The sequence below is a fragment of the Atractosteus spatula genome, chromosome 3 (genome assembly GCF_055471065.1).
Source record: "Atractosteus spatula isolate fAtrSpa1 chromosome 3, fAtrSpa1.hap1, whole genome shotgun sequence".
Taxonomy (NCBI): Eukaryota; Metazoa; Chordata; class Actinopteri; order Semionotiformes; family Lepisosteidae; genus Atractosteus; species Atractosteus spatula.
In genome coordinates, this window is record NC_142708.1 from 21222769 (window position 1) to 21366947 (window position 144179).

Here is a 144179-nt window from a genome sequence, read left to right on the forward strand (position 1 = left end):
GTAACATTACAGTAATTTCAGTAAACAAACAAAACAAAGGTTACTCTTGTTTTTCTTTTTAGTCACTTTAAAGTGCCTGTTGCATATAGATGTCTAGTAGTCCTCTGGTCTAGAATTAAACAGGAAAGGAATAACTCTCCACTTCTTTTCCTAATTATTCGGGGGAGGGAGACAGAAATTGAAATACTCTCCTCAGTGACAACTCATTGATTTTCAATTCCTGGGAAATATAGGGGTGTGTGTATTATGTGTTGATGTGCTGCAGAAAGGTAAGAGTGGGCTGTCATTCACAGTGACAATTCTGGGCCTGCCCCTTCTTCAAGATTCTGCCTGCCTCTCAGATGTGTTTTTATAAATAGGTTTTTTGTAAGCAGGCTAGTTGCTTGTTTCCCCGTGGAGCTCCACAAGTTGAAAGAGGCTCTTTTGTCGTCCCTAGGGGTCTCTGACAGCTGCTGAGAACTTCTTGTCAGTCCTTGCGATTCTACCTGAACTGCTGACGCCGATGTCTGAGACAACACTCTTCCTCTCATCATCTGTCTCATCTGGAAAGCCACAGGGTGTGAACTGTTTGCATTGCTACTTTCTGTCCTATGAGGATCACTCAAAACAGGCAGACATCATTAGCCACTCCATGCTGGATATGACTGAAATCAGGAGCATTAAAGTTGAGAGGACGTCGTTCTGAAGATTGTGCAGCTGATGCCAAAGTGGAGGTTACTCTTTTCTGTTAAGTGAAGTCGTGCTTAGAAGGCGGTACTCAGGTATGCTGCAGCTTTGATTAATATGTGTTTTTTTAAATAAATATTTTAGTGGTATGTGCTTATTGTTCATCTCGGCTTCCTTGTGTTGATGCGTTCTGATGTGTCAGATTTACAAAGGTTAAACTTGAGTAGTTGTGTGGCCAAGAGAAATGTTGAAGAAGAAAAAATGCTCTTTAATATTTGTGTTGCTGGGATTAATTCATAAACTACATGTTTATATAACACAGCTGAGAAAGAAGCTCAGTTACTTTAAATTGTAATGTTCACTCTTTGTAATTATGGTATAACTATTAATTGTCAAGACTGCTTTTAAATATGATAAAATATGACAGAAAGTTAAAAGTAAATAGAAAACCTAAGTTTTATGTATATAACAGAGAGATTATACGTAAAGTGTGTAGTTTGTGTTTAGATTTGCCAATATGGAAAAGATACACTCATCTCATTTAATTAATCTCGGAAGCTCCTAATAAGCTCTGCTTTCAGTAAGAATCTTGAAACTCATTAGTCATCCTCTCGCTCTGAAGATTCAGTTTGTCATTTGGGCTCCACTTCTAGTTCTTAGAGCTTCAATGAGATCCTGTCACAAAATCTGTAATTATTTTTCTGAAGATTATAATACAGTGTTACTGACCTTTGATCACAATCTATATCTGTTCAAAGAGATGTATGAAAGACTCACAGTGACACAACTCAGGGGTAGTAAGGTTTTATAAACTGGCACTTCATCCTAAAATAAATGGCAGCACATTTTAGGATGACTATTGTTAGTTATTTATTTATTATTTACTATTTATTTACATTAATTACTTCTGTATCTCTAACAAAAATTTAGTTCCATACATCACTCCTATTAAATCATAGTTTTATATTAATCAACTGCCTTTAAGCTTTTATTGTATTACCCCTTGTTTTAATCTATTTTTATTTTAAATTTAAATTTAATTTTTAAACATATTACACAGATTGGTTAATTAATTTATCGATTGAACACCTTCCCAGCTTAGGATGGTAAGGTGGTATTTTTCCTTATGGAAAGAACAAAGTTACTGAAAGCAAACATAAAAAAAACAATTTATTTCTTGTATGATTTTCCCCATTTTCTGAATGGAGTATGAAAGGTGTTTTAGAAATGGTTTTTGCTTCTCCAAGTGTAATGATCCAGACATCCAACAGTGAACTTCTGTATTAAAGGTAGAATGCTGTTGAGAATAGAACATTTCTGAGAGTATTATACGTACCGTATATGAGGTGCAATTCTGAAAAATGTTAGGAATACATCACATAGGATGACTATTGTTTTCTTCTGCTTTTCTAAAGAGACATATTCAGAATCATGTTGTGTGGGAAGGGAAATACTGTATATGCAACAATTTTAGCAAGCAATTGACTTTGAATAGTACACAAATAAATATAAAAAAGGTTTTTGTCTCGACGTTGAGCTTGACTGGATTGGAAAAAAAGTTGTACACATGTAAGGTTAGAGATACCATAATACAAATTTAACATAAAATAGTGTAAAAATCCTTTAGGTTTAACCACCCAAATTCTGTTGACTGTTTCAGTGTATATTATTAGTGGATACAAAAGCTCTTATACAGTAGTTCTGAGTTTACTGTACTTCTGATGTAAAACATAACTGAAGAAGTTTAGTATTATGTTAATTCTGTCATTTGAGGTTCAAGCATTTTCCTGTCTAATGTCTCAAAGTTGAAGGAAAAAAACTAAAAGTTTTTAAGAGATTTAAAAGATTTTAAAATTTAAAACGTAACATGCCTTGAACTAAATGCTTTGTACTTTAAATCATGTATTGCAACTGTCATGTGTGTCGATAATACAGAATGTAGTTTTAATTAGGGTTAATTAGGTATGAACAAATTACTTAAGCTTTGTTGAAGTATGTAAGATCACGACAATAAAAGTAAGCTTTAGGTCATTTTTTAGAAAGTACCAATTGTTCCAATAATGAAGTAAGCAACATCTGATTTGACCATCACAGATTTGCCATTCATTACAGCAATGTTTTCCCCCTCTGAAATCAGTTAATAAAGAGGTTCTTGACGCATGTCTTACATTAAAAAAAAGTGAATCCCCCTTCCTGCTGTTGCTATGCTAAAGCCACTGTTCTGAACATATTTTCAGAAAAATGTCTTTAGCCTGTCCACAGTTGTTGTTTGTTTTAATCTAACCAGCATCATTTGCCATGATGAGGTCATAAGCAGAATCACACACTCATTTAGAGTGTGACTTGATACGCATTCTGTTCTCATCAAACTTTCATATTAAGCAGATATAGGCTGCTATTGATGAACAAGAATGGTGTTGTGTATACAGTGTAGGACAGGAGTACCCACTAGTCTCTTCATTCTGTAAGACTCAAAGAAGCAGGGCTTTTCAGCACAGTTGTGAAGGACTAAATGTTCCAAATGCAGGAGAAGCCTGTGTTTAAGACTAACAGAAACATTTTATTGTTTTCTGTTAATTGAGGATTGTGTTCACCATGATTGAAAGGGTGACTCCATTATTTATCTGGGATTGTACAAAACCAAACCTAACAGTGTAAACTGCAAAAAAAAACCTGAAAACACAAGGACATGATGCTTGAGAAACAGGATTCTTCTCAACTGGATTTAAAATGACTTCAGAATATTTCTATGTTTAGATCCCCTTTTCAATAATCTATGGTGTATGCAAACAAAGCTCTTTTTTCCCCCAAAAGTTTTTAAATATGAATTTTTAGTTCTTAACCATATACTGTTGTCTTACAGCTGAATAATTAGATAAAATTGTGATTTCTATCAGTGGGCAAGTCGTTATAACATGCAAGGTGATGGAAATCTATTGCTGCGGGTGTCTGTGTGCATCAACATTTCAAAAAGCATTTCCTTGATGTGCTATCTCATCCTTCTAATCTCTTGTCAATGCTTTTAGACTTTCATTAGTTGCTTTACATTTCAAAGGGTAGTGTTAATTTTACAGCTGTTTTGCTTTATATTGCTTCTCAAACCAAGTTAAAAGGTGGTTATTTTTAAGGCTTCAAACAAGGCAATCCAGTGTCATACATATATCATAGCCTTTTCCAAATTAAAAGCCTAAATGCATACAAAGAGACGTGGACAGTGAGAATAAATTACTCATGTTTCCAGTTTCCTTGTAAAATAACCTTTAGGCCAATATTTGTTCTACATACGTATTATTTATTCATATATTTATAGATATAATGGAATAAAATATAAAAAGGGATACATATGACTGTCATTTCACTCCCATTACACAATTACCCCTTATATTTAAGTACACATTCTACTGTTTGTGTTTGACTGTTTGTCAAACACAAACAAGAGTTCAAGCCTTATGGGCTGTGGCTTTACAAACACAGAAAGCCAAAGAGAGCTTTCAGAATTGAGACAAAATGGACATTAAATTCTGGGACCAAGCTGAATGGAATGGGTTTTTGAATGTGAAAGAGTAGCGTGATCATTGATTTTAACCTAATAGTAATGTGTGCCAACATTTCCACAACAAACACAATACATAAAAATGTTATATGCAGAGCTGGCAAAAAAAAAGGTCTTTGCTTTCCACTGTGAGGCCCTGATGAGCTCCAGTGCATCTGCACCAAATTCCATTCCACATTCCACACGTGGAAGGAGCTCATCAGGGCCATTTTAAAACGTGATCAGGCAAGGCATATCAACCTCATTAAGGGGACATCACAGACTATTTAAGCCCTGAGGGATCACTCTTATGGGCTCAGACATTGAGTCTTGGTAGTGTTGTTGCTGGTGTCTTCCCCAGGACACTCCCAGAACTCTGTCCATGTGGATTTTCCCCATTACCTCATTCATTATTCAATAAATCATAAAACTCTGCCGCTGAATCAACTCCAGGATTTATTAACTTGCTGTCCCCTATTTTCCATTCACGGGCACGGCATAACATCCACGTTATTGTCTCAGTGATGTCCTAGATGGCAATGCATGTAGCAACTTGGCAGAGCACATAAATGGTATATCTACAGAAGTCAGAAGCTACATCCTATATGGCTGTTCCAAAGGCCCAGGTTTGCAGTCACTGGAATTTGGGACCAATACAGATGAGCGCACATACTGTATGAACAGGCCAACAAACTCTTTTACACATACCCTCCGCATTCCAAAAAGTTGTAATATTTCTCCCTGCTGGTCTAGGTTTTTGTTATTTGTGATGATTCGTTATTCCTCCAGACACAAAAAACATTTTTAAGAACTGGAAAATGTATATGATATTTTAATTGCCAAATTTCTAGGCTAGCAGATTCTGTTTTTTGTTCTGCAATATAAACAACAATTTTAATGCTGTACAGCAGCATTTTTGTAGGATTTGTTTTGCCATTATGCCAGTTCAACAAATCATAAACATTACTGTAAATCCTTGTGGAGGCAGGTGTGGTCAAGAAAACAACAAAGAACTTAATGACAGTGTGTAACAAGCTTCAAAGGAAAGGTTTTAGTAGGTAGCTGCGCCAGCCTGCGTAGGCTGCAAAGGAACAAGTTAAAGGTTTATTCCATGCTGAAAAGTGAAGAAAGGAAACAACATTTTGGCTGTGAAGCCTTCTTCGGGTGTGTATGTAACTTTGGGTAGTACAGTACATTTCAAATGAAATGTATTAATTATTCAGTTCATGGGAAAGGAGTGTCTGCTCGGAGATATACAGTATACTGTGCGGCTGTGCAAAAGTCTTAGCATCTTAGACACAACCAGGAGTTGACACTTATATAATTAATTAATTTCCATTATGTTAGGGTGGCATGGTGGCTCATCGGTTAGCATTGCTGCCTTGTAGTGATGGGGCCCTGTATTCAATTCCAGACATGGGGTTCTATCTGCCTGGAGTTTGTATGCTCTCCTCATGTTCGTATGTGTTTCCTCTGGGTGCTCTTGTTTCCTCTGACATTCCTAAAACATACTAGTACTGTAGGTTAATTGGTTTCTGGGAAAAACTGGCCCTATGTATGAGTGTGTGTCTGTCCTGTCCAGGGTGTACCTTGCCTTGTGCCCACTGCTTGATGGGATAGGCTCCAGCTATCCTGCAACCCAGAACTGGGTGAAGCAGTTAGAAAGTGGATGGATGGATTCATTATGAGCATCAACAATTTACTTTAGTGTTGTCTAATACTTTAATACCTTTGTTAATAATTCAGCTTCTTTTGTGTGAAAGAAAGAACTTGAATTTTATTATTTAGCAAACTTTAATTTACATTGATCCAAATCTTGAAAACACTGCTGTACTAACAAAAAGTGTTGAAGTAACTACGGTAATTTATCAGATTTACTAATCATACCTAAACGACTAATTGTCAGGTGTTCTTCTTCATTAACATAGATTGTTCCTCAAAACACATTCATGCTAAAAGGCTACTTTTAGTGCTGCAATATACAGTACCGATCCACCAGAATTAACCCTTACTTTAAAACAAAATGGCTGCAATTTCAGTTGAAGATAACTACAGAAATGTGGTTTGGCATTAAGGAAAAATATTGAGAGCAAAGGGTAGAACAATATACATCATATGGTTGTTAGGACTGTGGGGCCATAGTCATTTATTACGAAAAAAAAATAAAATTTTGAGACAATCACCCAAGTAAGTCCTCCTGCTTTATATTTGAGCATTTGTTGTTCAGTTCAAAATAAGAAGGAAAATACCATTATTTTAATACCAAGAGGTTTGACTGAACACTGTTACTCTTTACCATCATTGTTAACATTGTTAAAGTCAGTGTTAATCTTCATAGGTGCAAGTATTTTTTAGTGAATCGCTGAAACTTTTATTATTCAGTAGCTATGTTTACTCGCATGTGTAAATTATGAAGTTAGCTTCACATGCAAATCTGAATGTTTGGCCTTTTGTGTGAAGACCCTATGTAAATCTGGAATGTAAACTACCGTATTTAACTAACTTTGCATTAAGAACAATGTATACAGTGTTACACTTTATCATTGGCCTTAGTTTTTGTTTCTAGAGCTGGCATTGACCTCTAATCAACTTTACGATTAACTGCCTCTTTGACCAGTGGCATTCCACTGGTAACAGCATGCAGTTGTTTACTCTGCTGGACAGAGCTGAGAGAGCAGGTAGAGGAGGGGCAGGAGAGGGGCATTCACACATGTTCTGAAGCTGATTGCTAGGGGTAGCTCTTGAAACTCCTGCCATGCCATGCAATGGATCTGTTTATATTAATAAATAGTAATGATGATATATTTCAAAGCTTAATGGTGAAGTGAGCTGGCATTCGTATGCTTTAGTGTTCTGTGTTGTATCATGCAATTAAAAAAAAGGTTTCCTTACTTCAATTCATTTTTGATTTGAGATGTTTGATTCCCTTACTAAACTTCAGTCGGTGTTCATTTTGGGTCTATTTAAACCCAGAATATGAAGAGGAAGTGCAGTCCCAATTTCTCAGACCGGTTATTAAATTTCGGTAACACAATAAATTAATTAATGGTATCAGAAATTCCCAAATTAAGCACAAAATAGTGAACTTAGTGAAACAACTGGATGGTCACCATATTGTTGCAAACCCCTGATCTTGATACAGGTGAGAGCGACAGTTTGGACTAATTGTTAAGTGAAGCGGCCCTTCCTGCTCTCTTGTCACTGTAAAGAGTAATGAAATGCAATATGTGAGAGAATTAGTACAGGTGGTGAAACAGACATTTAATTGCAGAAATATTCCAACGTGATCTGTATGCAAAATTAACAAGTAAGTAATATTTGTTGGCAAAACCATGTTGATGTCGAGAGCAATATTTCTGTTGGGTTAAAAGAGATGTATTGACAAGCCTTACAATGTAACAAGGTTACTTCACCTGACAGGACGGTTTGCTGCCTCATTCGGAATCACAGAATATGGTGCTGCGCAGACAGTACCTCTGCATTTCAACTATTTAATTTGAATGTGGCTTGAAATGCACTTATTAATGCCAATTCTTTCTAACCCTGAAAAATAAAAATAACATTCCAGTTCCCCTTTAAAATGAACTAAAAAAAGACTGCTTACAAAAAGCTGTTAGTTTTTGCTTTACAATTTCCTCCTTGATGTATTAGAGCAAGATTTGGGAAACTGATGGAAATCCAGAATTTACTTCTATTATAGAGCCATTTTATTTCTGAACAACAAACCAGAACATATTGTAGGAGTATTTTAATACTATTTCCATTTCCTTTGCACAGTGAAACTGGTGTATTGTATCTCCTCATGACCTAAAAATTAAACTGAAATTTCTGTTGGCTGCACACAAAACAAAGAAAGAAAAACAAGCACACAGGCAAAATAAAACACTTGAGAAAGACTGGCAAAAACTTTCACCTTTACAGAACTGACTTAAGTCATACAGTTTTTTACTATTACAGTAAACAAGCTGTTGGCTGATAACACGGAAGTGCAAGCAAAAGTGGATAATTTTTTAAATGAAACCAAAGATAAGTAAATTGGAAACCGATGTTAATAACTACACTAAGATAACTACACATTTGTATTATTATAATTAACACAAACAAAATTAAAAATACAAATGAACAAATACAAAGAAAAAGGGTGGTTCTTTGAAAATTTTTTGTTGTAACATGTACAGTATAAACATATTCATTGTATTAATCTAATAAAAACTGAAACATCAGAAATACAGCCTATATTTTTTGGCATGCTTGATGAAACTGGGGATCAACATTTTATAAAACATAACTTATGGGAAATAATCTTTGCTCATTTTCAAAGACAATACATTTAAATTCCATTGATATGTTTGAGTGCTGCAGTCTGGTATTTGTGTGTCAGTTAATGAAGAGCTCTTACTGTAGATCTTGAAACAATAAGCTTTAAGATCTATGATAAACAAAAACAAAAACAGCAATGTTATAAAGAGCTCTTTCTGAAAGCCCTGCATGTAGATCTCCCATACTTTATTATGCTTTTTATTATTACAACCCCTAATAAAAAAAACATGCTTTACTATGCATCTAGGAGTGCCTACAGTATACAGTATAATGGTCTGTATAATGGATAGATAATTGATGTTATCAGATAGTGGTCTTGAAAGCTTTGCTAAGTCCCACAGCGGTCTAGTCCTTTCAAGTTGTTCAGGTAGTTATCTCTGATAATGTCAATTTCATATTGTCTTTTCCATTTAGACACTGTCATTAATAAAAACGATGTGAATTTCACAAAGAGATTCCAGCAACAGAAAAAAATGTAATATTGAATAGTACTAAAGGTCAGAATTATACTGCATTCCGATGAGACTGAAAAACTATTAGTAATTACAAATGCAATTATATTTCTCACAAATATTAATGAAACAGTGATTTGAGACGAACAAATTAAATGTCTGTTAATATTTATTCAATACATTTTAGGATGCTAAAAACAGTTCTGCTACATGTACTGTAACACCACATTATTCCACATGTAGTATTACTTACTAATAATTGTGTTTAGTTGTTATTTTTAGATTTGTGAAGAGAATAAATTAGAAGACAAATATACTGGGGTTCACATGTCCCTAAATGTCAATTTAACAGTCCTAGTACAATAGGGACTGCACCTGATTTTCTGGCTTCGCAATTGACTGATGGTGAAAAATATAAAAGAAGCAGCTTTTTGCCACAAATCTCAATTATTATATACTGTATTAAATTACTACTAATACTTATACATTTTGGTGATGTTGTATTCTCAAAGACTCTTTCATTTCTTATTTGACTTGCTGAGAATTTATCTACTGTATTGTGCACTTAACATGATTTTTAGCTTTTTCAAAATAACAGAAAACATCTCTAACATGATTTTATTATACAGTATACTGTGTAAACATATTTAACATATGTTAGTGAAACTGAACAAAAACAATACTTAGAAATTATGCAGCCTGTGTGGGTTCCAATGCCCCAGTATAGTGACGGGGACACTATACTGTTAAAAGGTGCCGTACTTCAGATGAGACTTAAAACTGAGGTCCCAGCTCTCTGCGGTCATTAAAAATCCCAGGGTTTTTCTCAAAAAGAGTAGGGGTACTACCCCAGTGTCCTGGCCAAATTTCCCATTGGCCTTTAACAATCATAGCCTCCTAATAATCTCCACTTACAGTATATCAGTCTGCTCTCCTCTTTACGATAGCTGGTGTGTGGTGAGCGTTCTAGCGCACTATGGCTGCTGTCGCATTGTCTAGGTGAGGCTGCATATTGGTGGTGGAGGTGAGTCCCAGTTACCTGTAAAGCACTTTGAGTGGAGTGCCAAGAAAACTGCTATATAAGTGTAAGCAATTATTATGAAGAAAGAAACTTGTAAACTCTCTTCTGTAGGGGTTTGTATGAATTTACTGGCACAATGTTTAGTTGTAACAGTAAATTGCGTGAGTTTACCTTGGCTCTTAGGAATCGACTTACAAAACACAGCGCTGTACAATTCTTGCTCTATATTGGCTCAATACCAGTCCTTAGGCAGCTCGAGGTATCAGAGAAAGAGAAGGATCTTGCTGCAGCCTCGCACTAACAGTCAGGTCTCTCAATTGAGTTGTTGAGTTTGCTTTGAACTTAACTAGGACAAAGTCTGTGAACAGGATGGTGACTGCTTAGTCAGTACGAGTCACAGAAAAAGGGGAGAAACCTGGTTTGCTCCCACCGAAGCAGCTACTGCCGAATAATGATATATTCTGGGGTGTTGATCTATGTCCAGCTGTACTGTTTTGATGATCAGGTTAGACCTCGTGCAGAATTATTTTTTACGTATGAGCTCACTCTCTAACTCTAAAAAAGTTTAAGTTTAGACAACAAGTGTGGCAGGCATGTGATTCTGTTGTCAGTGATCCAAGTTGGTTCAGCGGGGAGTGGCAGCATTAGAGGTGATGCACACTGCTTTTTAACTGGGGAAAATACGGATGGTAATTGGTCAAGAAGCCACCAGGTGGCGCAGGTCCCCACATCCTGCAGTTCCCTGATTGGTTGGTCATCTTTTTGGATGATTAATAATAATAATAATAATAATTGCTTATACTTAGCGCTTTTCTGGACACTCCACTCAAAGCGCTTTACAGGTAAATTGGACTCCCCTCCACCACCACCAATGTGCAGCATCCACCTGGATGATTGACCATGCCCTGTGACTACTAGGAGTATGTGCAGATGTCATCCAGGTGACAGCAGTGGACATCTATCTTAGATAGATCGAGTCTGTCCGGGGAAAGATCCTTAACGCATAAGAGGAACTCATCTCCCTTACTTTCCCACAGGCAAAGACCACTAGGTCATTCTGTGGCTCAGATCACAGAGATGTCCCTCACTGGAGTTTCACAGCAACCCCTCTTTCTGAGGCTCATCAATAAGCTTTAATGCTGCATGTCCTATTCCTTTCTTAATTCCTATTTTAGAAAGTGTATGATAAGAATAAAGATGGAAGTTTCTCAATTATTCTCACTGTTATTGAGATTTTTATGGATGAAAATACAACATTGTGAAGATTGTGTCAAGGATGTCGGAAAGGACGAACCGTGGAATGACAGGAGAGCGAAAAGACCCTATGCGTAGCAGCAAGACGGGGGTTAGCCTGGGCTCAGCTGTTCAGGAAATGTAGTATTGAAACCTATGCCCTCAGGTAGCGGACGTGGGGCGACCTGGTGCTAGGCGGGTTTCAGGACATCCGAACGTCAATGCTGAGTGAGTAGCAGAGCAGAAGCAGGAAATAAATAGGCTACACAACAAGATACACCAGAAAGACAAGAATAATCACAGGGAACTAGGAACAGGAGGAAAGTAGAGCGCCCTCTAGGTGTACTGGCGGTGACAGATTGGTTATCCTCCAACTGTGGAGGCTCCACATAACGAGAAACCAGACTGTACTCAGTGTCAGTGTTGCAGGAATTTAAAATTAAAAATACTGTACAATTTCCCTTTAGGATGTCTGCTATGTAAAACATTCTGCTCTGATATCTAAGGCTGAAAGCTACCCCAGTGACAGCACACAAATCTCATGCTCTGCAGTGCACAGTACAGACCCTGGAGGCTTCAGAACTTTTTTTTCTAGCACTTCAGAATTGTACTAGAAAACATACACAATAAAAAAGCTATTTTTACTGCTTCTTAAGGCTGCAGACTTACTGGTTTCTATTGGCCTTGACTTCATTGTCTATTCAGACAGCAGTTCTCTAGTTAATGATCATCACTGCCCAAATGTTGCAAAGTCAGAGATTGTTGATTCTACCAATATAAACGTCTACGTTAATGCAATATATTTTATGATCAGAAGAGCACATTCTAAGCTCTCAAATATATGTTCTTTTCACCTTATATTTATTATTCTGAAGTGAACTGAATCTGTATTAGAAGTATGGAAATGATATCAGGATAATTATCATAAAACTACAACCTTTTTCTTCCCTTCACAGAAAAAAAACATTTTGGGACTGCCAAGTTGTTCCTGAGTTAAAATGACAGTACAGCTTGCAGGTTGAAATTCGAAGGTGGATTGTATGCACCAGTTGCTACTACATTAACTAGAGAACTAGACTAGATGTTATTGGAAACTGAGATTGGCAGGTTTCATTTGGTGTTTTCATTATACTGATTGGCTTTGTGTCTGCAGCATCAGGTCCATGGGTGTATGCAGAGTCCATGCTTGTTTGGGCAGTTTAAATCTTAGGTCAGCTTTTGTTTTCCGATTTAAAGAGTGATACATTGCTCTTATTGTGATCGAGTGGTTGCTTGCATGTGTTACCTTGAGTAAATGTGATAGCATAATAATTTATAAACAGGTGATGTTTTCAGAATGTTAGTACGAAAGAATAATTACCTTTTTGAAATGGAAAGAGGAGAAAGTAGTTTATTGCCATATGTACATGTACATTGGAAATCTTAAGCTACAGTACATGCGCCATTGAACGGCGCCATCTTGTATATACTGTAGAATAAAAGCTAGCAAGCTTCTAAAGTCAAGGAAAATTCAACTTTTCCTTTTAGTCTTTTTCCAAATCAAGCCTACACTGGGGGCGGGGGGGGGGGGGGGGTGGTGATTGAGGATGCTGATGCAGGAGCACTAGAGCTCGTCAGGGCAGCTCAACATTGAAATGAAAACAATTATTTAATATACTCTTAGTTGTAAGAGTTGTAAGAGGTTATTTTGAATTTCTAATATGAACAAAGTGAAAAACATTGTTTTTCCTAAAACATTTTGAGGTTTTGAAGTTTTTTTCAAAACTGAAAAATTAAGTGAAAGCCTTGTAAGATTGTCTCAAAAGGCACTCGCTCTAATGCAAGGCCATCATGCCAGTTTTTTAAAAAAAACATTGCTGGTACTTTGTATCCTCTTTCTTTTCATGGCAATAAAGGAATACTTTTTAACAAGTTATTTCATGGGATATTCCTTAACCAGGTGCAGAACTGGATTTTATTAAATTTTTAAAACGCAAATATGAAAAACTCACAGTACAAGAATACAGATCTGAGAATCGCCATCAGTTTTCAGTATGAAAATGTCTGGTTCAGGTTGCTATCAATGGTATTCATGTGTTAAAGGAGGTTCTTCTCCAACAAGCCCTATTTACATTCTCCTAAATTATGTAATATTCTGCATAATCCTCCAGTATGACAAGTGTTGTCTTCTGTCCGTTCTGTCAAGGGAAAAGAAGCATTTGTTGGTAAGTTAAACACTCTCTCTGCCACCACCCCATATGTTCACTGGCCCACAGGAGATCTGGTGATTTCATCACTCAGCAGTCACTCACCCATGAATGACCTCCAAGAATACTCTTGTGTAAGAATACATAGTGCATAATTGTCATGCAGATGGCAGGCTATGATCATTGTGGTGCTGTACAGGTTGTTTCCAGAATGTCTTCTGCTGTAGCTTCTGGAGTCTGAAAAGGATTGAGCAGATGGATTAGATGGATATGATGGTTCTGGGATGGTGTGGTGTGCCTCTTCCTTCCATGATGTGGCCTGTCTCTTGCAGAGGCAGTTTCTTGGTTTCTGTGGACTAAATCGGCTCATTTTTAAATCAGCTGAAGAATTTTAAGTAGGTAGCTGCATCAACATGCATAGGTTGTAAAGGAACAAATAAAGGTTCATTCCATATTGAAAGGAAAAAAAGAGACACAATGTTTTGGCTGTGGAGTCTTCTTCAGGTGTGTTAGACCGGAAGAACACCTTCAAACACTTGTAGAAGGCTCCACAGCCGAAACAATGAAAAACTTTTCTTTTCCTTTCAGTATGGAATAAACCTTTACCTGATTTTTAAATCAGACAATTTCATTCCCAGGGCACCAACTGGGAAACCACAATATTCATGCTATTACTGTTTGAACTTTGTGAAGAGCCAGATTGGTTGTAACTTTCAATGTTCTTGAATCCATTAAAATCATGATGGCTCAACATTGAATTTAATCAAATAAACATTGAGCACCTGTCAAGTAATATGAAATCACATAATCTGAACTTAATATTTTATAACAAGTAACAAGACTATTCCAACAAATGACAGATCTATCTCCTCACTATTTAGAATGTAAATGAAATAATTGTCATACTGAATTAGCTATTTTAACAATAGAGTAACTTCTGTCTTCGCAGAGCCTCAGTTTTAAAGAGATTAGTTTCCATAGATGGCAATGGTAAGAATAGACACACTAGGTGCGTGTTCCTATTTCACATGTCAAATCATGCACAATTTTCAATGTAGCAAAACAGTCAAACATTTTTATTAATCTCTATTTGTTTTACAAATGTTTTCCTTGAAAAAACCTTGTCAAATTGAAAGATACTGGGTGAACTATTGTACTGTGCTATTTTTTGTTTCACAGTATGTTTTTTGCTTTGCAGTTAATGTGTACTGTAGATTGATTCACTTGGTTGATTGGCATTTCATTATCTGACATTGTACTCTATGGAAAGTGAAATTTTCTTGATGATAATTATCTTGATGATGTGTGTTCCATGTGTCAGTAGAAATCCCTGTATGATTTGTAAGTATAAATCAGTATGTGAATATAAATTCAATTTAATGCATTTAGGCCACAAGGTTCCATTTCAGTTTCTTCAGACCACAAAATGTTTTGTCTCATGTTTTTTTGTGAAATACATTGTTGATGTTTTGCCACCTTGCCACACAGGCCAAATTTGTTGTTTGCTTGGGGTATTCTTGTCACATGCACACTTTGACCAGTCTTGGCCATAAAAGCCTGTAGCTTTTTCAAGGTTGCTGTTGGCCTCTTGCCTCTCTGATTAGTCTCCTTCTTGCTTGGTCGTCCACTTTGGATGGCCTAATCCAGGCATGATCTTGGTGGTGCCATATCCCTTAAACTTTTTAATAATCATCTTGATCATACTCCATTGGATATCCGAGGCCTTTGAATATTTTTATCCCCATCTCCTGATCTGTGCCACTTTGTCCCAGAGTTCTTTTGAAAGCTCCTTGACTCTCATGTTTGAGTCTTTGCTTTGAAATGATCTACTCAGGAGAGGGCCCCTATGGGACCTGTAGAATTTATCCTGAGATCATGTTAATCACTGGTATATAACACACATAGAGGCTGATTTATTTGCTGTGTGACGATGAATGGTTACACCTAAATTAATTCAGGATTGTTATTACAAAATGGCATACTGGATAAGTATGGATACTTATCCAACGATGCTGTTGCAGTTCTTTTTTTTTTAGCTTGGGCATTGTGGGGTAGGATGTGCAAATGAAAAACAACACATTTTAATTCCAGGCCTTCTATAGGTACTCCTTGTACAGTATTTCTCAAAGAATATGAGTCTTTAAGGAAATCACGATCCTATTAGTATCATGAGGAACTCATAAAAACCTGTGATTTAGTGAATAACATTTATTTCACTTGAATCCCACTGGCCTTATAAGTCAACTAAATGTAAAAAGACCAAAGGTATGATACCCAGGGAAACAGTCAAGCACACAGCGGCAGCCTTGTCATCATTCTTCAGTTTGTCATATTAATTTCTAAAGCCATCAACGACTGACTGAATTTTAACTATACAGTACAGCTCCCCTGACAGAAGACAATCAGCTAGCGTCTACTGAGTTTAAATTCCTACAAAAAGTACATGTGTCATCAGAGGCTTACTGCTGCTGTATAAATAAGAGGTATTTCCCATCCATTCTTCTAAATGACAATGTAATTTAGATTTTGCATTGATTTCTTTTTACATGTTGCCTTTTTTATAGCATCAATTGAATAAAGTTCTAAAACAAAAAGAATACATTGGGTATCAAAACAAGGTTATTATCATGCTCCTTAAAAACAGCTAATGTACAGACATTTCCAGCAGATGAAGACAAGCACTGTAATTTTGAATGTATTTCAGCCAATACATTCAACATTTTTGTGACTTTTGTGACAGTGTTGGACGTTTTTCTCCATTGCTATATTTAAAGTGCAATTTAGTAATTGGGTACACATTATCCATTGATGGAAAAAAGATGGTGTGCAAGCAGGTTCAGAGTTTCATGAGCTCAAAGGGCAAACTGAAAAGAGGACAAACTATCTCTTCTGCACTCAGGAAAGAAGTTAATGTGAAATCTATCACCCTCCTTGGCATTTGTAGCATGATACTAAAGGATGAGCTTTCCGCAGTTGCATCCTGAAGACAGACTAGTGCATTATTGATGGTACATAATACTGGTGATATAAAAATAATTGAGTCTGAACCTTAGCATTTGCTTCCTTGCTTAATTGATGAATATACGTCTACACTTAAAATGTACTCTGATGAAGATTCCATAACAGTGAAAAGATTTTTGATAGGGATACAGTATGTTCATCCTAATTAATAATCCCTTTGAATGCTGGATTAAATCTAAAGCAAACCATAACTGTTATGGAAGGAAGGTGAAAAATATCAGATAGATGGCATCAGATAGATGTTACAATATGCATTATTTGTACTGGATATACCTTAGTCACAAAGAAAGAAAATTAGTAGTAGGTCTTGGAGATTTTATTTCTAGCCTACAATTCACTAGTCTCATAGCACAGTACCTTACACTAAAACAAAAATAATCAGCCACCCTATTCTAAACCTTTTGGTGATGATCTGAAGCATAACAATAAAAATGGCATTTTTCTATGCTGTAATTTTTAATTATTGAGCAGTGCTTCATTGGTAAAAGAGGATATGTGGAACTTCATCCAGGAACACACTGTAAACTAGCTGTCTTCTCATCATTACACTTCTGTTTCTAAATTCCACCAAAGCTAGCTGAGTTCCCCTGGTATTTTACTGTGGAGAATCCTTGGCTTGCTACCCTTTAACATCAGCTCTGATGAGACTCACTCTATGGACTCAGACTTGCAGTGGTAGGAGTTGCAACTGGTCTTGTGCCACACGGGCTGCGTGACATCCTAAAGGACAAACTACAATGTCTATTAGCAATCAAATGAGCAAGAGAAACCAAACGGCCTGCCCTCATCTGTAACATTTCTAAGTTCCTAATCTTGGGAGACTATTTACAGTATGTGTTTTGTGTTCTTGTAGCTGAGTAATTAAGTGCAGTGATGGAACACAATAAATCATTAAATCATGATAGTGTACTTCAAAAATAAATACAAAGGGGAAGCTATTTAGGAAATAAGCCATATGAGAGATACTGTAACATTGATTCCCTTTAATAGTTCTTTTTCGAATATCAAGTAAAATATACTGAGAGGCAATGCAAATGCAACAATGGAGAACCAACAGCATTAGTTTATTTATGTTTTATTATTTATATTTGTTATGCTTTTAACACTTCGCAGTATATAATGGGGAAGAGGTTTTAGAAAAGGATTTTTGCAATCAAAGACACTCTGAGAATTTTAAGAAAACTATGATCAGTTGCTGTTAGTAGTGTCACGGGAGCCGTAGTTCAGGACCCTATGCAGATGGTATAATCCGGAAGTGACTGGAATAAGACTTCAAAGGAAACACAGCAGGAGCAGGATGGGATGACAGAGAGGGGGGCATGACGGCTGTGATCTGCTGCTCAGGGGGCGTGGCGCAGGTGAACAAGTCCAAAGGGGAAACCGGGGCGCAGTCTAGGGTCCAAGAGCCGGGAGATCCAATCCGAGACAGACAAAATTGAAACCGGAACGGGATCCAGAACAGGAACAGGGACAGGAAACCAGGAGGATAAAAACAATAATGAGGCCAGGCGCTCCAAGCCCTGGACCCAGTGGGTCAGCAGGTCAGAACATCGTGATGACGCCTATGCCCTCAAGCCACGGACGTAGAGCAACTTGATGGTAGGCGGGCCTCCGGGCGTCCGTCTTCCAGTGCAGAGCCGGGAATAGCGAGAGTGCCAGGCTTAAATGAGGAGACAAAACAGGGGGCAGGTGCATGTACTCAACTAAAATACGAAAGGGCTGGAGTGCCCTTAAGAGGAGGGATTACGATTGTGACAAGTTGCTATATAATGTGTCCTGGATGGCCTGGTAGCACAGCTTGTTTAGCATGGCAGCTTCGCAGCTCTAGGGCCCTGCATTCAATTTCTGGGTGCTATATATCTGTGTGGAATTTGTATGTTCTCCCCGTGTTCACGTGGGTTTCCTCCCACAGTCCAGAGATGTACTGGTATGTTAATTGGCTTCCAGTAAGACTGGCCCTCGTATGAATGTGTTCGTGTGGATGGATAATTATTCATATATATAAAAGACCTTTGAATTCAGTTATAAAATACTTCAGAACCCTAAGGGATTGCCAATGTATTATTTTCTAAAATAAAATGTATTCATCTTTTTCATTTGATCCCTTTTTAGTAACTGCTTTATTTTCAGAAGGCTGTGGTGAGCCAGAGCCTATCCTAGCAGGCACAGAATGTAAGGCAGGACTATACTCTGATCAGGACACCAGTCACATTGCAGGGCCTGTATTCAGAGGGCAATTTAGAGACACGGATTCATGTGGACTTCATATTTATAGAAAGAGGAGGGAATCTGATTCAACCTAGAGAAAACCAACGATGACATGATGAGACACACGCAAACTTCACACTGAATCTTAACGAATCTTAACTCCTCCATGCCACCTCTTTTCATTGTATGATAAAGGAATAGCAAACTAACATGGGCTTGAGTTAGGACAAAAGAAGTTAGACCAAAGTTAGAAAAAACATTTTGAAAAGGAAATGTTTAGAATTTCAGCTGAGTATTCATGGGCAAGGAGCTCTCCATGGTGCTAAATTACACACGGAAACTAGCTAATAATAAATTAATTTTGTTTTCATTTTTCTATAAGAATAGTTTTCTTATTTAAACTATTTAGGAAATTAATTTTTAAAAATCCCAAAATATTCTTTATTGTATTTTTTCAGTTTTCTACAAGCCATCTGTCATATGCGTTTCCACCCAAGCAGCAAAGCAGCAAACTTCACTATCAGGGTAAACTCCTTTAATGGACTCTCCAGGGAGTCTTTCAGTTAATACGATTTCACAGAAGAAACCATGTTCTACCCTGAGACATGTGTTAAACTGGGCCACTCAAGGTCTTTTTTTAACTCAACATTTGACTCAGTAAATCATATACAGTTAGTAACCAACTCAAACCCTAGTCTGAAGTATTAAGAAAAACATTCACAGACATTCAAGAGAAGAGTACACTTCACATACTGTGTCTATTACATATTCTTATACACTACTATGCAAAAGCCTTACACACATTCAGGAATTACAGTACAATATATGTTAAGAGCATCGACTTGTGCTTTTTACTATTGTTAGAACTTTGATGGTGATTATTATAACCAATCTTGCCATTTAGAAATTTGTAATTCACATTGATCAGAATCTTTATAAATGTGATCACAACAACTGAAGACAAGCTACAGATGAGTAGCCAGTATGAAGTGCTGTATTAACCAATCCGTCACATTTACCAATGAAATCTAATTGACCCCTTTGATAGGTGTTCCTAGTCATTAACATCATTTGTTCCTCTCTATACATTGACTTTTTGTTCTACAAAATATAGATCTGCCAGAATTAACTGTAAGCTTAAAGCACAAGGCCTTCAATTTTAGAAGATGACTGTTAGAGAATTGTGTTTCTGGAAAGAAGAAAAAAAAAACAGCAAGCGAAAAGAGTAAAACAATGCAAAATGTTTTAGTCTTCTGCACAGTAGTGTATGTGTATTTGTATGAGAGAAAAAGTAACCCATATCCAGCTGGAGAATCCAGCTAAATTTTCCAACAATTGAAAATCTTTCATATCATACCTGACAGTTTATTATTAATAGTTCAAAAGAAATTATATATAGCAAATGGCACTTATAACCAAAGATAAGGAAGAAGGTTAGGAAATCCTAATCTCACTTATGTCTGTTCTCCTATTTGTATATATATTTTGCCTCATGGACTTTCTTTTAAGTATTTCAAACGTAAGGGGAAATTCAGTCAGACTCATTCAGTCTTTCATTCTTTCTGCTAGGTGCGTTTTGCCCAAAGGTTACATTAATTAACATTTCCCATAACACCAAGATAAATGAGGTTTCATTGAAAGAAAAATCAAGAGTGTAAACATAAATGACAAAATGTAGTTTCAAGAAAAATACATTTAACCAGATGCATAAGAAACAAGTTAGCCCTTAATAATCTCATCCAAAATAGCTTAAGATGCTAATTTTTAAAACCATAGTGAAAGCTGTCAATGTAATGTAGTACAACAGCCTTTTGAAAGGAGAAAATTGTTATGTATATTTTTAGTCATATATAGTAAAATTAAGTTGAGAGATGTATTCTACAAAATTGAGTGGTTATGTTGATGTCTGCAGCACAAACCTACATTTCCAGCTGTAGCAAACATTATCAGAGGCAGCAATGAACAAGCCATATGACACTTTTAATTCTAATTTTAGAAGTCAGATAAAAGCCTTCTATCATCTCCTGTAATAGATGATTATTATTCACATAGTATCTGTTAGCTCACTTATGTGGAATCATAGGCAAATTCAGTTTTTTGTGGTGCAGCAGATAAAAACAATGTAACCTTATATGCCAAACCTCTAGGATTTAATTCTTATCCGCTTTTAAATAAAACTTATAACCATGAACAGCAATAAAATCATATTTCAGCACAAAATCTAAGTATACATTTTTGTTACTTAATTAAATAAAAGAATTAGAAAAATTATGACTATCAGTAATTTGATACTGTAGAAACAAATGGGCATGAATGCTACAGGAAATTAATTCAGTAAATTCTTAGACTCAAAAGAGGACCAGTAAAATACTAATTGCTTGAGTGTTCAGAATTTAGCATATTGTGTTTTCACAGAAATGTGCATTACAAATTTGTTTTGCATAATTCAGTACTGGTAGTCGCACTATTATTCATGTTTTCATGTGCAACCGATATTGTATGCACACTTGTTTTTCTTCTCCTATAAACAGCAGTTATATTGAATCAAGGATATAAATAAATTTGGAGCCAACTGTACATAGATAATCTAATCTTTTTTCTTTGATTTGTAATACCCATGGAAACAGACTTGTTGTACTGTATGCCTGGTACCTGTCCCATTACTCCTTAAAAACAACTTCCCACAAGATCCACTTTCCACGATGTTTACGATGTCAGAGAACTGTATACGAATATCTAAATATTTATATTTAGACTTACAGGTAGAGTAATTTAGAAAGTAATGTACTGTATAAACAAGTTCAAAATGTGTTCATCAAATAACATTATCAGCAGCATTTTTCAGTTGCACGTAATGCATCTGATCAGCGTGGTTCATTTCTTATTCATTAAAGATGCAATAGATTTTTTTCTCAAATAAAATATGACCCTTAATAAAAACAACACACATGGAAGTTTATTTTGGACTTTAGGTGCACCTTTCAGGCCAGTATGATGGCCAGACAATCTCACAGCTCTTTTAGTCCTTGGTTTGGTGCAAGCCTGGAGAGCCTTCTATGTGGTGCTTGTACGTTCTTCCTACAGGTGCATGAGCTTTCTCAGGTTCCTCTGTTTCTACTATCTAGGGTGTTTGCATCTTACACCTGTTGGTCGTTGGACTAGGCTCTTACTCAATTAAATTCACCCTGTATCGAAATAAGAGCTTATTGAAAGTGGATGGAAGTAGCTTTTATTCATAATACATCTCCATTTTATACACAAGCAAAATAAACACAAAACATAATGTTACTACCTCCTATGATGTACTATTGGTACCACACTGGAGTTCTAGATACATGACTTCAAAGAAGGAGATAAAATATGATGATCAATATGTATCCAAAGATCTGATTAATATGTATCCAAAATTACTATTTTCAAGGGCATGTATTCTGTGTGTTCTAATAATTAACCCTGTAATAATTTTGTAAAGAGCACAATCTGTAGATAAATAACAAAACACAAAGTAACCATGGAAGAAAAAAGTACAATATATATGTAACAAGGAATCTATAATTGTTGTTATAGTTGCTGTTATTAAAAGAACAACATAATACTATTTGCGACAGTGGGAAATATTATAGGGCTTGTTTTTCCATAATGATAAAAATCATAAACTCACTGACATGATAAACCTAAATGATGTGGTTTGGGGGGAAAAGCAATGGGTGTTCAAAAAAAGAAATGCAATTCCTACATGTCTTCTGACCTTAGGTCCAATGAACACTAACAACGTGAGCTTCAAAGACCAGTGAAAAAATGACTTCACCAAGCAAAAATGTGCGATGGTAGATAATGACACCTAAACAGACAACTGAAGACCCTCTGCTAAAAATATGACAGAAAAGACCAGGGTACGTGATGGGTAATAAAAGGAAAAATGTTGCTGTGAGTCATTTGCAACAAAATTATATCAAAACATATCATCTGTTCTATTTTTTAAAAATAGACTTTTGCTATCAAAACAGTAGGAGCTGGTTTATCAGAACAAAATTGTGTAAAAAAACCAATAGATAGAACTCAACTATTAAAATTGCTGAAACAGCATTACCTGCTACACACGCCTGAATCGAACTGTCTGTATTTGCAGTATTTCTATCGTGAGCTGTCCAAGGTTCTTAAGTTTAACCTACACTTCTATTGAGGGATGTCATTATGGAGAGGAACCTATTATTAAATACCACTTACTAAGACTAGATTTGTGTTTTCTGGTATAGTACTGCTTATACCTATGTGTTTATAAGTATATAGTACTTAGACTATTTTTAGTACTTATATAATTAGACTTTGCAATAACACCAGGCTCTTTGTGTATACAGTAAGTTACTGTTTCTGTTGACATATTATTAACATAATACATATATTTATGCATTATTGCATTTATTTTTATAAACTGAGGCAGGACTCGTTTCTGTTGAATTTTACACAATTGTAAAGTGTTATCACATTTTGAATTGTTCAGAAAAAAATATTTATCTAATCTAAACACAAGATAGAATCAATAATTCAAAATATTTTTCATAAGCGATCAAAATATTCGAAAATACATATAACATGACATAGAGCTAAACCATTTTAATGTCAGATTTGTACTATGTTGTGGCAGTGCGTTCTTACTCTTAACATCTCAGCGTTTCGTAAGAAATCACCTAGGAGCTATAATTTTCTAATGACCATTCTTCTTCAGCTTTTACAAACATTACACTTCCCTACACTAACCCCTCAAATTACAAACCACATTCCTCTTAAAAGACAGAAATCGACTTGATAGAGTACAACACAATTTTATTGTACTGTACAGAAAACAAATTTTGAACAATATTGAATATTTGGGCACAATCTTGTTTTTTCTTTTAGGATCTAAACTAATTCTTTGAACTTTTTTTAGAATCTCAGCAAGATATCTAAAACACATCTCCATAGAAACGACAAATTTTCTAAATGTTTGAAACAAATCGCCTTTTATTAATCACAATTAGTCTCAGTCACCATTATGGTACAATAGTGGATTATTACGACCTCTAGTGTTTAGAAACGTGTTAAAACGACATTTAGTCCGTACAAATATTGTTCTCAAATGACAATTTTCCTCCCTTTTACATGCAATTTAACAGGCACATAAAATCGATAAATGTGCGACTAAAATATGAAGGCACTCGTGTACGCAGTAATGTATTTGCCGTAACCAAACAGAAATAGTTTAATATTATAAAGAAACCTCGGGCACCGGAATAAAATAAAATATACTGGAAACAATAAACTTGTCTCTGCACTTAAGTTTACGGTTTGAAGCTGAAATGCGCGGATTATAACTTGATTACCAATGTACACAAACAGGTCCTTTAATTATTTATTGACAGACTTGGCAAAACTTATTTTATTGCAAAGAAGCAGCTGGCAAGGAATTAAAGATGATATAGAATAGCAATTCAGGAAATCGAATCCAGGTAAGAAATTCAATTACTTAATGAAAGCTCTCCGGTTTCAGCTTGATAGCATCCTTTGCTCCTTTGAAAGCAACTCCAATGCTATAAATCAGTCTTTCTGTACAGCTTTGCTGCTGGTTGATAGGAACTGTAAATCTCATATGGCCAGCTGAGATCAATAGATTGATTTACTTTAGTTAAGGGACCCTGCAGTGCTCTATTTGTATATTATTTTGATAAAGATTAAATTTACAGCATTAATATTTGCAGTACAACTGACTTCCCCACATAACATATTGTTTTTTTTTACCAGTAAATTATCTAAATTTGTATAACATATCTTGCGTTTTGCCCGATTAAAACTGCCTAACTGAAGGTCGTTTTCTTGTTTTTTAAACAGTGCTTGTGTTTATTTCTGCAATGGATTTATTTTAAGAAGGCATAAATATCTGATGTACTTTTTTCCCCCGAAAGCGCTACAGTACCAGTCAGCTTTCATGTTTGGTATCTCATTTAAAACTGTACTGTATATAGGCTACAGCATTCTGTGAACGACGTCTGTAGTAATGCAACATTTCGACTCTAATGTCTTTCTTTTTTTGAACTCTTACGAACTTTCCCCTGAGTAGCGAAACAAAACGATTCGTTTCATGCGGAGACAGACAAGTTGTGCATTGAAAGGGAGACAAGTTTTCCAAGAAATGCTGACGACGCACATTCGTGCTCAGGAGTGTTAATCCTTTTGGCTTCGTTTTATGGCTCACTCGCTGCCTGAGACACCGCTGTGTTTTGTGTCCTTCTTGATAGATATCTATTGTGAAAACTGTAGGAAAAAATGTAGACAAATAGTTGAAGCAGAAATCATAATACAGGTGGATACTGATAAGCATAAACCCAAATATGGCACACACTCAAAGACCATTCCGAAACTGCGAGATCAGTCCGATTTGATGAATTAGCACAGCACTCATAAGATCCCTCAAAGAAATATAAGCTAAATACCCACTGTTTATTTGAAGAAGCACATATTCCAAAAAGCAAAATAAATGTTCTGTGTAGCGTACTTCAATAATTACAACCGGAATAAAAACTAAAAAGATCACATAGATTTGTCACGACGAAAAAAAAACAGTTCATAGTTCGGCGAGAATCTAGAAGGAAAAACAAAGTTTTTTTAACAAAGAATGATCTTACGCAGTCCCAACAGCTGTTTGAGTCAAATATTGATGAATGTTTCTCTTGTGAAAAAGACGTGTTCTTCTAAATATGAGGATATTACAAACTTAAAATCAGTTTACTGTTACATCTTAACCAAAATGTGTACATGTTGCGTACGATCGGCAACTTTGCTGCACGTTCCTAAACCTAGCAGGAAGGAAATGGCAGAAATGGTTAAATCTCTGTGAGATGTTACAGCACTTCCACACTTAAAATAACAGACGGTATTCCCTACCTTTGGCAGTTCCCTACCTCCCTACAGCAGTTACAGTAGGTGGAATCCCAATGGGGTGAGCTTCCCCACCGCAATTCCAAATTTTACCTCTGTGTTGCAGGTGACGTCATGCCAGTTGTTTTGGTCCGCCCGACCAATCGGACGCGCTGCTTGGATTCTACAGGAGCCGAAATGGGTCCATCCTCGCCCCAACAGGACTTCCCCATCCCTACCATAACGCATTGCGCTGGGTGCACTGGCCGTTCCTCCTGGTGCTTTAACAACTCTGACATGGAAACCCCACTGCAGTTTCAGCACGATTTTTTTCAGGAGCAGCAGCATCAGCACTACCAGCATCAGCACCGCAGCCTCAGTCAAGAAGATCAGTTTCTCCAGCAGCAGGACGATCAGTGCTTCACATGCAACAACTGTCCCTATGGTGCAGGGGAGAGCCTCGTTCTTCTGCGGACTTCGCCCCCCTTAAGTGGAGCCTTCAGGACCAATTCGTCGCCCGTATCGTCTTCTCGACCAGGCAGTCAACTAAACGTTAGCGAGTTCACGCCTTCTAGCCATGCCAGTTCATCCCGGCAACACCATCACCACCACCACCACCACCACCATCACCAGTACCAGCAGTGCCACAGTAGGCAACAGGGCAGCCCTGGCAGCAGCCGCAGGGAGAGTAACCCGTTCACCGAAATAGCCATGAGCAGCTGCAGGTATAACGGTGGTGTGATGCGGCCGCTCAGCAACCTGAGCTCTTCCCGCAGGAACCTACACGAGTTGGACTCGGAGTCACAGCCTTTACAACCCATCTCCACTACCGCGGGCGCACCCGAGATAGTAGTTTCCAAGCCGGAGCAGAACAACTCAACTACCCTGATGCCTTACGGATCAGGAGGAGGAGGAGGAGGTAGCAGCGCTGCAAATAATAAATCGAGCAAAAAGAAAAACCAGAACATCGGCTATAAGCTTGGACATAGGAGAGCCCTCTTTGAAAAACGAAAGCGACTGAGCGACTATGCTTTGATCTTTGGGATGTTTGGGATTGTTGTTATGGTTATAGAAACTGAACTCTCTTGGGGGGCTTATCAGAAGGTAAGGAAACGTCACCTTCACTATAAAGTGATAGTTTAGTTTTTCTAGGATCGCCTGAAGAAAATTAAAGGCTGACATAGAACGGGGTGCTTTAAAATACCTGCGTTAACCATATGTTATTTGCTTTGCTCTTTGTGCTTCTTAAGTAAATGTTGCGCTGCCTCTTGACATTTTCATGTCTCAGGGGCTGCTTTCCCTACAGTAACACTGGGAACCCGACAAAGACAAAATCCGCTTCTAGAAATTATTGTTCACCTTTAATTATCACTTTTTGCGGAGATTAAGCTGTTGCAGCCAAGCTAATTTTTTGTATTTCTTAATTAAAAAAAACTGTAATGCTATTTATGTTAAACATAGTATTAACTTTTTGAGGGTCTTTAATGAAAACTTCGTTTCTTTTATATTGCAGGAGTCGCTGTATTCATTAGCTCTAAAATGCCTTATTAGCCTTTCTACGGTAATTCTTCTTGGTCTGATTATTGTATACCACGCAAGGGAAATTCAGGTAATGTTCAATTTTATTTAAAGATACCTTAGGTTTAAAGCTAACTTTTTTTTTAACAAAGCACAATGTTTTAAACCGATAGCTGTCTCTATTTGCACATACTTATTTTATTTCCAAGTGTCACTGCTTCATATTGTACTGTATACGGGTCTGGGGTTGAATATGCATAGAGAAAAAGAGAAAGATGATTAAAAAAAACACGTTTTCCCCTTTCATAGGTTATGCGTCTTAGAGCAGAAGCTTGCAGATGTTTCCTTCATGTTTTGCAACATTTTACTTTGTGAAAGTAATTGGTAATAGAAATTCTAAGCGCATTTTAAAGGTCCTTAGAGTTAAGTAAAAAGGAACTTCAGAAGTTAAACTAATAATACACAAAATTATCCAGAAAAGTTTCGACTTCCTGCTTGCAAATCTATAGTTAAAATCAGACACTTAAAAATATTAAAATAAAACTAGTTACAACGTTAATGTTAATGTATTATCAGATAACGCGTCTGCATTGTGTGGAAACGTTTCTACCGTTAAGCGCGCAGGAGCAGTTTTGAAGGGGCTGTGTGCTGTCGACCGCAAGGATTGTGTATGTACAGTACGTACTGTATTTTGCTAGATATTGTAATTTTAGTCCTTTATTTTGAGGGAATGATGCTTTTAAGAGCTGGACGTGTTCCGTAGGTTCTCAATAAACGTATTCCGTTTAGCCTTTTCTCGTGGGTGTAACTACAGTATGTTAATTCTTCGTCCTAAGCACTGGATCTCATACTGCATACATTTAATATAAATCAGTCAGGAAAGCTTCTGGTTTACTTGAGCACAGTAGGCACTCGGTATACGTACGGAATTTAACTGAAGAGAAAGCGTTCGTAGCTTTTTTACCTGAATATGCGGTGTCCTTCACCCCATTTTGTAAATAGATTATTCACATATGTAATTAAATGTTAACTTTATGCGCTTCTGATGTGTTTTGTACACATTACTACTGTTCAATTAAATGATTAATCCATACACGTGTTTACACAGCTGATATTGACCCGACATTTTCCAGGTACTGTAGCTCTTTCTGGTGAAGGACAGGGATAGCCTTTTCTCAAAAGTGGTATGACTGTGTATCTCTCAACACCAAAAAATCTGAAGCAGTGAACTCTGAATCCACCTGAGTAGTCTTTAACAGAGAGCCGTTACGTGCAGTTTTTCTTATTGTAGAATCCCTTGAATTTATAATTAACATTGCGCAGATGGGGGTTGATATTGGTTTATCTGCATGTGTATATAACATAGCTGTGTATGTTTTTGTATGCATAAGTATATTATAAAAGACAGGTTATGGTAAATATTAGTCTCCTTTAAACCTGTGTATACTGTATACTGTGTAACGCTGTCGAAAATGTACTGTATAGTATGTACCTTTACCTATAAGCAGTTGATATTGGAAAGAATCAATCTAGCTGCTTCACTGAATGTGCGTGTAAAACACAATAAACCACAGCAACCATAATAAAGAATTTGTCAAAAGAAACTAAAAACAAATCAAATTAAAGACTGAAAAGATAAGGCTCATCATTTTTCTGTTAAAAACAACTAGTTTTTAAAAGAACATAACTGAATTGGTAGTATTGTGGTAGTAAATTCTGAAAACAGACTTCTGTGCTTTCAGGGCCAAATTTACTTCTTTTGCTTTTATCCAACTCTTTTTTGTGTATTGGGTATAAGTACAGTAGATGTGCTCATCCAAGTATTTATTGGTGTTCTTCTCTATGGGCAATACGCGTAAGAGTTCAGAAGCCTTGTTATGTCAGCGTTTCTTATACTGGATGCTAAATACAGCAAGAGAAGTATAACCTTTGCTTTGATTGCCATTTTAACATGACAATATCCATAACATGTCATGTTTATGAATAAAAAAACATGTTAATATATTTAGCCATTTTATTTATATTAATTTAATTCATAACATTGTAGAAAATTCATTTTTTACAGTTAATATGTATTTTTATGATAGAAAGCAAATAGTCATCTTTCCATCATTTGTTTCATATTCTGAAGTTAGTTGTATGAATCTGAAGCAATGCAGGATTTCATTAAATTATGTTGTTTGTCTTTTCCGAATGGGAGAAGGAACGTCTTGCACGCACAAGAAGTGCTGGAAAGGACAGTAAAGTCCGTGATCCTAAACATACAGCTCATACAGTCTGAGGCCCAGCATAGTAATTGTTAGCATTTATAAGTCATGTAAAATAATGCAATCAAAGCTCAAACAGTTTGAAATCTCCTTTATTCCACATCAGACCTCTAAATGTTAATTGTACCTAATGAAATCTATTGTTAATATTTCTGAAAGACAATGTAAGTTTACTCTGTAATAATTACAATAGTAACGAAATGTGTTCAAATTCATGCATTTAACATTTTTCAGAGGTGTAATCCATTCTAAATTAAGCTAGATGCAATATCCTGGAACCAGTGTGCATATTACAATTCACCATTTAAAATTGATGAAAATGGATGCCTTTAGATCTTCTTTTAAATTCATCAACATCTGTAGTCCACAAAACACAATACACCATATGTTATCTCCACTTTTCTGAATATTTAGTAAAGTAGAAAATCTGTTTTTTTACAAAAAATCCCCATTCATCACTTTAGTAAAGGCTTTATCATGTAAACTAAAATCCCAATGATATTGTGAAGTAAAATGAAAGTACTAAGTTCCATGCAGCATCTCTTTCTTACATAAAAATGGCCACGCAGATAAAGATGCAAATTGGCAAAATGCTGATACAATCCAAATACAAGGTCATACAATTCAATTAGTGCAGATATATTTTTTCACTTCTTATATTTAACATTAGATTATGAAAATCTAAGACATTTATTCAAAATCCAGATTTTATAAAGTCTTTTACTGATTGGATATATTGAATAAATTACATTTTATGGAAGTGTTGTTCAGGCTCTTGTCAGATATTCATATCATACTGCATCATACTGCTGTTATACCCCTGGCAAGGTACAGTACCTGACTTAGATAACTTCATTAAAATACCCCACGTTTTAAAAGGGTACTTTGTATAAAAGTGTCAGACAAAAAATAACTCAATTCCAAAGCTTGGAAAACTGGGGGAAAATTGGGGAAAATTAAGAAATGGCAGTAAACTATAAGTTGTGCATTCAGCGAAACTATAAGTTATAGAACCTTCTAATTTCAACAATGTCACAATATGAGTTACTTTTTTGACTCGATTCTCAACAACACCAAAAAAAGCAGTGCTTTTTTTGAACAAAACAATCACTGTTTAATATTATGTTTTCAAAAATGAATGTAGGTATTTTCAAAGATGTTGTCTTTTGCTTTAATTTTACTTTTCCCAAGACTAGCTAAACCCAAATGGAAAAAAATGTATATTGTTGCCATGCTACATTTGTAGCACACAATTTTTTACAGTTTACAATTTTTTAGAGGAGATCAAGAGTTAATAGTGCCCTGTAGCCACACAATGTTCAAATCCCTGTTTTTCGGTGTGTTTTATAATTTGCTACTTGCTTCTAGTATACCATGTGATATGATATAACATATATTTTCCCCCTTTTTACATTAATTTAGGAATTAAGAAAATGTATTTTTTTGCTGTGACCTTGAACATAAAAAATCTGGTAGTTTAAAATTCTGTGTCAGTAAATAACGTTGAACTCAAGCACACTATAGTACAGTACAACCAGACAACCAGTGCTGTTGCATCAATTGATTGAACTGCAGTGTGTGGGAGGGTGCTTTCACTAGAGAGTGAAGGGAGTAGGATTGTTTTAGATTACTTCTGTGTGTTTATACAGTACTTACCTTTTAAAATCAATTGATCTTAGAAATGATCACTTTTAAAAATCAAGAGCAGATTAAAAACAACCAAAGAACATTACCAGCATTATTAATATCCTATATGTTTCAGATGGAGAACAAAATTATGTACAGTGTAGTAGCTAGTTAGTATAGAAGTAAATTAGGTATAGCATTGTCTCTGCATTTCTGATGTCAGGAGCTATGCATTACATTTACAATAATACAAAGCTTTTATGTGATGCATGTTTTTTCCTACTGAACCAGTGTATGATGGATTCTAGCACTGTGCCATTCCCAGACATAATTAGTAGAAAAAAGTAGTTTTATTCATCAACATTCTTATTCAAACCATCATTATTTGTCTTTAGGAGGTTTAAGGGGGCTTTTGCTTTTATTTTCATTAAATGACACAAATTAAACGCTAAACAAAAAGCACCTTTGCAAAAACCGTGGTTTTCCAATAACTAGAGATAATTATATATACACAGTTAAAAATAGCAACTTTTTCATTGTTAACTATGATATGCTAACTTGTTTGGTTATGATATTACAAGAGTTGTTATGTGTGTGTTGAAAATGTTAGTTAATGTCTTCATTCTCCTTTTTACTGCTGAGTATGAAATGGCAAAATGCACAGCAGGAAATGCATACTGAGTCTAAAGTGATAAAAGTGGTGTGTTCACTCATAAAAGGCAAAAAAGTGAGCCAATTTTAATGACAATGCCACAGCTCAGGGAAGGAGAGGAAATTATTGTGAGTATATTGCTGGAAGGACATCATAATGTGAAGTCACTAGGGCATTCAAGATCTTTGCCCATCCACCATTACTAGAGAACAACAGATCTCAGATGTGAGAGAAAAAAAAACTGCAATTGACTCAGATCCGGTTAATCTGTATAATAGCCGGGGAGAGACCAGATGAGGGAACACTTCCTCACAGTATCAGCAATAGCTGCTAACACAATTTGGCATCATGGAAGACCCACAAAACTGATTACAGCTATCAGATGTCGAAGAGCTGGCAGTATGCAATCAGGTGACCCAACATTTGGAAATGTTATGACTCAGCAAATTAGGGCTACAAGATTGCGGTTTACACATTAACATGGACATCAGTGTCCTGTATAATAACAAATGAGAGAGTGGTAGTTTCTGATGAGTTCTGGCTGTGCTGGCTTTATTTGGAATCCCACACAGCAGATATATCTAGTTCAGAATTAAAAGATACAATTACTGTACATCACAGAACAATGCTGCTTAGAGTGGCTGAAGCATTGTGTGAAAGCGATTTAAAATTGATATTGTCACTAAGCAATTAAATAGCTTATTTTCTGACAATTTTGAGTGTTAGCCAGATGCTCCTGGTATCACTGAAGTGAATGGAGAGTGTGAAAATGTAGCAAATGCTGCCAAGTTCAGAGTTTGAGGGTATGGTTTTCACTTTCTAGGCAGAGCGTTTTTTTAAATAACTAGAAGCAGTTCTGCAATAGAGTAAATGGAATATTAAGATGATATTTTGTTCAGTAACTGTGTTAAACAAGGGGAACCGGCCCTGGTCCTTTTCTTTTATGTTCCACTTTAAATAATCAATAGTAAAAATGTGCAAAACATGTTTTCAGCCATATAGTAAATTATTTGTTTCAGATAAATAAGGGATGGCTATCTGTGGTCCACAGTTTTTGGTTTTGTCCTAGCAAATGATCCCAAACCTTCCATATTAAACATATCACCTTGTAAAGTGGCCAAAATGTACAGTAACTGTTCGATGTGTTCAGAAACTGAAGAGTTAAAGGTAGTCTATAAAACTTGCTGGACTATGGCTCTGCGGGACCAAAGCTGACCAACCCTGCTTTAGAATATATTATTAAATGCTAAGAGGATTGAAATAAAACAACTTGCATCATCATGGATTGTGATGTTTTTCACTCTCTTTGAACTGTTTCATAAACTGTATTTCTTTTTCTGTACTTCAATCAAGTTACTGTATACCAAACATCTTAATCCGTGCCACCAGAGGTCTGAACGAGCCACTTAATAACTGGATATATGGAGGCAAAAAATGTAAAGAACCGTGTTTAAAAAAATACAGACATTTGTATTCGATATTTTGAACATTCACCATAACAGTATATTCATTCTTCTCCTGTTTGTTTTTAATTTGGTCCTTTTTTCTTATTTTGGTGTCCTATATCCATTACTGCCAATGCCATTTCATCAATGACATCAGTTTTCCCATTTCCCTGGTGGTACACTAAAATAGCCTGGAATGTGTTGACCGGGCTCAAGTGCAATCACACACTGTCAAGAGAATTGCGTGCACACATTTGTTTTAGCGCACGTGTTAATAGGCACCCTCAAAATACAGTGTGGTGCTTTACTTTACTTTTTTCAGTCTTCGAAATTGTAGGTAACTTAGTACTTTCACAAATCCAATTTGAGGTTCTTTGAAGGAAAGATAAGCACTTGATGTTGACAAACCTTACATATACAGCTCGCCGCTCATCGCAATCTGCACTCGGCAATGTTTTTTTTATTCACTTTCTTTACATGTCTTCAATTTTCACTACATTCGAAACGTACAAAACTTACATAAGGAGACTGATGTCTGACCCATGCTATCCAGCCTAGCTTTTAATGAAATAATTCATGAAGTAAAAAGGCTATGCATTTTTTAGAACCCATTTCAGATTTTATAACTATTTTCATGATAAAAACTACATGTAAACCAAAAGGTTGCAGGCAACTTTTATAGATTCTAAGTCTTTACATCTCAATAAGATATGGCTTCAGATTTAACAGGCCAGAAGTTCCATCCAGAATCATCTTTCCAGCTAGGGAGGTATCCTGCACCCCTAACTCAAAATGTAGTCATTTTGATTGGGATATACCGGACACAACACACAGAACAGGTCACACTACTGTATATTGTACCTGTGTTAAGATTCTCTGTCCCAAAAATACTTAACTCTAGATATGTTTTGCTCACTAAGGCAGGTTATCAAGTTTATGTGTAATTGTTGCAGCTTTGTTCCAGCCATATACTTAGCATTTTCTGTTGTTCAGATCTGTATTCTTCTGCATTCTACTTTTTGTTTTTAATAAAAGTTGGCATCCACTCTTTTGCCCATGGTTCCTTGAAATAAAGACATTTCTACACTACCTAATCAAAAATATACAGTATATAAATTTTGTGTGAGATTATGTTACGTGTAAATTTATTAGTATTTTTATTTTATACTGTTCTGTTAAAATTTGTATCACATGTATAAAGTTTTACTTCTGTGCAGAAACATGCTGCATGCAGGAGAACATCTGAACAATTTTAAATAGCGGTCATACAATGTGATATACTATATCAGTACCATTCTTACTGAAGAGTATGTCCTCATCTGCTACCATATGCATATATCCTCATAAACAGAATTACCACCATATTGTGAAACCAAAACACCATCATATTTCACCTTCTGTGAAATTCCAAGCAGGCTTTTTAGTACAGGATTTTGATTGATCCATATTAGTCACCTTGTATTGGTATAAAGTAACACAATTACATAACGTGAAAACTCTACAGTATAATCTTATGAAACAAGTTTTGCATGTATTACTACTAATAATTACATGAGGAGGAAAAGTCCTGGCAGTAATTCTTTTAGTTTTATTGTATTTATTGTGGTTTTCACCCCAAGGCACAGTGTTTTAAAGTAACAGGTATCTCACGTAAAGTTCTGATTTAAAAGCTACATGTCTCTCCCCATTGTGCTCTCAATAAATAAAAATAATTAAGAGAGTTTTTATCTTCCTTCTGCAGTAGCCATTGATTTGCCAAAACCAGTTCAAGATCTATGTTTAGTACTAGTTTAAGTATTAGTCAGCTATAAATTGTTAACTTGTAAAGGTTAATTTATGTGGATTTAGCAATAATTTTTAGAAACTTATAACAGGCCCTTTGTCTCAGGCAGTTTGAGATATCTTTAGATATCTCAAAATTCTGCTGTTTTCAAAAGTTACCAATTTTTCTGTTTTTTGGAAGTTTTTGTATCATTGACTTTTTTAACTTTGAGTTAACCATGCAAAAAAGTGTCCACTGTCTAATAATTCAATTGTAGACTTTACTTGACTTGTTTCTTTTCTTGTTGTTTTACAATTGTTGAAAACATCTCCATTCCATTATAGTTGGTTGTGTGTTTATCATTGGAATTACATTTGATTATTTAGGCTGCTGTATTCACCGAATATAGTAAAATTCAAATGATTAATGAGCTGTAAAAAAGCATTAGAAAACGTTGTATAGTGAAAAGTGGTCTGGAAAAAGCATAACGTGATACAACATTACTTCTAAGTAAAACAAATAAATAAATATACTGTAGATGGATTTGTCCTTTTAAGCCTTATCTACACTGTTATGTTTTATCTAAAGAAAATAAGATGCTGTAAGTACTGTAAGTTGTTTTTAGGATGTGTTGCTTTAATTTCAGAAAGCTGCATCTTCGTAATTTCTCTGCATCTTCAAAACAGGTGTCTTGTGCACAGTGCTACACACATACAACTGCAGTCCGCTAAGTGGTATGATTCATTGAATAATAGAACACAGTTCTGAGTCTTGATAGCTGGTATTATTCAGATGAATTACTTAAAAGATAACATGGAATTGTGATTCGTTAGCTGGAATGCTACATTTTGCTCATTATGATGTTTTAGATAAAAATTACAGTAGATTAACACTTGCATCTTAATTTTTTACACATTCAGGGGTATGCTACAAAGATTCAAGTCCAACAGTTACATTTTGCTATTTGTTTTGAAAGTCAAGAATACTTTTCAAACACTTCCATTCCAAACACTTCCGTTTTAATTTTTTACACATTATGACTCAGCAGTATGCTTTCAAGATAATCCAACAGTTAAATTATGCTGTTTGTTTTGGAAGTCAAAGTCAAGAATATTTTTCAAAGACTTCCATTTTCATTTTCTGATACCTATTGAGATGTGAAAATGTCTAATGATTTTTGATTGTAGTGAGCAAATTACTAATGCTGTAGATGTCGTTTTATTTAATTAAGTATGGAGTAATACATACTCCTTACTTTTAAGGATGAAATGCACAAATAAAGATGAGTCTTTGGACTATATATATCCCTATTGCCCCAAATATAAAATGAACGGCTGTGCAATTTAAGTGTTACCAACAGATTATAAAGGTTAATTATCAAGGTTGATAAGACAATGATAAAGAATCAGCAACGAAATCATTAATGCATATTAACACAGATGGCTTCTTCACAGAGAATGCAGTTGTGTTCCATTTTATATGATTGCTGTTGTGTGTTCACTAGCCTCTAGCTCTGTCTAGTTTTTGACCAGATGATATCATTAGCTTTTGAAATAGTTTTATTTTTAGTGTTTATACTTAAAAATGCAGCTTCTGTCTGATATCTTATTAAAACTGTGTGAAAACATTAAAGATAAATTTTCACTTCCCAAAGGACATGCGATCCATCATTTGGTGAAAGATTGAAATAAAGGTTTAAATTGTTTTTCTCACATATTTGTATATACCTAAAAGCTTATTTGGGAACTCTTTTAAAGGGGAGTCTCTTTTCTTGAATTTTTCAAATAAAATAGAGGAACTGATTTACTTTGAGGACATTACCCATTGTTCTGAAAGAGGTGTTCAACTCATGTCATGCTGTCTCCATGCCATCATTTTTCATTTGATCCAGTGTGTAGTCCCAGCAAATTTCTTATGAAAGAACATAGCATTTTCTGTTTTTGTCATGAGAATAATAAAGATAGAACTTTTTAATATTTATTCTTTCACATGTAAGGGATATCAACATAAAATTTATGGTAGCTTTTCATCTGTATAGAGCTGTCTTTATATACTGTATTTACCTATGAAACTAACCAGGACACATCAGAGATTATTTAATATTTTATGAAAACATGATGGTCAATCCCCAAGGATCGTGACTACTAATATTACTCAATATAACTAATAATGTAACTCAATACTGTATATTAGCTAATATATTACTCAATATCTTTGTAGGGCTTAATTTAAATATCAACAATATTGTAACACTCCAGAATTATCGCCTTTAAAAAATATTCTATAGATCAGTTAAAGCACCCAGAACTACAGTTCTTTTAATTTTATGTGCTTTATTTTTATAAATTAATCTCTTATATGACTATTAGATCCTGCTCCACTGCGACCCTGAATTGGATGAGGGGGTTAGAAAATGAATGGATGGAGGAATGGATGGGCAAACGATTTTTAATTTAGCTTTGTTGCTGATAGGTTAAGCTTTCGAAACTCAGCCCCAAAGTCATGTGAATGATTTTTCGCCCTGTTTCATTGGTTAAACGCAATGATCACAAGCATCACCACTGTAACTGGGATGTGTAGTTTTTAATTCAGTTTGAATTATAACTGTACATACTGTCTTTGTATTTGGCCAGGGCTTTAAAGAGAGGGCGCGCCAAAAAATTTCGGTGCCGTCGTCTCCGCTTTAAAGGTACCCCCGTGCTGGAAGAATTTGACCTCGGAACATTTGCCCAGCGTACTTACAGTATATAGCACTTTTCTAGACACTCCACTCAAAGCGCTTTACAGGTAATGGGGACTCTGCTCCACCACCACCAATGTGCAGGATCCACCTGGATGAATCGACGGCAGCCATAGTGCTCCAGAACGCTCACCACACATCAGCTATTAGTGGGGAGGAGAACAGAGTAATGAAGCCAAATCACAGATGGGGATTATTATGAGGCCATGAATGGTAAGGGCCAAATGTGATATGTTGATTTCACATTTCAGTTTGTTCATATTTGACATTTGATTATTTTGTTTTTTTTTCACTTCTGGTGCCATAAATATCAAGAATTCCTTTACCATCTAGAATCGTGTTGTTGTTTTTGAACACTGAGTAATATTCGGATAGATTGGCAGAAGAGCCCACATTGTGATGAAAGCCTTCCTTTCTCTGGCTTGGTACCAGCGAGTGTCTGAAAGCTAGTGTTGAGCACTGCAATTGAATGCCAATTTAGTCTTCTCTTTGTTTCTCCAGCCAATGTCAGATATTTGTCATAACTAGGACTCCACCCAGAAAATTCCTGATCCCATACCAGCCCTATAAACCATTTCTTAAGTAAGTCCTTAAGTATTGTTTTTCTTGAATGTTCAAATGTGAGTTTCAAGACCAATTAATAAAAGACATGCAATTTACAGTATGTTGATAATCCTACATAAACTGCATCAAGTCCAAGCACCATGCACTATGATCTGGTATCTGTTGATAGTCATGTAGATGAAAGGTCAGTACACTGGCATCATTTTCAGAACATTCCCCAAAGGCATGGCACAGCAGTGGTACCATTAAAGTAACCCTTTTTTAGATCACTTCAGAGGCCTATCCTTCAAATCAGATTGTCATTTTGGGCATTATTCCTAGAATTAATAATCAGCCCTCAAACCTTTCTATACTTTTGTCAAGTAAATAGAAAATAGAAGAGCATGAAGGACAGAAAATGTTAGTAACAGAAAATAGCTGGTAACAGCTTCGCTCATATAGTATGAGTCTGTTCCAAAGAATTATACTATTTACTCATTAGAAGTATTCGCTCTTATTTCCAATCAGTTTTTGTAGAATCATTAGAATATGTGGTTTAACATAAAAAACTTTTTCAGTTATAAAAGAGATTGTGATTTTTTTGTTTTGTGTGCTGTGGAGAAGATATCTTATTTCTCACATCTTACTGATGGCAGTAATGCACATTGATGACACAGAAACTGTTTTCTCTCTCTCACTGCAAGACAAACCATTTTATGTTTTCACATATGAAGCTTTTTTTGTGTCAGATTTTGAAGGCTAAGTAATCAAAGAACAAAGTTGTGATAGAATGGTATACTTGAATGAATCTATATGGTGCTTTGTATTCAGCTTTTTCCCTTTTATTTAGAGGAATAGATGAAATAAACATTCTAACTTTTAAAGATATAATGTGTCTGAGAGAACAAGGCAATACTAGAAGAACAATATCACTGATAATTCCAAGGATTTAAGTGTTATAAAAGCAGAAACACCAAGGACAGTCAACTTGAGAAAATTTAGGTATACCTATTATTCTGAAATCTGTTACAGCATCTACCAATACTCACATTATTTTATATTTCTGAAAGGATTGAAATGATTATTTTCATTGTCATATATTTCATTGAACAGTTTAGTAGTGGTACTCAAGTAGAAAGAGTATTTTAAGAAACAAAAAACACTAAACAGGCTATTACACAGACATGCATTTCAACAATTATAAAAGACAATCACAACTGTCTTCAGTTTGACTTCATCGTCCTCCTGAGTCCTAGACTGAACCACATGAGACTAAGACATCTGTTACATTCACTTCAGCCAACTGAGTAAAATGAGAACAATGTGGTTTGTTTTTTCATTGGCAAGTTATACATACTGTATTTTAAAAAGTATGTCACGTATTGGTAATCTAGTAATTATTTATAGGAACATATGTTTTAGTATGAGATTTTTAACAATTTGTAGAAAATAAATGTAGTATAAAAATAGATTAAAAAATCTAGAGAAACTGGAAAAAAAAATAGTTATTACACTACAAGTCTCGGGCTATAAAAAAATGTATATGTATATACAGTACATACAGGTTTAGAACAAATGTTGAACTTTGTGCCAGAATTGAGGCACTTAATAAGTACTGAAATGTAAACTTTTCCTCTTTTTTCTATGCCAGCTAGTGTAACTACAGAACATACTGTACACCATGTTTTGTAGAATGAAATCTGTCTGTAACTTGATCCCTCAGTCAGGTTTCAGGTAACTCTTGATGACAGGAAACTTCTGAGTGTTTTCATTGTACAACTCGGTAACTGAATGAACAGACACATTAAATATCTGATCAGGTGATCATTTTTATATCAGAGTTAGCTACTGCTAATGTTTCCAGGTGGGGAAAAGGCAGTACCAATGTGACATAGAAAACAGCAGTCTTTAAAAGTACAAACAAGTAGACTATTTAATAATATTATTTAAAAGTATTTGTTTAGTGATAACATTTTGCATAACATAAGCAACGCTCAATACATATTTTATTTAGTGTAAGCATGATTCAATAATGTTAGTAAGCAAAATAAAATTGCTGTTTAGGACTTACTTTTTCAAGTCATTCAGATTAAAACATGTATCTTTCAAGAAACTGTAAACGCTGTCTGCAATGATAAGTAAGATGAGATTTACTCTGCTAAGCAGGCCTTGAGTGGAAAGCTTTGATATCATAAATAAAACATTACATTAATCTCTAATCGAGCTAAACCTCTCCTGCCCATTTACTAATGAGATTGAAGCATTTCTTATAGTGACAAGATATATGTTCCAATCTCCACATTACATGTATTAAATATTGAGTTGTAGTCCATTAAACATATTGTGTTTTCCGAAGCCAGCCGCAAAGTGTTTTTCTTTAAGGAGTCACTACAACAGATACTGTATATAGGCAGGCACAAGGAAATTCAACTCTTTTAAACTTGAATAGCATTTGTTTTTTCATTTAAGGCAAAATTAAAAATTCATACTGACCTGCTAATTTAGCCACTATGCTGTAGGCATGTTTCATGTTTAGAAAATAAAACATGTTATCTTGTGTTTGTAGCCATAAGTTGATTTTTGTGTTTGTGAGCATTTAAATTAAAGTTACTTAATGTCTGTGAGGCTTAAGTAAGATGACCAGATAAAATTAAAACAAAATTTTGCATTAAAGGCTTAGGTAAAATTATTTAGTCACAGAGTTCTTAATGGATATGAGCAACATGTTCCACAATCAAGGATTCTGTATACATACAGTATATATGAGAAGACTCATTATGGGCACCCAGTGATACCTGAAACAGCAGATCTGAGGTCTTGGACTATACTCATGCAATAAGTCTTTAAAGCAATATGTAAATAGAATGTTTGGTGCATAATATGTAAGCAGAAGAAACATTAAATCCACGATAAATTTTACAGGCATCCAATACAATTTACACACGACAGGAGTGGCTGAGACAGAGTAGTTTTAAGTTTGCACATTAGTAGCTTTACAAAAGAAGAAACCTAGGGCAATGCATTTACAAGTTATAAGCACTCAAAAGAGAAAATTAGGTCTTTAGTGCAAGAATCTGGGTGAATGCACTTAATTTAAGTCAATAAAATAAGTCACAGCTCATTTCATGTAATATTCATAACTTCCTTGGACTATTTTATACACAGATCACAGTGAAATTAATTGAATTAGTGTAATTCAGTTATGCAGTTGTTTCAAGTCAGTATATTACACAGCTCATGAAATTCTGGTAGGTAAAGTAAAGTCACTGAACTTAAATGACAGCTAGAGTAAGCAGCTTTAGTGCTTAAATCCATATTTCAGCACTCAAACACAGATTGTAGCTGAACCCAGACCGAAGAAGCTCCTGCTAGCATCTGTTGATTACACACAGTAGAAGGATCACTTTCTTCCTGGTGGTAAAGATATTTTTCTCGCCTCCTAAGGGAGTGGAACTGCTCTGGAAGTAATCACTGATCCCTGACTCCAGCTATGTACTGTAGCTGTCGGCACGTCCAAAGCAGATATTGGCAGATATTTTTTACTGGCGAGACCTGTGGTCTACGCCTTCTTCATTCTTTCCTACTGTATCACAGGGATTTATTTGTTTTGCAAATGGGTATCATTTTCATGATGAGCACATGAAACTAAAAAGGGTGTAGTATACACATAAAAAGCAATTGGCTTATTTCCGGTATGTGGCAGCTGGAGACATTGGTGACCAAGCTTTAAACTTAAAGTTTTACATGATACCAAAACTTTCCTGTTTCTTGTTTCTTACTCCTCTTATATCGTATACCACACTAGAAAAAAGAACAATACACTACATTTACAGTTCTTAATAATAAGAACTATAGTATACTGTATTGGATAAATGGGTATGAAATGTTAACACATGCACTGTACATGTACATGTACTGTAGTTATTCTAAGTAGCTCGCAAGATCTCTACTGGGTCATTGGCTGCCATGTGAGAGGTTTACTCTTGTTTACTACATTTTGCTAGCACATGATACAGGAAATGATTTGCATTGGTAGCCAAGGTAAATAACCAGTTTACTTTGGCTAGCCATCCAGTTTCATTATCTTGAAATGCTGTAGCAAAGCATAGAGCCAAGCAGGTTTCACTGAAAAGATGTACAGTAGCATTTTTCACTTTGTATTCTGTGTTTTTATTTTACGAGAATAGAGAGTTTGACATTTGAATATGAGCAGAGAAAGTAGTTTGTGTGATGTCAATCATCTAGCCATTTTTTAACACAAGCTGTATGAAGCTTGAGAATTGAATCCGGTTCAAATCTTGATTCAGGGGTAAGATATTTCAAAATCTGTATTAAATTGTTCTTGGAATAACGCCTGCCAGGTGTGAAGTTTACTAATATGTTTCTTTTTCTTTTTCAATAGATATGGTTTGATACGCTGTCCTTATTTTCAACAAATTCAAAGTACAAATTTTGATATCAGACTCCATCACTACAACTTGTTTGACCAGTTCTTGAATGAAACCTAACAATCACTAGAGGCTTCAAAGCAATGAAGCCTAGTTAGAAAACCAAAGAAGGCTTAACAGCTGAAATGTTGTGTATTTTCTTTATTTTTCCAAATTAGAAAACATTTTATTGGGGCCTCTTGAGTGACTCAACCAGGGTACAGGAAGCACTCACTTGAACACAGGCGGAGTTCTGTGATCCAGGTACTGTTGGTTCAGTCCTAGGTTGTGTTACTAACCAATACTGACTTGGATTTCCAGAGCAGGTGTGCCATGTGAGTGCTTCTAAGGGTTAGTTTAAAAAAAGTAGAACACTTTATGAACTTAGTGCTTTAAGAACTGCAGATGTTAGATTGAGTTCATCACTCGCATGAGAACAGATTCCCTATCCCTGTAAATCCCTGGGGTCTATATTGATAGATCATTATGCTTCACTACCAGATTTGACAGACAGGGAAATACAGAAAGAATTACAGCAAATGTTGAATGAAAATTCTTATCCTCATGAGGATAAAACCAGGAGTTCCAAAAGCAGTCAAAATCAAGTGACTGTTTTTCAGTGTAAAGGTAGCCTAAAACAGGTAAATTATAATGATATACAGTATTAATCCTTTATTTCTTGCCTCACATCTTTTCAAACCAAGGGACTAGTAAGTTATTGTAACTTATTTGCAAGCTGCTTTAAATAGCAATTCTTGTTTTCCTTAAACAAGGGGTTGTCCTGTTACTTTCTGATCCAGGTTTTGTGCTGTTCTGCCCACCACAATTCAGAATATCTCAGAACTCTGTTCGAACTTAGACACAGCAGAGATGCTTCCAATGTCAGCATTACTTGAGAAAATAGTGGAAACATAAACATGTGTTGGTCTAGCAGAACTACAGTATCACTAGAAGTGGCAGTGAAAACAAGGCATTATGAAATAAATTGTTTACTGACAGATTTTAATGATTTTTTGTGAACCCTTTTCACCTCTTGCAACAATGTTGCCTTGTATGGAATAAATGGTTAAAACTTTAGTTCACATTTATGATGATAATATACTGTATGTGATTACTTACTGTAATGCAGTATTCAGAACCTCATTGAAAGAAAAGTACATCCTACAGCAAAGTGCCCCCTGTCACTATAGTTCAGAAATGTTTTTGAAATACTGGTCAGAGGGGAAGAGTACCTCCTACTTATCTACCTGACAACAAATTTAGCCTCCTCCCAAACTTTAAAAACAAGCACACATTAGCTTACCTTGAGGTCTTCCATCCCAGTGCTGACTAGGTCCACACTTCCTTACTGAGTTCTGACGATATCAGATCTACAATGGGTAACTGCTATTGTCAATAATTAGTGTGAATCACTTCAGCCTAGCTGTTGTTTTGAGTGTAACGCTGAGGCTCCTTTATATCAAAGTTGGCAGTTATCTGTTGATGCCTATTGACTCTGGATCAATCGGCATCATTGTGTTATGTGATGTGAATGCCACTTTTCATACATTGTTATCCTTCTTATTCTTCCAAATGTCTCAGGGACCTCATGAGTCTGTCTAGTTATGTTCCTTGTTGGGAATAAGAACTTTTTTATAGCATTCATTTTCCGTCTTTACACTAATTATATAACTGAGCATAATGTTTTGAGTCTCATATTCACAATTACAAATTGAGTCATGTTTCACTGTTCATTTAGAATATGGCTAACATTTTTCTCAGGTTTACATTTTTTTTCAAGCTCTGTTAAAATACCTGGTAGGTTTGTAAGTAGAAAAGGCGTTTATTACTATTCTGTAAATGAGACTCAATTTACAGCAATAAATTTACATGATGTTTTTGTTGTTGACATCATGCATAAGAAAAGGCAGAACTGATTTTTTTGTCTTTAGATTTAAGTCTGGCTTCCAATGAATGAATAATGATGTATTGAAAATACATCATTTTCACATCTGAAATATTCAGTAGGCGAATACACAATACTGCAAGCAGAAGCTTCTTCCTGTGTAATGAAACTACAAGGCCAATTCAGACAATTTAATTTATATAATGAATTATTGTAGATTAAAATTGTAACCCATTTATATGCCTTGATAGTTTAACTTCTTTAGTACTTGAGTATGATAATTAACAGAAAATTGAAAATACATCATTTTTACATACGGCAGTCTTGATTTTTTTAGTTTAACAGGAAACATGGTTACACTATATCATACAGTGTTATGCAGGGAGTAAATAGAAACAATGTTGTCATACTGTGGTGGACTGAGACCAATGTACCTGAATTCATCATTATCAGAAAAAAAATTAGTTGGAATTTTCATTCAAGTAAAATTTGCCCATATAAGCAGACATTTGACAAAGTGAGAGCACTGTTGCATGTCACTCAAGTGCAGTGCTTACAGAAAAGAAAGTAAGCTGGCTATAAATTACATTAATAAATGAAAGAATAAAGAAAGATACATTTCATAAGCTGGCTAGGGATGTTGTAGGATTAGGATCCTGGAACCGATGCTGCAGGCAAGTGTAACAAGGCGGATAAGGGAAAGAAGACATGGAAGACATTGCTGGCTTCGGACAGATGGATGGGGAAATTGAAAAAGGGAATGGAAAAGAAGATAAGGTAAAGGAAAAAGTGGGCCTGCCAGGGACCGTGTACAAGCCTGGGAGTGAAGCGAAATGATGGGTATAGGGAAAGCAGAGAGGACAGGACTGGGGCTATGGCACCCGCATCAGTTGGACAAGTCAATGGAGCAGGATGGCATAGCAACTCTGGAGGTCAGAGGAGTGTGTGGAGGCCCACTTCATTGGAGGCCAGACTGGTGTGGCTGGGTTGCAAAAAAAGATGAGCTTAGCGGAAAGATGTTGGAGAGAAAGAAGATTCGGCTGATGGAAAAATTATGGTGACGTTGTATAAGGATAGACAGAGCTCGACAGGCTGACACTGACCACAGGGAGACATTGAGTAGGAGAGATTGATCAGGCTGAAGCTCGAATAACACTTGAGTTAACAGTTGAGAAATTCAGCTTCAGAATCAGGCTATAGTTGTGTGCCTTGCTGAAATGGTCTTAGGGTTTGATTTCTTTCAAGCAGGTAGAAGTAGGGTTAGGGTTAGGGTTAGGGTTAGGTGGTGGGTTAGCTTTAGCTTTCCCTGGAGGGCTCCCATCCAGGTATTGACCAGGCTCACACCTGCTGAGCTCCAGTGGGTTGTGAGCTGCAGGGTGATACAGCTTCTGGATATTACAGTATACGCCTGGATGCTTTGAAATACAAAGTGCCCAATCTCTGCAGGATAACTACAGAATAGGGTGTCATCATGCACATTTTAAAACTGTGGTCTTCTATTTGAAATAAAATGTCTGGTAAAATGTTGTTCATGTTTATTTTACAGTAAATCTACAGTAAAATGTGCTCATTTTAGATAATCACTGTTCTTCTCAGGTTGGCAGGGATCAAGTGGATGAGTTCTACAAGGGTTGGATGGCCTTTACTCAGTAAAGGTATCCTCAGCTTGTCATGCAATGCCTACCCCTTAGAAAACTATGTACTCATGATCTTGGAGTGTTATAAATCAGACATGCCATGCTTTAGTCCTCAGTCTGATGTTAAAGCTGATATGGATATGAAATATACAGTGGGTGTGGTACAGTGTGAAAAGTGATAGGCTCAGCTAAACATGTCAGAGGACTTACTGTACATACATTTGTTTTTTGTCCACAGATGGGTCCACAAAATATTTTTTTTGTGATTCAAAACTTTTAGAAAACGAATAAAAATGTATGTAAATTACTACTGTAATAATTATTACAATAATAATGTCAGTATATAAAAATACAGTGATTTATTTACCTATGTAATAGCTATTTGTAGGCATTTACACATCTATTTAAATTATACATTATACTGTACATAAATTCTTTTTTGTTGTTCTGACAGCATTGAGGGATGCTTATAGCTGTGAGCCATTTTTAAATTCCACATGGACCCTTCTCGCTACCCCTTAAGATTTCCAAGAAAAAAATTGTTTCCATTTTTTTAAATGCACGCCTTTGCAAGCCTCCACTTCTAAATTTAACTAAGACAGTTTCTTTTTAAATGTAGACATGGAAAAAACATGCCTACTATTCTCTTTGCTAAACACACAAATCTTCAGAATATAGGTCTTACTACTTTTATTATTGAATTATTTATTGCAGTGAATTTATATAGTACTTGCATCTAACTGAGAAAAGATCAAAACCTTGCTATTGAAATAATGTGTTGTTGATGTCCCAGAATACATCTTCACAAAAACCATGGGACATCATGTACATTTTAAGAATTAAATGTTATGATATGCTGGTTTATTTTCTGAATTCATAAATGGCAATTAGTTTCAAGTAGTAACAGAATAAAATTTTGAAATAAGTGATGCCAAACAGAACAGTTGGAAGTACTTTAATGGTTGGCACATTAATAATAATAATTAATAATTGCTCACACTTATATAGCACTTTTCTGGACATTCCACTCAAAGCGCTTTACAGGTAATGGGGACTCCCCTCCACCACCAACAATGTGCAGCATCCCCCTGGATTATGCGACGGCAGCCATAGTGCGCCAGAACGCTCACCACACATCAGCTATCAGTGGGGAGGAAAGCAGAGTAATGAAGCCAATTCATAGATGGGGATTATTAGGAGGCCATCATTGGTAAGGGCCATTGGGAAATTTGACCAGAACGCCGGGGTTACACCCCTACTCTTTTCGAGAAATGCCCTGGGATTTTTCATGACCACAGAGAGTCAGGACCTTGGTTTTACGTCTCATTCGAAAGAGTAGGGGTGTTACCCTGGCATCCTGGCCAAATTTCCCCCTGGCCTTTACCAATCGTGGCCTCCAAATAATCCCAAACTATGAACTGGCTTCATCACTCTGTTCCCCCCACTGATGTGTGGTGAGCGTACTGTGCGCACTTTGGCTGTCATCACATCATCTAGGAAGGATGATGGGAAGCTTCCATGTCCCTATTCTGTATTCTAAATGTTTTGTACTGTATAGTTTTACATCTGTACCATTTTGCAATAATTTATGTGAGCATTATCGAAATTTTTAAATCTTATGAATAAGGTACATTTAGACGTCCTCCATAGACCCTAATTAGATGGCAGTAGCATCGTCTCTGTTTTTTGTTTACGATATCTTGCTAAACTTCTTTTCTTGTACTTGGATTTCCAAACTGACAATATAAATTGAATTTAATATAAATCTTATTTGAGGGTGTTATGAGTGGGGAGCTGCAAAGGAACAGGCAGAACTTTACTCCATCTGAACTTTAAAGTTAAACCTGAAGCAGGCTCCACAGTAGAAGTTCACTTTTCTGGATGGAACTGATCTGCTGACTTGAAATTTGATATAATGAATTAAATAAAGATACAGTATATCGATCCATGTCAGCCCAGGGCTTATCCCAGGAGCACAGAACTCAAGAATGAGATACACAACAACAGACACCGGGACAATGTAGAGACACCAGCTAAGCTATCTAGGCTTTGGGTTGTGGGAGGAAACCAGTTCACCCAGTGAAAACCCACTTACACATGGCAGAGTGCACAGGAGTACCCAGGACCAAGAGATGTCTGGCAGCACTGCTTAAAGCCATAGCACCATACTGCCATACATAGTGGTATGGTTTCTAGCAGTGGTATGGTATTACAGTATATCTCAGTCATATTATTTCTAAATAAATGTATTAATCTGCTTGTAAGTGTATTAAAATAATGAAAGTGGAGAATTGCCTTTATGAATATGTAACCAAAGGCAGTCACATACAGTATGTTCTATTTATACATGTAACCCGTAAATTGGAAATTTACTTAAACAAGGCTAGTCCCAGTCCCTGAAATGTCTAAATCAAGTAAATGGGTACAATTTCAGCTCAGTCACATGCAGTTATTCTATCTTTATCAGACGTTTATTAAAACCATCTGTTGCAAGATTTTTTATTATTCCAAACTGCAATGTGGTGTTTTAAAAGTGATGTGTTCAGAAATATTTTGCAATTGTAACGCATTTTATTATTTAATTTATTCTGAAATTGGTCTCTTTTTTCTCAAACATTAAATCATTATGCAATATGTTCAAATAAAGTAGACAAATGCAACAGCTACTGTAATTCTTCATGTTTTGTATTGTTTAAGCTATTGTAAGAAGCCTCAAAGAGTTTACATAAGACATTCAGAACCGAAACATTGCAGTTGGAAACTTTTCTTATCTTAAAAAGCTAATTATGACTTATCATGGTACTGCTCAAAGTGTTTCCTATGGCAAATCATTCCGGAAACTGCATTACAAGTTTTTGACTAAAGTGCTGTTTTGAGTTTTAAAATAGTCACTGCATTCCCTTTTATCTATATTGGTATTCAAGCTGAAGATTACCAACATCATTAAGAGCTTTTTCTATGTGGAGTTTAGTTTCACATATTACCAATAAAGTGTTTTTATTTATATATGCCGATGACATGTATTACTGTAATATTGATATTGCAACCTTCTGATTCAGAACTTCCTTGTAATATCAGTGATATACAGTATCTTTTTTTCTGGTGCATTAGGTAATATGTACTCTGTGGATAACTACCTCCTACGTTTTTGATAGCAACACCATTTGTACTTAATCTTTTAAAATGTTTTTGTTGAAAATGTCTATGCTTTATTACAATGCTTTCTACTATACCTAAAAATAATATTTTCATGTTATCTTTAAGCATCAAATTTTGTGTGGTTTGTAAGGGTCATTTAAAGTTGATTATAATAATGTTTTTAAATATATATAGTAGTTTTGATTTCATTTAAAAAAAAATAATTTTCTATAATTCTCTATAGCTAGCTGACTGTATTTGTGTCAAATGATAGGAATTTCTTTTCAATTTGAGCATCACCAATTATTTTGTTTTACCCAACCAATCTGGAATAGCCAGTTTTATGTGTCTCACATCTCGGCAGACAGCTAGAAACCCCGTTACTGCACACAGGGGAGAATGAGGAATTGTTGGCAGACTCCTCTGACCCACCCACCTTCGAGCCAGATGTCTTTCAGCGTGTCACAGGCAACACCAGCCATTTACACTGGCTCCACACTGGCAGGAGCAGAGGCTGCAGGGGACACTGCTGAAATAGAAACAGAATAATCCCATCCTACCTTCAGAAGTGCTCAGCCAATTGTGAGCCTAACCCTGGGGAAGCCCAGTCATAGTCAGCTAATGAGCTTGAACCTGTGATTAAAAAGCCTAACCTGCCTTAAACCGCATTCAAGCAAGTGACTTTAGTGGTTGAGTCAATCAGGAGGCCCTGAATGATAGGATTTCTTATACAATTCCATCAGCTGAATTCCTTGTTAAAAAGATATGTTAAAAAAACACCCGTTGCTTTGCTTTTCAGTATGTACATTTAATGGAAGCCACATAGCACCAGTATTTATGAAATTGAAATTTCTAGTGTTCTAGTTTCAATTATGAAATTGTGTTCTAGTTTTCCTTTAAGTCTGGATTTTGAGTCTCCACAACATCTTTTAGTTAAATCAGAAAAATGAGACTACTGTATATGTATTTGACTTTTTGTGATATATATATGTTTTAAATACCATTGAATTATGCAGCTGTGATACATAAAAAAACATTTTCACCAGATTAAAAATGGTTCGTCAAAGATAACGTGTACATGGTGTTTGTTGTTTGTTTATTTTTAAATGATGTCAAGAGACCAAAAAGAAAAACCCTTAAAAACATTGTGGAGAAAAATGAAATTTTATAGCTAATTAATGAGCCAGAAGTAGAGGAAAAGCATCTAAACCAGGTCATCTGTTTAAAGGAAGTCTGTGAAATACATTATGCAGATCACACAGGCAACAGCATTTCAGTGTTTTGAAATAAAGCAGAGTGAGAAAATGCCCTTAAAGCTATATTTTAACTAGCTGTATGACTTTTGATTCACAAATGATATTTGCCTAATTTGTAACTCCTGCTGATATTAAATAAGGCATTACTGTCAACAAGATGATTCATTTCAGTAGGTTAACAATATGTTTTGAGAAACATCACTGTTAAATGAAATAGAAGGTTATCACCTTCCAGCCTAATCTTGCAATCTTAGAAGCTAAGCAAGGCTGGGCACAGTCAGTACTGGGATAGGAAACCATAAGGAAAACAGAACTAGTGTTGGTAGACCAGTAGGTGGCAGCCTTCCCTCTGGACTAGAGTATCCAAACAAGTACAGTATGTAGTCAGGGGACGCTGTTCTATAAGTAGTTGCTCTACAGATGACACAATAAACCAAGATCCTGACTACTTGGTCATTAAAGCTACCATGGTATAGTACATACGAGCAGGGGTGCTAACCCTGGTGTCCTGACAAAATTTCAATTTAGTCTTATACAATCCCTAAATTTCACCCGTAGTTTAAATCAATGGGCTTTTCAGCCATTCATTTGGTTAAATAATCTCTCACTTCTTCACCTAATGTGCTTTGGTGGGGCTGCTGACACAGAATGACTGTCACCAAGTGGGTGCTGCATTTCAGAGGCGGATGAAGTGGGCCTCCACTTGTATGTGATGAATTTACAATCTTTTGGGATGCAAAGTGTGATACAAATGGAAGTACTTTTAATTAGCTGTTAAGATTAAGTGTAATGAAAATCACAGTTCATTGGGCATATGTACCTCACAAGCGATGCTTTCACAGTTGCTGCTTTCACAATTTATTCTTTAAATTCAGTTTTGAAATATGATGGATGCAAAGCAAAGGCTTTTTTAAATTTGAAGATTATTTAACATTGCAAAATGGCTGTAGTGTTTGACGTCTGTCACTGGTCAGTGTCCTTTGGTTGCCATCCTCTTGCTGATCCTTGTCAACTGATGCATTTGCTTTTATTTGCAGTTGTTTATGGTGGACAATGGTGCAGACGACTGGAGGATAGCCATGACGTACGAACGAATTTTCTTCATCTGCTTGGAGATATTAGTGTGTGCTATTCATCCAATTCCTGGGAACTACACATTCACATGGACAGCACGCCTTGCCTTTTCCTACACTCCATCCACAGCGTTGGCTGATGTGGATATTATACTGTCCATACCAATGTTTCTCAGATTGTATCTCATTGCCAGAGTAATGCTGCTGCACAGCAAACTTTTTACTGATGCCTCATCACGAAGCATTGGAGCACTGAATAAAATAAACTTCAATACCCGTTTTGTAATGAAGACATTAATGACAATATGCCCAGGAACTGTGTTGCTGGTTTTCAGCATCTCACTGTGGATAATAGCTGCATGGACCGTGCGAGCTTGTGAAAGGTACGTTATTTTTCTCTTTATAGTATCAATTAATGAGCACAGGGCTTGCAGTATGATTGAAAGTTTAAAGAAGCAGTAAATCATATAACCTTTGAATTGAAACTAGGAAAACTCTGTGTTTTGTGAAAAGTACTTGTTTTTGATTCTTGAAATGCGAGTGATTTTTCATCACAAGATCTGAAATAACTTGAATTTCTAAAAAGTTGGGTGGATTTATGATTACACTAATGCAAAGTCTAGATGTAATGGATATATTTAAACCTCTGCACTCCTTGGAAACCAAAAATAAATGCTTCCCAAATTAACCTGACCACTCAAGTACATAATAAACAAGTTTAAATTGGACTTTATGATGCAGTGCACATACTGTAGTGAACAATTTATGTTCAGTATTAAGTTTTTACTAAATAAGACAAAATGAATAAACTACATTCAAACCACTGTGGAAAGATTGTCTCAGTTCAAAAGTCTGTGTTAGAAGTGTGCAGGTACAGTAATAATATCTTTTAACACTAATAATTGAAAAAAAAAACGAATGGCCTGATTTTTAAAAGTAGTCACATGGATATAACCGAATATGATAAGCTAAGATCAGTCTGTGTGGTTATACCTGATATCTAATGTACTAATAAATGTCAATTTACTGTGCTTAATATTTAAATGAAGATATACAGTAAATACTACTGAGATATTGGACTGATGTTGATTTACAACACAAAGTCTGTCCACTAGGAAGTAGTGAACTATTGTGTTCTTAAGGAGTCTTTAGGACCATCGCTCTTCATAATTTACATCAGGGTTCTGGATTTGAAGTTCACAGATAGTTACCCAAAGAGGAAGATTAAAAAACACTGCAGGAACTGAAAAGAAAATGTAAGAAGACAGAATTCAAGACAGGGCAAACACGTGGCATCTGATATTTAAGGTACAAGAGTTGCAGAGTGTTTAGATAAAGGAAACATAAACTAAATATAAGAAATAAAAATACTGATTTAAAGAAACTACAGATTAAAAAGTAGAACAATTGTTTAGATGGATTTTCAACTTCTAGTCAATGTGGCAATGAAGTAAAAAAAAAACAGAATTGGTATACATGTACTGTACAGTTAAAATCGTAGAATTAAAGTCTAGGGATTTTATTATTAAACGTGTACAATGTATTAGTAAGGTCCCATTTTGAGTATTGTGTACCTCTTTTGGTCACCAAAGTAAAAAAAATTATATAGTGCTGCTCTGGGATCAGCCCGTTAAAGAATGATCATGTTTGTTCACAGGCTTGAAGGAATATTCAGCCCTGACAGGGTAAAAGAACAGAACATTTATAGTCTTGAAAAAAAGATGTCTAAGAGGGAACACGATTCAAGTATTCAAACGTCTCAAAGGAGTTGTCAAAGTAGACCTTATGTAGTTATTCAGAATCAAGAATGAAACATGAACCAGAAGACGAGTGGAAGTGCTTCACTAAGAGGAGCTTTTTTCACACAAAAGGTTGTGGAACGAGATACCCAGCCACGTTGTTAAAGCCGATACCCCCGTTTCTTTCAATAAAATGTTGGATGAGCTCCTTGAATCACTTAGGTAATAAAATCCAAACAAGATAGATGGGTCCAACTGTCTCCTCTCGAGTGCAGGCTTGTTCTATTCGTATGTTTTAATTAAATTATTCACAATCTGCAAAGCAACCAGTCATGTTGTTGAAACTGATCACCTTGCTTCTTATAAGAAAGAACAAAGATGGGTGGATGAAATCCCTCAGATCAATTAGCTATTGGGTACCAAATGAGTATGATTATCAGTAATGTTTCTTATGTACATAAGTAATGTGCAAAAGGTAATCGTGCTTTCCAATATTGACACATTGTCTACACAACACTAGCTAAATTGTATGGCAAGGAATAGAGTAATTAAGAGATATGTATATTATGTTGGAAACTTCACAAAAATAACACTGTAGTTACCACAGTTACAAATGGTTTGTCTAGTTACTATATACTGTAAACTTCTTCACCTCCTTACAGTATGTTTTCCTAGAATGCCATTATCTTAGATGGAGACCTGGGGATTGATTCAGTTCTCTGTCATATAACATTGCAAACGTCTACTGTAGTGTATAATGATAGGGTTCCTTGGTGCATCGTGCAGTATTGTATTGTAGCTCAGTGAGTTGCTTCTTTCACCAGAGCACCAGAGTTTTGTATTCAGTATTTTTCAATATTTCTGTGAGTTTTGTCCACCTTTAAAGGATCTGTCAGACCTTTATAAATAGCTTATACACACACAAGTTAACGTCTTGCTTTGCATACGTGCAGAACATGTCACTAATTTGGTGCAAATCAGTGTAATTCACACCTATACTGATACACTCTTGTAAGTCTTTGGTTTTTGGAGAATGATTGGAATAATTAATATACTGTAACAACCTGAATGGATTAAAACATGTTACTGTTGAAGCAGGCTTTTAAGAAAATAATAGACTTTCCCTTAATATACTGTATGTTGTGAAATGTATGTGGACTATTTCAGTATTTAAGTCTGCACATTACACGTACACCTAATTCCTGGAAAGGATTCAAAGGAACCATAAAGTAGGACATAAGGAAAATGGTACACAAAGTGAAGAATCCAATTTAGTGAGAAAAAGATAAATACCACAGATGGATAAAATACCTAAAAAAACATCACAGAATCACAGGCCACATCATGTACCATTTAACAATCATGTTCCAGCATTATCTTAGACACATCTTGGCAATGGACACTTCAAGAATATTATAAATTCCTTTGCTCAAGGGATGCAAGTCTTTAAAAGCAATTATTTGTAGTTTAAGCCATGAATAACACCAATGTCAAGAAAACATTTTAATTTTGCTCTGGGTATTATAATCTTAAGGCCAAACTTGAATGTGACTACTGGGAATGGTTTAATTGCACAGAAGAAACACTTGAAATGATATTTATAAGGCTTCATATTTAATTTGCACAAATGTAAGAGGTACTTAACTGTATCATAACACGTGCATTTTGTTGTCCAAACCAAGTCTCCCCTTTTTTCTGATTTGTTCCCGATACTGTTTTGATTTGCACATGGTTTTATGTATTTCCTCATTTTGCATTCCTTTTTCATTCATTTTTGGAGAGTACTTGTTTATTTTCTGTCACAGATCTCATCTCGGGTGCTTATAGAACCATAAATTTTTACAAGTCAAAAGGATGCAGTTTTACATACAATGATTGGAAAGGAAAGTGAGCTGGTTTTGTTATTTATGCTGTGTTATTTTGTTATTTATACCCCTTCCATTTCAGTCACATCATGGTGTAAACATCCAACACTTTTTTATAGGTTTACTGAAGAAGGGACATATCTAGGATGAGTATTATAAAATGTTCATTTAAATGTTTTTGATTAATTAACTTCATAAGTAAAAAGTAAGAAAAAGACATTTTATGCTCAATGCTAGGTTAGAAGATTCATTGATTGATTGAATTTATATACTGTAGTATTCTCATCTCAAGGTATTCCTAAGTTCTTTACATATAAGACTCAGTACTGAAGTGCAGTATCGACCTTGGTGATGTATGGCTGCTAAAATACGCTATTAAACCCATCAGGCAGTTCATGCAGTGAAGTGAGAAATTGCTTCAGCAATTGAATTAAGGGGAAACTTAAAGAACACAGGGCTGTGCAAACCCAGAGTGAGATTTATCCTGAACATGGGGGTTAGCATCCTTACTCTTAAGAGCACTGCCATGAGCTCCTTAATGATCCGTTAGCTGAATTACCTCCTTTATTATCCCACATGCAGATTTGCTTTGCAGGCAGGTAAAAGATAATACATCGAACACAAACAACATTGAATCCATTAACAAATAGGAAACATACATGCATAAGATGAGCAAAACAAGTCAGAAGGTTAAGTAATCTTCGCAATTTAGAAAAAAAATAAACTGGCTCACCAGTGTGTGAGATATAGTAGATCCATAAGATATGTGCATGATAAAAAAAACAATTAAAACATAAAATACTGTACTGTATATCTCTTGCCACAATACTGGTGCATTATTTTTGGGAATTCCGGTCAACGGGGAAGAACATCATCTACATGTACAGTGTTGATCCACCTGCACCCGTTGTAACAGAAACCTGCTTTTCCTTAGAGGGCTCCCCCCCAGTTCTGACCTGCTTCAGCTTGGCTTCTAATATCTGACAAAATCAGGCTAGAAGCTAACATTACTTGTCAAGAAATACTTTAGTAAAATTTAGTCTTTCCAGTGTTTGAACTGGCCCAGAGTTAGAGCTACGACCACCTGTCTGGGAATCCTGTTCTTGACAATCTCAACTTTTTACTGTATGTAAAGAAATGTTTCATAATCGCTGTTCTGAATTAATTACCTTATAGTTTACATTTGTGACATGTCCTTATTTCCCTACAGTGTTAAAGAAATCCCTTGGGTTGACCCCCATCTATGCCACTTAGAATGAGGATTAAATCTCCTCTTGATCTCCTTTGTTCCTGACCAAAGAGATTTAGTTCCTTTAACCTGTCTATATATCACAATACAGATAAGGAGCCCATCTAGTTGATTTTCTTTGAAATATTCCTAAAGCTATAATGCCCTGTTTGTGGTTGCGGTTAGTGTTACAATTGATCACAATATTAGAAATAAGGTCTAATATAATACAACCTTTCAACACTAAATCTAAAATAACTTAGAGAGAGTAATTATTTTAAATTAAAAAAATCCCTAGCTGCTAATGTTATGGTAGAGTACAGAATTTTCATCAACTTTCTAACTCTGTTGTCTATTTTATATCCCTCAAAGAATAATAAATACAGTATGTCAACTGGAATGGAAACCCAGCAGTGTGAAACGACTGTTGCTGTTTTTTTCTTATTTCAGTGACACATATTTGCCATTTGAGAGATTTTTTAATACATAATAGAAGCCAACCATATGTTCTGAATTAGGCCACATTTGTATAGGTGGAACAGTTTTAATAGTCCAAAACTTGAATGCTAATAAGGTTAAAACAGAAAAGCTGAAATTAGGTTAAAAGCAGATTGCAACATAAAAACAAACAACTCCAGGATATACATGGTGAAGGAATCTGCTTTTAACATAAATTTAATCAGGTTAGCAAGTAGAAGGGAAATAGGCTGTCAACACATTGTGCTGTAGCTTTATCAACGGAACAGACTGGAAATAAAACATAGCTGGGATAAAAAGGGTGCCACATCCCTTGCAGAACCACTGTGGAAACAACAACATCAAAGCAAAACTTGACAGTGAGTTTTTTTCTTAAGCTTTTCTTGGTGTAGCTATAAAGGTATATTGGAGAATAACTAATAAAGGATTATTTTCACAGAAAAATAAACGTGTATTTATCTTTCATTCTCAGAATTACATGTTAAATGGTGACTTTTGCTGATTGAGAACAATTTACCTCACAGATCATTTATTTACCAAATCTGGTGTTTTTGTTTTTCAAACTAAAATGTCCCTCAATTGAGACATATTTTAAAATTCTACCAACTAGACAACTTTTAACTCCTTTCTAAGGCCAAAGTGATACTGAAGGTGTGCCATGCCCATAACAGTAACAGTATTGCAGTAATTATATTTTTCATTTTCTTCTGGCTTTGTTAGAAATAAGAATACTGAAGGAGTTTTATACAGTAGGATAATTATCATGGGCCACAGACACATCATAGCAATATGAGCTATTCTCGGTTATTGTTAATCTTTGTTTTTCATATTACAGTATTGCACTGTGCTGGAATCTGTCCTGGAATATGATCTCTAGCAAAAAGAAAAGATTATTCTTCAGCTAAACGATTAAGAATTATCTATTAAATCCAAGTCAGAATTCCATTTCCATAATATAGCCTTTGCTAAAGGCTTTGTGGTCCCTTCTTGAGGGCTAAATCTATTAATGCAATTATTCGTCATTCATGTCAATACCAATGACTAAATAAAAATCTGACAGTCATAATAACGTTAGCCCAGGGCTGCAAATAATTTACATAAAAATGTTGGGGCTTAAAATGAAACTAAAGCCACTTTTTTTTACCTACGTATGAGCCTTTATACCACTCTCTCAATACCATTTAACCTGAACCACAGTCATCCTAAAGTTCTGACGTCAAAAAATGAATGTGCCTTTAAATATAATTTCAGGAGCAGAAAATGAAACCTATTTATTGACTAGTCTAGGAGTATCTCACTGTAATAACAGAGTCTTCTGAATAAAGGCAATATCTTATTGTTTTCCTGTGCAACATATCTGGGCAGCCAGCATGTTAAGTTTATCAGGGACATGTTGCAGGATAATAGTGAAATATTATACATTAAATCCATCCTTCATCATCATAGCTTCAGAAGGAAGATCTTGGTGAGCTGGAACCTAACGCAGCAGACCCAGAATCTATACCAAGAATGGAATGCCAGCATATTGCAGGGTAAATACAACAAGAGAGACATCATTACAAAAGACAGAATTGAACTTAGACAGCCTTCCATAAGGAGGAGCCTAGCTGGGAGGGCAAGGCTGACTGAACCCTGCTTTATTATGTGGAATGAGTTAGGGAGCTGCTTCGAGGGTGTAGAGAGGGTGGCGGGAGGGGTGAGAGAAAGATGCACAATGGGATGTGGGATTATAAATCTTATATTTGTAGGTAACTGGGAATTGGGACCTAACCATCCTCCCGAGTTTCTGTTATAAACTCAATTTTTTACACTTACAGTGCCTTGCGAAAGTATTCGGCCCCCTTGAACTTTTCAACCTTTTGCCACATTTCAGGCTTCAAACATAAAGATATAAATTTTTTATTTTATGTGAAGAATCACCAACAAGTGGGACACAATTGTGAAGTGGAACGAAATCTATTGGATTTTTGAAACTTTTTTAACTAATAAAAAAATGAAAAGTGGGGCGTGCAAAATTATTCGGCCCCCTTGCGTTAATACTTTGTAGAGCCACCTTTTGCTGCGATTACAGCTGCAAGTCGCTTGGGGTATGTCTCTATCAGTTTTGCACATCGAGAGACTGAAATTCTTGCCCATTCTTCCTTGCAAAACAGCTCGAGCTCAGTGAGGTTGGATGGAGAGCGTTTGTGAACAGCAGTTTTCAGCTCTTTCCACAGATTCTCGATTGGATTCAGGTCTGGACTTTGACTTGGCCATTCAAACACCTGGATACGTTTATTTGTGAACCATTCCTTTGTAGATTTTGCTGTATGTTTGGGATCATTGTCTTGTTGGAAGATAAATCTCCGTCCCAGTTTCAGGTCTTTTGCAGACTCCAACAGGTTTTCATCCAGAATGGTCCTGTATTTGGCTGCATCCATCTTCCCCTCAATTTTAACCATCTTCCCTGTCCCTGCTGAAGAAAAGCAGGCCCAAACCATGATGCTGCCACCACCATGTTTGACAGTGGGGATGGTGTGTTGAGGGTGATGAGCTGTGTTGCTTTTACGCCAAACATATCGTTTTGCATTGTGGCCAAAAAGTTCGATTTTGGTTTCATCTGACCAGAGCACCTTCTTCCACATGTTTGGGGTGTCTCCCAGGTGGCTTGTGGCAAACTTTAGACGAGACTTTTTATGGATATCTTTGAGAAATGGCTTTCTTCTTGCCACTCTTCCATAAAGGCCAGATTTGTGCAGTGTAAGACTGATTGTTGTCCTATGGACAGACTCTCCCACCTCAGCTGTAGTTCTCTGCAGTTCATCCAGAGTGATCATGGGCCTCTTGGCTGCATCTCTGATCAGTCTTCTCCTTGTCTGAGCTGAAAGTTTAGAGGGACGGCCAGGTCTTGGTAGATTTGCAGTGGTCTGATACTCCTTCCATTTCAAGATGATCGCTTGCACAGTGCTCCTTGGGATGTTTGAAGCTTGGGAAATCTTTTTGTATCCAAATCCGGCTTTAAACTTCTCCACAACAGTATTACGGACCTGCCTGGTGTGTTCCTTGGTCTTCATGATGCTCTCTGCGCTTTCAACAGAACCTTGAGACTATCACAGAGCAGGTGCATTTATACAGAGACTTGATTACACACAGGTGGATTCTATTTATCACCATCAGTCATTTAGGACAACATTGCATCATTCAGAGATCCTCGCTGAACTTCTGGAGTGAGTTTGCTGCACTGAAAGTAAAGGGGCCGAATAATTTTGCACGCCCCACTTTTCATTTTTTTATTAGTTAAAAAAGTTTCAAAAATCCAATAGATTTCGTTCCACTTCACAATTGTGTCCCACTTGTTGGTGATTCTTCACATAAAATAAAAAATTTATATCTTTATGTTTGAAGCCTGAAATGTGGCAAAAGGTTGAAAAGTTCAAGGGGGCCGAATACTTTCGCAAGGCACTGTACCTGTATGTTTATGCACTGTACATTGTGCATGTACTGTATGAATATAGTATAGTGATATACATAAATAATGCTACAGGGAAGGTAAAGAGCAGTGTTTACTTCACATTGTAAAGTAGATCCATGTGTTTGTGTCTTCTGCACTGTGCGTTGCCTTATGACACACAAAGAGCAATTTGTGAAGAAAAGCTCATATTTTGTCACAGGCATATTAGAAAAGCATCGGAAACAGATTAATTTGGTGACAAAGTACTTGTGAAAGAGATAAAGAATAGGGTATACTGGGTTATAGCCATGTTAATGTACAGTAACTGTTAATGAGAATACTGTTTATGAGAATAAAGGCAGCACAGGACTGCCTTGGGTCACATCACCAAAATCAAAACAGCAGATTATGACAAATAATACAGTTCATTGATGCAGATACTTCAAAAAGTAAAGAGTAAACAAAACATATAAAACAAACAATGCTCCAAGGATAAATGCAATATATAAAAAACAATACAATTCCCCTTCCCCCTATTAACTGGCATTGTACACCTGGACAACCGCATACAGAAATTAGTTCCAAGAAAAGTCAAATATAAGACAACCAACAGTTAATGAAGAAATAAACCAAAGTGTGGGAGCTGTATTCTGTTAGGAATTCAATATAGTGTATATTGGTTCTTCAAAGTGAATTGAATTTCTTCTTATGAAGATACAGTGAGTCAATGCCCACAATGAGGAGAAATACCAATTATTACAGAGTACAGCAATACCAGCAGCAGGCAGCACTTACTGCACACGTTCATTCATACACTCAAAGCACCCCCTCACTTGCTGCAAGCACTACCTAATCTATAATGCCCACATGGAGAAGGGCTAACAGCCACATTCATTACAGGGTTACAACACTGGGGAAAATGTGAAACAAAATAGAGCATAAACAATAAGCAATTGCAGATAACATATCACAAGTCCATCACAACAGTCCATACTGTCTAGCAAGTAATTATCCTAGTTTACTCCAAAGGCGAGGGGGCTTCATCATTACAAGACCATTAGATAATTATCCCTGTCATCAAATTAAGCCCCAATTACTCTGGAAGTCTGCTTCCATCTAGAGCTGATTGCTCCAGCCGGCCTCAAATAGATCTAGGGCCCATACTGTAGTTTACAAAATAGCGGGGGCTCTGGGCATCTTTGAGTCTGCCCAGTGAAGGCACAGATAAAGACAGATGGCCTGCGGGGCAAAACCTCTTGCTCCTTTTGGGGACAAGTGTCTGTAGCAAGATTCCAGGCTCCTATCGTCCCTCACTTTCTGTAGAGAGCCAATTAGTCATAGTCCAGTACCATCACTTATCCATAGTGCTTAAGTTACACTCTACAGTATATGTGTCATGAGAGGGCTGTCCAAGTACGGTCCAGGGACTGTCCTAAGTTTGGGGCCTGTGTCTGTGGTGAAGTCTCACCTGGCATACTGCAAGTCTGCCTTGGTCAGCTGTTTCTGGGCAAATGCTTGAGCAGTGCTAATGCTTCTGGCAACATATCAGGTATTCAGGAGCAGACAGAGGGATTGACTCATCATCGGAAGTCCTACCAAGTCCACAAGGTTGTGCAACTCTTTTTCAGCAGTGAGCACACCCCCTGTGATATCCTGCACTGTGGTCCAGCGGACCCATAACGGGGGGGGGGGGGCTAATAATAAAACAAACTGAAATACAAACATTTGGCAAGTGCTGGGAACACTACACAAGAACAGTAAATTCTTCCAAGTAAGTACCTATCCCACCAACCCCCAAGGCAAGAAGGCTGGATAATTACATTCTGGTCTCTCTCATTAATCCTGTCATTAAAGTAAACAGCCCTGGGTGCCACAATATGTGGAAAAACATAAATAATGTAATGTTAATAAAGTAAAATATATATTATGTAGAACTATTCCATTTACATTGATTTATTTTTTGTCTCAGCGTTTAATCAAAGGTACATAACAAGTACATATTCGTGACTTAGAGGGTCTTGCAAAAGTATTCACTCCCATCTAATGACATCCAATTTTGTTGAATTACAAATGAAGTTGTCTTGTTTTTAAAGTTAATGGTTTTAATTTCAACTTGAATGTTTCAACTGAACACTTTCGTGGGTGAAAACAGTTACATACAGTATTAGCAAAAACTGCATTGTATGTCTCTTTTAAATCACCATGCAAACTACTGCTAATTGTGAAGACTTCTGTGATGTTTTTCTACCAGTAAGTAATAACATGAAGAGTTAGAAAGCATTGCTATTTTAATTAAGGAGTTAATTTGACTACTGTGTAATCCATATTCTGTCTCTGTGGGATTCAAGTATGTCATTTTATTAACAGTAATAGTATGCAAACCCTCAATTTTCTTGAGTGAAAAACTCCAGAACAAATTGAAATTTAGAATAAAACATATAATGTTTAATGTTTATATTAACATGGAAATTATATATTACTCAATATGAATAATTCAGGAAAATAATTTAAGGTTCAATACTTAACTGAGCAACAAAAGGGCACAAAAGAAAACAGGTGAATACTATAGTACTGTATACAGTAAATGTGTGTAATAAACACTGTACTGTATATATCCTGTATTAAACATTTAACAATATATATACATATTAAACTTGTTAAAAAGGGGCACTAACTCAAAATGGTCAGGCTTGTGTTTTTTTCTTGATTTTACTTAGCTGGGATCATATTGCTCTTTAATTAGGTTTAACCACAAAATGACTGTCATGTGACTTAACTGTAAAATACTGAATAGCTTTCTGAATATAAAACAAAACACGTTACAAAAATGCAATGAAAGCAACATAAAAATAGGCAACATCTCTGACTTTATGGTTCCACTTTTTACCTTAAAGAGAATTAATAATTCACTCAGATCTCTGATAGATATAGTATGAACCATAGTATTAGGATCACATTACAAATTTGCAAGTTTGTTGAACACAGAAATTCAAACATTTTTAATTAATTCAAAGTAAACGAAACACATTTTAGTATACACTTTGTGCCTAAAATTAACAATATTGTTTGTGTTTCTTGAGTTGGTTTTGTAGAAATCTCCTCTGTGTAGGCAGCCTGTGTGTAGGAACAGTATAACAACATGGTCCAGAACACCCAACTAAATTTACTCTATAAGCAAACAGCTTCAGGAGCTTCTACTGGGATTATTCATTTGCCAAATAAACAAGGACATGGTGAACAAAAAGAAAGAATAACATTTGTGTAACATATCTAAAGACATTTACTTTTGCTTCTTTACATTTTTTCAGAGTCTATAAAATCACCATTCCATCCTTCCAATGTACAAAAACAGCCATAAGATGTGAAAATCAGCCTTTTTAGATTGTTCAGATTGTTTTTTTCAATAATACAAATATATAAAAGGAGTTACAAAACAATATGATTTATTTATAGTCCCACATCATCACAGTGGCAAAAAGTATGGTTTACTGCATTTCATGTATAAAAATGGCACTAACATTAAATTTGAAATTTACATGCTTTAATTCAAACATGATGTTATCTTGCTTAAATAATGAAAGGGCATAATTGAAAACCTTCCATTCACTCCACTGTTTAGCATGAAACAGTTTTCCTGGTAATACATTTAAATGCAAGAACAAATGTTTTGTTTAATACAGAAAACTGATTATCACAATGTAATTTACAGTGAATTTCAAAAGGCAGATTTTGTACTGAACAAAAGAATACATAATACTGTAGAAATATGTTCATACACAAGCAGTATATTTTTTCTTATAAATGCTCTTAAAGTGAGATCAAGGCTCATCACTTTTGCTTAAGCACTAGTATTAGCATACTGTCGTTCTCAAAAGTTAAGACAAATACCAGCACAGTTATTCATTTTGCTAAACAGTCGGTGTATTTCCAAAATGAACTAAACATGTCATAGTTATTTATATATTTTGAAATGCTTATATACATACATTTTTCAAATATTTATGACTACAGTATGTAGCTTAAACCTTTAACAAAAATGAAACAACCTTTGAAATCAAAGGCTCACCTAATGAAATGGAAAACCATTGTACTCTGAACACTAACATCTAAACTATAAACACATAAACTATGATTCTATTACTTGCTATCAAAACACTGCAGAACTCTCTATCTGCAATAATACAGTATACTATACCATTGGGTATGAAATATTTGAGGAGTCCCCTGTTGATAGCTTCATAGTTCTCATAATATCTGTAAAGATGCAATAAAGACAAAGTTCACAATCCCTGTAAAATGTATTTCCTTCTTTGCCTTTCCTTCTTCAAGCAAATCTATAGCAGTTTGTATTTCAAACATTAAAAAAAAAATCAATTTATTTTCAATGCACAAAGTTCCATTTTCCCTATCTCCATACACTTTTTTATTTTATTTTAGGGGGTAAAGAATGTAACCAGCAAATGATGAGTATAATATAACAAATATTTGTATAATGAAATTACATTTGGTACAATTGTTCGGTCCATGTTTACTGCTTGCAGTAATTGTTGTTGAAAACTGTGCTGATTGTTTCAGTAACTATCAATTGTGGAAAGCTTAATAATATTTTGAAAAGCCATTGGCCTATGTGTATTTTAAAGTCAATTGCCAGATGAGCACTTGCTTTTTTGTGCTTTGTGAAATTCAAATAAAATTCTAACTTGCTTTCCCTCAGACCCAAACAAGACTAGTGACACGTGTAATTTCTCCTAATGGCTCATCATTAACTTAATCTCAATTGGAAATTTGATGAGTGAAAAAAAAATGTTGACCACAGGGTACTTGGCTTTACTAGGGAATTTTCCTAAAAATGCACAGGAGATTGGTACCATGCCATTCTTATCTTTTTTAAATGCTAGGCAAATAAGAAAAAAAAATGTATACTTAACTTATTTTTTTTAAATGAATTTTGATGTAATTTACACAGGAAATTTTGGTGGAGCAATTTCAGGTAAAGCAGCTTGTTGGTACAGTAGGTGTAGTACCACTATCCCCAACAGGTTGAAAACACAACCCTGTAGTGAAATGTGTGCAGCCCTAACCTGTGCACACTACGCATGCTTCCCATCATGGGTATAGCCCATTTTTACAAGATCAAGACATATTGCATCACCTTATTGACGTAATCCTTGAACTAGTCTAGGGAATCCAGCTGCACTCTTGGATAAGGAACTCCCCTGGCTGTTGATGTTGATCTCAAAAGTATTTAGTCAGTGCATGCCAGGTTACAAGGTCCAGAGAAGCAATGGTGATTCTTCAGCTGCTGTAGCCACATTTTATCTTAACAAAATTTATATGACCATACTGCTAGGTTTGCAGAACTTCATGAGCAGTTAGAAAGGAATGCTAAAGGAATAAAAAAATGAATGGTAGGCTACACCTTTAAGGCCTATAGACAGTGTTCATGCTGTAAGCTGTCAATCTCAGAAATTAGCTTGGTGTAAATGCATACTGTAGTTTAGGCATGGTATTTTTTTTTGCTAACAAGAGCAATGAGATAAAAGATTAGATGTCTTCTTTCATATGCCAATTACAAAAACTTGTGGGTACTATCTGATGAGCCACATCACCAGTTTTTTATTATATTTTTCTACAGTAGTAGAGGCAATATAAAACAACTTTCTCTTGAGGAAAAAGACATGTACAAAAATCAAATCTCAGCTCATCAGAGTCTCAGTCTGCTTTCCAATAATTGCTGTAACACTGAGTGGGAAGAATTACTATGACGATATAGCTTAGATTCCTTTTTTGTGTGTGTGTTTTTGTGTTCATCCCCTCCAAGAAGCTTTCAAGTTCTGCACAAACAATTAACCTAAGAAGTCCTAAAATATCTCTGTTTTAGATTTTATTTCCAGTGTTTAGTTTTGTTGGTTTTGTGGTGCTTTAGCAGGCTTTCCATGAAAAACAAAGATTTAGCATTTTGTTGAAAAAAATATTTTGGCTTGTAATACATTATTTAAATATATTAATTTTCTTTCAGCATCACACTGTACAATGGGCATCTAAATTAAGTGCAAGACATCTACGGTGTTCTCTGCATTTATTGTGCTCTATTACAAGCAAATTTGTTTGTTCACAGACACATTTGGACAATCAGATAAGACATCTAGCTATATTTTATGCAAATATTTATTTATTTTGGAAGATATTCTAAAATAAATATTCTGGCTTATTTGGCTTTCTCAAGCTTTAATGCAATTTTATACATTGGTTTCTGAATTTAAGAGTTCAAAATGGATTTTAAAATGAACTTTTACATCAATTGTTTAATTGTAAAGCATTTAAAATACTTGAAAAGGTGGATTTCAATGTGATGGCTTGCACTGAAAGAAAAAAGCATTTCTTTATTCATGGTTTAGAGTTAGAATTGGATAATTAGATTGCAGCAAATAACATGAAATCCCAACATATAAAGTTAATCTTAATTGGTTTAGGCTGCGGTACAGTAAAGCCTAAAATCTCTTTAGCACTGGACAGAACTGCAGAACTGTCTCTAAAAAAAAATAGTTGAAAATCTTAAAAGCAGAAATCAGATTAACAATGGCAAAGCCACAGCACCACCAATTAATATTAATCTAGATTTTTTTAATTAAAAAGATAAATTAATCATAGAATAATATTTATAATATTAAGGACTTTAAAAAACAACTCCTAACTAACATCAAACAACACTATCTGGAGATGGCAGGTAGGATTGTACAGTATATGCAAAAAATTACACTCTTACACATTTCCAGGTGTATTACACTCTTAGACATTTCCAGGTGTAATTAGGATTAAACCCTGCTATATACAATATAAAGTAGCTTATCAAACCTACCCTGCATGTTTCTTTTTTTGGAAATTTGGGCTATTTCTGTGAAATAATATATTCAGCTCCTCCTATTACTTCACCCCATTTTGTACCTTTACACTGTTTACACTCACAATCTATCCTGTTTATAAACCAGAAAAAAAAGTATATTCTACTGTATATATGATTTGTAAAAGAAAACAATAATGTTTTAACAACTACAAATAGCTAAGCTACAGAACTCACTTTATTGCATCAGTAGGTAGACTATTTCTCTTATATGAAAAGAGAAATATAAGAGAATATATTCTCTTAAATTTGTTAATTTAAGAAATTGCAGTAAAATATGCTCTTTCAAATGTTACTTTTTTCGCAGCCGTTCAAGCGTAGTATGCCATACAAATGCACAATGTGCTTAGATACAGATTTGATCTTTCAAAAACTCTTCAAGCAGCAATTAAATAAATATATATATATAATTCACATATTTAAGATAAAATATATGAATATACAGTATGTTAACATAGTATGTGAAAAGGTAAAATGGAAGTCTGGGTAGCTTGAACTCCCCCAGGCCTAATGCTACAGTATAACAAGGCATCAGATCCAGAATCAGAATGATTTATAAGTGCTTTTTAAGAAACCTCAAGTAGCATAATAAAAAACCCCAAATAGCATATGGAAAAGACAACACAGGACACAGTAAATTAATCCAATAAAACCAAGAGTAAACTGAATTATACATTAAAAGCTGTAGTGTACTTTAATTGAGTTTTAAAAATGTCAATAGTCACAGAGTTTTAATGGATCTGGCGGTGCTTTCCACAGATGTGGAAAGAGGCTCTTATCACCCTTTGAGTAGAGCCTTGGCTTCGGTAGAGTAATCTGCAGAGCCTGGATTAAGTGTGGAACTACAGCAGTAAACCCTTAAGACAACCTGGAGATAAACCAGCTGGGGCTTCTCAAAGTCCACTATACATTTCACAGGAAGCCAGAAGAATACATTGATTTGATTAAAAAATATTTTCATAATGCCAACCTCTACAATACAATAAAAAAGTTCATACTGATATAAATGAACATGAAAATATTGCGTAAAAACAGATTGTATGTTAACTTGGTTATTTTTTATGACAAAATATTGATTGAAATAAATATACAGTATGTACAACAATGGTTGGATGTGATTTACAGCACAATGTAATGTAGTACTTTACCTTTATACTCGCCTACAGTTTGTGGTTATTAAGTACTCGCTTCATATTTTTTAAATGTGAGCAACCTGTAAAGGGTGCAGCATTTAGAAAAGTTAACAACTTCAGTTAAGAAATTAAATCTCACAAGCTTCACATACCAGCATGCTATCTCCACTTAGTCAGACACAAACACCATTAACTCACACTGGTTTTAGAAAAGACGTTAGATCCTTAACAGTTGCACAAAATGAGTCCACTGTAACAATGCCATTTTGTTAATAAGAACATTTATAATTTAATATTTAACCTTAGTAATCCAAAGACCTGTTTTTAGGAATCTACAGAAAAATAAACACAAATAATAAAAACATTTTATTACAAATTTATCACAAAGCAGGATTTCAAATATGTAGAAGGGCTCTTTTATTATAAGAAAAGTATATGGAAAACACTGTTTTGAAAATTTTAATGACAAAGAATTAAAAACCTTTAGGCAGTGGTACAGAATTTTTAATGTATAAAACTTGACATCTCTACAGTTCTGTAAACACTACCAAGCTAAATTAAACTTTGACAATATAAGACCATTTACCTGTCATTGTACTCAGTCCTTGCTGGGACAATGTTATTAGTCTTTTAACCAAACCCTGGTACTGTTTTTGATGAAAGTACATAATCATTGTTTGATTTTTTACTACAATGTAAAGATTCTAGTGTGGCACAGTGGTGCATTGTTTTGCTTTTTCCTGGGTTCAATTCTGGACCTTTTATCTGTATGGAAATTGTACTGTATGTTCTCGATGTGTTCACATGGGCTTCCTCTGGGTGCTACGGTTTATAAAAAATATACTGATAGGTTAATTGGCTTCTGGGAAAATTGGCCCTATGGTAGGTGTGGGTGTGTGGGCATCTGTGTCTTTGTGTGCCCTGTGATGGACTGGCGTCTCCTCCAGGGTGTACCTTGCCTTGCGCCCATTCCTTGATGGGATAGGCTCTGGCTCTTCTGTTACCCTGAACTGGATGAAGCAAAAAATGGATGGATGAATGTACTGTATACATACTGTACATAGTGCATAAAACATACTTACATGCATGAATCCAGGTAGAGTCCCTATATCATTATATTTACTCATCCAACTATATCATTGTTGGATGAGTAAAAGTAGTCTACTAATAGTTCATTTTTAAAAGGTTTCTAAAATGGTTTAAAGACATTAAACAACATAAAAAATCAAAACTTGTGAAATACACCTAAAAATAGCAATATTACACATGTAAAAACCTGCCCTCTTTCATCATCTTTGCAATGTTTTTAACTTTACCTGATTTCAGCTATTCTTTTAAGTATGCATAAACAAGAATTCCAATCAACATTGATGAATACTATTTTTGTCATTCACATGTTATTTCTAAAATCAGCTGGCAGATTTCTAAAATCAGCAGAGTATTGACATGACCTCAGTGTGGCATCCAATTGAGTGATATACTTACATATAATTGTAGTTATAAATTAGACTACTACGAGATTAAACTAAATATCTTTATTACAGGAAAGGATGAAAGGATAAGATAACTTTTCTGTTCAGTTTGAAATTTCTTATAAATATCTGCCATTAATCTTCTAGTTCTTTATGAACATTATTTGAACTTGGAGTACAATGTATGTACAGTATCAACTGAAATCAGTGTAAGGTAGGTAAGAGTTTTCTAACATTGTTAGCTTATTAAATTTATTCCTTTATGTTTCTAAGATGCTGCTGCTTCCTTGAGGTGGGGCAATATAGCTGAATACAGAAATGATGTCTTTGTATTAAATCATATTTCTTTTAAAATGGAAACACAATAAAATGCATTCAATTATATATTTTATTATTTCCTAAGTTGCATAATATGCACAAAAGAATGTATTGGAGAAATGCGTAGGTCTAAATCTGTCAGGAGTCCATTTGATTAAGTTTCCTTTAATTCCTTAATCAAATTACTTAAGGTCTTCTTTTCTTAAATGTATACAATTTTGTAATATTAATATTGATCTATTTCTATTCTATTGTTAACCTCTCTCTGAATAGTTATCAAAAGAACAATACAGTATTCAAAAAAGCAAGGAATCCAAATGTTAATTGTCTTCCTACTACCAAAAACATATTGAAAGTCTGTCCCACGGCTCACAACAGTTCCATTTCTCTCAAACAAGCAGGAAAGTAGACCACTTAGCCAGCCAGAGCTCATGGCAGATATGCCTGCACTAAACCAGCAGATGGTAATGACACTGGATCATAACAACTCTTGGCTGCTATCAGTGTACAAACAGGAGCAATGAGCTTCATTTCCTATGACAAGGCCATTTCATATCCTAGCAACTGCATAGTTCCACCTACCACTCACTAGCTGTTAACTACATGGAGTGTTGTTTAATCCAAACATCCATTTTCTAACTGCTTTTTCTAATACGGGGTCACAGGGGTGCCAGAGCCTATCCTGGCAAGCAACAGGCACAAGGCAGGATACACCCTGGATGTGATGCCAGTCTGTCACAGGGCACACACAAACACAGACATTCCCAACAAGGTCAATTTTGCCAGCAGCCAATTAACCTACAAGTATGCCTTTGGATTGTAGAAGGAAAACGGTGCTCCCAGAGGAAATCCATGCGAATACAGGGAGAACATACAAATTCCACACAGACAACAACCCAGGGCCCCAGTACTGTGCGGCAGCAATGCTAATCACTGTGTCACTGTGCGGTCCGAGTGTTTATATTTTTAATATACTCTGCTGCTCTGTACTGTTTATTTAAATTTTGTTTAAAAAACACAGGAAGAAATAATATTAGATTAGAGCTGAGCAAATGGGGAAAGAGTAGGTGAACGGAAGGGATGATCTGCAAAACATGGTGCTTATTTAAAATCTGTTCCCCCAACATTCCCAGACATTTTCACTCCAATGTCAAAAGATGAAAAAACTCAGTATCATGGGGATCACCTTTATTCAGATTCTATAGTGAGGTTTTATTTATTTATCCTGCTTGTTTTTAGTCTTGAGAATTTTCAAGTACAAGGATGTGAAAAGAAAAGTTTAGTTTTAGCTATTAAGAAATGAAATATACACTATAATGAGATTTATTTTGCCTCTTACATCTCAATTTTTGTCTTTTTAGAAATTCTATTAAATTCATAGTTCACATTTTTAGAGCTCAAATCTTTTATTTTAAGCTATTGAAGGAATAATTTGCTTATTGGCAGTCTGCATATCTTAATTCCAAGGGAGGTGGACTGTCAGCCAAAATGAAGCACCTGGGTTCTTGAAGATTGAGAGACAGATATTAATATTTTAATTTCTTTTTAAATGAAAATTCATTTCATACTCCAGTAAAATTATTCATTGAAAGAGCAGGAACTGCTAAGTTCTGACTTATTCATACTTGAATTTGTGCTGTCACAATCTGATTAGTGTGTCATCCAAAGATGAGTTATCTACAAAGAAATACATGGGAAAGAAAAGAATGCATACTGACTCCTGTCATGTATAAAAATAAATACAAATAAATTTGCCTCATGTAAAACCTGTGACCATTGAGGTAATGTTTCTAACAATATCTAGATAGGAAAGGCAGACCATCCTTCTCACAAGCTGTGTTGCTTAGCTCAGCTCCTGGGCATGACAGGAAGTTCCCCTGACCCCATATCTGTTTCTGTCATAAAGCCTCAATGTTGTACTTTGTAATTGTTTGAACCAATATGCTACCAAACAATAATGGATAAAGAAAAAAGCTAAACAAGACTGGGTCTGGTCAGTGGGCAAGTCTTGGGAGACCTCTAAGGAAAACAAAATGCTTGTAAGAAGTGGGGGAGAAGTACAGTAAGTAGCGCTTTTTCCTCTGAAACAGCATTGCCAAAAGAATGCTCCAACATGTAACTGGGAATACTGTGCAAAATCTGGTGTTGTCATGGGTTCAAGACTACTGTGCTGAACATCTACTGTTGTGGATGGGTTCAGGACTACTGGTCAGTTCCATTTTAGATGTCCTGTCCTCCGTACGTTTGCCCTTAATTCAATTGGTTATACACCCAAGTGTACATTGCTGCTCTACACCCAAGTAGGTGTGGATGAAATGTGTTTCCTGCTGTAGATGAAGTACTTTGGGATCTTATGGTATGAAAAACATTATACAAATGCACGTAATTATTATGAATACTGATGATTTTAGTTGAATAATTTTAGTGTTTATAATTAGGTTTTTACACTGCACTTATAAATACAGATGAGCAATTAATGTAATACAATACATTTGTATTACTAACAAAGCATAAATAAGTTAAAAAAATATCCTGTGTTGGGTAATATTAAATGTAGTTTTTGTGGGACATACTGTAGTCACTTTCAGTGTCTCCATCTCTAGAAAGTCACTGAGTATATTTGATGAGAATTTACACTTGTTTTTTCATCATTGTGATTGTTCTTTAGTTGTTGCTCTTGGTGGCGGGACTTGTGCCAACAAAATATACCATTTGCAAATATATTGGTAAATTGTTCTCAGTTACCACCATTTATCCCTGAATTCCCTAGTTAGATTGACACCCACTATCTACGGTTTGATTTTGTAGGGTTCAATTATTTATGAGAAGCTTTGTCAAAGCTCTTTATCATGATTTTGACATGCTATGTCAAACTAGAAAGTAACACTCTGAAATTAGTCTGCTACGTTAGTTAAGAAAGACATACTGTTTCTGAAATCAAAGTTAAATCAAATGAAGGGTGTTATTTCTTAGTATAGAGTATTTCTTCTTTGCAATCTAGGACTTGGGCTTGGTGTTATGGTGACAGTAAACAAATCAGAATATAAAACTATCAATTAGGTTGTCTAGGAATATAGTACTATTAAAATACTGCAGAGATTGGTAACGATATTGTTGATATACCACATAATGTAATAAAGCACTGTTGGTAGATATTTACCAAGCTTTGGAAGTACAGACTGATGAGTAGGTGTTGGCAGTGTACAAAGAGAGTTAGTGAAGCTGGCAGACAACTTAGAAGTCTACTGACTGAATAATAAATGAAATCAGACTTATCTTCCTGATGATCTGTTGCAGTATGCAAAGGAACTATAGAATTTAGTGTCTGTATGGAGTGTTTTTTTAATGTTATGTCTTGAAAGACTACGTTACCAAAAACATAAAATCCTTTTTAAATGACATTTAAAATACAACAATGCCTCGTATTATGACCTGGTAAGTAACTGGAGCTATTTTATGACATTTCCTTTTTCACCAGATAGTGAACCTGCCACTGTTAATTTTCCTACACATTCATAAAGAGGTCTCTCTTTTATTTGTCTCCTGACATTCTTATAGTTATAATGAGACCTTATCCGATTTGAAAATACTGCACAAAATAGTTAGGTGTAACCTCTTTTTCCAAAGGTTGAGTCCACCAAGAGTTTGTACAGTAATTACTGCTAAGCTTTCTTTTGTTTTAAAAGGAATCTCTCAGCTCATGTTTAATGATCTTTCCTGTATCACACGAGTATGTCCTGATGAACGCTTGTGAATACTTAATGCTGGAATTTAAAAGAAGTTTTGGAGTACAGAATGTGAATGCAGTTTATTGTATTAATTTTAAGGTTCTTCCCTATCGTCAGGGACAGTTGCTGTATTTGGAGGACTATTACACAGAACCCTTATTGTTCGGTTTCCCTCATACTTGAAGTCACTGTTCAATTAATGCTCTCTTCTTTTTTTCATTAGTACCTTTTTCACCCTTCCTGGTTGTAAATGACATTAGTGCGTGTTTTTAATAAATGGTAGTAATTGTACTTGTGGGGGAAGGTGCTTGAAGATTGATACTTTCTAGTCTTAAAGTTTAGATGCTCTTTTGATCATAGCTTTTACAGCTTTTACTGTGGTGCCATATAAACATAATTTCAGTATTTTCCATTCCTCAAAAAATCTTAATGGGAAAAAAGAAGGCAGCACACTACAGCCTGCAGCTTGTACTGAAGCTACCTGAAAGCACACAATTTATTCTGTCCTTCTTATAGCTGGAGACAAGAACTAGACAAAAGTGCTTCATGCATTTCTTTTTCAACATGTGCTGTACCCATCAGCCTGGACCAAGAGGGATTTGATAAAGAAGAGGAATTGGAGAACACCCTCAGAGTCAGAATTAATTTCCTGAACATGACAGCAGAGCAGAGGATAAGGCTTGATAAGCAAACAGTCTTAGACCCGTGTGAGCTGCTACAACCCCAGCTGAGAGAGAAAGTCTGTGTAATATCACACTGAGCAGAACTTGGCTTTCACCTTGAGCTAATGTCTCTCCACATACTTTGCACTGCTGGCAGTACAAATCCATGATTTGATTACATAAGGAGTTTAAAATACAATTTGTATAGTACTGTTAAGTACTATAGCCTGATTTCATGGTACTGGAAAACAGTTTTGTATTCTATTCCCACAACTAGAGGTGCATCCATACAAATCGAATTAATCCATTCTGTCTTGCATGGGAAGGTAGAACTCAAAGTTTTATTATTCAGGTTTGCAATATTGTTTCTAAGGAGACAAATAGTAAATTACAAATGTCATTCCATATATTCTTCAGAGATAGCTGTAAAACAGAAATTCTCCTTAACTCTATAAAGTGTTTATAATAATCTAGAAATCAAATATTTCTTTTCTTGCTGTTGATCGTTAACCTTTCAGCACGTATTCAGTTAAATACCCTTTGTGATCAAAGACCCCAGACCTCCATTATGGATTTATTCTTTTTGTCACTGGCCACAGTTCTTTCCTGTGAAACTGCAACCTTATGTCCACAAAAGCTGCATAGTCTTCTTAACATTTGCTCTTATACATTAAACTGCTTTGGAACTTTATGTTTAGACAGTTATTAATGTAGGAGCGAATTTTTGAGAAAATTAAATTTGAATGTGTAATAATATAATGAATTCTATCAATGCCATTTTTCATATACAGGTATGGCTATACCGTTCTACTTACAGAATTTTAAACATTTATGTGGTTCAGTGCTTTTGAATGAAGAGACTTGCTGTCATTGCTCACCAAGTGAAATGAATGTGCAGCTAATTCAATATGATACATCTGTAAGACATATCTCTGGATTTATTGGATTTATCTAATGCCTAACTGAAGCTAAAGTTTTAGTGGCTCATGATTGAATATTTAAGTCATATGTTAGATTAAGAGACATTAATGAAGCCTGGTTTCACATATCTAGAAAATTTTCAGTTTTAGGTTTATTGTCTTGTTTCCCCAATTAGTAAATTACCAAACCTTTTCATTTTAACTCCCTCACATTTTAATTTTAATTAATGAATAATTAATTTATATTTTTTAATCAGAATTAGAGGTTGTAGCATTGTGCTGAGCTGTTGAACTATCAAATGCTCAACACCTGTTTTTTATTGACTGTGCAGTAAAAAGAGACAGTGCATTTTGTAATTGCCTGGACAATCCTGTAAGCTTCTGTACTTTAATATTCCACTTCTGTCGCATTATTTAAAGGTAAATGTTTAGAACATTTCAAACCCATACCATTGTTTTCACATTTTTTAAAAGCTTATAGAGGAGCACAAAAATTTATATTTTTCAACTTCTTTAGTTCAAAGCCTTCTTAATGCTATATGAATACGTGGACATTGATTTAGGCATTTCAGACATGTAGCGAGGAAAATGACTGAAAAAGTATACATAAATATGGAATCTCACATATACTGTACTGTAATATTTTAAACTAATTATTTCTTGTCATCTTCATCTGACAATCCAGATGTTAATATCCCTGCAGCAGGAAGGTTGTCTTTCAGTGAACTTGTTTCTTTTTTAAGCACCTTATTTTTAGCCAAAGTTAGTGACAATGAGTAGATTGTATTCATTTGCGATGTGTATAAGATTTCTGATGTAGTAACTGTGTTCTGGGTTCCAGATACCATGACAACCAAGATGTCACTAGCAACTTTCTTGGAGCAATGTGGCTGATTTCAATAACATTTCTGTCTATTGGATACGGGGACATGGTACCAAATACATACTGTGGAAAAGGAGTTTGCCTTCTTACTGGAATTATGGTAAGTGGCATTTGCATGACCTTTTCTTTTATTCATACATCATGTACTGTATATATGAGCAGCCACCAATGATACTGAAGTTTTATTTAAGCAGATACATCAATTGACTGTGTCCACTGAACCATGTTTGGCCACCCGTCACTGGATAAATAATGAGTGGAAAGCATGGACTACTGCTAGTGCACAGGAGCTCTTGTTATCCCAACACATGGCATAAGCAAAGCAATAATATAAGTTCTCCTATGAGCATGATGGTCCAGATTTTTTCAAGATCTTTATTGATTTACTTGTGTAAAAGTTTATTTTAATACCAAAACGACACTATGCATTTGCACCTTATGAGTTTGAGGTTTCGAGTCATATTTGATATTAAAGGCTTTGAGTGCACCAATCTTTGCTTTAGCTTCACCAATTCTCAAATCTCATTGCTTAATTTGATTCAGTCAAGACCAGTGACATTTAATGTGAAATGCACTGTTTTTGTCTTTAATTTACCTGTGTTACAGTACATCATAACAACCGGTTCTGTAGATAATTTTCCATTGACATGTGCATAACCACATTTGACAATTCTTCAAAGATGCTGCGCTAAAATTATGTCATGGGATTTAACCTAACTAAAAGTACACAAGAAAACCTGATTATAGCTGTATAATAACAATAATAATAATGGTATCCTGTACTTTTCATATTCTACAGTATAAAGTAAGTTCTATAAAAATCTATATTATTTCTTAATTATTTATTGTCTTCGGATATGTATACTTTACCATTATGCAATTGTGTAATGTAATTGTTATACAGAACACTTATTTAAAAAAATGTTAACTTTAATGTCCAGATGATTCAAATGATTATGATTGTGTGTACCATAAATGTGAACCAAGGTGGTCCAGTATTCAAAACATAACAAGGAAAAAAACTTGCAATACATGAATTAGAATTAGAAATGAAACATTCAGTGTACTGGTATTTTATCTTCTATTGAGCTGCATATTTATTTTTTAAAGATCTGTTGCCAGTTCTGTTGACATTTTTTGATAAATTATGCTACCATACAGCTGATGAGTGGGTAGCTGAGATTTCTGAATGAACAGTATTTCAGAGGCACTTAAAACATGCTTCCTGACAGCCAGCTACAAACAAAAGATTTTAATGAGGCTCTGCATCTCTTTATTTTGCATTTTTTTAGGTCTACGCAAGTGTAAAATCTATACACACTAGTTTTCAAAGAGGAAAAGTGAGATTTAATTTGCTTTCTTTACAGCATACCTTAAAATTGTTTGCATTATCAATCTGCGTCAAATGCAGGTCTAATTCAAGTTTTCTTAACATGCTATGCATAAAGAAAAAGACAATGCCAGTTATTTTTCATCAAGTCATGTGTTTTTAGATACTTATGCAATTTACCACTTATTACTCAAATTCATCTGTCGTCTGAGAGACTTGCAGCCTAACAGGACGAGAACTCTCAAGTCTAGATGGACAATCGGCAATATTTTGAAACATTAACATAGTAGAACACTTGTCCTTAAAGGCTGACAGTTAGACAAAAGGATATTTTGCTGAGCACTGGTGCAAGGAATGTTGCTAACAAGAGTCCACTGCAAGTAAATAAATATACAACATTGTGGGGTTCTTTTTGCCTCAAAAGAATGGCTTTCACATGTAATGAAGAAAGAACAATATGTGAAAGTAAAAACTCCTCTGAACTAATTATAGGGTTTTCTAATAAGGAAGGAATAAGGAATAAGGTCTGCATTGGATTACAAATATATTCAAAAGCTCAATCTTACCCTTCCTCAAGAGACCCTTAATTAAATTGTGTGCTTCTCCATTTTGTTTTGAGGGAGTTTGTTTTTTTCTGAAGCCTTTTTTCCCATTTTCCAATTTTTACATTCAGCTGCTTACTTGCTATTAACAGTATGCCTTACATCAGTATTTTTCCTTCCACTTTCCCCTTTGTGGAAATCTGAGCTTTCCCTACCTAATACAAATCCCTCAAGTGTAGTTGTTAGCAACCCACACATGTCGCTAATAGCCTGAGCTTCCACTAATTCATTTTCCTCCCTTCTCCTAATATCCACCTCCATTTTTTGCCTCCTTTCTGGTCAAATCCCAAAATACCCTATCTTTCTCATACGTGATTAATTCCCATGTTTTTTTTTTCAGACTGTCATTATTGAAGCTTCTTGCAGAAAAATCATTATCTCTATTTTTATCCACATGTTATTTCTAAAGCACTTCCTACACACTGATGCTTCACCATTGCACCCTCAGTTATGAAGACAATGACCATATTTGTTTTCACATCAGCCTAAGCCATTCATGTTCTTAAAACTGACTTCAACAGTTTTTTTTTCTCAAACTCAAACCTTATCAGTGGATTTCCTGCAGAAAATAGAATAAGACTCTATCAACCCTCCAAAAAACAGGAAATGCGGGATTTGTAAATTGTGGTTGGCAGGAAGGCTAGAGTTTTAGTTCAATCCAAACCATTTGGTATTACAAAATTAACATAACAGATATTTTCTGTGTTATTCTTGTTCTTTGCTCTTGGAAACCATATGTTTAGGTAATATATTTACTAAACCACTGGTTGAATTATAATTGCTAATAAGGAACTTTCACATTTTACATGAGTCTAATGTTTTTAAAGTACGTTGTAGTTTGCTTGATTTTGCCATACAGTATTTGAGTTTAAAGAAAATGTAAAATAATGCGTATCGGATAGAATGGACACCACGCCTTTATTGCATTGAAAATGTGCCATAATTGGAAAAAGGCTGATAACGCCTGCTGTAGGAAATTCCATGCTTGGGGATTCCTAGTGGCTCTATCAGCAGAGGAACTCACTTAGAGCACAGCTTGGGCCTTTGAGTCCTTTGAATCATTCTCTGGTGAGCTTGCGATTATGTCAGTAAGAAGCACAAGACATTGTAAAACTCACAGCTGGATCAGTGGCTGTGTGGGGAGACACGTACTGTACTGTACACTCCTCATTCTTCCTTTAATGCTTTCAAGATTGTTGTGGCAAGCTCAGTTGAAGAATAGGCGACTGGGAACTGGAAGAGTATAAAATTGATAGAAGGTGTTGATATCATGATGTAAAACATCAGACATTTGATATTTTATTAAAAAAAACATGAAGAAATTATTCATGTTTGTCTCACAAAATCAGGATACTTCAAGGCCATCTTAAGGTGTATCTCTCATGTTTTTCCCTCTTATGTTTGTCTATGTTGAAGTCAATAGTGATCTACCAGCAAAAGTTGCTGAACAGGGACAGTCTTTAAGATTGGATAGGTGTGTTTGTTACTATCTTATTACTATGGGTGTATGGGTTTGAATACTAATTCATGGATGCTAAGGTCTGTCTGAAAAGCCTTGTATAAATATACACTCCTTTTGAAAAATAGCCCATTCTCTTGAATTATACATATTTTCTAAAGTGAACAGTTTTAATCAAAACTTAAATTCTCAAAATAAATGCTTTAGTAGGTGAAAGATGTTTAAATATCAGCAGAAACTGCAAAGAAAAATTAAAAACTATAATACGTTCATGGTATGAGTATTCACCTCCATGAATTGATACTGGTGGACCACCTTTGGCTGCATAGCTGCACGTTTTTTTTTTAAATGTTTACTTATTCAGTTTCAGTCTGAGCATTCAGATTTGCTTAACATATTCACTTAATTAATATTGCATTAAGTGAATGCACTAATGAATTGCATTATATGCAAAATGTGCAGAAAAGAGTTCACAGTCTTCTGCTTTTCATGTCTTTGTCAAATTTACTAGTAGCATTAAAAATTCATAGGCAGATTATTTTAATTGATCCAGTGATCTCATCTTCTCGAAAGAAGACAAATAATTGGCTTCTACACCATGGCTGGGTAGCTTGTCCCATATTTCCACAAGCCTTTTGGTAATGAAGTGCCTCCTAATCTTGGTTTTAAAAGCACTTGCACATTATTTCCACTTATGCCCTGTGGTGGAAATGACATGGAAGTGCATTTAAAACCAATTACAGGAGGCACTTCTTTATACAATGTTTTGTAGACTGTTTTGCATCAGATTGAATAGTTTTCTTATTTAACTAGAACATGAACTTTGATCACACAATCCAGCTTCACCCCCCTGTAGAAAAAGAAAATTTGAATTTTGCTGTGATAACTGCTTGCCCTCAGCATTTCAGCAATATGTACACAATCCTCATTTGTTCTGGTTTATTTGAGAGGAAATGTTTAATATTTATCCCATATTCTAATTGGCATTTCAACCCATGCACCAGCAAGTTCTAATAGCAGATTAAGGATAGTAAATTAAACACGAATGCATTATTTTTCAGATGTTTGATTGAATTCGTTTATTGCATTTAATTTAATGCACAGATCTTATTACTAACAATTTAATTTAACAGTTTCCTTTTCTTATAACTACAGAATATGGCTTCAATATAAGAAGTTGGGTGGATCCTGTTTTCTCATTTTTTTGGCAAGGCTATTTTTAAATATATACTTTATAGCTTCTGTAATCATTATTACTGTAGGTTTTCTGAAAAGTGGAAAGATATCAGAATATCCTTCATTTGGAAGATCTCATCAATTTTTCTTTGTTCCATGATTTCAATTATTCAAATTCTTATCTCGGAGCCTGTAAGATGCTCCGATACAGATGGTCGAGTTGATTATATTGTAATTTAGGCAGTATTTACTCGTGTCTCTTTTGGGGTCAGGAGAGTTTGAAGGGCTCACTAGATTGTATAAATATGTAAGAATGTTAGGAATACAGAATGAAGTGCATCTGTCATATACTGAAAACATTTGTTGTGGTTTTTAGGAGCGCTGACATTTCATAGCTGTAGCTCTGGCAGATCTGTCCTTCGAAATGTGTGTTGTTGCTTCAATGTTGCACCTTCTTCAGCCACTGTGGGTTTAACTTGAAAAAGCACAACATGTTCCCTCTGAAATACAAGGTCCATGTGTCACTGGCGACATATCCAGGCAGGATATGTGTCATGCAGCACAGCTGTAGGTTTTAACTCACTTCACTAACCCATCTGTGGTGACAATCTTTTTGTTCCTGCATTCTCCTCAGGTGTAAAATGAATCCCAACGTTTATAGTTTCATGCATTCCTTTGAGAGCTTCAGATAAATGCATGCATTGGACTGAACAGGGGTTCTTAAGTCAAAACAAACTATAGAATTATTAAGTTCTAAGTCTAGTTTAGCAATGTTAATATTCAGTATTAAAGAATCATAAAATGCTTGCAGGCATTTTTTTCAGCAGCCTTTCAGGTTACTAAATCAATCAAAGGGCAATGCAACTAGCCCTGTGTAAGAATGAATTCATTAATCTCTTTTTGACTCTGTTGTATCTTTTGGTCATGTTTATTGGCATTGGCTGTGTCTACTCCAGGTATTTATGGGGATATCTACATTATTATTATTTGCTTAGAACAGCTTTTATTGTTACATAAGTGTTAAACATCATTTCATATATCTCAATTTTGACAAACTGCACAAAAATAAGACTGTCAACTCTAATATTAGGATTTGTCTGTAATTACCCTAATGTAAGTTCACTGCTTGTAAGATTTGCTCTGTACTTTGCTCTGTGTTTGCAATCACATCCATGTTTACTTCAGGACTCTTGTGGTTTTATAAGCACATCTTATAGGGAAGAACAGCTTTTTACTTTCTACAGTTACACTGTCATTGGAAGCTTACTGTAAGGGATTTTCTGTTATGAAATGGAGTCCAAATGATGTGTAACATGAAAGGGTTATCTGAATGTTTTGGGTTTCTCCGAATAGATGTTTTCAAACAGTTTTTTACGGCTAATAGTAATGTCTTCCCAATTGCTGGACTGCTCTGTGCAATGTTTTAATGCACTTTTCTGGTATGTTTTATAGTGAGAAACCATCCATTTCCCAAATGAAAGCAAAGGTTTTTAAACCATGGAAAGTAGAGACATCTACCTCTTTATGTTTTGAATTAAAATGCATTCCCTATAAAATGTTTATTTCTATAAACCTTCAGTTACCTTTACTTTCTACTCTCACAAAATAAACAGTACAAATAGACTTTTACTATTCATAAGAATTTAACAAAGATTTCTGTATATCAATGCGATATGCACAGTGCCAAAGGTATCCATGCACTACCTACCCAGCTTAAACAAATTAAATATCATCATCATATTAAATACCTATTCAAACCCATGAAGTCAATATTTGGTGGAAACACCTTTGGCAGCAATTACAGCTGCAGGTAATTTTGGGTAAGTCTCTATAATTATAATTATTCTTCTTAGTGGATTTGCTCAAGCTCTCACAAGTTCTTGCTGGATCTCTTAAGGGTGGTATTGACAGAGATGTGCTGCACCAAACAGAAAACATCAGAAAAACAAAATCTATTTGGAATAATCTGTGGAATTTGGAATTATCTGTTCTGTATTGCAAACACCATGCAAGATATAAAATGGTCTTTCCAATATTCCACACAGGCCCATTTTCTGGAGTGCCCAGAATGTTTCTGAATCATGCACATTTTTTCCCAACTAATTTATTGAATTATAGAAATGTATTAATTTATATAACTCTTTTGAAGTTGTTGACGGTCTTTCAGTAGCATTTGTAATCAGTTTCCTCCTTGCCCGAGGCAGTATCTGAGTGGCATAATGTAACCTTCTCATCTTCCTAATCTGTGTCTTTATACAACTTTTTTCCTGACTTGTTTTGAGAACTTCTTTGTCTTCATAGTAGGGTTTTTGCTAGAAATTCACTACCTGACTGAAGAACCTCACTGAGACAGTTTTTTTTTTAATTTTCAGGCCATGACAACCACAATTATTGCAAGCAGACAGACAACTAATTGTGTGGCTCATTAATATATTTTTGTGCAGCTAAATTAAGTTTGCCACAGCAAGGGGTTTGAATAGTCATACAATCAACACTTTTCCATTTCCATATTTATATTTCCATATTAATCACCTATTTTTGTCTTTCTATTTGTTTTTAGCTTTGAAAGTGTAGAGTAAGTTGTGTACAATATATAGGAAATACTAATTTCTACTTTAAAAGGTCATGACTTTTTAAGGCAACAAAATGTGAAAAGTGTGCAAAAGCTAAATACAGTATATTCTTGCAAGGAACGCTATATTCATTTATAGATATCTAAATTTTAGTATAGTATGGTTTAGTTAATATTTAACTTTTATTAACTTGTATAACTATTATTAACACTTGTACGTATAAGCACTTGTATTTAACTTCTTAATATTTAACACTGGCCTGTGTATCTTTTTAAATAAATGGACTAATTGTTGTAGCTTTACAATATATTTTAATACTCCCATTTCAATAGTCTACAATAAGGAACATTAATTTAACTCTTGGTTGGTAGCTGGTTGGTTGGTAGCTTGGTAGCTGGCAGCTACTGTAATTGGTCCAAGATCTCTGCCAGAGGTTTCTTTAAAAAAGCCAAGTCATCGAAATTTGTCATCGGCTTTGAGGACATAGCTAAGTGGCTTGTTTCTTTGTCCTACAACCCTTTCAATAAAAAAAATGTTATCAATTGTAAATGCAATTTCAAGTAGTTTACACTTATTGTACGTCCCCTGGTTCAAATTTCAATCTTCAGATGAAGTCCACTGGGTTGACTTTGACAATGCCTCGGAAAAGTTTGAATACCTGTATCAAGTCACCAGGTCACCTCGCAGTCTTTTCTGTTCAGAACTAAAAGGGTTCAATTCCATTAGCCTGTCAGCAATTTATATTCTCTAAAGCCTGGAAATGTATATGGTTACTGTTCTCTTGAATGATTCCTTTTTTATAACTTGGTGACCAAAATTGTACACAATATTCTAAATGAGGTCTTTTGCAGCACACTGTAACGCAACACCCCTAGATTTCAATTTCTTCGCTTTTAACTATATATCTCTTCATTTTTTGGTGTAAATACTTATTCATATTTCAAATATAAATTATGTGACAACATAAACACCAAAATCTTTTTCATAAGTATCCTCTCCTACTGTAGCTCAGTGCTTACCCTTTGCATTCATAAAGTATTATTTTTCTACTGTACGTACATGTAATGTTGCACATGTCTACATTGAATATCATCTGCCTAGTTTGGTTCAGGGTTTTCTCTAACTCTTTTCTGTTTAATTTGCAGCTTCTACACTTCTTACTAATCCTCTTATTTTGGGTATAATCTGCAAAATTGACTAGTTTAATGCCTGTGCTGGAACACAGATCACTACTGTAAATTAAAAAGAGCAGTGGTCCTAGTACAGATCCCAGTGGTATTCCACTAATTACATCACTTTGTTTTTAACATGTATTTCTTATATGTACTCTTTGTGTCTCTGTTTTCGTTTTATTAACCAAATCACTATATAAAACACATGCATTCCCCCATATTCAATTAAATTCAATGTTTTATAAGGAGCTTTATTGAAAGCCTACTGAAAACTTAAATACATCATATTGAATGCTGTGTATCCAGCTGCTGTTCTTGCTTGTTCAAAGAAATCCAACAAAAGCAAGATCTCCCTAAATTGATGTTGACTAGGACCCTATTTGCAAACAGGTGATCTTTTTAGATCAAGTTTAGTTATAGACTTATTTGTCTATAATTACTTGGTTAATCTGTTTTCATTTTTATAGATTGGTAGTACATTAGTAATTTTCCAGTCCATGGGGTACTATTCTTTTGACTGTTTGAAGTGCTGTGTCAGTGGCTTCTGAATCTCCTTAAGTGTCTCTTCTATGTTAATACTACTTATAATGGTAACACTTTACATAAGCTGCATATTGTTTGCTTCTTTCTTGGTGAACATCCGAATTAAATTCTCACTAAGTATATCAGCCATTTCCCTATCATTTCTTTGTCTAGAAAATTCCCATTATTTCCATTTGAAATACTCACTTAGTACAGTATATCAACCATTTCCCTTCATTTCTTTGTCTGGAAAAATCCCATTATTTCCAGTTATTGTCTTGGATACATTTTACTTCATTCTTTATAATTCTTCTGCTGTAGTGGTACTATGAGTACCTTTTATTATTTATATTAGCCTCTATTGTAGTGTTTCTTTCCATCTCTCTCCGGGTCTTTATAAAATTATTTTAATCCCGTTCTCGAAATATACTGTACTCATATTATTTAAGTGGATTCTGTAATTTTAATACATTTCTGAATTTTATATTTAGTATTAAATCTTGAATATTAATAATTTTATAAAGTACTGTATATGCCCTCTTATTTGCCCTTATATATTTGTTGAACCATTATTCAATTTTGGGATACATCTGTGCTTCAAATATATTCTCTTTAAAATGTTGCCATCCATTATTCACCAGTTCCTGTCAAATCTATCCTGTTACATCTTAATTCTTTTAAGCTCTGTCTCATTACTTCTGTCTGCTTTCCTATAGTCATTGTTAACAAGTGCAACTTGTTAATTATAAAATAAGACAAAATTACATAAAACCCTGAAAAACTGCCCCATTAGGTTTATAAAATATAAGTTCTGGAGGAAGGTTAGACCCTAAGTCTCACACCCAGGACCTCCTTTCCTGTCTCTCTCTCTCGTATCCCCCCTGCCTCCCCATCTACACTCTTGCAGCAAATTATTCCTTCCAGTAATGAGGGCGTCCTCATGGCTAGGCTCTATATATTTTTGTCGTCTGTTGTGTTTATTAAGATCTAACTGAACTACTGGATTATAATTATTTGTATCACTTATTAAACTTGCAAAACAATGCCACTTAAGACAGAGAAAGATCTGATGCTGCCAAGTAAATTAGGAAAAAGCGTGAACTGAACATGTGGTAATATTTCTTGTTCCCTTGAAGGTTTTGTAGAATTAGCTTCAAAGTTAGTGTTATAAATATATGGAGAAGATGACGTCAAGCTAAACAGACTGATAAAACATTTAACAAGAATTGTGGAAGGATCCTTCTACCATCTGTGAGGGGCGTTTAGACAGGTAACCTAATTTTACTGAAACATAAGGTAACAATTGTTTCCAGTTTCATTTGTGGTGTTTTGTTTTTGTTTGTCCCAGGGAGCCGGATGCACTGCTCTGGTGGTTGCTGTGGTTGCCAGGAAGTTAGAATTAACCAAAGCAGAAAAACATGTACATAATTTTATGATGGACACGCAGCTGACAAAGAGAGTAAGTCTAAATCTAAATAACTGGTCAAATTGTGAAAGAACCTAGGTAATAGCAATCCAATGGAATCTCAATCTGAGTCAACCCTAAAGACACAAAACAAATACACTGGGATTTAATGGTAATCCTGAAGTGATGACAGAGACTATGGTAAATCTTATTTGACATGTTATAATCTGTTGCTCTTTACCATCATAAAGAATTGGAACCCCGAGCTTCAAAGCATCCTATAGTAAATCTGAATGACAGGAAGCTTATAACATTCCAGTGCTGTTCATAGTGTCAGAAAAACAATTCATGCTACAACAATAAGAATGAATCCCTGTTATGTTTAGTCAGTATTGGTTGACTGTGATTTTTTTGACAGGACTCTAGTTCTAAAAGATGTAGTTATTAAGCAATCATTAACGATGTGTGCTACTCCTAGCAATCTAGCACTATTTAAAGATGCACAATTCAAAATTTCACTCATAACCTCTATACATACTGTGTATTTGTGAATATTTCTTCTCCTTAAGACAAATGATTTGCATAAAATGTTTTTTGTACCACATTTTTTATGCCTGTTGCATAATTTGGCTTATTTGGGTTTCAGCCATGTGGATACAATAACAAAAACTTTCCCTCAAATAAACAGAAAAGTAACACTGTAGAAAAGAAACTAGGTAATATGGAATTATATCAGGCAGAAAAAAAACAAGCTAAACACATCAATTTAAAACCAGATAGAGTCAATAAACAACTGGTATCATCAGAAAACCTGACTTCAGTTTTCATCTGATACAGAATGTTACTTAAAGGTTAGAGCTTAAACCCTGTTCAGGAGATTAATGATTTCCTTTCAGCTGTTGACTGTTTTTACACACTAATGTATCACTTAAGCTCTTTCTGAAGGGAATATTGTCAGATGTTTTACTCTAAACAATTTAGGAAATCATTCCAATCAATCCACTTTGGGGATGTAATGTCCCCTTTGTTTCTTTGTAAGAATGTAAGAAAGGTTACAAATAAGAAGAGAACATCCATTCCATTTTGCCTATTTGCCTGCTAGTAGCTGACCGATCTGAGGATGTCTTCCAACCATTTGTTGAAGAATATCAGGGAATGAGCTTCAGACACTTGGCCGGACTGTTTGTTTCACAACTCCACATGCCTTTATGTGAACAAGTGCTTCCTGATTTTAGTCCTGAATGACAGTTCAGAGAACATAAATAGCCAAAATTGTGCATCATAATCCCTTTATCATTTAATTCCAGTCTCGGTACATTTCATCTCTGCTCTGAGCAACCTCAGGATATTAAGCATCTTATTGCTGTGGTATGGTTCATTTCCTATTGCCAAACCATATCAGAGCAATTATGTTGTCATCAGTAAAGTGAAACAAAAGGCATTCTTTTAATTATCTGAGTCAGTTAGACTTTGCATTAATTTTGCTTTTTTTCTCCATTTCCAGATGAAGATTCAGATTTGGTACCTTCTTAAATAAACTCAATCTCTTTTCTCTTCAAGGTGAAAAATGCAGCTGCCAATGTACTCAGGGAAACATGGCTGATATATAAAAACACAAAGTTGGTTAAAAAGATCGACCATGCCAGGGTGAGGAAGCACCAGCGTAAATTCCTACAAGCCATTCACCAGTGAGTATGGCTTCTCAAATATTCAATTCTGTTTTTTTCAATATTGTTTAGTTATTATTTTGTGTTATACAATGCCTACAGCACTGATATTCACACCTCCAACAGGATCACTACAACAGGTTTTATAGGTAACATCATCTTTAATGAGTAATAACCCACAAACAGTGTTTATACTGTATAACATTGTGTGATTTCTGCATTTTCAGAGTGCTCCACTACCCATTGACAAAGCAGCACACTGCAACAGCCACATTTTCCTCCATTCATACATGGACAACAACACGTAGATATGCACACAGATTATTAATACAGGGAAGGCATGAACAGAATGCAGGGGTCTATTTATAAAGCATATCTTAAGGGCTCTGTTTCTATTGCAACATATAAAGATAGATATATAATGATATTATCAAGTCCGTATTATTGAATCCAGTAAAATAATGTGATTGTGATCTTTGTTATACAGGATATGCCTTATTTTACACCTTATATGCAGCTTGGAAACAAATAAACTAAAACTGGTGACTTTCAGTGTAAATACATATAAAATTATTTCCCTTTCCTTGTTCTGTCTGAGTCTAAAAATCTGAATGTCTCCATTCCACATAATGATTATACTTTTAAAACCAAATTTACTTTGTTTCCATTTACAGATTGTTTTTTTTGCGTTGTTTTTGATTAATGAAATTATTCGTTTTGTACTTCAGTTTTTCTGCTAACGTACGATTGCGTTTACCTAAAAATCCCTTTGTGCTGATTTTTTTTTGTGTGTATTTTACATTTTCTTTCTTTTTTCAACAAATTGCAATAGAGCTCGAAAGTAAGTCTGTATGAGCTGTTCTTCTTAATTATTGTAGAGTCTTAATACTTTATGCATGCATCAAACGACCCCGTTCTTTTCAACTCAACAATATGACCACTGTCATGGAAATGTGATCCAAAATCATGATCCTTTATGTGATAAGTGAAATTCACAACACACTTGTAGCATGGAATTCTTTGTCGAAGCACAATGCAGATGTTGCACTGTTTGAAATCTTACCATCACTTGCAGCTAAATTCATTGTCACTAGAAATTAATAAGAGGCACCATATTGAAATGCAGTGGTTACAGGGTTTGTTGTTGCACTGTGCATTACGTGCATGTACTGTACGTTCCCTCAGAGGTCCACATTTGATACAGTACCTACACTTATTAATGCTGTAATTTATTGCTTTTCGATATGTTTTTGGTGTATGGAGCTCAGAACGGCCTTTGTGCATCTATGTAGTAGCACAGAAACACTGTTTTCAGGGAACAAATTCAAGCCTATGGTTGCTTGTGTATGTGTACATTAAATGAGCTATTTCAATATTAAGCATAACTATAAAAAATATAAAAATAAAGTATTTTTTTTTAAAAGAAGGAAATAAAATATTAACAGAATATTATTAAAATAATGTGCAATAAAATGTAAGTTTCAGAATTTCTACAGAACTGATTAAATTAAAAAGCAAATCAACAAAGCTCTTTATTCAGGACATTTTTACTATGACAATTTTATTCTATTCCGACCTGCTGATCATGAAGTGATCAAAAGTGAGTTATGTTAAGTATCACTGGATGTGCTGTACAGTAGTGTAGATCAGTGAAGGCTAAGCAATTAAGTGAAACTTTACTGAGTGCTCTCAAATGATAGTTTTTCATTAATTTCTTCATTATCCCATAGTGCCCTGATAGAAACAAACGAGCACCTATGTTGTACTGTATACTGTGCAACACATAGCACCTATTTAGACTGTTGGTGCAGGTGTGATATTGCTAATGGATAAATGCATGATGTGGGCATGGCTTTATCACCCAATTTCTCACCCAGGAAAGACTTACTCACTTAATATGTCTAATATGTGACTTATAAGTCACTTTTTTCAGACATAGGTCCCATATTATATTGACACATCTGCTCATTGCATTCTAGTAAAATCCAATAAGTAGTTTCTGATGAGGTTATTTATAAAGCCATCAAATATAGCTATAGTACTGCATTCACTAACAATTTTAAAAAATAAGCAACAAACAAAATAAGTTAAGATCCAAAAATCCAAAATGTACCAAGGAATGTGGGAATTAGTACATTGTCATAATAGTTTGTAATAAGTTTCAAAGCTACACATGAAAGTAATAGTAATAATGAATATTGAAATTAATTCTAATGAAGACACTCAAAGTGCTGTCCAATGGCATACACATTGTACACAAGCAGGAAAGAATAAAAACACATAAAAAAGTACAATAAAATTTAAAACTATTTTAAAATAATAAAATCAAGAATAAAAATAAATTCTTCGTAAAAAGATAACGTCTTTTTCATAGATTTAGTGCTGCACATGAAAAGACTGTCTTCCATTGTCCTCAGCAGTGAAAGAAGGCCTAAATCCGCAGCTATCAGATTGAGAGCTGGGCTACATTTATGCAATAAACCCTTAAAATAACCTGAGGCTACATCTGGTTTATACGGAAACAGGGGAACCTTAAATCTCACTTTAAACTTCATAGGGAGTCAGTGCAATTTACAAAAGACAGCAATAATGTGCTGATGCTGTAGAATTTTTATACCAACACACAAGGCAGAGATCTGGACAGGTCTGTGTAGTACCATTGAAACAATGCTCGTAGACAGAATTCACTTTAATGAAATAACTTCTAAAAGATAAACAATTGATATCACTCTTACCTGTGTATTTTTAAGTCATATTGAGAAATTCCTGCAAAGGTCAGTGGTTCATAAATATAAAACCTTTGGGTTTCATACAGTATATTGTCAGGCCAAGCAAACTCATTCAAATGTTAATATGCTATTGAGGCTTATAGTGATCTGTCCAGGACAAGCTGTTCGCCAAGAGAGCAGGATGATCACAATAAACTAGAAGCTACTGAGCTGAATTAAGACCTCTTCATCTGCAGCCTGTTGGCAAGATTATGAAATTCCAGTATAGATTGCTTAACTGAACCTAGTTAAGAATCTATTCGGGAGAGAACACAGACTCCCTAAGCTTTAGAGACAGCTACAGAAGTGTGTAGTATTTAAGTGTTGTCTCTGCATTCAAATGGTATTCAATCTTAAACATTTTAGTTCTAGATAGTAACACAAATAATAATTACTAAAATGTTTTCACCGTTTCAAACATATTTCACAATGGATTTGATTGCACTTTAAATATCAGTAGGAAACAGAGAACTTCTCAGTTCTCTGAAAGCAGTGCAAGTCAACAAAACGTGTTTTTGTGTCAAAGTAGAAATAAGCAAATTGCTAATTTGTGTTTTAACTAAAATTGAGACACTGTTCTACAGTATACTGTCTCATTAATCTTTGAAATGATCATTTTCAGACTGAACAGAATAGATTAATCAGATGTTGATGTGGACTGGAAAACAAAACGGTTACAGGGTCAGACACTTGATTTCCATTGACCTTGTTTGTTTTGTAAGGCTTTAGCTGCAAGTTAATGAGTTCCAGTTCATATTGGTTAGAATCTCGCTTATCACTGAAACTCCATCAGGTCCAGATGCCTTCTAATCAATTCCATTTCAGAGTGAACAGGACTAATACCTGTATCTAGTCACTTTGACATAGGAAGAATATTAATACCAAAAAACATAGAGAGAGGCATCATCAACACCATCAAAGTTTTTTTTTCATCTTCCTATGCCTCTGTGCTAAGATACTGAAGCTTCTGATGACTTTTTTTCTGGCTTGTTTCTCAGACTGGTAAAGAACTGTGCCTTTTAAACTGAAATTTCAAAACCATGGCAAACAGCACTCAGAGGACATGAAACATCTTCCTTGCTATATATATTTTGTGTTGCAGTGTGGAGAAAGCATGCATCTCATTCAACCAGTTACATAAATAATATGATTAGGAAAGTAATGCAAGCATTGCCCATGCAGATGTTTGATTTGTGCATGATGTTTGAAGATGGCAAAAGAGAACTGGTTCTTCTTAATGACTCTTTACAAAATTCCACATTTAGATTAAGAAGTGTAAAAATGGAGCAACGAAAGCTGAATGATCAGGCAAACACTTTAGTGGATCTTGCTAAGGTAAGTACAATTCAGTAACCAGTCATAAGAGAGAATACAATCTATCTTCTAACCACTTAATCCAATACAGGGTTACAGGGGAGCCAGAGCCTATCTGAGCAACCAATGGGCACAAGGCGGATACACCCCGGACAGGACGCCAGTCCATCACAGGACACACAGAGAGACAAACACACTCACACTCACACCAGGGCCAATTCTTCCAGGAGCCAATTAACCTATCAGTATGTTTATGGACTGTAGGAGGAAAACCATGCAACCACAGGGAGAACATACAATCCCCGTGCAGGTAGGACCCCAGGAATTGGCCCCTGCTCTGCGAGGCAGCAATGCTAAACAGGCTACCATGCTGCCCAACATGCTGCACAAGAAACAACAAGTGTTAGCTAATTTAACATAAACCTTAAACTGGTATGTGATAATATTTTCATTTTCACAAGCAACAGTTCTTGTAAAAATATCAGAAAGCTGCAAAGTTTCCACTATTATGATAGTAATCATGATGCTGCTTATATAAAATACGGGATTTTCAGCATCTATTGCAAAACCAAAGAAGGCAGCTTGAGGGATATTGGGGTTATAATTTTAAATAGAAAAAAATACATTTGCAGTCGGCAATGTAATCACATTGCACTAACTCATCATTCATGTGTCGTAATGTTTTGGTCTACCATTAACAGTAAAGTAGGACTGGCTTTATTCACCTCATGCATCTAACAAGTGAGCAGAGCTGCAATGGCCATTTAATGCCATTCAGGTGCCATTCCGCAGCACTCACGTCCAGCTGTCTTTTCGAATTTTGAAGACATCCACCTAACAGATTCAGTAACATTGCTGACCAAAGTAAATTGTTAATATTCTTCCACTGGAGGTGGTTTCTAATGTTACATGCACCAGCACCTCATTACACAGCTCAAGTGGAGAATTTAGTAATTACATTCATCTGTTGAATAAAGGCTAGTTTAATCTAGACAGGCCAGGTGGATCAATCCTAAAGCAGACGTTAGTCAAGACTCTGAGATTAGTGCCAATACCCTTACTAAAAGTCTTGTGGGATCTTTAATGACCAAGTACTCAGGATAAGGTTTTATGTCTCGTAAAAAAAAAGAGCTGCTCATGCATAACACCTCCACCACCATGCTGGGACATCAGTTTGGGATTCCAGCCCAGAGAGAAGAGTTCCACCTACTTGTCAACAAAAACACTGCTTACAGTGTAAGACTGTGTTAGACAGTGTAACAATGCGTACATCTTTAGAAGTGACACATCCCAGTACTGACCAGACCCAGCCTTGCATAGTCTCCAAAATGAGATGAGATCAAGCTACAGGCTGGTAATGAAAAAGCCTGGCATGAACCCATAAACATGATATGATATTCCTGGACATCAGTCCACTACTGATTGTCATCAGCACCACTAACCATCATTACCAGCACGTGATATTCATGAGTTATACAATGAATGGTTTAACTGGCTAAGAAATTGCAATACACACAGTAATACCCATGGTTTGCGTTAGTGTTATATTTTGTCTTCTGTTACTGCTTTAGTGTCCAACATATTGTCCTGGTGTATGCTGCATCTCGGACTTTAAGTCACTGGTTTGTTGCATTGTACAGTATGTCATAACTGTGAGATATTTTATATTTTGCTGTGAGGCAATCATATAGTTACCCAGCAGAATACAGGAATAAATATAGGAATTGATGTCATGCAGTAATATTTGTATGCACTCATATTGTACAGTATATCCTGAGATGAGACACACTGTATACTTTGTTGCTCTAAAACATACTGTATACTTACTTTAAAAGGTAAATGTTACTCTGTTCATTGTTTGGCATATGGATGTTCTGTCACATTACTCTCAATGCCAACAAGGTGTGCTTCTCAAAGTGAGATAAAAAGTTAAATAAATCTCTGGCATCCCCCTACATTTTGTGACCAGTATATGTATAGAGTATATAGTATATACAATATTTATATATAGTATATACACACAAACATATGCATGCTCACACACATATATACTCACTGGTGAACTGTTTAGACACCAGAATAAAACGCCTCAGTGTTAGACATCTGTTGTACACTTCAGAAGCATGAGTCTGAATTTGTATATTTTTGTTTATTGGCCAAAACAATTTTCCTGTTGAAAACTTGTGGCATCAGCAGAACATGCAGTATAATACCACTTACCATTTCCCGTGTCATGACGATGATCCTGATATAAAAATGAATTATATCAAATATATATCATTCCTACTGGAATGTACGGAATATATCAAAATACATAATTCCTTAAGGAATATATACCCAATTCTGTTAAAGCTGATTTTTGGCTCATTTCATATACATGCATTCATATATTTTCTTCTTTCTAATACAATTTTAAAACTTTTTTGACAGAATTTTAGTTTTCATTTGAGGATTCTGTTTTCATTTTATAAAAGTATGTTTACACTTTTATGATGTAATAGATTATATAATCCCCTCAAACATTATCGGTGTATTAATTATTGTGAAAGAGACAAATTACTGTGTAAGAAGTATTTTCATTCACCACTTTTATCTCTGTAAAATGAAAGAGTTACATGACCACAAAAAATGAAAGAGAGGAGTTCTACAGTACAATGCAACACTAAGTCAAATCAGCAATGACTAAAAATTCTTAAATTAGTTTTAATTGCAGTTCTAAACCTTCTGTTAAAAGAGAGTGCTTCCAAGTGTGACATAACAATTAAAAAACATCTGCAAACAACAGACAAAGCGAATAAAATATACAACAAAGAAGCACTTTGAAAAGATCTGCTTTTCTGCTTTTGTTAATTAGTTAAGACTCTGCACAACAGTTATCAGATTTGTAGCTGGCAGGTGGTTCATGTAGGAATATCCATTCTTTCATGATGCTCTTGCTAAATAGTACTGTAGGTGCCTATTGTACTGTATGGATTACATCCAAAAAACACAGTGGTACAACTGCTACAACGTTTCATCCAAGGATGTATTTTTAATTTCCTGCAGAAAAATTCAGGGCATCTCTTTTATTGCTTCCATAAAATGTCTCTGGGGGAAGAGGGCTGTGTTTTCCCAATATCCACAGCAAAGGGCATCAATTGTAATAACGTTTTTGCTGCAATGCCAAATATCCTCAATCTTCTAGATGTAACTATCGCACACAAATTATTTGAGCTGAATGTCATTAAGGCCATACATATTAGATAACATGAATTAGGCCAAACTTACATGATGCTGCATACAGTGTATGCTTTAATTTAGAAATATATTGCTTTGTTATTAAAAGTCTCATTAACTAAGCACATCAACAATCCCATGGAATGTAATATCTGTGAAAAATTATATACCATACTGTGTTCTAAGTATGTTCGATATTTTTTCTGAAAAAAGATACTTCTGTGAAAATATGCCAGCTAAATCTTTGTTTTTTCTTCCTGACAACAGACTCAAAATATAATGTATGACATGATTTCGGACTTGAACGAAAGAAGCGAAGATTTTGAGAAGAGGATTGTCACTCTAGAAACCAAACTTGAGACCTTAATTGGGAGCATCCAGGCTCTGCCTGGACTTATAAGCCAGACAATTAGCCAGCAACACAGGGAGTTCTTAGAAATTCAAATGCAGCCCTATGACAAGCAAGTTGCCTACAGTGCTGAGAGATCACGGTCCTTGTCCAGAAGGAGGTCCTCTTCAACAGCACCGCCAACGTCATCGGAGAGTAGCTAGAGTTGACTGAAAACCACAAGATAAAAGACTTTTTGCCATCATATGGTCAATATTTTAGCTTTTATTGTAAAGCCCTATGGTTTTAAATCAGTGTTATCCAGGTTCTGATATCCAGAATCCAGGAAACCTGAACAAAAAAAAAAAAAGATTTAGGCCAAAATGAGTGAGAAATCTTTCTCTCTTTTTTTTTCCTGTGAGATGCACAGTGAATGCACCTATCATTGCTATATAGATTGTTTCTTCTGTACTTTCACTAACTTTTTATTCATGCACTTCAATGAACTTTACTATTATAAGAAATAATATAATAAAAATTATTTAATTTCTGCATAAATCTTGTTATTTTTCTTTCTAGAGCTTTCGATTAAAAGAAAGAAAGATGTAGTATTAGAATCTGATGTTTGGTTTAGAATAAAAGGAAAATTATTTTTAATCCTAAAATTTATTTTAAGACATTATATTGTAGATCTTTTCTATTTTAGATGCACTAAACGTGTGATTGTTATATACTGTTACAAATATTTTATGACAAATGAATGGGGTGTGAGAAAAACATCTCAATGTGAGGTAATACTGAGTCCATACCCATGTATGCATGGAGGATAGGTGTTATATTCCCTCAGATTTCATTTTCTATTTCCTTTATATTACTTTTTCTGAATGAAGTATGAATTATACAAACATAACTAGTAGAACTCTACAGGAATGATGCATATTCATTTCATTTTACTGTACAGTGCATTATGTGTTTGGTGATGCAAGTTTAATGTTATGTAGACTGACAATCCTATTTAATTTAAATATTTTAGAATAAGTAGCTACTACCAAGAACAGTGTAAGAACTCAATTTATTACACATTTGAATATTTCACATTGTCTGTTTATAATGTATTATGAAAATACTGGAAAGGTACTGTTTAATTAGTTTTTTACTTTTACGAGCTTCAATCCCATTGCAAGGTTTATAATGATTTTAAATTAATATATACAGTACAGTATATAAACAACTTATAATCAATCCCTGTGATTCACTGTACTTAAACCATCTTCAAGAAACTTGAGATCAATCTGTTTGGAAATAGGATCCTAGGAGGGCAATTAACGTTTTAGAAAAGGAACAAGTAAAGGTTTATTCCATGCTGAAAAGAGAAGAAAAGAAACAACGATTCGGCTGTGGAAACTTCTTCGGGTGTGATATACAATAATATACAACTATGATATAATTACAGTATATAACAATATATTATATACTGTAAGTTTTAGAAAAGGTAGGTTTGAAATAATCTTTTAGAGTTCCTCAAGCAACAAAAGTAATGGATACAAAAATATATTTGAGATATTCAGAAGGCTTTTGATAAATTAACTAAAAGTTTAATTTTCAAATTGCAGGAAGTGCACGTTCAAGGACGTGCATGCATTTAGACTAAGAACTGGTTACTGGCTAGAAAAGAGAGGGTACAGATAAAAGGGGTGAATGCTCAGGTTGGTGGTGATGCCATTAGTGAGAATAACACAGATATCTGTATTAAGACCTCTTCCTAATTTACTGTATATCACCGATTTTGATTCTTGTATAGTAAGTAAACTATTTAAATTTGCAGATGATTTGAACATAGGAGGGTTAGACAATGCTGCAGAAACAATAAAAACATGTGCTGAATGAAGAGGCAAAACTGGAAATTGTGCAAATCGTCAGTCTAGAGTGTTAGGCACAGCAAAAACAAACCATAAATGTCAGATGGGAAACACCAAGCATGCACCAAGATGTTACTTGTGAAAAGTCAAATGATTTAAATTGTATTAAACACTCATTCTGAATATTGAGTAGAATTTGGGTCACCACATTACAACAAATGTTGCTGAAACACAACCATGTACTGTACTTCCCCAAGCTTTCTACACTGACAGGCTAAAAGAACTCAATCTTTTCAGTCCTGAACAAAGAAGACTATGTGGAGACCTAATTCAAGTATTCAAAATCCTCTAAGGCATTGACAAGGTTAACCAAATGGGTGTCTTTAGAAACCAACAGTGAAACCAATTCAGAGGACGTACGGTAAGTGGAAACTTCATGGAACTGCAATTAAAACTAAAAATAGGAGGCACTTTTGTACCTACAAAGCTGTGGAAGTCTGGAACGAAGTACCTTGCTGTGTTGTAGTTGAAGCTGATACTCCAGCTTCTTTTGAGGAAAAGCCTCAGATCCTCAGGTCATTTACTGTAGTTACTAGCAACCAAACAAGTTAAATGGAATGAAAGGCTTTCCTTTTTATAACATTTTTATTGTTCTACTTGTGTTTTTCTCTGTGGTGAAGGCATGGTAAACATTTTTTAGTGATGTGCATTAAATGTGGTCTGTTTGCTTGTGATTAGAATGCAATATATAGTAAAATGCCACTTGAATGCATGCTCCTCAACACTTCCTGGGCTTTATGATGTGAAAATAATCTCCTGCTTTGTATTACTCTGTTCTGTTTTCTATATGACTATGCATTTGACTTCTCAAGCAGAAGAAACTAAATATAATGGAAATGTAATAAAATATAAGTAATGTATATTATCCCCCTACTAATATTTCACTCAGATATTCTAAATCAAAACAAAAATAGGCTATGATATGGACTTGACTTTCATACATTTTAAAATATGGTGCAAGTGACTTTGAACGACCCTAAGAAGACTTTGTCTCTCTTACACATAACAAAGGTTAGAGAATTCAAGCAGGATTGAGAAAATGTGTCTGATGTTAATGCCACAAGTGCTATTAATTCTTAAACATTTTGGTAACAAAACCATTTCCATTCTGACATTCAGCCACTTAGAAACAATTCCAACTCATATACAACTGACAAATACTAGCCTGTTTAAGAAAAGGTTGAGGGGCATTTCAAATTAAAATACACATCTCCATATTTATCAGAAAAAACAATTCATTATTTACAAATGTTTTTTTCTTTTTAAGAAACAGATCGGGAGTGTCAGCATCAAGATGTTTTACTAATTTATTTGTCTTTGTGGTGAGTTTTACAATTGTCAACTTAAAATCCAACAAATTATGTATTTTTAGAATAATTAAAAGTCAAAACTTTATAATATTCAAATAGCTGCAAATTGATTTGGAGGTGGGGAAATAATTGAGTTCACAAGTACAGAAAGTATAACATTATATAAGTATAATTCTAATTCCATTTTGAGTATTTAAAATCAAAGTAAGCAGCCATAGATAGCTGTTTTGCCTCATCAATAAGGAATAGCTTAAATGTTGAAACGTGGGAATATATGCAGTATCTTACAAGGAAAGCTGTTCATGTTTTAACACCAAGCCATTATGAATTATGAAATGTCCTTTTGACTTATGGGAGTATGAATATTAATGAGCTCCGGCCAGTTCACAATGTTAGAAAGCAGAGAAAAAGAGAAGAAGCAGTCATTAAATAAAGGAAATACAACATTTAATGAGTGACAATATATAATTTGCCAAATTACTTTAATTGAAAATTTCACAATAGGTAAATAAAGATCAAAACAGTTTACAGATATTTATTTAAACTTTATCTTTATAAACCTTTATAAGTGGTTTGTCATTAATTAGTGTAATTAGTGTATTTTTCTACAGACTTTACTTTGATTTACTCAACTATAAAATATTTGAATTGATCACAATATTTTTCTGTACATTTAAACTTATTCGTGCTTTTGTGTATAATCCCCAACATTTTGAACCTTAAAAACACTTTTGACTCTACAACAAACACTACAAGATTCCAAATGAAAATGCAAAACTGACTATGACAAATTTAACTGATTGTGTATTTAATTGGAGCATATAGTGTTATATAAGAAATTAGAATAGCATGACTTGAATAGTGTGGTATTTATAATATAGCCAAGATGAAAGCAGTGATCGACAACTTGTCACTAGGCTATTAATAGATCACTTGTCATTTCTAACATGATATGTGAAGTAAATTTTGGGAAATGTCATTCCTTATCATGGAAAAGAAAAGCAAGACAATATTCAGAATTTTAGTTCTGAAGATGCACACAAGACCTGCTTCCAGCAAATATATGACTATATGACTATAGAAACAAAATTATGAAGAAATGATTTCAGTGGTGGACCTTGGAATATGTCTGTCCATTCATTGTCAATCTTCTTGTACTGGTAATGGGGAGATGTTACCCTTGAATTTAGAAGCAAATTAAAAGACTCTATTACTAACCCTAAACATTCAGTCTTTTGTTTCTGTAAACTTTGCTTTCTTTCACACAGATGGAGTGAGCTGGCACTGAGCTCTACAAGCAGGTTGAAAGCAGTTGGCAGCACTTGGCTTCAGGCTCCTTCATGTCTGTTATTGTCTGCTAAGGCATTTGTCCTTGAGATTCTTCAACACTCACTAATCACATATTTAAGAGTCACGTGACTGACTTTTGAAAAAGATGAGCCTTTATTTTCAAAGAAAGCATATTCAGAGTGTATGGTTGACTAGCCAGCGTGTGGGTGTAAAGCTACAGCCATTTAATATTATTTATTTATTCTGCCAGTCAAAATTATGGGGACAGCAATAAATTGTACCAAAATGCTACATGGGTAATGTACAAATATAATAAAAATATCAATTTGATAAGAAGGTACAGCAGTAGAATGTTACACAATGTTAACCTTCTCACATGAATCTGTTATCCTTTACGATGGTGTACACGCTTTTCAATCAGATAGCCATGGCACGTTTTCATAACTTTGAATGAGAGGACTGATGATTTCATAATGTTTTGCTGGTGCACATATACAGTAGGCTATTGAGTAAAAGTAGAAGACACATCTGTAAAGACATACTATCATTTTACTCTATAGCATTATGAAATACCATCAGGAAGATGACCTAGGGATGAGGAATTATTCGACATGGTAATGCCCCTCAGTTCACAGAAAGAGCAAAACCTAAATTATTGAGATGTCAAAAACAACAAGTTTTAAGACTAAGACACTGGGATCTACATTCACCTGACCTTAGGTCAAATGAAATGTCATAGGATGAATTTAACAAGGAGTGCAAAAAGAGTATTACAGCTGTCATACAGTAAATCTAGTATTTTCCAGGAGGTCAATGCATTGCTAAAAGTCTTTGAAACATTAACTACTGTATATGTGGCTGTGATTGTGTGTTGGTGATTTTCTGCCAACAAGACATATCCTCTTTTACATTTTTGAAAAGGTTAATAACTTTTCATACAAGTAAATTATTTATTGAATTGTTTTTTTCTTGTCTGTTGGGCATGTCCACAAGTTATCTGGCAGTTTCATATACAGTATGTGCAATGTGAATATATTATTACCTTAGATCACAGTAGAGACAGGGTATTCCATACTGTGATGTTCACGAAAATAGTGATATCCCATTCTACTTTAAATTTGTCTGTTTGAGTCTTTGTACTACGCAACTACTGCAGTTTCTGTAGGTTGTGACCATTTGTTCAACATGTACTGTAATAGCAATGCATATTTTTATGAATGGTACTCTTCCTAACCATAATGTGTGCTTAACATGTAATTATTGTTATATTCTACAGTATATACTGTATGCAATACAGTTATGTTCCTAAGAAAATGAATCATTTCATAGTACTGTATTCAAATCCCATCCATATGCATTCTTACAATTTCATGCTATATGCTTATACAGTTGCTAAGCAACATTTTTGGTTTAACTTCATCAATTGTAATTAGGAATTTGTTCTGCTGTTTGGTATGCATTTTAATCATAACATCAGTACAAAACAATTTAATTGGTAGAGACAACTAATGATTCCTAGTTTATACAATTAACAGTATGAAAAGACATTTTGCTTCAAAGTGTGATTATTACGTATCTTAATCACACTTATTTTAAGCTACAGGATACTGGTCCAGGAAACATTATAAGTAACAGAAGTGTTATTAGTAGACATTTTAACAAAAGAAATACTTCAAAATGAGCTTCCAGCATTTGAAATTAACACCATTTGCACTTAACGCCATTTATTTCATTTTTAACTTCAAGTGTGGGAAGAAAGTTTTGACCACAGTAAAGAAATGGAATGCAATGATAGACTTAAACAGGAAGAAGTACCAGAGTATGTACAGCAAGTACAGTATGTGTGTCTATAGGTAAAATGGGAAATAGTTTAGTGCAAACAGCCATGCACTAAGTAGGCAAAAGGAAATAACTCAAGCATACAAAGAAGCTTAAAAGCAGGAGGCAGAAATTTGGTGGTTGCTACAGTCTCCCTTGCTACCCTTAATGCAACATGTTCATCCAAAACTTTAAATGTGGTGCAGTTCTGCTGTCATTGAAAAGGGTGTCCATATCAAAGATGTACCTATGCAAAAACTAATCATATGGCACATAAATAGTACTTTCAGGCTTCTTACATATTAGTTATTCATATTTTTACTTCAAAACAAATACATGATAAACTATTTTTTTGCAATTTATATTTCTCTTCCTATTTTATGAAGGCAAGTTATGTGCAAAGTATACAATAGTAATCACAATTTATATTTATTAAATGCGGGCATTGAAGTGGAATGGCAAATCTGCTTATTTGAAAGCCTGAGACCTGACATATTTTTTGGGGGCATTACTGTCACCAAAGGCAAATCATACAGGCACAAAAACAACATTAAGACTACCTTTTGCAACCTAACACCTCCTTTTTTCTGTGTTCAGAGTACATGTTCATTTGCACCAAACCACAGTACGTCCTGTCATACCACAATGTTATCAGAGCCAAGGGGAGGGAAGCTGAAGAGCTGTGCTCTGATTCTTGATTCTGTTTCAGCCTGAGTGATTCTCATAGAGGAATACTGCCAAGTTACTCATGTTCTCAGCTGTTGTCACTAAATGTTTGCTCAGAAGAGGTCACAAAAACAATTTACCCCTTAAAACCCATACAAGCACAACAGCTGATACATCCAAGGTCAAAAAGACTTAAGCCACTGACCTAACCACCACATACCTAAAAGTGACAACACACTGGGCATTATGTGATATCCAGTTATCATGCTGGATACATGAAGATGAAATAATCATAACACATATTTGAGAACATTTTATAATACCAAACACAGATTTGCCAGAGATGCATCATAAAAACAGTGGCCACTTGGCTTGAACACACCTTCAAGTAGTTTGTTTGTCCTGCACAGAGGATTCAATTCAATAGAAGGACAAAATATGTTGCTTCAAAAGATGGAACACAGTAGATCCTTACATAAGCATTCAGGTCTCTTTCAAGGTCAGGGAGTAAATGACTGCTTTATGATCCTCAGTAGCTACGCAAGAGCTGTTTATATACAGAATATTAGTCATCTGGCCTAACTGAACTTTTTTTATGCGTGTTTTATAAAGTAAAATATTTGAAGATCAAGGCTTTTAACCAAATTTGAAATGGATTTCTTAGCAAGAATAGATCAACAAAAGACAACCAATAATACTTTTGTAACCTGAATTTAAAATACCATTTTAAACCCTCAAATTTAAAACATAAGTAACAAAAATATGGAAATTAAAGCAGATATTTTTCAAAACAAAACAACCCTTTCATTCTTAATATCTGTATTTTGATTAGATTGAATTATCAATAGTCTTCATCCACATAAGTCTTTTCTGTTGTTGTTTTTTTCTGTTTTTGCCTTCTTAGGTACCTGGCAGATCCCCTCACTATACTCTTTTATACTCTTCCTTCTAGATGGTCCAGATTAGACCACCTTTTTCCCAGCCAGTACTTCTAATGCAAAGCTAGTGACATTTGGAAGGTGGATCAGGTTGTCTTCAATTACGCAAAATTAATCAATGCGTTAATTAGATGGCAAAGGCTATACAGTAAGACTGCTTGCTAAATTACAAGACATCATGGGGAATTACACCAAATTTAGCAGAGAGTATCTTTTGGCTGAAGGTGATCTGTAATACTGTATTTGAACGGCACTATACATAGACACATTAGAAACTGCTTGCACCTGTGAGAAGTGAGATCTGCCTCAGAATATATTTTCAGTTTGAACAAATGAATGTGAGGAAATCTGTTTGATCTACAGTATGTGAAACACCAACTACCAAGTGACATTTACAGTAAATGTGCCTAGACTAGGGTACAGTATATTAGCTAAAGCAGGGTGTTTTATACAGTATTTTAAAAATTACTCCTCTGTTGGTGGAATCATTCTTTAATATGAATTTGGCACTTCCATGACCACCTGGGGAAACCTGGGGGATCAGGTTTATTAGTGGGAAGCCAGCTAATCTAGTAAATCTATAATAACATTTCTAATCCGTAGGTAGTAAAAGAAATCATCTGACAGACAAAATTTGTTAAAGACATGATTAAAGGAGGCAAAGATGTTATCAATATGCTGTACATGTACTCTGAGTATGTTCATACCACAAAAAGCCAAAGACAAAATACTTCAAAAAAGCAGAAAAAGCCATTTCTTTTAGTTCCACAGTGCTAAGAAACATAGATTGTGTGTGAATAATGCCTGGACTGTAGCACTTATCCTTAAAGAGCAATAATTCGAAGTTTATCTACTTTTACATATAGGGTTATGATTTTGACACTGCAAAATAAATTAAATGATTATTTTCATTAAAATTGTGCATGATATTCAACATGGGTTTTAAAAAGCTGAGTCTTGCTTAACTAGCTAAAACTAACTTTTCTGATCAAGCATCAGCTTTGACAAATACGAACAGCACATGATATGGGATACATGGATTTTTCACTAGGCATTAGAAAAGGGTCCTTAAAAAAAATCTTAAATTGCAGGCAGTAAGCATTAAAGACAATAAGACAGTACAGATAAGAGGTAAATTCTCAGAATGGGGTGATGTCATTGGTGGAGTAATACAATGTTTTTTTTTATTAGAATGACTGCTCTTCCTAATTTTTAACAATGATATAGATTTATTGCTTGAAAAGATAAACTCCAAGAAGGTATGTAAAAAAAAAAGGTCAAGTGATTTTGAGGGAGTTGTCGGAACAAACTACTGAACCATGCTGAAGATGATATCATGTTTAAGATGAGTTTCTTTCAGGAAATGGCTGCATAACATCTCGGGAGGATGAGGGGGCACTGTAAAAATTAAAATACTATATAATTCAGGATATTTTGTTACAAGTGTAGGTTTTAAATTCACTTATGTACAGGGTCAGTCACCATGTTACAAAAATATGTATTTTAATGCAGCTAAAAGGAATTATGATACTGACAATTTAAAGGACTTTAAAAAACATTTTAAATTTTTTTAAAAAATATTTTTTAAAAATGTTTTAATTTTTTTTTGGTCTTTTTGGCTTCAACACAGAAGATTTTAAAGGGGCCCGATTCAAGTACTCAAAAATCCCCCAGGGCATTGAAAAAGTTAACTACCTGGGCTTCTTCTGAAGCACCATGAACCTCAAAAACACAAAAGAATTGAAACTACAGGACGTTCGTTTAGCACTGAGAACAGGAGGCGCTTTTTTAGGCAAAGCGCTTAGGAAATCAGGTTTTCTTCAGAGCCCTTTTGTGGTCTTTTGCATTTATTGTGGTGCCTCTGATTGTCTTGTGTACATAGTTCAATCAATGCAGAAGCAGGCTACATTATTTAAATACCTTTTGGATGTGAGATCTACTGTACACTTAGGATCATTTCACCTTAGTAATACAGAAGGGAAAACCTGAAAGTACAAAAAATTACATTATTGTTATTAATGAAAACACAGAAACTGTAATACAACTTTAATTTGATGACTCCCATTAATAGAATTATAACAAAGTTATAATAGAAATGTGGCAGGAAGCTTGCATCCCAATTTTGTGCTTTTCTGCTTTCCTGTTTATATACTGTATAAGATTACTTTATTGGCCATATACAATTTCTTGCATTAGGAATTTGTCTTTTCACATACTGTACCCTAGCTTGCTCTCCATGAGACACAGGGGGAGAGAGAGAGACGCTTGGGGTCAGAGCGAAGGGTCAGCCATTTATACAGCGCCCCTGGAGCAGCTGGGGTTAAGGCCCTTGCTCAGGGGCCCAATAGAGGGGGATTCCTCTGCTGGCCGCGGTTCTTTAACCGGCAACCTTCCAGCCACAGGGACACAGTGCCACCACTCTGCTCCATATAGTCTCACACCTGCGACTTTCCGTAACGCCACATTCCTCCTGCCACCCCTACTACACTCCGGGCTGAATTCTCGCAATCCAAGGTGAGGTTGCCAATTCCCCAACTCAGGTGAGCTATTGCTAAATAAATTCTGCATATGCCATCTCTCTTATTTATTAGGTTCTAACCAAGTTAGCTGTTACTAACAGGAAAAACTGCTGGAATAAATGTGGTAATTTACATAGCGAATTTGCTGTTGCCAGATTATTTATTGATATTAATGGTTTTTAATGATGTTAAATGTAAATGGCAAATATCTACTATTTCTGGGGGGTGCAAATTGAAATCTACACCACCTATGGCCTATGATACCTGAAGATAACTTTAATACAGTGTCAATAGCCTGGTAGTAATTGAGTTTAAGTTTGTCTTTATATTTATAAATATTACTTGAACAATTGCATGAACAATTATGAACTCTAATGTGCACCTTATAAAATAAGTTCTTTCATAAAATCTACATTCCATTCAAAACTTAAATTAAAAAAATAAAATACATCTGTATTCAATAATAAATTACAGGTTTTTTATCAGTTCAAAGTTAAAACAGCCATTAATTTCTGTCCTACATTGAACTACAATTTTAATTACATTATTGCTGATACAGTGTTATGTTTTCCAAATTGAGAAAACTTTTTAGAAGTACTAAGGATGAAAAACACTGATTTGTATATTAAAAACGGTTTACAGTCAAGTCTTTCTATGTACAGTAATGTGGATAGCTATTAATAATAAATGGTTTGCTAACTAATAGAGTAGTTTTCATCTTCAAATGGTTATTGAAAATCGCTAAATATAAATTTAAATTGCTAAATCTCTAAAGTTGTCTTTAGCCTGTACATTACCACAAACGATATCACATCTCAGTATGTTTCTAAAACATGTTGGTGTAAATGGAATCATTTGCCTTCATAGACATGATTCTGATGGAAAATCCGTTGGCAATGATGCAAAAGTCACTACAGCTGGCAGGATGGTGAGAACAATAGATCAATGATTCTCAGCATGTAACAGCTTTCTTGGAAATTTAAAGCAACCCAACACTCACCCACGTGAGCTTAATGTACTAAATATAACCATTCAGTCACATGAGCCAGTTAAACATTTTAAGTCCTATAAGTCATATACAGTATATGCTTGTAAGATAGACTGGTCTTACTAAGGACAACTTATAGAAAGATATGCCATTTTTTTTCCTAAGCCCACTCACTTCTGTTTTGCAAATATTAAAAAAAAGGTTAACCTACAGTAAGAAATGATGGCTCGGACATACTGAGAAAAAGAACCACGGAACACTGTTAGGGAATTTGTAAGAAATTAAATTTTTTGTCCTGTCACGTCTTTTTCTATAATTCTAGCCATTTTATCAGCCTTTCCATCATCCATTACCTAAAAGACTTTCATTCATATTAAGAGTCACAGCAACCTGAAGCCCATCCCATAAGGACAGGGTGCAAGGATGTCAGTCCATTGCAAGACACACGCAGCACAGGAATACCAAAAAAATATATTAATTCAAATACAGCATTGTTCAACTCACTAAAAGTTTGCCTAATAAAGTTGCAGAATTGAAAAGAATAGATTTCCAAGTGGTTTTTGAGTGGCGTTGTTTCTCTTTCGACATCGATTTGTTGATTTGAGAAACATTTTCAAAGCTGTTCTTTCAGGGCTTCAGAGATAGATTACAGATTTCCTCACTGCAAACCCAGGCTAGGGTTAGGGTTAGCATTTCCACACTATGTACACAGTTTTTATGCTCTCTGCTGGATTTTGGAGCTTAAATGAATTTTAAGACAAGTAATCATTTGACCCTATATTCACATTTTTTTTCAAAGACCTTTGGCTCTGCATAGTGTAAATGGACAGTAGAGTAATTGAATTCCAAAACTAAGTCAGATTCAAACTTTTAAGAAAAAATGTTCTACAGTGTAAACTCTCTTAATTTGGTCATTTAACATGCAACTAGAAGTTTCACTTCAGTCAACAATTAATGGTTCTTGTAACCCTAACCCTACTCTGGCCTACAATGTGCCATCATTTAAATACCATTTTTACAGATTTTTTCACCCAGTTAAAAAAGTGCATAAAGAAGTTGTACCACTGAAGACAACACCTTTCCAAGCTGATTTTCAATGGTTTTGATTATTTTTAGAGAGTTATTTTTTGATTTGAGCAACTTTTTTAAATCTGTTATTTGAAGGCTTCAAAGACAGCTGGCAAAATACCCCCATTTTAAACCCAGGCTAGGGTTAGGGTTAGCATTCCCACACTACGTACACATTTTTTATGCTCTGTGCTGGATTTTGCAGCAAAAGTGAACATTAAGACAAGTGATCTCTTTACTCTATCTTCAGGTTTTTTTCGGAGACCTATGGCTGCTTACAGTATATTGTATACTGCCCTGTAGAGAAATTGTATTCCAAAACTAAGTCAGATTCAAACTTTAAAAGAAACCTGTTCTACTGTGTAAACTCTCTTAATTTGGTCATTTAAAGTGCAGTTAGAAGTTTGACTTCAGTCAACAATTACTGGTTCTTGTAACCCTAACCATACTCTGGCCTAAAATGTGCCATTATTTAAATACCATTTTAAAAAAAATTTCAACCATTTAAAAAAGTGCAAAAAATGTTGCACCACTGAAGACAATACATTTCCAAGCTGTTTTTCACCGTTTTGATTATTTTTGGAGAGTTATTTTTTGATTAGATGAACTTTTTCAAATCTGTTTTTTGAAGGCTTCAGAGACAGATGGCAAAATACCTCCATTTCAAACCCAGGCTAGGGTTAGGGTTAGCATTCCTACTCTATGTACACATTTTTTATGCTCTGTGCTGGATTTTGCAGCCCAAGTGAACATTAAGACAAGTGATCTTTTTACTCTATCTTCACGTTTTTTTTCGGAGACCTATGGCTGCTTATATTGTATACTGTCCTGTAGAGAAATTGTATTCCAAAACTAAGTCAGATTCAAACTTTAAAAGAAACCTGTTCTACTGTGTAAACTCTCTTAACTTGGTCATTTAAAGTGCAACTAGAAGTTTGACTTCAGTCAACAAATAATGGTTCTTGTAACCCTAACCCTACTCTGGCCTAAAATGTGCCATCATTTAAATACCATTTTTACAGAATTTTTCAACCAGTTAAAAAAGTGCATAAAGAAGTTGCACCACTGAAGACAATACATTTCCAAGCTGTTTTTCACTGTTTTGATTATTTTTGGAGAGTTATTTTTTGATTTGAGGAACTTTTTCAAATCTGTTTTTTGAAGGCTTCAGAGACAGCTGGCAAAATACCCCCATTTCAAACCCAGGCTAGGGTTAGGGTTAGAATTCCCACTCTATGTACTGTACACATTTTTTATGCTCTGTGCTGGATTTTGGAGCCCAAGTGAAATTTAAGACAAGTGAACTTTTTACTCTATCCTCACATTTTTTCGGAGACCTATGGCTGCTTATATTGTATACTGCCCTGTAGAGAAATTGTATTCCAAAACTAAGTCAGATTCAAACTTTAAAAGAAACCTGTTCTACTCTGTAGACTCTCTTAATTTGGACTTTTAAAGTGCAAGTTGAAGTTTGACTTCAGTCAACAATTACTGGTTCTTGTAACCCTAACCCTACTCTGGCCTAAAATGTACCATCATTTACTGTAAATAACATTTTTACAACTTTTTCAACCAGTTAAATAAGTGCATAAAGATGTTGCACCACTGAAGACAATACATTTCCAAACTGTTTTTCACCGTTTTGATTATTTTTGGAGAGTTATTTTTTGATTTGAGGAACTTTTTCAAATCTGTTTTTTGAAGGCTTCAGAGACAGCTGGCAAAATACCCCCATTTCAAACCCAGGCTAGGGTTAGGGTTAGCATTCCCACTCTATGTACACATTTTTTATGCTCTGTGCTGGATTTTGGAGCCCAAGTGAAATTTAAGACAAGTGAACTTTTTACTCTGTCCTCACGTTTTTTTCGGAGACCTATTGCTGCTTATATTGTATACTGCCCTGTAGAGAAATTGTATTCCAAAACTAAGTCAGATTCAAACTTTAAAAGAAACCTGTTCTACTGTGTAAACTCTCTTAACTTGGTCATTTAAAGTGCAAGTAGAAGTTTGACTTCAGTCAACAATTAATGGTTCTTGTAACCCTAACCCTACTCTTCCTTTATATGTGCAATCATTTAAATACCATTTGTACAGAATCTTTCAGGTTATTTAAAATTTAATTAAAAAGTTTCCGTATTACATAAAATATATTTCCAATTGGTTTTGTAGTGGTTTTGGTTTTTTTAGACTCCCTTTTTTTTTGGTTTGAGGATCATTTTCAAAGCTGATGATTCAAGTGCTTCTTAGACAGAATGCAGAATTGCTTCTTTGAATCCCTGGCTAGGTTTAGGGTTAGTATTTCCACAGAACTTTCACATTTTTTATGCTTCGTGTTAGATTGAGTCCCAAGTGAACTTCAGGATGAGTGATAGTTTGCCCCTGTCAACTTTCATTTTTTGTTTTTAATTTTTTTGGCTGCTACAAATGTACAGCATGTATTATTGTGCCCTCTCATAAACTTTAACTATAAACTCTTTTTTTTGTTTAATATTTTATTTCTTTGTTTGTTTTTGTGGGACTTAAAATTTTGGAAATACCTCAAAGGGGAAATGAAATTACCTTGAAGTACAGTCACTTTTATTTTTCTGACATCCTTGTCTCCCTACATCTTCAAAGTTGTGCTTGCCAAGTGTAACAATGCCTTCCTTCCTGAATGATAATCCAATAATACTAACAATAATTATATTACACCCATTTATTAATTCTGTTACACCCACCTATTATGGAACCAGTGTGTTTTTCCACAAGCTACAAGCTCTCAGATGGAGCATGAGGAAGTTTCAGAAGAGTCCTGCACTCAATAGATTGTGTTAATAATAATAATAATCATATTTTCGTTTTATTCCTCACACTTGTATAGCGCTTTTTTGGACACTCCGCTCAAAGAGCTTAACAGGTAATGGGGACTCCCGTCCACCACCACCAATGTGCAGCAAGGCATATTGCTGATGGGAAGACAGTCATAGTGCACCAGTACGCTCACCACACATCAGTGGAGAGGAGAACAGAGTGATGAAGCCAGTTCAGAGATGGGGATTATTAGGAGGCCATGGTTGGTAAAGGACACCAGGGTGACACCTCTACTCTTTTCTAGAAACGCCCTAGTATTTTTAATGACCACAGAGAGTCAGGACCTTGGCTTTAAATCTCACCCGAAGGACGGCGCCTTTTTTCCACCCCATCACTATACTGGGGCATTAGGACCCACACAGACCAGAGGGTGAGTGCCCCCTAACACCTCTTCCCACCTGTGTTCAATTGAGCTCAATCTTAACCTGCAGATCTACTTAGAAGACCAAGTGCTAACATTTAGTTTGGGAACAAACCAACATCTTTTTGTAGTATTTTTTTGTATTATTTATTTTCTGTATAACCATAATTTTCCCACACTATTATACTTCACGGTAAAAAGAATAGATGAAAAAAATCCTAAGTACTCCCAGAGTTTTGGGCTTATTGTCCTTTGCAAAACTTTATGCCACATTGCACAAATGGTATATGATAGGAATGAAGACTTTATAGATTTCAAATATATACATTATTCTAAATAATACAACACACCAGGATCTGTAAGTTATCACACTTTATGAAATTATATTTTATTTTAAGTTTAAGGAAGTTTTAAGAATCTCAAAATGCAATTATAATTCAAGTCAATGCAAAACGTAATTAATTATGCAGAACAAGGTGGTGCTTCTTGTTGGAAGCCACTTACTTGCTAGTATTGCTATAGATTTCTGTGAATAATCCCTATTTAATTATTATAGTAGTTAAAGCAGAATTCTGACTGAGTGAAGAATGTGAAGGTCTTCTCTCTGAAATATACAATTACACCAAGCAGTTTGTTCTAAACAGAAAATATACATAGAGACCTACAAAATGTGTTTCTTTTATAGAGAACAAATGCATGGTAAATTATTTTGGTCATTGAAGCTGTACTGTAACTGACTTTGGCTTATAGTTTACTTTTGACAGGATAACCCCAGAGAAATGTTGCAAATAATGGTTGTGTCTTCAGGATAAGTGAATTATAAATAATGTAAAAAATGAATTTAGGCAGATTGGACTACAGTTTATGTTTTAAGACTTTCATGGAAAGTAAGAAGACAGGACCTGTTCTTCTAGGTACCTAAAGATGCAATACATTATCAGTATTATTCAGTTTCTTTAAAATATAAAAATAATAATACATTTATTTTCACATTTATTCTATACATACAGATGCAGCCATTCAAAATGCGCTGTACAAACCCGCGGTACGGTAAACGACCCACAAGCCACCGCAGGGCACCGGAGGGCACCGCGGTAAGTGATTGGCTGGCCAAAATGACCGACAGGGGCACTTGTGGTGCATTGGTTGGTAGTGAAAAGATTTAATCATTTAATGTCTTTACTGTGCACATTTTAATCGGCTTAGTTTTGAATATTTATATGGAATTTTACCACTAAAGGGAAATTTTAGTAGCTGAGCATAAAAAGAAGAGGAGCATAACGCATCTGAAGGTCATAAACTATATTAATTTAGGAACATAAACATTACTGTATGTACGCAAACTGTACTGTGTATGGCTGGTCTTGGTAGTTTAAAGAAAAAATACACACCAGTCTTCCATTTCTCCCTAAACATTTTAAGCATGAAAGTTTTATGAAACGGTACCCAAATATGCAATTGCTGTATAGAATGAATTTTAATTTTAAAAAATTATTTAACACGAAAATTAAGCTGTTTACATCTTCCGCCTGAGAACAGTCACCCGTTGCTACCCAACGCAGAAACACAGCCACTAACTAGCAAAGAGAGGACATTAGCTAGCCAATATGATAAAGAAATAAATGATTATTTTGTTTATTTCTTTTGCACATTTATTTGAACATTTCCATCGATTGTACAAGCAGTTGGAAACTGCCCAATCCCTAGTTCATCAGGCATTTTCTTTTACGCTGCGGGCATTCTCCCGGTCTGGCGCTGGTCTGTGTCTTCTGGGATATAATGCCAGCGAACTCTTGTTTTTATGTCCACTATAACAGACAATCTCCTTTGCTTTTAACCGAGCGTTTAATAATTTCCTAAAATGAAAATTATTTACTTTATTTCTCTCACGGGATCAATAAAAGTATCTATCATCTGTCTAAACTATGGGACAGAATTCTGGGGTCTCCCCATACCAGAGATTATGGTAGGGCTTCAGAATGGTGATTGGCTGACACCATCTGACACCCCTCTGATTGGAGAAAAAAGACGTGCTGGTTTGCTATACATATACAGTACTGTACCAGGAAGAGGATTTCTTTTTATTCGAAACGTGTATTTTAAAAGTTTAAGAAGTAAAAACCTTACAGCGTACACAGATTTCTAAACTGATCAGGATCGTTATCTTTGTCTTATGCATAATAATGTTCACCGCTCTGTCCAGCAAATTAATAATAAACTTTATTTTATATAGCGTTTTAAACGAATAAGTAATTAGATTGCTCATAAACCTAATCACTTATTCTACATAAACACAGCGTAATTGCTCTCTGAAAATGCTTTTTCTTTTTATTTAGGCTCAGATTTCAACTATAGATCGTATTATTATAAACTTTCTTGGAAAAATGTCTTTTATGTAAACCATGTTTGCTATTAATTCATTTAGGGCTAGAATATGTTCATTGTCTTCCAATCGAGTCGAGTTGACATTAGAAGCTTGCCACGCCCGGACTGTTACACCAACGCATTAGCATGTTAAAGCGATTTCATTGAGGAGCCTAGCTTTCTTAACTAGTAAGTACTGTACTTCCTTGGTTTTGGAGGGGGGAGGTGTCTTTCGCTGGAAATCTCGCCCCCTTCTACTTTGAAAATACCTGTGAAACCGGTTTAATTCGTCACAGCCAGCACTCCCGCAGAGAGGGGGGGGTTGTACTCGTTAATGACTTACCCGGAACACATCATTATATCTCATTTTGTATTTCTATAAAAAAATCGTTTGCCGAGCCTAACACTATTGCTGTTTTGAGGAGCACAGCTTTCTCACCACTTAGATTACTTAGATTACTTTTTGATACCATCCTTACACAAAGCAGAAACTTCTTGTATTTTCCGATGACATACAAGTGCAAAGATTACAGATTTTAATTGCCTTTTTTCTGAACCAGGGAAAATCTGATCATGTTTCTCTATAATAATAATAAAAAACTTTATTTTACATATCACCTTTAAAAGTGGCATCTCAAAGCAATACAGTAGATGTAAACCACAGATTACAAAGTAAATACCCAGACAAACGCAAACGCGTTTTTAATAAAATGCTTTTATTCATTCAGCAGAGAGAGCGTAAAACCTGGGCGTAACAGCTGTTCCTTTTTCTGATCACTCGCTCTCTGGATAAACGTCTCACCTGTCCTGTTCTTTGTTTTCCTAATTTGCTGATTATGCCTTCTGCAATCCACTCCTGCCCTCACACCTAAAGAAGACTATTTTAAATTTCTTTGCGCGGTCCATTGTGCAATTAACCCTTGTATGTGCTGTCCTTAAGGTGATATCACATAAAGGTGATATGTAAAATTATGTTTTTTATTATTGTTATAGAGAAACATGATCAGATTTTCCCCGGTTCAGAAAAAAAGATCTAAAGTATACTAGTTTGTCACTAGTATACTTTTAATACAGTCTTTGCTGTGCTCTTGAGGATCCTTGTGATATTTCGAGCTCTGGTTGAATGATAAGTGTCGCAGTTTAAATAATTTTCGTAGTTGGAAATTATGAAACGCTCTGTTAAAAGCAAGGGAGTTTTTATGTCCGTTACAGTAAAAGAAAATGCCTGACAGAGTAGGGCTTGGACAGATTCCAAGTGCATTTTTGCAATTTACGTTGCATTGTCCATTGTGCTGCTGTAACACAGTTTAAAATAATTCGAAGTCTAAACAGTATCAGCTTTATTTATGGGTTGCAATTTAAAAAAAGTCAAAAACCGCACTCAAAATGCAATTTAGAGCTTTCTGGCAAGAGGAGACACCCAAATTAATAATGTAACATGCCACTGTTTGTGAATGAACAAGGTTATACTGCTATTTCCTTAGATACGCGATTAAAAAAAAATAAAAAAATTTTTGAATCCCCGGCGGAACACATTCCATAAGAATCAGCGCTTTTATATATCGCCTTTAAAGGTGGCTTCTCATAAGCTTTACAGGATAAAAACAACAATAACAGCAGCAACAACAATATTATATTTCATTGCACTTTGACAGATCGTCCTTAAATCAATTGTTGACTTTTCTCTCTTTACTACTGCACTTGTTTGGATTGACTGAGCTCCGCTCTGTACCACACAATGATCCCCCCAGAGTCTCTGCCCCGGGTGATTTGGTTTTTTTTGACAGAGGGTAAAAAACTCTCTCTCTCGCTTGCCCTCCCCCCCCTGTGTATTGTCTGTTTTTTTTGTGCTGTCCTTTGACAAAACAAGGCTCGCCAGATAATGTGAATCAAAACCTGTTTTTCTAGCTTTTAAAGTCGTGCGATGTGTAAGCGGGAACACATCATTATATCTTACATATGAAAAATACATAATATAGCTCCCAAACAAACGCAAACGTGTTTTTAATAAGATGCTTTTATTCACTCATAATCCGACAATTTCAGGAAGACTAAGGAAGAACTAAGGGAATTGTCATCTGTTGTTGAAGCTCTGTGAGCTCGGTGACTTTGAGACCACTTGTTATCCCAGGTTGTTTGAATCGCCACAATTCAAATACAGAAAAAGAGCTGACTGACAAGATTTAAGATGTGGCTGTCAATGTTGGATTAAAAAAAACACATTGCCCAACATTTGTTGCATTGCTTGAAAAATAACTTTATTTCGAGAGACTGGATAAGTAATTCAAGTGTTTTTTTTTAACTTCCTGAAAAACAACTAATAATTTAACTATATGTGCAAACGTTTTATGATATGTCGCTGTCGTGAATGTCTGTGGACGTGCTGGCTGGACAGGAGGCTCTACTGTACACAGAGAAGGGCGGGAGGGGGGGACAAGCCGATACATACTCTTAGAGTTTGATTAATAGGGAATATAATATAAAAATATAGTACTAAAAATAAGATACACTCTACAGACATTCACAACAGCGACTGTCAGAAGATAGGACACAGCGGCTCAGACACCCACTGAATGGAAAGGGGCACTTTAATGTTCTGTATGGCTAATACTAAAGCCAATACTTTAATATTCTTTTCTGTATGTTTAACAATAGTGGGTACTGGCCTAATTCGACCCTGCTCCCGTTGTTAGGTGTTAATGTGTTGTTGTTAAGTGTGAATTTGTACCTGTTTCCCTGAGGTCTGGCTTTTTTTCTGGAAAACCATAACTCTGGTCTTGTCCAGATTGACTGTCAGCGCCCAGGTCTGACAGTGCTGCTCCAGCAGTGCCAGGTTCTGCTGCAGCCTCTGTTCTGTGGGCGACAGCAGGACCAGGTCATCTGCAAAGAGCAGGAACTCGATTTCTGTAATTAATGCAGATCAGTAAATCAAGGGACAAAACAATTATTGCGCCCGGCTCCTCAATGGGCTTTGACGTGTTAATGCGTTGGTTTAACAGTCCGGGTGTGGCAAGCCTCTAATGTCTCCCGACTTCGGCAAAAGGAACCTGCCTTTCATTGGACGGGAAAGCAAGAGCCGACCGCTACGCCGCCCCCGTGTTTCGAAATCTTGTGACTTTTGAAATTTACTGGGGGTGGACCACGTCCGTAAATTTCGATGGGTCCAGAGGCAAAAGTGCCTTGCCTTGCAATCTCCGGGAAACCATTAGTAGCATGGTGATTCTCGGAGATTCTCAACCCTTACTTCGTGCGACTGGAAAATAATTTGTGATCGGATCAACGAAATGCTTCGTAGAAGGAGGAGCTCTTTTCCTCTAGTCTAACAGTCTGTCCACAAACAAAACATTCCTGTTAGACAAGAGGAATGTAAAAAAACAATTACTTTTTGTCAATGAAAACCGGTGTGTGTGTCTCTCTCTGCTGGATGTCCCCCTCTCACTCTCTGCTGAATGAATAAAAGCATTTTATTAAAAACGCGTTTGCGTTTGTCTGGTATTTACTTTGGTCCTTTTAACTGTTTTTCCATCTACTGTATTGCTTTGAGATGCCACTTTTAAAGGTGATATGTAAAATAATGTTTTTTATTATTGTTAAAGAGAAACATGATCAGATTTTCCCCGGTTCAGAAAAAAAGATCTAAAGTATACTAGTTTGTCACTCTTCTCATCCCCTCTTTGCTAAATGGCTTTTGAATAGAGTCACACGAAGAGAGAGGTGAAACAGCCCTACACAGCCCTGTCGCAGTACATGAATATAATTATATCTTATTAATTTCTTTAGATACGCGATTCTTTTAATACAGTCTTTGCTGTGCTCTAGAGGATCCTTGTGATATTTCGAGCTCTGGTTGAATGATAAGTGGCGCAGTTTAAATAATTTTCGTAGTTAGAAATTATGAAACGCTCTGTTAAAAGCAAGGGAGTTTTTTATGTCCGTTGCAGTAAAAGAAAATGCCTGACAAAGTAGGGCTTGGACAGATTCCAAGTGCTTGTACAAATGTGCTAAAGAAATTATACTTTGAGTTTACAGCTTGTCCAAAGTCATTCATTATTAATACTATTAGTAATATCTTCGGTAAAGGCTTTGATGCATAAATATTTCTGATAAAGGTAGGTTGTGTTCTTTTGTCCAACTGAGCAATCTTGCTTTCATAAAATATACCAACTTTTTATTGACTGATGATTAACATGCTGTAATACACAGTTTAAATTTAAAAGCTCAAATGCTGTACATGAGAGGTTAAGTTTTATTGGTTCCTCCTGGCAGTTTTACAAGGTGATGCCGGATACTTTCCAGCATGACGTCAAATGACGCGATTTACCCCGTGATACTGCGTGATACTGCGACACGCCCACTGGGGTATACCACGAAATACCCCACCCATTTTGAATGGCTGCATCTGTACAGTAAATAATAAATAAGTAATATAATTTACATAACAATAAAGTTATTGCATATGTTTATATATGGATCACACGTTTTTGCTGCTGCTCATGTGTCAATGGAAAAATTGAAAGTAATTTAAAGACAAAGATACTGTATCTGCGTTTGGTATGTGTTGAAAGTTTTCACCTCCATTTCTTAGTGTTGAAATAATGTGATGTGATGAATTAACATTACATTTATGTCATCAACCACAATTGATATAAATTTGACACCTTTAATATTTTTATCAGTTTTAATCATTCAGAGAAAGGCTATATAGTCCCAACTTGCTGAAATAATGAAAAGCGACTCATGTACTGCAGTTAAGGTCCTTTTGGACTAAAAATATCTTATTTAATTTATAATTTAATATCTAGTTCTTAAGATATCTTTAACTAAGGGAAGCTTAATTAGATTTATTTTTCCATGGAGCCAACACAGCACTGTAAAAGTTATAAATCATAATTCATTCACTACGATCACAAGCAATTGCAGTCTAACATAACCAAATTTTGCCATCTCAAATGTGAATTTTGGATGATCCCAGTTTATGCAACCTTTCTTTCTTGTCAATTATAATAAAGGTGGTATATACACAGACAGCAGATAACATAACCCAGAGCAAGATCTGGTATATTTTATTCTGTTGTATTTATTTTTTACTTCAGAGGATGTAGTTTCTAGACACTGCATATTCATTTTATTTAGCTGTCATTCTTTATAAAATAAGAATGAAGTGGACAAATGGGTCAGCAATAACACGCACTATAAATAGACATAGATGAATAATATATTGGTTGAGTACAGCGGTATAGCCAATGGAGGATACATTTATTTTACAGTATTTTTTTCTTTCACCTTTTGTTAATTTTTTTTTTTTTAAGTGATTAGTTTTATATTTTGGCCATAATATTGATTCATTCTGTATACCTGTAAATGCACAGATGTTGACAACATTCATACTTTAGCTTTACAACAATATTGCATTTAGTAAGTCATTTGTCAGAAATTTGCATGTCTTTCAAAAAGAAAAGGTCTTGTAGATGCACCAGCTGCTTGAAGAATAAACAAATGTAGCATATATTATTTACCAGAAACTTCAGCAAGTAATGTTAGTCCATTCTGTTGGAAAAAAAGTTTAATTGTATGGGTAAAGAAATCAATAATAAGCTCCACACTGATCCTTTTGTCTTTCTGTCTTAATTTTCCTGTTAGTAATCATCTAATCAGCAAGAAAGCAGTCTCAGCAGAGCTGACCTCAAGGAGCATGTCGTAAGAGAATTAATGGGAAAACTCACTAAGGAAAATTTTGTATTCAGCACATTGACTTACACCTTTTTCAATTTGCTTAAATGTACTATCAGTTTAACCTCCATTCCTTCTTATCAATGACCTTTCCAGAAGACAACTTATCAGACTATAATTAATTTTTACAAAACAGCCTGCAAGCAGCCCTTTGACAGGACCTTATAACTTGTAAACAGCTGGTCTTAACAATAGATGAGTACTTTTGCATTTTACAGAGAAGAAAGGGATTTCAGTGTATATTGCAATGACAAAAAACCTCAAGGAAAATGAGCATCCTAATGGACCATCCTTATTATTAGATTGATGTCTACAGTATTGTAAATAAATATGGAAACAAAGCAAAAAATTATCATAAAATCAAATTCTGGATGATAAATTCATAGTTATTGCGCTAAACAAGATGTTACCAAATACATTATTATACTTGGTGAACATTATGGTTACTTCAGTTAAATCAATGTTTGAGTTAATAATGACTAGTCCTACGAAAATACTGTTATGGTTGGAAGGAGGATTTGTAAAATTTTAAAACAATTCCAGTTCCAATTTGTTTGGTTATAGCTAAGCTTACAGGCAGTCACACAGAGACCAAAGGGTATTTTGATTTTAGTTGATTAATTTTTTGATAAACCATGAAGAGTCTTCATCAAAACACTGCATGAAACAAGAATGTGAGAGGACAAGAAATGAACAGAAGGGAGAGAGAGGGAGAGACAAAGATGAACCCGGTTTGTACCAGGCAAGAAGACCTTGTCCTGATCAGTCTCAGATTCTGGCTAAGTAATTTGAACTTTTAGAGAACTTTTTGCTGTATTTATTATTAGGAAGTTCTCATTTCCTATTGTATATTGTGGAATCCTCGGTCTAGTTGGTGATGCATTTTCAGTATGCCCATTCACTTTGAAGCATTGCAGAGAGATTTAGCTCTAGGTTGTGTTCTTTTATGTAGAATGCCAGGTTAATCTCTTTTTTTTGGCCTGTTTATGCTTTGTACTGTACAATCTTCACATTTACAGGTTCATCATTCTGGTTTTTCTGGTTCTTAGCAATGGAGGCTTCCGAGATCCATTGTTTAGTAAATAGTGTAATGTTTTGCTTCATTTAGATTTGTTAATAAACATGGACCTGATTTTACACAGACCAATATTTATTAAATATTGTGAATAAATATTTGTTTGTCCTATTATGCCTCTGAATTATTACTCTTCTTTTGTCAGAGCTGTGCCTGAGAATGAAGAACTTGCATGCCAGTACTCACATACCTCAAATTATACCCACCATTTAGGTATATCTTTGACATTTGGGTTTTTATTTTAATTGTTGTGTTTCACACTCTGTTTTCTTGATACCCCTCCCCACTTATTTGTACCAACAGTGTAACCCAGCTTTACATTTCACATAATGCTATAATACTCTCTATAAGGGGGTTCATGAAACGCGGTTCAGGAAGAAAACGTAGTTTGTCCAGAAGTCATGTAAAGTTAATTAGTTTAAGGCCCCTGCATGACAGGCTAAAATCTGACAGAGATCTTTAGAATATGTTTGCTGCAAAAACAGGTGTTAATGTGTCTTCAAGAACAATAGCACATAAGCACAAAATGTCTCATTTGGTAAGTAGCTGCTCAAACACCTTTGATAAAGAGAGGAAACAAGGAGGATGAAGTAAGGTAGCAAGGGTTTTGAACAGCATTGTAAAGCATAGCGAAAGTACTCAATAGCCTGAGCTTTTTTTCTTCTTACCATATTTGTTTAAGTGAATATTTTATATACTCATAAATTCATACATTTACAGATAAAAATGGCATTTTCCTGCTGCTGCTGGCATCCACATGAGTAAACCACTATCAGTTTTGTATACCAACCAATGCTGTGCAAAAGTCATAGGCAATTAGGAGTTACAATATGTGTAAGCCTGAGGCATCAAAAATTTATCCAAAAACTACATACTGTAGGTGTTTTCTATTATTAAAACAACTTTCGATTGCTGTTAATACAGCTATGTTTGTGTGGGAACAAACCAAACTTGTCAATTATCAATTTTAATTCATATTGTTACAACTACAGGGGACTAGGAAGTGTGTATAAGAGTTGAGATAACATCAGTAACACCTGGCAGTGTAAAGATTTCCAGCTTCAAATCAGAGAGGATGTTTGCAGCGATGTGGGGGGTCCTTGATTAAAAACAACTGGAAAGTTTACCTTGGTGTACGTAGGTAATTAAGCTGTGGGTAAATAATTGACAATGAGCAGTCCAGAAACACATGAGATCACATTAAGACTAAAGGAGAAAGAGGAGAAGGGACGGAAAAGAGGAGAAAGAAGATTAGACCAGAAGAGAGGAGTCAGGGGAACTTGGAACTTGAAGCTTGTGCCAGACGAGAGCCCCTACTACATGATCATCCAAACAAACCTGATGGGAGTGAAGTATCTGAACCTCGATAGAGAGAGCTTGCTATTCTGTGTTTTTTGGATTTACCAAATGCAAATTTATGTACCATGAAGGTTTTCAGGAACATAACTCCAGCAGTTATAATACTGTATTTCTCCTCACACAGTGTTCTTAATGAATTGTTTTAATGGTTTGAACCATTACTGCGCGATTTACTTACTCATGGGTCTCGTACTCGTAGTGTTACTATTCATTTCTACAGATTCTTTATCTCATGCTCATTGGGCATTCACTGCAGCCTGCACTACAGTCCTATCTCCTACCCTGAGGGTTTGACTATGCATAATCTATTTTCAACACATTTAAAATACATAATATAGTTGTTTACAGGCTACCATTAATAAATTATTCTCATTAATTGAAAAACAAGGTGTTCTCTTTTCCTTGGTCAAGTGCCTTTCCACATGTACTGCCATTAACTGCCATACCATTTTGTATGTAATCTATAAACAAATAATGAAAATGCAATCAAGCTTTTCCTGGGAATTAATTGGTATTTGATCTAATTTTCAGGTACAAGACAATTTGCTAATTCCTCATTTTTAGTATATGGCATTCAAGAAACTAGCTACTGTTCATTTTGACTGTACGATGGTAAGTTAAAAAGGCAGTTCTCTAAAAGTAAATTATTTTGGGGTGGCTTAGTTTTAATCAGTTTTCATTACATACAAAATAAGAACCTTATCAGCAATGCAGTGGAGAAGCCAGACCAAATCTGCTTGTATTAGTGATATGCAGATGGCAGTTAAAAAATAGCTTAAGCTAAACACCCTGAAATATATTTTGTGTGTTTTTCTTCCTACCATTTCTAATAGTAATTTCTGACAATGGCTCAAACCTTCACCAATCCCTCTTCCTCAGCAACCAGCTACCAGACCCCTTCCTAAGGTTTTTCAGGACAATAAAGCCGACCATTTAGAACAGCAATTTTGTGAATCAGCACTTCTCAGCTGTCTGTGCTAACATTTGAATCTCCTGGCTACCAGATGCATTGTTCATCCAATTTATCTCATAAGTGGTCTCATCATTCTCAAGCGGATTTAAAGTTAATTCATCTGTATCTGTTGGAACGAGCACCTTGTTATACCATCTGCTGTGGCAGTGTGGTGCAAAATGAAGAGCTGCATACAAGGATGAGCCAATATGTTCAGAGAACAAGTGATATACTCGAATGCATCAAAGTTATTTGGTTAATGGCTTATTTGAAAAGCTCTTCCTTCACCATTTATGGAAGTTGCAGGGTTAGGGTGCCATAACAGGATATTTGAATACGAGGGTCTCAGAGAAAACAGACACACAAAAGCAGTTGCAAGGTAAAAAAAACGCTCCATTGTTTTGCAGCGCAAGGAAATAAACCAAAAAACCTAGCTAGCAGGTCCTTGCTCCCTGTTAGGACTCTAGCAGACATTGACCACCAGCCTGGAAGCCTTTGACCAGCAATAGGTGAGGTGATTGAGGATGACTCGTTATTCACTGTTGTAAAAAACTGAGTATAGAGCCAATTTCCTGTTCAAGAAGAGTGGCATTGGGAGCTCTGGTAACATTGTCAGTTGGTTCCTCCTCTCAATGGTTTTTAAGAAACTGAACCCCAGTATTCCAGCCTGGTCCCAAAGTTATCAAGTATTTGAGCCACTGAACAGCTGCGGTCCAGAGGAAAGATCTTGGGATCCCGTGAGAGAACTTCAGGCCCCCCGTCTGGTACATTCTTTCCATACACGATTCCCTGACAGATATTGTTCAGAGCCCAGAGCTCGCTCCTTGAACAAGGGGCAGGTGCTATCATGCCCACTCTCAGAGGAGCACAGAATGAGATACTTGAAACAGCATGGGAAGCAGTCAGGCAGCCTGTTGCTGGGACAACATGATTGGGCAGACGATCAGTCGTACTGATGCATAATTAATTAATCACTTACCTTATTCCAGCAGGATATATTGACAAGCCTTGATGGTACCTCCCTGCTCAGGCTTAGCTCTCTGTTCCTAAGTCTTGGCATGCATTCTCTTGTGCTTACTTGACTTTCCTGACTTTGTCCACCTTCAGTATTCAGTACCATAACTCTTGATCTCCCTTGTGCTTCACTTGTGATTCTCTGTGTTTGACCTAGCCTGTCTGGAGTTCTCTCCTGTACTACAAACTTACTTCCATCATTTGACTAAGTTTCATGATTTCCCCTTGTGCCTTTCACATTGTCTCTCAGACTTGAAATCCTTTTGGTATGACGACAGCTTTGCACTGTGCTTCTGTGGCTGCTGTCCGTTTCATCCACCTGCCTGCACTCAAACGCCTGTTAGTCTGTCTGCCTGCATTTGAATTTAACAACCAGCCTTAGACCACTGCTCTTGGTCAGGTGATTATCACAGACTATTGTGTTGCATGCAACATACTGTACAGTTTGTAGAACAAATCTTTTAAAGTCACTGCTTCAGTGGCGTTCATAACTACTTTACTACATTTCTCAGCTCTGTAAAATGACCTGGTAGGTGGTGTTGGGGTGATATGACAGTATATTGGTCCATTCCACATCTGAAAGATGGGCTTCACTGAATTCAAAGAGTGACCATCTCCTGATTTGTGCCTCTATCATCTGATTTGTTTTAAAAACGTCTTGGTTGATTTTTTGGTCTTCCTGTTGATTTATCTTATTGTTATGTGAGCCGCGTCTTGAAATTAAGTATCTATCTGAGGGAACATGCATAGACAAATGCACTTACTCTGAAGTCAAGTATAACCATTTTGATTACACACAGACAGACACCATTACACTAATTACATGACCTTTTAAACCATTCTTTGCACATAAACTGATTTAGAGTTGCCATTGAAAGGGGGTTGAATACTCATGGAATTGAGAATCTTCCAATTAAAAAAACTGAATGTATTTGCATAATATCAGCATTATTTAAGTTTGTCATCTTGGAATAAATTGTGTTGAATCTAAATTTAAAGAACTATTCGAAAAGGCTCATGATTGCAAGTGCAGAGAGCAACCAAATTCGGAAACTTCACAGGAGGCAAATACTTTTGAAAGGCACTGGATATTGATTATTTTTAATATATTTCCAGCAACTAATCACTAACATAAGCAGTATTTAATGCTTTCCTGAAATGAAAAGACAAACTACTCTTTGATCGTGGGTTTATAGTTTCAGCAAGCAGCAACTGCATTTCATTAATCGTCTGTCTGCTCCACATATAAACTAGTTGGAAAATGTCATTACAATCACTTTAGTCTTGATTCTAACAAGCATACCTACTGTGTTATCACACAATTGGCTTTGGCAGCATTAAGCAGTTTAAACAACAAAAATGCCTTTGAAACACGAGAAACACAAACCGTTTTCAATATGCTCTGTCAGCTGGCACCCATTATATCCCATCTCAGACATAAATTTGAAAATGTACTCCATAAGCCCTAAGTGGAATTTTGTAATTAACAGGCTAGATATCCGTCTCACCAATGCTTTTTTTTTTTGCCAATTATCCTAAGAAATCACTCTGGGTTTTTTTTTAACATGTCTGCAACATTTAAAACAGAATGTGGAATGTTTACTGAATTGATTCATTAACAATGTTAAACAAAACTAATCATTAAACACCACAGGCGATAAACACATTTTTTCTGGAAAAAATAACTTTAATAGAAAATAAAAGAAGTTAAGACATCATTAATAATGCCATTATGATCTGCTGGTAACATCATTATGTTATATTTCTGAAAGGCAGGGATTTAAAAATCTATCAATGCCGTGCATAATTTTTGCTTTTCATCAAGCAACGCATGTCTTCTCAACAAGCTGCACTTTGATTTTTTTCACACTTTAACCCAGCATTTTTTTTTTATTGCAGCATATGCTACTTTATTTAAAATTGATTGTGAGAAATGCAAAAATTCATATCTTTATTCATTCTGTCATTTTTGAAAGGTAACATTAAACAGGAGTATGGTGAAAGGGAGATGTATAGAAGATCCTGTCCTTTGGCCGTGATGTTAAAACAAGGATTCAGGAATTCTTATTGGGATATTGTTTTTTGTACCCTTGAGCAAGGTGCTTCACTCAGATTGCTCCAGCAACAGCTGTGCTGTAGCAATGTATCTCTGGGTCATCATTAGAAATGATAAATTGTCCCCAATGGTAAAATAATGGAATAAATAAGATTCTTGCTATTAAAGATTGTGATCATTAAAGATCCAATAGCACTGTTTGTCAGGGGTGTTAACCCTGGTGCCCTGGTTAAATTGCACTCTGGGTTTGCACAATCACACCAATCATAACATTCCCCAATACTTTGTGAAGCTGACACTAATTCACATTTCCATCATACATTGTGGATGATGCACTTCAGTGGTGGAAAAAGTGAATCCCCTTCTACAGTATGTGTTGGAATCGATTGGGATAAAAATGCATTGTTATTAGTGTTGTTGTAAAACATACTACTCAAATGCACTGTATAAGAAACTCTTTTTATAGTAAACTAATTCAAAATTTAAAATATGTCAGGATGGATTGGTTGGAACTCTTCTCCCAATGTTGCAGAAGTCAGTTACTGTGCGGAGCCATGGACCTTCAAGAGGCAAAGGTGGTAAGCTAAGATCTACTGAAATGGTGGCAACCACTTTGTGTCCATACTACTGTATACCATGTTCCCCAGCAGTTTGCATTTTTCACTTGTCATTTTTATCTTTCTACAGTATATTAAATGGATTGTACTTTTAGCATATAAAAATCACCAATAAGTAAAGCAATTAGTACTTTTGTACTACTGTTACGACCCCAAGTGTCTAGGGGAAAAGGGGTGTAACATTTAGGATAATTCTTTTGGAAGCAGGGGGGGGGGGTTTTGGTGAGGGACTAGGAAGCGTGATAAGGGTAAGGAACTAGAGTGGTGCCAAAGGAAAGAAAATAACAAACAAAATGGAGCTGGCTAGGACAGTGAGGGAAAGCTAATCTGACTACAAAAGAAAACCCGAAACACACGGTCTTTGGCGTCTTCAACACCCTAGCTAACCTGCACTGACTACCCAAAACCATACAAGACAAATGGCACTGACCCGTACTAAACTAGTGTACTAATACAAAGTCAACTAAGTGTGTAAAGTGTACCCAACAACCTAAACTAACCTTATATACAAAAGTTCACACAAAAACACAAGTGAACCAGGAAGACAAATAAGGGAAACAAGAGTAATAAACAGGAGCAGGGTACAAAAGAACACAAAAGTTGAACATGTAACACTGGGGCAAGGTAATGACAAAACAAGGATGAACACATAAACAAACGAAAGTACAAAGAAACTAACAAAAAACCAACAAAACAACAAAGCCGAAGCTATACGAAAATACACACACACAAAGCAAAACAAACCAACAAACGAAGCCGAAGCAATAACCAAAAGCGAAGCAAAGCGAAGCGATAATAAAACGGGACCGAAGTCAAACGAAAGGCCTCTTCTTGCTGAAAACCTCCAGGTTATATACTGAATAAGATGCACTCTGATTGGCTGAGAGGCTGATTGATGATGATGTCATACTGAGAGTGTGGTGTAATGGTGGGCCAATGGGGAAGGGAGAACAATCAAGGGTCCGCAGTGTGGACATAACAGAAAATTTATATATTGCACAGAACACACACTGGGACGTAACAACTACAATCAACTCCCCAGATTTTCATATACACAGCAAAATGGGTGGCTCCAATTAATTAATACATTACTGAATATTTATTTTGTATCAAAAGACACTATGTGCCAATCTCTTTACCTCTGAGGAACTTGATTGACTTCCCACTGTTATCCTTTTGACATAATCAGAGCTGTACAAGGTTGTCTGGAAACATCTGTATTCCCCATTTCCTAAATTGTAATTAGAAACAACCTGTAAATTCCTGGCACTGTAATTAAAACACTGATCTTCACTGGCAGAAGGACATGCTGAGCTGGTTTCTCATAGTTTTTCTTAGAGCAGGGGGTGTGATTTGGGGAAAAAAATGTCTTTGGGGATTTATCTATCATGCAGCGCACACCATGTCAGGAATGACTTGTACTTAATTTGTCAGCCTAGCTATAATGTGAACTTTTCTACATGATTTTCCTTATACAAGAAAAACCATTCAGTACCAAAATAAATCAACATTGAGGCAGTCTTTTTCAATTCCAGTGCAACAAACTCCAAAAGGACAATAAAATATGTCCACCCGTCAAAAAAATAAATAAAAATACATCAAATATTAATCGAGTAAAAAACCAATTCATTATACTGTATACAAACAGGATTCAATTTCAGTAAATTAGTCATTTTAATGTAATTCATATTAAACAAATAACTTCAGGAATATTCTATACCATGTTACATTTAGACAGATCTCTTAAGTATAAAGTGAATAACTTTGTCCAAGTGCTCATTTACAAAACAACATGAGTTAATGTATAATTGTATACAGCTGGGTGTTACAGCACTAGCCAGATGAATTATAGGACCTTATGTGGTGACTAATAGATCTCGAGAGAGGGAAGTTAGAAGGAAAATCTGAGTGTACTTATCTGTATTACAGTTCAAGAGCCATGGTCAAAGACAGGTTCACTGTCTCAAGATAGACTAAGAGCTCCACTTGGTGAAGACCCATACTTAGCATTGAGGTGAAGGCGGTGAGGGCTCAAGTACTTTGGGATGTAGCGGGTGCGGTGATGAAGGAAAGGTCTGATTGGTTGATTAGTTAATGTGATGGTGTTTGCAGGAATTGGAGAGGAATGGAGTCTGATTAGGAACAATGCAGGATCGTTTGTGGGAGTTGCATATGATTGGGTTCTGACTGTGGATGGTTGTGACACTGGGAACATAAAAATTAAAGCACCACTACAGTACAAAACAGGTGTGGTCCTCAAAAGCTACTACCAACCAAATTGGTCCGAATCTTGTTGATAGTGACTTTTATGCTCTTATAAAATTGTGTTGTTTTCAGAACAACATTTTTATTGTTTTTCCATGTTTGCAGCAGAATACAATTTTTAAAAAAGAACACCCAAATGCTCTCTTGACATATGCAAACCTGGGTACAAGCACGGCAAAGTAACTAAATGGAGAGATATTCAGTCTTACACTGTATATATAATACAAAAAGCAAGTGAATAGTAGAAAGAACATGTAAGCTCTGAGAATGACCTGTCAGATTGTACAGAGTCCTAAATTGTTTTCTGGAATGAATGTGTGGAATCCAATGATAATGCATACATTTTCTAACTGCTTTATCCACTATAAGGTCATGAGGAACTCAAAGCCTATCATGGCAAGCAACGGCTGCAAAGTAGGATATTCCCTAGATGGGATGCCATTCCATTGCAGGAAAACACAGACACTCAACACTCTAAGCAAATAGCTGCTCCAGAAATGTAACCGAGATCCCCAACACTGAGTGGCAAGGAATGCTATCCACTGAGCCGCCATGTTGCTTATTATAATACACGACACACTAAATTAAAAAAGATACATTATTGTACATTATTCAAATGCAGCCCAGATCTAAAAGTTTACATCTTAATCCTGGTCTGCAGTGAAAGGATACTAAGGAATTGTGACAGAGGAGCCTGTCACGAGGTACGGGTAGCACGGAAAATACAATATTCATACACCTTCCTTTGAGCGGTTGCTAGATAAGTTCCTGAGGGTGCACACTCAGGGCTTGACTAGTAACTGCTATTACTTAATTTCATATAGATTCACATACATAAAACACATATTTAATTTCATATAGATTCACATACAAAAAACACATACTTAAACACAGGTATGAGTGAGTACTGTGGTGTGAATGGAGAGCGTTCTCAAAATGGATGATACTCACTGTTTGTTTGGTGTCAGAACTTCCGGGGTGGGTCAGCCTATGGTGGCCTCAGAAGGCCAAACCTAACCCCAGTTCTCAAGGCTTATTTTAGGAGATGGGAAAAACCACATGCATTAAATTGGAGAAATGGTTTGTTCCAGAGGGGGAGGGGCTTACATTCTATTTAAGCTGGCTCCTCAGCCTAAGAGGGAGTCAGTTGTTGGTGGTAGGAATGTCAGGTAGTGTGACTGAAAAGAGAGCACTGAAAAAAGAAGTATTTATCTGAAGAATTAGCTTTTCTTTTTTGGGGTGTTGTTTCTGGTGTGGGGGACTGGGAGCGCTATGGATAGACTGCACTTGTTTTGCTTGAGTGCTTTGTGGTGGAGCCATTCTGTTATAAAACAGACCTACTTTGGCCTTCCTCAGGCCATTGTATGACAGGAATATCAAGTAAATTTCATGTAGAAACATCTAAGTAAAAAGTTACCAAAAATGTATATGAGTATAAGTTATTCAAATTTCTGGATGGTTTTGTCAAATGTCTTAACTTTTAAGACATGTTTTAGACTTGAACAAAAAAACTAAATGATGCATCACAAATTCCACAAATTATACCCAGTTCTATTCCTTGACTTATACATCCAGCCTGTTCATGATTTCTTAACTTGATTTTTCTGGAGCTTGGTTGCTGCCAATTTGTTTTGTTTGATTTATCGCTTCTGGTGGGCATTTTTCAAGTGCAATTATGCTCAGTTCCTTAGCAACAGGTATTGTATCTCAGTTGTATATGTTTTTTTTAGTCAGATGCAGCTCACTTAAGGTGGCTCACAGATCCAGTACAATACAATTGCATAATCATAATCAGGTTTTATTTTCCACTTAAGAAACAACTGTGTTGATTGTACATGAAGTAGCTTTGCCACCCACTGATACTTGAAAGCTACTAGTCGAAGTACATCGACTATCAAGCCTATCCTAAATAAGATAACTTTAACTTACTGTGTACAGTAAAAATTAAATGAAATCTATGTACTGTACACCCCACATGTGGCTGTTCAGTATACCTAATATATTTATATGTCACTCCAAACTCTCTTTATTAGTTCAGGTATCAGTCAGGTTAGATTGTGGTTAGATCACTCTTCAGTAAGGATTTGGTTTACAGTAGGGAAGTTGAACGCAGAGAAGTACAGTTCACTCTTCCAGGGACATTTCCACAGATTGGAGTATTAATAATGTAGGTGATTGCTGGTGATCAGACTAGGCACTTGGCTCAGGTTATTATAGCAGAAGGGAAGCTGGAGAAGCACAGTTGGCAACGGTTAAATTAAGCCACCACTCAGGACCGCATGGAAGAGGGATGGTGGGGATATGGAGACGAAAAGAGCAGGGTCAATCCTGGAAGCAGCCGCAGGGCAGACATTTGAAGTACTGGATAAAGATTGTCCCCTTATTTTTATTTGAGCATGCCTTTGTACCGCTTTTAAAAAAACGAAAATAAAGAGAAAATTGTCATAATGTGACATATGTATGAGAGTTTACAGGTTCACATTCAGATCAACCCAAATAGAAAATGATCTTTATATAACAAAAGAAAAGCAAATGAAAATAATGGAACTAGAAAATAACTAAAAAATGATGAACCACTATATTGTATCATAAAACTTACCAAAAATGTAATATTTAGATTATATACAATATCAGTGTTGTAGTATATTACTGTACACTATAGAATGTATATGTAGTGTATTTCTGAAAGAGATCCAAATGAAAATCTTGCTAATTTCAAAGGGAATACTAAGCAACATAAATAATTTTGTATTCTACAATATTTAAATTTCTATTTTGCTTCCTAAATTGCAATATAGTCTTTCTCCTCCATAAAGCACTCTACACTGTATACGTCTTTGCGGAATTTTCCTTTCTTTTTGTGTTCATGAGTTTCTGGTTGACAAGAAAACTAATACCTGATATTCTCATTTCAGATAATGGTGTAAAAGCCATTCCTTAGTCTATAATGCGAAAGATGTGAAAATGCTACCAGCATTTCTCGATATAAATTCAGATAAACAGCAGAAATGTAAATTATGCGATAGTGGAACTGCTACAAAAATCTTATTATAACTCTACAATTCAATGTCACCTAATACTATTATGCAACATTGAATGTAGGTAAGTTACAGGGCATACGAGTATAATGTCGCCATCAAGAACAAGTTTTTGACATCAGGTGACCTACCAGATGACGTAGAGGCAGCGTGGTCCACAATAAGCAATGCCATCCTTGTGGCCAAGGATACTGCCGGCTACAGAAGGACCCGCAGACAGCCCTGGCTATCTGATGACACCATGGATACACTGGATGCAAGAGCATGGGTCCGTCTGAACGCTGACAGAGAGGAATGTAAGCGGCTGCAGGGCACTTTCAGGGCAAAAGCAGAACGCGACAGGGCCTGGAGCCCATCACAACCACTGTCGCCCGTCGCCGACTCGCTCTTTTTGGCCACATTGTACGTCTCAACAAGTTCACCCCTGCCCATGGCACCATGGCATGCGCTGTTGCCCTCCCAACAGAGGGGCACACTCCACCAGGCTGGAGAAGGCCACCAGGCCATCCATGTCGCACATGGGCTCAGCAGATTGGCAACGGTTCCCCATCTACTTTATTGAAGGAATGTAATCATGCCACCGGACGTGGCCATACAAGATCAGCGCTATGGACCTCGTTTGTCCAGGTGTTATGATGATGATGATAAGTTAGTGACACAGTCAGTGACACTCAGACGTAGCTGAAAACAAAAATATTATACATTTTAGGCTGATGTAATAATTGTTTTGATTACTGCTTGATTACATTTGGAGTGCTTTGTACCAACATTTTCATAGACAAGAAAGAACATCATTGATGTAATTCAAAGTTGATTGATTAAAACTTTCAAACATGCATAACTCACTTTAGTGGGCTCCAAACCTCACCATCATGTTTAATTAATTACATTTTCTTCGGGGTATGTTTTGCATCATGTTAAAGTGAAAGATAGAAATACTAGACATATATGATGGCAAGTGTATTGCCTGACTGTGCCAATTTACCATTTTAAATTGTGATAAAACATTTTAGCAGTGCTGTAAAGTAATTTACCACAGATGACCCTGCTGTGATCAAGCTGTCATATTTAATAGAATATTATTATTTGGCGAGTCTTATTTAAACAAGTGCCAGACTTTTTCTGAATATATTCCAAGATTTATTCATTTGAATGTTCTGGAGACAAGTGTAATACAGAAGTGTAAACAGAAAATAAATGTTGTAATAAAACAAAAGATTTTTTGAAAACCATTTTCACTCTCTAGCAAGAGATATTAAAAGTATTTCATTTGTAAAGTTACATTTGTAAATGTAAACAAGATATGAACCAAGCACAGCAGGAACAAAAATATTTATGTTCAACAGAGCTCTTAAATGTTTAATGCTATTGAGTTGGTCACAGATTAGATATCCAAACAGGAGAAACTGGCTTTACGGTTACAGTATAAGGTTATTACTTACTTAAGTTGTAATAAAAAAGTGAGGTCCAATTGCATTTGCTCTTAAAAATTATCATTCGTGTTCCAGGATATGTTGAAGTATTTAACGTGTGCCAAAAGAAAAAAAAATATTTTCTAAATGAGACTTTCCTTTCTGTATTTGCATGTATACCCAAGAGTACATGACCCAGACGTTTGAAAAGAAAATCCTTTAACAATGTTTCATTCAAATGTCATTTGATGAAATGCCTTCATATTAATCCATTTTTATTCAAAGTTGACATTAAGCAGGGAAACCATCTGCCCTAACCAAGGAAACTACTGAACAAATGGACCATATGGCAGCTATGAATTATTCTGACTGATGTCCTTTTATGAAATCCCAGTCTTCCGCTGCAGGATGCCCACCATCCGCATGGAAAGATTGCAGGGTAACTCTTAATTGCCTAAATACTTTTGGCTCTTATACAGAAAATTCTGTGATGACATTACTCTTTACATAACAGTTATGCACACGCTTGTTGGCTTACAGTAAATACTGCATCTTGCTTTATATGATGCTTCCTCATTCTTGACATTAGCTTTTTACAATTGCAATTTTACTTGTTGGCATGTGCTTTACGGCATCTGTGCATCTGTGAGTTTTTGGAAGTTGTGAAAAATGAAATCAACACTGTAGAAAAATGCAATAAATAATTTTCTAATTAATTATGTTGCGGAAGGGCTATAAGCAATAACTATTACACTTGCCCTTGACTGAAGTAATTTAACTTGGAAACTTATTTAACATTTATGTTATTGCAGTTAAATACTGGACCACACAGATATGTTACATCTGAAGCAGATGTAAGCCTAGCCAGTACCTGGATAGGAAACCAGTACCAGGAAACCTCCAGGGAAAAAAAAGGTTGCTGCTGGAAACGGTGTTAGTGGGACCAGTAGGAGGTGCTTACCTTACTGTCAGTTTGGGTCCTAATGTGCCACTGTAATGATTGAAACTATACTGTAAAAAAGGCGCTGTCCTTCATTTGAGATGTTAAACTGGGATGTTGACTCTCCATGATCATTAAAAATTCCAAGGCCATTATTAAAAAGAGTAAATGTGTTACCCTGGTGTCCTGGTCACTTTTCCCCCTGGACTTCACCAACCATGACCTCCTAATAACCTCCACATTGAATGGACTTCATCACTGTTGTCCTTATCACTGTTAGCTGATGTGTGGTACAGTAAGTGCACTTTAGCTGCCATCACATCATCCAGGTGGGTGTCAAGGAAAGCTCTATAAAAGTATAAGGAAATATAATAATAATAATACCAGTCTAGGACTCTATGAATTGGATTTTCAAATAGTGATTTCTGTGATGACAAAGAATATAATGTATGTGAAATACTATAAAGTAAAATTTATACAACATGCATTTTCAGTTTTGCTGACTATCTAAAACATAGCTCACCAGAAAAAAAGCCATCAAAATGCTCCAGAGACAAAACAACAACAAGAATTTGCTTCTGTAAGAATGAATGTCTCACAGTCCAACATCCAATGACTGCAATCACACAGACACATGCTTTTGTTTAACTGAGAGATGCTTGTCAAACCTAAGTGGCATTGTTAAAAAACACTTCCTGACACATATAATAGTGCACTCAACAGCTTTTATACCTCAACTTGCAAACTCATTAAGTTTGGGCCTGACTGGAAAACATGACTATTTTACAAAAGAACACAAAAAAGGATGCAAATAATAGGAAACCATTTAGCCTGTATTGTTCATGTGCATGTGGATTTTCATAGTTAATCGATCCTGAAATCTTGTTTACCTGCATCTTTAGAATCTCAGGGTGTTGGGATCTAAGATTTGGCCTAGTACTTTAGGTGTCCATTACTTTTTTCTAAGCAATTGAGTCCTGCCATAACATTTCAAGTGGGTTAAGGTCAAGGTTTTGACTTAGCTAATCCAAAATGCACCATATTTTTTTCTTCTTCAGACATTCTGTTGTAGATGTGCTTGTACTGTATGTTTAGGATTATTGTCTTGCTGAATGATCCACTTTTAGCTCAGCTTCAGCTGGCTAATGGATGGTCTGATATTCTCCTCCAGAATTTGCTGACACAAAGGCAAATTAATGGTTCCGTCACTCATGACAAGACATCTGTGTCCTGACACAACAATGTAGCCCCAAACCCATGATACTACCACCAGGTTTGATGGCAGGGACAAGGTACTTCCGTTAAAAGGCAGTGTCTGGTTTTTGCCACACAAAGCATTTTTCATTGTGACCGTCTTCAGTAATTTAGATAACCACTGAATTTGCCAATTACCTTTCTATTTCTCATCTCCAAAGATCTTGGAAAAACTAGTCACTGTTCAATTGCAATCGCATTTGTCATTAAATGACCCCTATGAGCAGTTTCAATCCAGTTTCAGACCAGCCCACAGTACAGAAACAGCCTTGGTCTCAGTTTTAAATGACATTCTATTAAACTTGGACTCTGGCTCTAGTTCTCTATTGATCCTATTAGATCTCACAGCTGAGTTTGACACTGTGGACATCACATCCTGCTAAATTGCCTTAAATCACATACTGTACATACTGGTTGGGGCTGGAACAACTTTGAACAAATCTAGGACAATTTGTTTGCTGTTAATAATTTTAAGTCCAAAATTAGTAGTGGTCTCCCAACCTGCTCCCTCAAATGGTACGAAACCCAGCTGTGTGACTTCAAACGTGTTCAAGGCTCTATTACCACTTCACCCTAATACTGACACATCTTCACTGGCTCTCCATTACCAGTGCATTCAGTTCAAAATTTGACTCAACTTTTAAATACCTACCGAATCCTCGCAATACTTAGCATCTCCCATTACTTTCTATGTTTGAAGCAGGGCTTTATGTTCTGCTGAGGCACACCTTTTAGTAGATTACATAGATACAGGTACAAGCATCTCAGTGCGCACGTGTTCAGCCACCTTGTTCCACAACTCTTGAACTTGCTCTATTCTAATCTGAGAAATTTTAGCTTTTTTACAGTTTTTAAATCTAGACTAAAGACGTATCTGTTAAATCAGGCTTTTAATTAGTGTTTGCCTTTTCTTGTTCCTATATTTTTGTCTCTATGTTCAATCGTTATTTTTTCCTTTCTCTTTTCTGTTTATTTTTTACCCTGTAAAGTGCTCCAAACACTGTTGGTGTACATGGTCACTGACTTATCTAACCATTAGGCTTGTGGATTACTGTATCAAAGTGTTGTTTGGCAAACTAGAGACAGACAGTGAAGTCCTTCTGGAGAACAATGGTTTCTTCCTGGCTATGAAAATGACTTCCTGGACTATGAATGCCATTCCCATTTAGTCTTTTCCTGATTTCCCTGATGAAGAATCTGGTAAAAAATTGTAAGTCCCATAATTGTACTGGAGAATCATAAACATTTTCTCTGTGCTGTATATAAATCACGGAAACAATCATGGTTGCTTTGCATAATAAAGGTTAATGCTAAATAGCACTCTACCTGTTGCTCAAAGACAATTGTATATCACTGCAGATGCCTTTGGCAGATGCCTAAAAAAACATTTTAACTGGGAAATCTTGCTGTATTTCAGATCATTAGTTTCATCAAAAGGAACTGTACGAGTCCACAGTACTTTTCACATAAACAATCAGAAATAGTACCTACTAAGCCATTTTTGTTTTGAACATTTGGTACTTCATCTCCATGGCAACCCTGTGTTTTTCAGATTTTACACAATATATGCGCATAATGTATGCAAATGGATTGGGAATACCCCACAGTTAAGGCTTTTAACAAGAATAATCTTGTGTGGTTTCCCTTTCTGCAATAATTGCTTCAATGGCACAAATGGAGGTGACTTTTTATGACTGTAATGCACTCTTTGTTGTTTACATTTGTGTAAAATGTGCTTTCACAGGCATAATAAGCAGTTGCAAATAACTGTAAGCATATGATATACTGTACTGATAATTCTGAAATACCTAATAATAATACCTAGTAATTAATCTAAAATCATTATGTAATGTCATACCATATGGAAAGTGCTCTCTTTCCTCAGTACCCTGTGTGTGTGAAGGAAGACAATGCCCATGGCCTCTTGATGGTCCCTTCTAGTCTAAGTGGCCTTCTCCTGTCTCTCTTCAGTCAGAGCAACAGTGGGAGCTGCCTGCTCTCGCCAAGTTCCTGACACAGGTGCGGGCTGAAGGATGTATTATGCAGTTAATTAAATAGGTTCTGGAAACAAGAAAAACCATTTGTGTACACTGTCACAGTCTTTGCACAGTAAAATGTAAATTAGCCAAACGTCTTTCCATAATAACAATTTCTGTAAAAACTGTTAGGTAGTGATGAACTAAACATCTCCCAAACGATGGGATTATTGGGATTTATTTAGCAACAAAAGGCATGTTTGAAGTCTCAACAAGTCATACCACACCAGCTGAATGATTTTCAAACCTCAGTTCATTCACCAAAGTTATGTATTAACATTGGCGATATCTGACAGATTCTATATTTCATAGCAAAACAGTCAGTGAGCCTAAATGGGTTTCAATGTTTGTTTTGTGCCTTTTGGAAACCCCGATCTTATTTAGTCATGCAGTATCATCAGTCATAAATGCAAAAACTTGACCTTTAAAAAGTTATGGTAGTGTTGACCGTATTATTGATTAGTGTGTAAGAAACTTCTAAACTTTTTAGTTTAGTTTTTTTTATCGTACAGTATGTAACCTTTATCTTATTTATCTTACAAAATACTGACATCTATGGGAATATAAGCTCCTATCATCCCATGTCTGTATAAGTCATCTTTGCAGTTGGGTGAAAGGATAAAAAAATTGAATATTCAGTCTGTTATTCTATTAAACAGTTATATATTAAATAATTTTAACAACTCCACCTTGCCAACAAAAAAAATGATATTGCTATTAAAATTAAGTTAACAAATCAATTAATTGCTGCATTTAACTTCACTTTTTATTATAATTTAGTAAAACAAAACAATCAAATGTTGCTTGCTTAGCAGACACACAACTAAGTTATGAAAGTTTTTTTAAAAATCAATTTTAATAATGTCAGTAACATTCTAAAAACAGTTCATTCATAAGAAAAATTTGAAGATATCAAAGATGTTGATATGGAATTTCTTTTTACTCCTATGGTCCTGTGTTGGCAGGTTGTTTCAAAACAACAACTGCAAGTTTTTCACAAATCCATCACCAACCTACTGTACAATATATGCTGGAAACACAGAGATTAACACAAAGCTTTTACTGTATTTTGTTTTCTGGCAACCTGTGTTTAAATAAAAGAACTTATTTAAGAAGGACAATATACAGTACAGACTACTGGCATTGTACCTTAGAAAAAGACAAAGCAATTCTCTTAAATAATAACTCTCTGAGAAAATACAGAGAAAGCAAATGACATTGATATTATTTAACATTCATTATTAAAGCAAACACCAGACCACTAAAGTGTACTGTACAATCTATAATTGCACTGACAATTTGATACATGCAGTACATTATGGCATACATTTAAAAGATGTGTGAGGCAACACAAAACTTTCCATCAAAACATTGAATGCATTGACTACAATTAGTTAAGAATACTATGAATTATTCATGTAGAATCACAATACAGACATTTAGATAACCACTTTAGCTGTTATAGAGAAAAAAATAACACAAATAAAAACATTATAAGACTATAAAACATGTATTTCATTGACAGTTCACCAAAATCTGTTCAGTGTGGACTCTCTCTTAATTATCAATTCAATACAACACTGGTGCTAAACTACAGGTTTCAGATTTTTTTCTGTCATAATCCATGATAAATGATTGCTGTTTTCCATGAGTAAAGTAATCAACAGTGTTTAAGTCAATGAAAATACATTAAGACCCTACTGTACATAAACTACATGAAATCTACCCTCTTAAAAATGAAACCATTCCCCATAATTAAATAGACATAGAATCTCAGGGAGCTACTTTGAAGCTTTAAGAAGCACTTAAAGTCTTCCAAGGTCTAGTTAAGTCAATTTAAAAAAAAAATGTCAATAAAGGGTTCCATATGAGGATGACAGAGTTGTATGACTTTTATTGAGCTCAGCCTTGTTGCCCTGATAGGAGCTCAATAGTATTAGTGCCCTTAGCTTTCACTATGATTTCACACACCTGCAGCTGCAGTTTCACTCGTGAGTGCCTGATTCCAACTCCTTGCTTTTGAAGCTCCAGTGAACTGCGAATAGTGACATCTGCTAGGTGTTTGACCACTTTCTCTTAGGCCCTGAGACACTTCGATAGTCACTTCAATGCCTGTAAAATTAGATTTGATTATATTTCAAATTGAGCTTTTTTATTTACTGTTTGCTTAGCCACTGAGCTGTTCAATCTGTATTGTTTATTTGAAATCTCTGTTTTGGAATGAAAATTCCAAGCTGTTTAATTTCAGAAAGTTGAAATGAACTACGGAGAGACACTTAGTTTTCAAATCAAATTTACTAGAAAAATAAGTAAGCAGCTTTCAGATTCACATACTATACCAGATTGAAAGCATTTCTTTCTTGTGAATAGTAATTTCTAATAAAGTGACGGAATGCGTACAATTTTTGGTCAAGAGAAAACTTCACTGGAGTTCACTGGAGCTCACTCCACATATAAAAAAGAAATGTGTGATATTGGGGACCCAGTTTTTAAAGAACATGACCATATTGTGCACATAAAGAAAATGAATCTCACATTGTTTGTAATCTACATGATTGCTTCATGAAGACTGGAGTCCTGGACAATGTTACTATATATGTGTGACCGTCGCGGTTCTGCGCGGGCACTTGCCCTCCGCCACCCATTTCGTCCTGCAACACCTGGGGCGCGAACTCGGGTCTCCGGTGTAACGCAACAGGGAGCCAGCCGCATGAGCTAAAGGAGACCTCCCCCAGCCCAGGCGGCTGAGGTCCCTGCTATGTGCAGGGAGGGCGATGACGTCACCGTATCCTAACTAGCTCCGCTAAATATGCAATTGTCACAGTCCATGTTCATACTAATTACACACCAAGAGCGTGAGGTTACACAAATCGGCAGACTGAATTTAAAGCTTAATTAAATTTAAGCTTGGTGGTAGCCCGATATGTTCACCTTTTACTAGAACAACTGGCAATTTTGTGTGTGTTTCCTGATATACAGTACCAGCCCAGAATAATATTGCTTATTATACCAGATACCCAAACTCCATTTAGTTGGCGTTTGTCGACCTAAGCTTGGAACGAGGGGTGAGATATTTTTCTGTTATTTTCCTACTTATATGAAATGCAGGAAACAATGTCTTAGGAAAAATGAACTAGCTCTAAGTCAATGTAATTTACTTTACAGCATTTTGTTTCCAAACAAACTTTGCATTTATCTCACTATTAGGACAGAGACAGACTATACTAATATAAAATGACATGTTAGTGCAGTGGGCTGACCAACGATTTTACTTAGAGTTTCAGATTACTTGCAGCTGAATGAGTGGAATGCAACAGAGCTGATCTTGAGAGCTGAAACGTGAAACTCTTTTCTTCCTATTGCTTCAGTTTTTCTAATAATATGGATGAAAGTAATGCCTGGGGGCAACTACTGCAGACTGAATAGCAAAGTGAAATGGAGTTGTGAAGGTTAAGAAGGCATTCTGCCCTGTATGTGTTGTTTAAATCAATGAATTTATGTTGAATATGCAGTAAATATACAGTAATAAAATGAAACCTCCATCCTGAATTAACATTATTTAAAGTATAGGCTTTATGACATTTCTTTTGCAGGATCATTGTTTCTCTTGTGTGTCCTTTGTTGTTACAACAGGATTAATAAAAACGTGTTTATTATTAGAGATGAGAAATGAAGTGGACTGATTAGAGCATGAAAATAAAGACTTACGTGGTACCTTCTTCTTTTCTCCGTTTACAGTATACTAGGTCACTAATCTGTCATATCAAGCTCCTCTGTTTGGTATAGTTTATCTTGCGGCGTCATTGTTCGTATTTTCAACCTTATTGCCTTCTTTACTTCTGTTTTAAATTCATTATAAACCTATTTAGGAAATGAGAAAGGCAGACTAGACCAATAATGTCAATAGCAACTTTAGTGCCAAATGTAGTTCAGCTATCAGAGCACATGTGACATAAAAACAGTTCACAATTTAGCTTTTTAATAATGACAGTGTAGGGGGATGCCTCTTCCCGACCTGACATTTGGCAGGGAGACACCTCTTAACTGAATGTTGCTGTCTGCTCCAGAAGCGAGGTAAAGGCAAACAGTGGAGAGACAGACTGTTCCCCCGTAGTCTCAGAGCTCTGCTGTCCTCCGAGAGACATCAATTTCTTTACATTTAAATACAATCGGGGGTGTTTTTTAGTTACTCCCGAAAAATGCTCTAACTCCAGGCCTCTATTGACTGTTTCAGAAACAGTAAATATAAAAATAAATGGATTTATATTAATAAACAAATTGTAATGTTAATTAACACTATTAAGCATAAATACTATAGAAATACATGAGGATTGACCATGAACAACAGTAAACGCACATCCTAAAATAAGTAGGTTTTGTATGTTAAAAGACATTATTCAGCTTATAGATGTATTCAACTGCAACATCTCAAATTATCGACTGCAGAAACAGTTCATATGACAGCTATGTTCATTACAGATAGTTATAGACTGTCTTGAACACTGGTGACGTGAGATGGGTTTACAGTATGTGGCAGAGTAGGCATTACATTCATTACATACTTAGTGTAACGCACATCTTGAAATAACTATATGAATTTGAATGAAGCTGAAGTTTTAGCTTTCATTATGCTTGACTGTTTGCTAGAGCTTAGTTCCTTAAATTAGACAGGCTTTGTAGAGACAAATGGTGACAAAGATGCACCTAGTACAATAAAAGCAATTTGAATTGACTAATTTTTTAAAGGTGAATTCCACCCTCCTCTTCTTTTCAATGAAGATCCTGGTGGCTGAGCTTTAGAAATCTTCTGCAAGTTTTAAACGTCTCTCCTCTTCTGCTGAGATCCACATTTCCACACAAAGATTGTGTTAGATAGACAAGGTTTTGGCTCAGGAGTTTTCATTTGTTTCAATGTAAAAAATGACCCTTCAACAAATCTGTCGTTGCACTATATAATGCTGATACTATTTTCAAAATTTATGTATGTACTCAAAGGTTTTGAGTAATATCTGTATTTGTGCGAAACTGATTTCTCTTGTTTACTGAGTGCAGTTGGCATGTTATTTAGATCACCGTAATCATTTTTTGGCTGTTGCACATGGAAAGGATCAAGCACAAATGCAATAAGTCAATGTAAATCAGGTGCAGGCCTCCCTTCATTGAAAGTGTTCTCAAAAAGCCATTTTCAAAAACTTCACCTTTCAATCTGTTTTTATATTGCAGAGACTGTACTTACAAAATTTTTCTATTTTGAAAAAACAACTGAATTGTGGGATATTATTTAATAAATTACCTCATACAATTCAATCTTGTTCATTTACTGTTTTATTATAATTGATTTTTCTTTTCAGTGGAGAAAGCTCTCCTATTCTGCCCAGTCTGACTGCGTGTTCATGGTCCTATACATATTCATATATAGCTTTAGAAATATGATCTGTGTGACAAAAACATCAATATTTAGTTTGCCTTAATTCTTCTACCCCAAGCTTCCTTATTGTTTTTAGATAGATAGATACTTTATTGATCCCGTGAGGGAAATTGCAGTGCAACAGCAGCTTAACACACACAACACAGCCACAGTGTAACGAATTATATAATAATAGTACAATACAATACAAGAGTTACTCACAGTCCGGACGCACAAGAACAAACTAGAACAGAACAGTACACAGAAAATCGTATCACACTCATATCACACATATGAATATAAATATAGATGTAACTATAGATATAAATATAAATGTATTGCACAGGTCCCTGGCATATATTGCACAAAAAGTGGTTGTAAACGGGAAAAAGAAAAAGAAAAAGAAAGAAAACAGATGTAGCAGTAGATGTGTAGATGCGTTTAGTCCAGAAACAGGTCACTGTCGATGTTGCCAAGACGCAAGGTGGATGCGTTGTACAGTCTTATGGCAGACGGCAAGAATGACCTCCTGTAGCGCTCCCTGTCGCACCGTGGATGAATCAGTCTATTGCTGAACGTGCTCTTCATTCCTGCAAGCCTGTCATAGAGGGGATGGGAGAAGTTGTCCATGATGGCCTCTAGTTTGGACATCATTCTCCTCTCAGCCACTACCTCCAAGGAGTCCAGGTCAAACCCAATGACAGAGCTTGCTCTCCTGATGAGCTTGTTCAGCCTTTTGGAATCTGCTGCTCTAATCCCAGAGCCCCAGCACACCACTGCGTAGAAAATGGCACTCGCTACCACCGACTGATAGAACATGTGTAGCATCTTACTACACACATTGAAGGACCTGAGCCTCCTCAAGAAGTAGAGTCGGCTCTGTCCCTTCTTATAGATGGCCTCGATGTTCTTAGACCATTCCAGTCTATCGTCGATGTGCACTCCCAGGTACTTGTACGAGTCCACCATCTCCACGCCACTCCCATGGATGTAGACAGGAGTAGGTTTGACCTTTTGTTATGAGATTGGTCTTTAATGTTCTAAATGTTTACCAATGTTATTCCAAAAATGATAATTCAACATGCAGGCCTGGAATCTTTCCACATAAAGCAGATATTTTTGCTCTTCGATTATTATAATTTACTG

At 35.5% G+C, this 144179-nt stretch overlaps 1 protein-coding gene across 1 annotated transcript; it reads left to right on the forward strand.

Moving 5' to 3' along the window:
- Window positions 1-671: 671 nt before the first annotated feature.
- Window positions 672-96345, forward strand: kcnn2 (potassium calcium-activated channel subfamily N member 2). Its single transcript, XM_088910888.1, has 9 exons — window positions 672-761; window positions 25658-26634; window positions 27044-27139; window positions 51464-51882; window positions 76214-76355; window positions 86438-86548; window positions 88055-88182; window positions 92195-92264; window positions 95727-96345. Exons 2-9 carry the CDS (start codon window positions 25666-25668, stop codon window positions 96009-96011), a joined length of 2220 nt encoding a protein of 739 aa, XP_088767014.1. The 5' UTR covers window positions 672-761; window positions 25658-25665; the 3' UTR covers window positions 96012-96345.
- Window positions 96346-144179: the final 47834 nt, after the last annotated feature.

Bases quoted from the DNA above. Each gene is read 5' to 3' on its own strand.
- kcnn2 (XM_088910888.1), top strand. From the start codon at position 25,666: ATGCCAGTTGTTTTGGTCCGCCCGACCAATCGGACGCGCTGCTTGGAT. The intron at 26,635-27,043 runs GTAAGGAAACGT...TTTATATTGCAG, and splicing joins CTTGGGGGGCTTATCAGAAG to GAGTCGCTGTATTCATTAGC. The intron at 76,356-86,437 runs GTAAGTGGCATT...TGTTTGTCCCAG, and splicing joins GCCTTCTTACTGGAATTATG to GGAGCCGGATGCACTGCTCT.